This window comes from Hemitrygon akajei, chromosome 15 (genome assembly GCF_048418815.1).
Source record: "Hemitrygon akajei chromosome 15, sHemAka1.3, whole genome shotgun sequence".
Taxonomy (NCBI): Eukaryota; Metazoa; Chordata; class Chondrichthyes; order Myliobatiformes; family Dasyatidae; genus Hemitrygon; species Hemitrygon akajei.
The window spans coordinates 26,709,764-26,818,533 of record NC_133138.1 but is presented as its reverse complement, the minus strand read 5'-3'; the positions used below and the strand labels follow the sequence as shown (position 1 = coordinate 26,818,533).

Sequence of the window (108,770 nt, the reverse complement as noted above, 5' to 3'; positions counted from 1 at the left end):
CAGATTCTATTTCTAGACTTTGAAATTCTTTCCTTACTTAAATTCTAAATTTTTGTCTTAAGTTTTCTTCTATAATTAATTGCGAGTAGGCAAGGGATTGTTCAGGTTTTTGCTTCTTTAGTTTTTTTTAGTTTTACTTTTACATGACATATTACATGGTAAATGGTAGGGCATTGAAGAATGCAGTAGAACAGAGTGATCTAGGAATAATGGTGCATAGTTCCCTGAAGGTGGAATCTCATGTGGATAGGGTGGTGAAGAAAGCTTTTGGTATGCTGGCCTTTATAAATCAGAGCATTGAATATAGGAGTTGGGATGTAATATTAAAATTGCACAAGGCACTGCTGAGGCCAAATTTGGAGTATTATGTACAGTTCTGGTCACCAAATTATAGGAAAGATGTCAACAAAACAGAGTACAGAGGAGATTTACTAGAATGTTACCTGGGTTTCAGCACCTAAGTTACAGAGGAAGGTTGAACAAGTTAGGTCTTTATTCTTTGGAGTGTAGAAGGTTGAGGGGGAACTTGATAGAGGTATTTGAAATTATGAGGGGGATAGATAGAGTTGACATGGATAGGCTTTTTCCATTGAGAGTAGGGGAGATTCAAACAAGAGGACATGAGTTGAGAGTTAAGGGGCAAAAGTTTAGGGGTAACACGAGGGGAAACTTCTTTACTCAGAGAGTGGTAGCTGTGTGGAATGAGCTGTGTAGAAGTAGTAGAAGCAGGTTCGATTTTGTCATTTAAAAAAAATTGGATAGGTATATGGACAGGAAAGGAATGAAGGGTTATGGGCTGAGTGTAGGTAGGTGGGACTAGGGGAGAGTAAGTGTTCGGCACGGACTAGAAGGGCCGAGATGGCCTGTTTCTGTGCTGTAATTGTTATATGGTTATTACTGGGTTATGGTCACTATTACAGTCTGCACCTGCATATGTTTTGCATTGAGTCACTGAGTTTCTAAATCTTTGGTTTACAGTAATAAAGTCAATTTGATTTCTGGTGTTATCACAGGGACTTTTCCAGGTCCACAAGCATCTTGGATGGTTTTTAAAGTAGTTATTCATAATGACCTGATTATTCATCTTGCACCACTCTACCCATTTCTCGCTTCTTCCATTTCTTTCCCCTAGTACAAATTTTCCTATGGTATTTCCATTAGCGCCTTGTCCTACTTTAGCATTTAGATCTCCCATGACAATAACAATATTTTGAGATTTGCACCCATTCTTTGCTTGTTCAATCTCTTCATAGAATTTATCTATATCGTCATTTGTTCCTTCTGTTGTTGGTGCATATACCTGTATGTTTGCTAAATCAAATGTTTGTCCTCTGAATCTAACAAGGAGCACTCTTTCTGATATTGCCCAATGACCTAAAACACTTTTTGCCGTGTTTTCATCCATAAGAATCCCTACTCCATTAGTATGGGATGTTCCACAAGAATAAATGAGTGTTTTATTTCTGTTCTGACATGTTCCAGCACCTGTCCAACAAACCTCGCTAATTCCCATTATGTTAATCTTTAGTCTTTCCATTTCATTTATCACATTGTCCAATCTTCCTGCTTGATATAGGGTTCTTACATTCCAAGTGGCAATAATTTTCTTTAGTGTTACTTGAATTTTATGAGCAGTAGCTTGATGACGGTCAGGGAAACCCCTCCTGCCCAGAATCAACCCTACTGAGCGAAGCATCTTCAGAATTGTCTTGAAGATCCTCTTGACGCTGTTATTGTGGGATACATTTTGTGAGTTAGATCATGGTTTTCTTAGCAAATAGATTCTAGGAAATCTAGTACCTAGCAACTGCGGTTTGCTATTGCCTTCCGTTGGACGAACTGAAGAAATGGCCATTGCTCTTCCCAAATGTTCATCCGCCTGTACTATAGCCGTTGTCATTTGAGGTCCGAGCTCATCCACCTTCTCCGTCATAAGTTCAGTTACTGAACCTGCCGGATCTGCCGTTGGCCTTTGCTCGTATCCTGAGCAGGAACGCTTGCAGGTGCTACCGTTTCTGGTCAGAGCAACCCTGGGAGCAATGGGTGACTAAGGGGTAACTCCACTTTCCCCAAAGCTCTGGAAGTCCCCAATCAGAGCCTCATCAGCGGTTGCAGTTTAGAGTCATACCCAGGACATCCTCATACGTTAACCCTTTCATTGTTAGTGATTGCAACTCTGAGCTATTGGCCTTGTTAAAGATTTCTGATAAGGTACTGGGACCTAAATCCTGATTCTTGATGTTTATGTGAAACAGTTGCAGTCAGCACCAAACAGAATGTTCTAGAATGTTGAGTGTTGCTTGGATTTCCAACATCTGCAGATTTTCTCATGAGAGTTCCAGTATGTTCAATTTGAATATTATATCAAAATAAGATCTTCAGATTTTGTTTAAAATGACCAGTTTTAAACAAATAACATTCAATATAGCGGGAAAAACGGCACATGCAGAACGACTACAAAACTGAAGGGTTTTTTATATATGTTTGGATGTAAGGAATATTTTGCTGCCGTGTTATTAATTTATATTATTTTATAATATTTTCAAAACAAACCAGCAATCTTTCAACGCACACATAATGCCGGTGGAACACAGCAGGCCAGGCAGCATCTATAAGGAGAAGCACTGTCCACGTTTTGATGCTGCCAGGCCTGCTGTGTTCCACCAGCATTTGTGTGTTGTTGTTTGAATTTCCAGCATCTGCAGATTTCCTCGTGCTTGCTCAGCAATCTTTCAGTTTTAATCTTTTTATTTTAATATCCATAAATTCCTTTGTAGTCACCTGCAGGAATTCAAGTTGCCTGCTACATTGCCGACCTTGCAGTTGACTGCACTACAAAGAGTACAAGACAAATAAAGTAAACGTTTGCGCTTTGCAGCCAGCGAAAGAAATGCCGATCTAAACTGGAGCGAATTTGACACCAGCTCGTGGTTTCGGCAACTCCCGCAGCAGAAACCCACGATGCCATGGAATTTGCCTCTCCCCAAGTGAAATCAAGGCGTCAACTATTAATGAAGAGTCTCGGCCCGAAATATCGGCTGTTCCTCCAGCATTTTTGTGTGGGTCAGTGCAAAGAGTGCAGGTTTAAAAACACCTTGCACGTGGGGGATCCCTTTCAGAAATATTTGCTACGTTTCTGGTTTTAAAGATAGGATTCGTCGGGCTCGACGGTGAACTATAAGAGGTCAAGTTTATTATTGACCTCTGTGGCTACAAGGGAAAATAAATATGCGTATTATAAGGTGGACTCATGATGGGGTTTCGACGTGTTAAATTAGATTTCGGAAGGGTAAGGTAGCGGCGGGAAGGGAAGTATGGCAGGAATGTGGATATTTATTGAGAGCTGAATTCTGTTGAATAGATTCTATTGAGTTTGTCTTTTCGACTGGCGGCTTCATCAGGTTCAGGTTTGTGAGGGCACTTTGTTGGACGAGAAATAGTTGACTCCTTGATTCCGCTCGGGGAGAGGCAAGTTCCCTGGACGGCGGGTCTCTGCTGCGAGAGAGCCCGAAACAACGAAGTTGGTGTCAAATTCGCTCCACTTTGAGACGGCATTTCTTTCGCTGGCTGCAAAGCGCAAAAGCTTCCTCGTTTATTTTTAAACAAAGTTTCCACAATGAGGCTGGGGTTAGTTTTCCTGCTGGTTTGTCTGAGCGTTTTTTTGCTGGAATTCGGTGAGTAAAATTGTAAGGGATATAATGGAGAAACGTGAATTACGTTTGAGCTCCATAACTACCCGAAGGTATTTTAAAATCACACGCTGGTAACCAAAAGATTAAATAATTAAGAGGTTAAAATCATATTCTATTTAAACGGGACAATAAATACTGTACGCAGTGCTGTGGGAAATTTGCAGCTCTGAGAGGGAAACGGCCGCTGTTTATTGCAGCTTGTGGGTTGATTGAATCTCTGACCGGCCGACGGCAGAAAGAGGCCAATCGGCCACTCGAGTCAGTAACATCACCTTCAAAGAAAGAAGCCGGAGGTCCACGAATCAGTCCTCATGAGGGGAACGGAGGTGGAGAGAGAAAGTAACTTTAAATTCCCTGGCGTTAACATATCAGGGGATTTGTCCTGGATCGACACGTTAGAATACTCGCAAAGAAGACACAACAGCGCCTCTACTTTCTGAAACGTTTGCCCACTTTCGGCCTGTCACACAGAGGAGAGTATTTTAACTGGGTGCATCATGGACTGGCGTGGAGGCACCACTGCCCAGGACGGGGAAAAAAAAACTACAGAAAGTGATGAATATAGCCCAGTCCGTCAGAGACAAAGCCCTCCCCAACAATTAAGTTCATTCACAAGGAGCACTGGCACAGGAAAGCAGTGTTCGTTATCAAAGGCCCAGGGCACGCCCATCTCACTCCAATCGCCGAGCACTGAAAGCAAAGATGTTCCTCTGCGAGACAGTAAAACATTAAGCACGTGGTCCTGAACTTCTCAGTCGCGACAACAACATGCAACACTTCCTGTTAACTCCTCAACATCGCTAAACCTAAGGGTGTAGATAGCTCATACAGTACTGCGCAAAAGCCTTCGGTATATATAAGGTGCTTAACAATTTCGCACGGTAATGTGTTTGTTAGCATGGAGAGGAGAACGGGTTTGTAAATCTGGCGGGAGCAAAGGATGTTGGAAATGGTGAAGGCGGAGCGTCGCGGGAGGGGTGTGGGACAGGTGGCAGAGAAGAAGTGCCAGGAGCGGGGGTTGGCAGGGGTGCAGACACACCTAGCCCTAAGACACCAGGGAAGATAATTTGATTCCAAGCAATTGGTTTATTTATCATTACAGAATGTCTCTGGTGCTTCTCCCTCCCTTCCCCTTTCCCTAACCTGACTACCCTCTCCCTACCACCTTCCCACTCAGTCCACAATAGAGACCCATATCAGAATCAGTTTTATCATCACTCACACATGTGATGAAGCTTGTTTTATTTTGCAGCAGCAGTACAGTGCAATTCATAAAATTACCACAGCACTGTGCAAAAATCTTAGGCACCCTAGTATATAAATTTGCCTGAGAGTTTGACACGGTACTGTATAATTGTGAAGGTCCACATCTAGTTCTGCTGAATGTTGCAAGATCATTGGGAAGCTAATGTATTTTATTACCTTCTGCAAGATTGACCATGTTAACCTACTGTATGTTTTCTGGTCTCGCCCAATTTATGGGATAGGGAGGTTCTCAGTGGAAGGCTAATCAGTACAAGCTGTGCAAGGAATGCTGTTCCCAAACAGCATTACAGTACATTGGGTTGGATCTCTTCAATGTAGGAGGGTTTCAGGCATCTAGAGGAAGCCGCAAAAGATCTTTGGCATGGAAGACATTTGAGCGTAAGGAAGACTGGAGAACTAGATAGATAGATACTTTATTGATCCCAAAGGAAATTACAGTGTCACAGTAGCATTACAAGTGCACAGATGTACAAATATCAGAAGAGAAGCAAGAAAGAATAAAAAGTAAGTTACCTCAAACAGTGTAACAGGAGGGTGTCATCACTTCCCCAGCTATAGATCGACTCTTTACAGAGCCTAACGGCCAAGGGTAAGAAAGACCTCATATAGTGCTGTTTGGAACAGTGCAGTTGAACAGTCTGTTACTAAAAGTGCTCCTTTGTTCAGCCAAAGTGGCATGCAGACGGTGAGAAACATTGTCCAGAATTGCCAGGATTTTCCATAGGGTCCTTTTTTCAACCACAGCCTCCAGCGTGTCCAGTTTGACCCCTATAACAGAGCCAGTCTTTCTAGTCAGTTTATTGAGCCTGTTGGCATCACCTGTGTTGATGCCATTGCCCCAGCACACCACCACATAGAAGATTAGGCTGGCGACAACAAACTGGTAGAAAATGTGAAGGAGGGGCCTGCATACTCCAAAGGACCTCGGTCTCATCAGGAAGTCGAAGTGACTCTGGCCCTTCTTGTACTCAACACCTGTGTTAGTGCTCCACTCAAGTCAGTCATCCAGGTGCTTCCCTAGGTACTTGTAGGTTCTTACCACATCTACGTCCTCACCATCAGTAGAAACAGATAGCAGTGCAGGCTTAGTCTTCCTAAAGTCCATCACCATCTCCTTTGTCTTGCTGATGTTGATTGCAGATGATTCAGCTTGCACCATTTGACAGAGTCCTCCACCAGGGCCCTGTATTCATCCTCCTGTCCTTACTTTATACAACCAACTATTGCTGAGTCATCAGAGAATTTCTGCAGATGACATGGAATTACCGTGCTCATCAATGTGGTTTATTGAAATCTGCTCGATCATCTAGGAGTTCGAGGGAAAACTTCAAGCATGGCTTGCCAAATCACGTTAAGAGTTCTTCTTGTTTTATTATTTGGATGGGTTGGCAGGAAATGCTATTTTCACCGTGTCAGGATGGAAATGATTTGCTGGACCAATTTTTTTTCTGTTCTTGTTCTACTGTATGTTTGACCAATTTATTTGTGAGTAGACAGTGAATGGCAGCAGTTAGTGGATGTTACATGTGTATCTCAGTCTGTGAATAGATGAGACATCCTAATGATGTTAATTAATATTAATTACAGTTCTGTTTGTGGGAGGGAAGTGTTATATTGATCTTGGAGTAGGTTAAAGGGCCGGCAGAGTATTATGTGCCAGAGGGCCTGTGCTGTCTGTTCTGTTCTATATTTGAAAACAAATTATTTGTGCTACATTGAGAAATGCAACCTGTGTATAACAAGCAAAATATAATTTGTATTGTAATTGATAAACTTTGTGCTTCTCTGAGAGACTAATTTTAGGGTGCTTTGAATATGTTGATTACATACATCATTCAGTTTGTATTATATTTATGTGACTGTTAAAATACATCAGGGAAATGTCTGCTTCATGCTCATCACTTAGAATAGATAAAAAGCCTTACGAATTTGAACAGTCATGATTATATTCATGGTGGGGGAAAACAAAATCTAGGTGGAAAGGACATGTGAGCAAGAGGAACATATAAAAAGTAGTTGTTCAGATAGTTGGTTAGGAAATGATTAAAGTTATATGGACTTAATACATTTAGGACTAGCGTAGATAAGCATCACGGTTGACATGGACGAAGTTGGCCATAAGGCCACAGAACTGCGTCAGATCGATTGTGAGAATGTGGCAAATGCACGTGGCTGTTTGACAGCGCGGTGAATCCATTAAGCCTCCTACACGCGGGCTTTCAAGTGCGCATGTATTTTGTTTAGGCAGGCCCGGTTCACAGCTTCACTGTAAATTACCCAGTGTGTGGTGTTACTACATAAATCTTTAAAAAATCATTTAATCACACCATTTCACTGTCAATAGACAATAGGTGCAGAAGTAGACCATTCGGCCCTTCGAGCCTGCACCGCCATTTTGAGATCATGGCTGATCATCTACTATCAATACCCGGTTCCTGCCTTGTCCCCATATCCCTTGATTCCCCTATCCATAAGATACCTATCTAGCTCCTTCTTGAAAGCATCCAGAGAATTGGCCTCCACTGCCTTCCGAGGCAGTGCATTCCAGACACCCACAACTCTCCAGGAGAAGAAGTTTTTCCTTAACTCTGTCCTAAATGACCTACCCCTTATTCTTAAACCATGCCCTCTGGTACTGGACTCTCCCAGCATCTGGAACATATTTCCTGCCTCTATCTTGTCCAATCCCTTAATAATCTTATATGTTTCAATCAGATCCCCTCTCAATCTCCTTAATTCCAGCGTGTATGAGCCCAGTCTCTCTAACCTCTCTGCATAAGACAGTCCAGACATCCCAGGAATTAACCTTATGAATCTACACTGCACTTCCTCTACAGCCAGGATGTCCTTCCTTAACCCTGGAGACCAAAACTGTACACAATTCTCCAGGTGTGGTCTCACCAGGGCTCTGTACAAATGCAAGAGGATTTCCTTGCTCTTGTACTCAATTCCCTTTGTAATAAAGGCCAACATTCCATTAGCCTTCTTCACTGCCTGCTGCACTTGCTCATTCACCTTCAGTGACTGATGAACAAGGACTCCTAGATCTCTTTGTATTTCTCCCTTACCTAACTCTACACCGTTCAGATAATAATCTGCCTTCCTGTTCTTACTCCCAAAGTGGATAACCTCACACTTATTCACATTAAACGTCATCTGCCAAGTATCTGCCCACTCACCCAGCCTATCCAAGTCACCCTGAATTCTCCTAACATCCTCATCACATGTCACACTGCCACCCAGCTTAGTATCGTCAGCAAACTTGCTGATGTTATTCTCAATGCCTTCATCTAAATCGATGACGTAAATTGTAAACAGCTGTGGTCCCAATACCGAGCCCTGTGGCACCCCACTAGTCACCACCTGCCATTCCGAGAAACACCCATTCACCGCTACCCTTTGCTTTCTATCTGCCAACCAGTTTTCTATCCATGTCAATGCCTTCCCCCGATGCCCTGAGCTTTGATTTTACCCACCAATCTCCTATGTGGGACCTATGTCGTTCTTGTTCCGTGCAATATGTAACAGGCACATTTTCATCATTAAAGGTAGACCGATCGAAGAGCAGTTGTTAAAGAAACAAGAACAAAATGAACCCATGGAATTAATATTACTATTTTAAGAGTGTTTGGGGAAACGTGGTATTCACCAAGTGGATTGGTTTGGCCAATAGCTATTTCTATGGTGTTATTTTCACATTGAGTGGGTTGATTGCAGAATAAAAGTGACAGTCAAGAATTAAAGACATTTTCACTCCTAAGTTCAATAAAAACTCACGATTATAAAGCAAAATAAATTGGTTCATATTTAAGTATTGCTGGGTGTAATGAAGTTGTTTCTTTTAGTGGAATGCCAGGATGTAACAGCTGCCAAAAGTAAAAAGCGAAATGCTGACAAGAAAGGTAGACCGACCAACAAAAAGCACAAGAGCAAGCCGAAAGTGAAGAAGGTAACGGTTAAGAAACCTGCACGGTTTGGCATCATGACCCAGCTACTGGAGAGAGGCAGGTTTCAGAAACCATTCGATTCTTTGGTAATTCCTGCAGGAGGGACTCTCGCGCTACGCTGCAGGGGCGACCGCATCAGCTGGACCTATCCCAGTTATCTAGACGAGGAAAACGACGGCAGATTCAGGTATTTATCCATTTGCTGTAATGTTTTTCGTCCTTGTGTATTTGTGCACACATAATCATCAGTGAGTGGGGGTCTTTTGTTAAACATTAACTGGACTCACCAGTTGCACACAATCACACCTGAAAATGCCCTTTCGTTATTTAGCTACCCACAGTATTTCCCAAAGTGAAATCAAGAGACAACAACTAATCACACAGTCCATCACAGGAAATGTCCACCTCACCATAGTGCACATCTACGTGGAGTGCTGCCGCAGGAAGCAGCATCCATCATCATCGACTCCCGTTCAGGAACATTTATTACCTTATCAGGCTTCTAAATGAGCGTGGACAACGCACTCACCTCAGCACTGAACTGATTCTTCCAACAATGGATTCACGTTAAAGACTACTACTCATGCTCGCGGTACTTATTTTTTTATTTAGTGACTTATTATTTGTTGTTTTTTTGTATTTCAAGTTTGTCTTCTTATGCACATTGGTTGTTTGGCTATCTTTGTGTGTATTTTTTCATTGATTTTATTGTATTTCTTTGTTCTACAGTTATTGTCTCCATGAAAATGAATCACAGGGTTGTATATGTTGACATATGTGTACTTTGATAACAAATTTATTTAAAACTTTGAACACCACAGCACCTTTACAACACAGGTAAAAAGGAAACGGAACACAATAAATTTAGTATAAGTTCCTCAATCCACTACACTGGACAGAAATACAATTTACTCTAGCCTTTAATTTCATCATAATCTACTGCAATATATTTTAAATCTGTAACAGATGCACAAACCAGTTAAAAGTCTAATACAGAGTAAATGGATGTTGTTTATTGAAATTTCTTCCACATTATAGCTTCCTCAGTTGAGGACATGTGTCATTATTTAGGTACCGTTAGAGAGGATAATTTCAATTTTGAGTAAAATTTTACAATATTTTGACAAGTGTTTTTTCTCTTCAGTCTACTTTGCATGTTTTATTGAACTTAATCAATTTGTAAAATAAAACAGTGCACTCTAAGGAAGGCATTTCCTGAAATTAAAAAGGCTGGCTCTTTAAATGCCAAACACACTAATTTTAACAGTAATTTGATCTCCAATGTTTTGGGCCAAGTTGATAATACCAACTTTAGATGAATTGCACTGGGACAAAAATCGAAACCTTGGGATTCTGGTCCTGTTCCACATTACAGTTTGGGTCACACCTCATGCACAATCAGTGCACTGTAGCATAGCAGTTAGCGGAAATCTCTTACCGTGTCAGTGACACGAGTTCAATTCCGTCACTGTCTGCAAGGGGTTTATGTTCCCCCCATGATTATATGTTCTTCCAGGTGCTCTAGTTTCCTTCCACATTCCAAAGACCAATTAACCTTCTAATCTTTGGAGAGCCTGTTGCCCTGCTCTATCTCTTAAAAAAAAACAAAAATTTAAAAATATAACAGAAAATGAGAACATTACATTTATAAGATACATTTCTGAATCAGGAAATTCTAGAGCATTCCTCTGCCCTTCAGAACAATGCTTTTACATTTGTTAATCACATCCATCAGAAGGGATCTCAATTTAATATTTCATCTGAAATACGAATTAATGTTTATCAATCTTTACGATGCCTACACTCTATATTCTAAAGCAACAGATAAGTGGAATAGCAGCTGACAGAGCTGATTAAAAACAATTTGATACAATCATGATTCAGTTTAAAATGAATGCAGTTATGAATAAATTTTCTAATCAGAAATAATATGTTATTGTTCTGAAGTACCAATTTCCATAGAAACATTTGGAAGATTTATCCTTCTTTTTCTTGTTTATTGTAGCTTTTTTGAAGCTGAATTAGTTTCCCTTTGAGGCTGATATGTGTTAGACGACAGCCAACTTTAATTTTGCTGAGTACTCTTCTGAGCTTCCCTGGACTTAATTCAAGGAAGATGGTATTAATTCCTGGGGCAATGGTATCTCAGCTAATCGGAGTGAGTGACCCTTGACAATCCTTTGATTATCCGAGATGAAACAGCTGAACCTGATGCTGTCCTTACATTGGATCAGAAGGAATCAGTAGCTCCCTTCCCTGACCCAAAGGATTGAAGTGAGTTGTATTTCGCAGCTAGATAAGTTAGTAAGAGATGTCTGCACATCCAGTCTCTTACTTTTGTAGACACAATAGTTGTGCATAGGAAATGCAGCAATCAATTTAGTGCACAACCAAGTCTGCAAGCATGACAGGACATGATAGTCTGTATTTATGGGATAAATATTGGTCAGAACTCTCCTGATCTTCTCTAAGATTTTGCTGCGGGGGCTTTTTCAAAAGTTTAAAGTTCAAAGTACAGACTGTGCGAAAGACTTAGGCAAATAAATAAATAAATAAATAAATAAATAAATAAATGTGTGTGTGTGTATATATAAATATAAATATAAATAAATATATATATATATAGCTAGGATACCTAAGACCTTTGCACAGTACTGTATTTGTCAACGTGGAGCGGAGTGTGAGTTTGTAAATCTGGCAGGAGCAAAGAATGTTGGGAATGGCAAGGATGGAGTGCCGTGGGAGGGATGTGGGACTGTTAGTAGAGAAGGCATGCCAGAGGCCGGGGCCTGAGACACCAGACAAACTCATTTGGTGACAACAATTGGTTTGTTTGATCATTACAGAATGTCTCTCTGGTGCTTCCCACTCCCTCTCCTCTCCGTTCCCCTTTTTCCATCCATGATTCCCTTCTCCCTGCCCCATTCTCACTCTCAGTCTACAATAAAGACCCATATCAGTATCACTCACTTATGTCATGTATTTCCTTTCGTGACAGCAATACATAAAATGACTGCAGTACTATGCAAAAGTCTAGACATCTGAGCTATGTATACTGTATATATGTGCCTAAGACTTTTGCACAGTATTGTACATTTATTATCAAATTATTTGTGTCCTTGATACTCGTTTTCTTACAGCCAGAAAACAAAGAAACACAATAGAATCCATGAAAAAAACTCACCCAACAAAGTCCATCAAACACCCAATGTGACGAATTGTGCAAACACTAAAAAAGTAAACAAATAAGACATTGGACGTGAACCTCAGGGTCCCGAAAGTGAGTCCACAGCCACGGAGCCATTTCAGGGCTGCAGCTGATTGATGTAGTGAGCTGAACACCGGTTTGTCTTTGATCTTTTTAATCTGGTTTGGTGCTTAAATTGGCTAAACTTCGCATTGTTTTTGGCTCTTGGGCCCAGGTTTTGCTGCTTCAGTCAGGCACCAAGTCTGCTCCAGCGATGGCCGATGTAACCGTACCTGCATTCTTGAAAATCCAGTTCGCGAAATCCATCAAAATACCACAGAAACACCGGGTCATCCAGCCAGTTCAGAAGCACAAAAGCCAAAGGGAAATTATGGACTGAGGATTGAAGCCATTGTATTCCAGAAAAAGTATATTTAATAGAATAGTTTTGCTCGCTACCCGCAGAATGGTGCAGTGTCTCACCAGTGTCACTAGAGATGGCAGTCAGAAGCCTCAGTTTAATATCTTATCAAAAAAACAGCAAAAAGGAGAGATTAAAATGGGCATCTTGTGTGTCTCTGTATGGTCCAATCAATTTGACTTTAGAGTTAGAGTAATACAGCACAGAAACAGGCCCTTTGGCCCTACTTGCCCATGCTGTCCACAGCATCCTCCCTGCTAGTCCCAGTTGCCTACATTCAACCTGTAACCCTCCAAACCATTCCCCTCCATTTATCTAATCAAATGCCTCTTTAATGTTGCCATTGTGCCTGCCTCAACCACTTCCTCTGGCAGCTCATTCCAGCTACTCATTCCAGCTACTCACTATTCTGTGTTAAGTATTTCCCACTCGAGTCTCTTTTAAATCTCTCCCCTCTCATCTAGTATCCGTGCCCTCTAGTTTTGAACTTCATAACCCTCCAAACCCTTCCTTTCTACCTACTTAGCTAAGTGCTTCTTAAAATGTCAGAATGTTACATTTTGGTCCAGATTCGTTATAAATCAGCGAGTTGTCTCCCCTCTCGCTGTGAAATGGGGACACCTTTTTCTCCCTGTATTAGGGAGAGAGAGAGAGAGAGAGAGCCTGTGGTATGTCGAATCATCGGGTGAACGAGTGGTCTTCGGGGTACTGCAAGTCTGTGTCTTCATTGATGCTTTGCTGCATGCTCGAGTGCTCGGGGGAGAGTGCAGATGCCTTTTTTTTGCTGGTGGGGGAGGGGTCACTGCTCTGCTGCTGCTTGTGGATGGGAGGGGGCAGCTGGGGGAGGCTTTGAGGTTCTAACCTTTAACTGTCATTCATTCTGTTTTTCATGGATGTTTGCAAAGAAAAAGAATTTCAGGATGAATATTCTTTTGAACCTATTGAGATTCTAAATTTGACTGCTTATTTAATTAACCTTGGAAAGAGGTTATATAAACTTCCATATATAAAATATATAAAACATAACATCATAAGAATAGGAGCAATCGAGTCTGTTCCGCTACTTCATCATGGCTGATTTATTATCCCTCTCAAGCCCATTCTCCTGTCTTCTCCCCATAATATTTCTTACTCTGACTGATCAACAACCTATCAACCTCCACCTTAAATAACTTGGCCTTCACATCTGTCTGTGGCAATGAATTCCACAGATTCCCACTCTCTGGCTAAAGAAATTCCTCTTCATCTCTGTACTAAATGGGCATTCCTCTTTTCTGAGGCTGTGCCCTCTGGTCCTAGGCTCCCCCTCGATATACAGTCTAATATATATCATTTATGGGTGCAAAGCAAAAGTTTGCAAATAAAATTTCACAATATCTGCAAATAAAAGGAAGGTTTGAACAAATTTATGAATGGAACAATGCTTGCTTTTTGAATTTTAAGTGTTGGTTTTTACATTGCAGCATCAGTCATCAGGAAAGATTTAGCCAACTGACAGTAGTGAACAGCACAGGAGCCGATACGGGTGAATACAGCTGCTGGGCGTTGGACTGTGACTCTGAGACCTGCAGAAAGGATGACTCCAAAACGGGCAGCACCTACGTCTTCTTCTCTGGTGGGGACCACATTTAGATGTGACCCTTAAAGCAGACACAAAAATAGAGCTCAGTGGGTTAGGCAGCATATATGGAGGGCAATAAACAGTTGATGTTTTGGGCCGAGACCCTTCATCAGGACTGGAAAGGAAGGCGTAGGGGTGAGGAAGGAGTACAAGCTGGCAGGTGATGGATGAGACTGGGTAAGGAGGTAGGTGGAAGGGACAGGGAGATTGAAGTAAGACAATAGGCACTGCCTGACCTGTGAGTTCCTCCAACTTTTGTGTGTGTGTATTGCTCAAGATTTCCAGCATCTGCAGAATCTCTTGTGTTACCGAAATAGATGGAATCACTGGAAAGTGATTTTAAAGATTCATATAGCAGAAAGGTTTAAACTTAACTGAAATTAATTGCAGGCTGGCAAATAAACATAATTACATGTTCTAACTGCAGAACATGCTGCGATCTATGCAACACACACAAAATGCTGGTGGGCCTGCTGCGTTCCACCAGCATTTTGTGTGTGTTGCTTGAATTTCCAGCATCTGCAGATTTCATCGTGTTTGGATTTATGCAATCTGTTTCTTGATAAATGCATGGAGACCTCTTAATTGTCAGATTTCCATTCTGATCTCAAAGTAATAATCCTAAAATGCTTATTTTATTCCTCCTTTATACAAGATACCTCAAGTCTTGTTTGATTTTGTGAAAACTGTCATATACTGGAAGTGCTTTGTAGCCATACAAGTACCGGTGTTCTCATCTTAAAGTGCTGTGTTAATTTTTTAACCTGATAATTCCCTGATGTCATCACCATTTGGATGCCAGATGTTAATGTTCAGCAAATTTAGTTGACACCACCTATTTAAAAAAGAACTGATAACACCAAATTCAGCATCTGATATTTAGAAATTCAGATAGTGTGGTATTTGTCTCATCGATTTTAATTTCCTGTTCCCTTTAAATTCACTGGGATCCTGTTCTTTTCTTCCATTGAACTCATTAGGGCTCTATATCTACATTCCCTTTAAACTCATGAGGGCCATGTTTCTGCACTGTTCAACTTCACCATGCTCCCATTGAACTCAACAGGGATACGTTTTCTAATAAATCAAAATAAACCTCATTCAAAATAAAATAATGTTTACAAGAATAAACTGTCCAATACCCTTCATTCTTATATTTACAGTTATTGCATTATGTAATGTTTTCTTGCATTCCTTAAACCCAATAGAACAATTAATTGCCACTCATCCGGCCCCCTGGGGGACTAGAATAGCCGAGGAGCTTCCTCACTGAGCCCAGCCCTTCTTTGTACAGTAGTTATCAGTCTTTCGCCACTGAGCCCTGAGATGGCTGCACCAAACTTAAATGTGTCCCTCAGCACGTCCTCCTGCAGCCTGGAATGTGCCAGTTAGCAGCATTCCACCATGTCTATGTACTGTTGATGTGCTGGCAGGCCAAAGAGCATCTTTCACCAAGTTGATGATCTGCTAGCAACACTTGTGTCCATGCTTCCTTTAAACTCACCGAGGCTTTGTCTGCTGTGCTGCCTTCAGTCTCTCCCGGGACCTGTTCCGTACACTCCCTTTAAACTTACACTCTCTTACACACTCTTTAAACTTACTAGGTCTCTGTTCCCGCAGTCCACATTAAATTCACTGGGGCCCTGTTTCCTGCACTCCATGGGATTGGAGAAATTGTACTGTTGTGGAACATCTAAAAAGGAAATAAAATTAAAATGCATTGCTATATTGTGTGAGCGCCCTTAACTCCTGTTGGAGTCATCGGAGCGCCATCATGAGAAGCTTTCTGCACCGATCTTTTTGGTGATTGCTCATCGTAGGTGATTGGTGATTGCTCATCTTAGGCATCTGAAACCTGGCGGAGCCCATCCCTCTCCAGGTTTGTTTTTACGAATTTGAGTTGCTAGCTCGACACTCAACCCAGGCACTGATGAAAGCGTGCAAGGAGCCGGCCGGATTCGAACTCGGGACCCCTTGCCCCAAAGTCCACTGCTGATGCCACTATGCCACCAGCCGGCAAATTGCTATATTAAGAGAAGAATATTATTTTAATAATAAATTTACTTAGATCTTTGAAATAGCCAATAGTCTGGAACCATCAAAGTCCCATGGATTATCAGAGGTTTACTATAGTAAAAACTATAAAAACTGGTGGTAGTACCTACGCTCTGTTCCCCAGTACAAGTTATATCTACTGCTGTTCTCCTCAAAGATTGCCAGTTACATAACTAACTTGAGAATTGTGCAGATATGATGAGCTGGCTTTGGCTCAACCTAATTAAGCCGTACATTTGCCCCTCACAGGATGCCCACAGTCACGTGTAGCTGCCAGTGTGCCATGTCTGTACCACGAGTCTGAGAAGATGAGTGGTAACTAGGCAGTGATGTTGGAAACAGTTCTTGTCCACAAACCAAAATGTCAGAGATTCTGCAGATGCTGGAAATCTTGATTCCATTCTGGATTTTGTTCTGGTTTCTGACCCCTTCCTTTCCAAACCTGATGGAAGGTCTCTGCCTGAAATGTCGACTGTTTTCTTTCCCTCCATAGATGCTACCTGACTTGCTAAGCTGCTCCACCATTCTGTGTGGCTTACTTTCACTGAGTGTTTTCGTGGCTTGCAAATCCTTCCTCTTTTTGAGATACCTCAGCAAGATCCAAGCTGGAATTGGATAAAATGAAATAAAAGCAGCACATTTTCCTTTAGCAAATCAATTCGACTGCCTGAATTGGAACCAAATCCCCAAACAGGTCTAAACACTGTGAACCTGCATGGCGTGCAATGACTCAGATTGCAAATGTTTCATTTTGCAGATCCGCGTGAGCTGTTTGTTCCGGCGAATGATTACTACGAAGCTATTCAGCTTCGCACTGACAGGCCCACACGGTTACCGTGCCAAGTGACAAACCCTCTTGCCAAAGTGTCTCTACACCGAGAGTTCCCCCCGGAGGTGATTCCAGTGGATGGGAGATTAATCACGTTTGATGTCAAGAAAGGTTTTATTATCCATAAGGCTCTCCCATTGTTTGGTGGCACACTGTACTGTGTGGCAAGTTATCAGGGGCTAATGCAAAGTTCGACAAAGTACCTGCTCATATTTATCAATTGTAAGTATCCTATAAAGTGACAAGTAGTATAGCATAGCACCAGGCTTTTCCACTCACCAGGTCTATGCAGACTATCGTGCCTCGCTATACCAATTCCACTGCCTGAATTAATTCCATATGCCACATGTACATCTCTAGAGTCATGAAGTCATACAGCACAGAAACAGAAGAATGTGATAAGTACAGACAAGACTTGGTGGTCCCCCCCAAAAAATGGAGTCATATAGCACAGAACAGGCCCTTTGGCCCAACTGGTCCATGCCAGCCAAGATTGCCATCTAAGCCAGTCCCATTTGCCAAATAAGATCTATACTCATCTCATTTACCAACACTTAGTCTATAGTTTACAATGCTTTGGTGATCCAAGTGTTTTCCCAGATGCTTATATTTTTGAATATATTGTTAAACATAAAATCAATTATTGAATGTCCCTTTGCAAAATAAACTATATATATATAAATAATTTTACAATTATATTAATAATTGGGCACTCTCCAAATATTCCCAATTCCAGTCTTTTGTAACAGCTAATATAAAAATAGTGACTTCAGTATAATTTCAGGTCACTGCAAGTGGGTACTGGAGTTTTTGGCAGGTAGTTATGGTATCACCAGATAGTATCTGCTGCTGTTGGCTTTGGTGATCATTGATCATTGTCTTCACAGCTTGATCAAACACAGAACCCTGGCAGCTGAGCTTGAAACCAAGATGCTTTAACCAATGCTGGCCAACTTTTCTGCTACCTGGAGAAAATAACCGTTCTGTACCATTCAATACAATGATAGCCACAAGACCCATAGATGTCACCTGAACACCCCAAGGCTTTTGAAGGGGAAAATTGACGAAAGCAAAGAGCAACAAACTCTGGGAGGTAAAGAGAAACACAAAGGGGAGGGGAGGAGGAGGAAGAGAGAGAGAGACAGACAGACAGACAGAGAGAGACAGAGAGATTGAGAGATAGAGAAAAAAAGAAAAATAAACGGACAGAACTGAAGCTTCTGTTTTCTCCTACCATTACATCAGTAAAATAAGAGCATCACCATTATTTTGCAGACATCTTTCTCCTTAAACAAAGAATATTCAAAGTACGTTTATTGTAATAGATTGTATAAATTATACAACCTTGAGATATGTCTGCTTACAGGCAGGCACAAAGCAGGAACCCGAAAGAACTCAAAAAATAGGTCAATAGACAGGTCTTTCTAAGGTTTGGAGACACAAGAGATTGCAGAGGTTGCAGTGTGTACGAATAAACACTGAATGAACTCAGCAGGTCAAACAGCGTCTGTGGGGATGGGGGAAGACACATTGATAATGTTTTGGGGCAGAACCCTGCTGAAACATCAACAATTGCTCCTTCCCTCCCCACTTCCCCGAAGATGCTGTTCAACTTGATGAATTCCTCTGACAATATTTTGTTACTTTTAAAAGTTTAGATGGTGCCAGGGTGAGTTGAATCCAACAGTTCTATTTGTATATTCATAGTAGTGAAAAAGCACAAAATGTGACAGAACAGCTATGAATACATAATTAAACAGCTAATAAATTATTTCCACCTGAATACTGAGTGCAAAAAATTATACTCCAAAAAAATACAAGAACGATTTGCTTTCACATAGTAAACTGTCCTAAGTATTTTACAGAGTACTATCAAAGTAAATTTGACTTTGCCACGTAGCAGTTGTTGGAGGAGACGACTAAAACCTCAAAGAGAAGAGTTTTGAGGAGAGTTAATTCAATGAATTGGGCTTTGAGGAGAATTAATCAAAAGAGATGGGCTGTGAGGAGACTTAATTCAAAGAGCATGGCTTGGAGGAGAGTTCCATGACAATGACATTCAACTGAGAATTCCAGAGCAGTTGACACATAACTGCCATTAATGAAGCAGTTAAAGTTGGTGTTAGAATTAACTGTATGTGTGGTGGAGGAGGTATTGGCTAGGGTGCACAAATCATTTCACCTCACTGTAAATCTTGGGTCTCCTGAGCTGGAACACGTACTCTCCCCAGAGGCTGAAACATTTTGGAAAGTAGTCTCTAGATCCACTAACAAATGCATTCTTAATACTCAGTCTAGTTAACAAGGCTCTTAGCAGGGGACAAACCCTGTGAATGATTTTTAAAATTTATTACTTTCATTGATTTCACTATTTTTAAGATTTTTAAATGCTTTTAGATATGATAGGGGTGTTCAAGAGGCTTTTAGATAGCCACATGATATTGGTCATGTGCAGGCAGTAGAGGTTTAGTTTAATTTGGCCGTCATTCCCAATACAGACATTATTTGTGGAAGGGCCTGTTTTTGTGCTGTACTGCTCTGCGCTTTGTGTTCTGTTCTATGTTCAATTGCAAAGTTTTACCTAGTGATTATGAAATGTTATTTAAATTATAGAGAAAAAAACAGAAGATAATTCTGATATAGGAACTGTAGACTATCTTTGAGGGCAAGCAACATATTTATTTTCTCAGATCCGTCTGCACCTCCATCAGCTACAATCAAAGCCTCGTCTAGGTCTGTACTTGCAGGGGCCAACTTCAACTTAACATGTACAGTTGTTGGAGAAACTAACATAGAGGTGGACTTCACTTGGGAATTCCCTGGCCAGCAGGTAAGTTTCAGTCCTCCAAGGACTTTCAAAGTTTGACTAGGAATTTTCTTGCTGTCTTGAGTTGCGCATAATGTTCAGCCTTGGACCTCATCAGAAAAGGATATCTCATGATATCACTGCCTCGCTGACATTGATCAGCAGATCAAAAAAGGGAAGGCTATGTAATGGGTGTTCACCAAGAAATCTGCACCAACTTAGAAAGAACACCTGAAGCTTCAAAAGCAGTGAGGAAGCTGTGTGAGAAGCAGGGTGATAGTGGGTGTTATAGAATTACATTGCTATCTGACCCACCACTGACTAATGGGAACACATCCATAGGGTGAAGTAGTGTAGAGATTGAGGCACTGGGAATGGGAATCAGAAAAAAAGATTAAGATGGGAATTGCATCTACTCCTAGGTAGATGAAGGTCAAACAATCTGAACAATGATGCCATATTGTGAAAGTATCTAGAGCTCACGGTTCGGACAAGCATTATGCTTTTTAGAAACATAGAAAACGTACAGAACAATACAGGTATTTCAGCCCACAAAGCTGTACCAAACATGTCCTTACCTGAGAAATTACCTAGGGTTGCCCAGAGCCCTCCATTTTTCTGAGCTCCATATACCTGTCCAGGAGTCTCTTAAAATACCCTATTGTATCCACCTCCACCACCGCCGCCAACAGCCCATTCCATGTACTCACCACTCTCTGAGTAAAAAATCTTACCCCTGATATCTCCTCTGTACGTACTTCCAAGCACCTTAAAACTGTGCCCTGTCATGCTAGCCATTTCCACCCTGGGAAAAAGCCTCTGACTATCCACATGATCAATACCTCTCATCATCTTATACACCTCTATCAGGACACCTCTCATCCTCCGTCGCTCCAAGGAGAAAAGGCCGAGTTCACTCGATCTATTCTCATAAGGCATGCTCCAGTCCAGGGCCTCACACCTACACAAGACTTCAGGACGTATAACTGGTTACTGGGAAAGCCACTTTTAAATCCAGCATAAATGGGATTTGTTAAAGTGTTCACTGCTTACTGCATTCAGAGAGAAATCTGTAAAAATCCTTATTAAATGTGAAACTGGAAGGTACATTGAACATACAGCACAGGAGCAGGGCCCTCAGTTCACCAAGTCTGTGCCAACCATGATGCCAATCTAAGCTATTCCTATTTGCCTGCACATAGTCCACACCCTCTATTCTTTGCCTGTTCATGTGTATGTCTAAATGTCTATTGTATCTGCTTTTACCACAGCCCTTAGCAGCGTGTTTTAGGCACCTGCAACCTTCCATGTAAATTAAACTTCCTTTGCTAATGCCTTAACACAGTGTCTACTTATTTGATGAAAACTCAGTGAATTGGTTTGGAACAGTTCTTTTATGGTAAAGTAAAACTATTGTTTTCTTGTCTGTTGTCAGTCAATAATAAGCAATGTATGCTGCTGAAAATCACTGAAAATAGTTGATTTCCAAGGTCTGAAAGACAGCGTATGGCTAATCTGAAGAAAATTTGAAATTGTGTTTCTGAACAACGTTGAAATTTGCTTGCTCAAGTATTTTCTGATTGGAACCACAGGCTGAAAATTTTTTTGTTCTTATTGATGCTATTTGGTGTACTAAAATGTATGTTCCCATCATTGTTATAAACTTTAAAGTCCTGCTGCTTCCACAAGCTGAGTGTGCAAAGAAATTCAAGCCTTATAACCCTTATTACAAGGTAGCAGACTTATTTTCTTGATATTTATATCTAGAGTGGAACAGTAACAAAATGTGAATTTGCCTAACTCTTAAGTTACTCTGTTGTTGAAAATGGAATTGATGTTTTAAAATTCTGTCTGCCATTTCATTTTATCCCTTTCTACTGTAATCAGCTGGGGAGACCAACCTATACTGTGGAGAGCCAGCACCCAGTATTCCCTGGTGGAAAGATAGCCCGGTCATCCCAAAGCATACTCCTGGTGGATGAGGCCCGCCCTGTCGACGATGGGCTCTACACTTGTACAGCTCAGAATCTGCAGGGGTCGACTACAGTCTCCACTCAGGTCAAGGTACTTCCACAGAGAGGCCCAGGTCAAGCCTGAGCAGAGGAACAGGAATACGACTTCCCCTCAGATAAAGCAGATAACTACTTTGCAAAATGTTGAACCGACTGCTATCGTCCTTAAACCTGTGCCGTGTATTTAGATGAGCATTTGTTATTTCTGTCTTAGAAAAGAAGCTGTAATTTTTTGTTTAAGGTTTCCTTTATACATGGATTCCGGTTAATTGGGACACATCAGACTAGAACATTTTGGCCCAATTAAGCAGCTGCTCCAATTAGCTGGCACTTCATGGAAATAGTTTAAAGGGTATAAAAAAGACAAATTACCCTTTAACTGAGTAACAAAGTATGTATTTAAATGAAAAACAAAACAAATTAGAACACTACAAATACAGTACTATAAAACTGTGTATTAGTTCCTTAAAACTATTGATGAAAAACTATTGATGCAGGAATTCATCCAGCGTTCATTACTATGTTCTTTTGATTGACTGTAAATGAACAAAATCTGCACAGACATCTCATGCAGGTAATGGACTTTTGTCATGCAACGTTTTCAACAATTACATAATCAGTTTTATTGTAATATTCAAGATTATTGTAGATACCTTCAAATTATTTGTAGTTCCTAACTTGTTGAAGTAGTAGAATCATTTCATTTTCACTCTTGGCCGTTTCTGGCGTTTGCAAGCTTGAATGCCTGAAACCGCAGTGAGTATAACAGTTTTGAATTGTCATACCGCTTATTTTTCACCAACTATCAGTGACAATAATTACTGATTTTTGAATACAAAAACATGCAACTGGTGTTATTTAAAAACTGTTTGCCCTAAGACATGCCCTAGGGATGTCTACACAAAATACTCTGCAGATGCTGGGGTGAAAGCAACACGAACTGCACGCTGGAGGAACTCAGCAGGTCAGGCAGCATCCGTGGAAACGAACAGTCAACATTTTGGTCCTGACGAAGGGTCTCGGCCCGAAACGTTGACTGTTTGTTTCCACGGATGCTGCCCGACATGCTGAGTTCCTCCACCATGCTGTGCGTGTTCCCTAGGGATGTCTAAAGGCCAGGCAAGTGCATGTGACTGATGCAGCAACAATCTCCTACCCAGTTAAGCAGCATAGTGTCCCAAATAAACAAAGGGAATCTGGGCTATTTTAATTAGTTTTTGTTCTTTAAGGGTTGTCCCAACTAAGCAGCTGCCCTGTTTAACTAATGGCCCAATTAACCAGAACCACGGTATTTTATGATGTTGGAGCACAAAGCTGACATCTGTTGTTATACATTGGTCTATGCAATTGTCTTAAAAGGTAGACCATGCTTCATCCCGTGTGGAGATGAATACCTGCTTGTCACTTGTGCCTGCAATTACAATTCTCAATGAAAATTGACAATAAAGCCTGAGTGGTGACTAATATGACAGTGGCAGCAAGCAGTTTTTGTGGCTAGTATTCTAATTCCATCTAGGCACAGGTTCTGCTAATAAATATCCTAATTCATGCTTGTTTATGTCATTCATCAATACACAAGTGTAATGGAGAACAAAATGATTGCTACTCCAGAAGTGCGATCACTTGGGTTGAGCATAATTCCTAAGAGGTTGTCTATTGAAGACCCGAAAGCGTCTTCAGCTGGCTGCAGAGGTCGATCTGCAATCCAGATATTCTGAGTGGGTTCTACACCTCAGAATTCTGCCCCCTTTGCCACTGGCTGATTGCCACAGGAATTAATGAGGGATGTTAGGTGGACCGGAGCAGCCTTCCTCCGCCTTCACTGCTGTTGTGATCTGTCAGCAACTTCCACAAGCTCCACTATTGAGATCTTGCTTGGATTGATCTTGGTCTGGAACCTCCCCCTTGACCTTCTGCCACGGGTGACCCTACCAGGAGCTAAGGGCCACATGGCTAAACTCCGGATGACATCACTCTCGGGATCACAGAAACTCACAAGCCTCTGCCACAAGGTGACGAACTTCAGATCTTCTGGAAGTGTTAAGTATGCGTGCATGCTCAAAGCTGTGCTCTTGTAGTTCACACAAGAATTGGAGGCAGCGTTACTATGCTTGATTCTGATGATGAATCCCCAATTCCTTCGTCTGAGCACGGAATAAAATGGGCAACTGCAGAGGGGAGCGATGCACTGCAGAGGGTGCTCTATCAGTTGAGAATGTTATTGTGCAGACTGAGCTGAATACTAGCTCAGGTAGAACAGCAGAGGGAGATGTTGAGCCCCTAAAGAGATCGGACAGAGCGGATTGGAGACACCGGAGACTGTAGGTGTTGCAGTCAGGGGCAAATAACAAATTGCAAGAGTAACTCAGTGGATCAGGCAGCAACTGTGGGAGCAAAGGGTCAGATTTAGGGATGAGACCCTGCACAAGGGCGGAGGGCATTGCTAAATTCGAAAATATGTTAAATGCAATTTGTTGCATTACACAGGCGGAGTCTTGAGAGATTGGGGTGTATTTTCATCATTGACCTGAAATACTGTTTCCTCTCCGTAGATGCTGCCTGACCTGCTGAATATTTCCAGCATCTGCAGTTTTTGCATCTTCAATCAGAAAGGCTTGGGGTGTATTCAATATTCTAATAAAACAGAGGAGAATAGGAGTTGGATTCAGCATCTCCTTTCAAGATCTCACACAAATGATCTCTGCCCCATATTAACCAATTTCCCTCCCATTTCTCGTCCATGACTCAAGACCTTATTGATCCCTGAACTTGTCAATTGCCAGAGACCTGGACTGCTGTCTTCTGCTGACCAGCCTTCAGTCTGGCAACTACTGGACAGGCAATACAATAAAACTGGGCAGGAATCACAATAAAAGCTCTTTGAAAGTACTGTCCCAAAGGCTTCTGCTTTTCCTGGGATTTCCAGGTCTTTCAGTTGCTGACCGGGATCTCACCTCCTTTGTCCTTTTACTATCTGGGCCACAGTGTTTGAGAAATTATCTTGGAGAAGGCTTAAGATTGTGTATGAGCAATGTTGACCTGAAATATTGAACAGTGGGACTGAAAGCCTGGGAGAACTCTTTGATCTTCCTCTCACGAAATCTTTAGTATCAACCCGTACACGGGAAATCGGTTTAATAACTTGCCTGATGAATGGCATAGATAGCAATCAAATTCAGTCTGAATCTTTCACTCAAATGTCAGTTCAAGCCACAAGATGTGGGGCTTTGTGAGTAATGGTTTTTTTTTAATAGACTGTAATTGCAGTTCATGAATCATTATAACATCAAAAGTATGAAAAAAGTCCACAATTAGAATCCACAATAAGTGACAAACCATGAGCTCTTGAAACCTGATTTATCATTCCATCAGGCCACAGTTGTTCCCTATTTGACTCGCTATCTTAAGCAAACAGGAAATATCAGAAGTGAAAAGCCAAAGGTCTATTCCATTTCCTTTCTGCTGCCCTGGAAGTTACATATTGCAACGGTGATGGAAATGTTGACTAATCATGAGAATCATGCTCCTTGTCACTTATTGTAGAATATAACTAAAAGGTTTTTGGTTTAATAAACTGGATCTATGAAGCTTTTGTTTGTTGTCCTATTGTTAATAAAGTGAAGCATGTTAGATTGCCCCGACTCAAGTGACTTCTTCCAATGATGTGCTTCTTTTATAATTCCTGACCTTAAAAACTTGTGAATATCATCCCTGATTTACAGGGATTGAAAAAAGATACTATTATTTAAAAATACATAAATGTACATGCTATTAACAAAAAATCAGATGAATTAATATTATCAAGGACCATATGAGGACAATCCTGGGAAATATTAATTCATAACAGGAGTAATGGTTGATCCTTCAAGTCTTTCCTGCCTTTTGGTCAGTCATAGCTGATCTGATTTTTGGTCTCTTACTGTACTTTTCTGTCTGATCCTCAAGCTTCTGACTCCTCTCCCTTCGACCAACTTATTGTAGGCTTGTCAAGTGGTGGGGAGCTTTTACATTATACAATGCCAAATCTAATTATACTTTACATTTTGCAATGCTTTTCTACATTCTACAATACAATCACTATTCTACCATGTCTATTGACCTCCATCAGTATCAGCATCTTGGAACTTTTATAACTAATAGGTGTGAATGACATTGCCTAAAATTAGAGACACTGAGGTTAAAATAACAGTCAACCCCAGGAACACAAACTATATACAATCAAACCAAGTGCTGTGAACCATAAACTTTATCTTTGAATTTTGTTTTGGTATTCATTTATTTTAAATATGCATCAGTGACAACAAAAATTGAACACAATATCCTCCCATCCACAAGGCAAATAAAGTGCTATTATTTCAGATATATCTGCACTATATTCCATTTACTGATACACTTCTTCACTTTTCTGATTGTCTCTTTTTTTAAACCTTACTGAATGGTGCAGTGGATTCTGGAGTTACAAGATAAATATTAACATCCTGTTTGAATATTGTGTTTGGTAATGGCAAAACCAGTTTCACAGGTGTGAGTTTATTATTCGTAAACTCCTTTACAAATTAAAGGAGCCAGTTAAAATTTACACTTCATAGTTTGCATAGAAATCACAGACAGCATAAAAAACTGAAGATGCTTTCTGTGTATCACAGGTAAACTGCAAGAATATTTATAACCACCATCGATATTACAAGCCATCTTCCCAAAGATAATAAAACTTCTTACAAATCCAACCAATAGTCCAAATCGTGCTGGATTTTAATACGCACACAGCAATCTATAGTGGCTGTGGTCCCAAAAAAAAAGCTTAAGTTAAAGACCCAAAACATTCTGCATGAGGGAATGAAACCTACAAATATCTTATGAAATTGAGCTAAACAGAAGTATTTATTCTAACTATAATTATGATAAAGAGTGTTTTATGGAGCCTAACTGTAATTGCATAGAACTCTGTGGAAACTCCATCTGGAAAAGCACGTATAAAATCTAGTCTCCCTACCCAAGGAGTAAGACGTAAGCAAGAAAAGTTTATCAGATTGATTCCTGCAATGTAGGGACTATCTACTGAGGAACGATCAGGCAGACTGGATCTCTGTTCTCCAGAGTTTAGCAAGACAAGAGATTGAAACAAGTATTTTTTTTATATGACAAGAGTAAATGCAGGATTAATGGAGACAAGCATCATCTGTGATGGGGAAATAGATAGTTAATGTGGACTGAAAGAGTGAAGGGGAGATAAGCAGCATAAAGAGTGTGAGGGGGAGGAGTGGAGCAAGAGCTGGCAAGTGCTAGGCGGATGGAGGAGGGAAGAGCAGCAATAGTGACAGAGGCTTGGAGGTGATAGGTGGAAGGTGTGGGTAGCAAATTCTGGCGAGAACAATGGTGTCCTGCTTCGGGGAGAGGTAAAGAGTGTAGGGTGTCTTTCAAATTCTCTACTAAATCCACCTTCTCTACCACTAACAAGGGCAGTGTGCACATGTGAAATATATTACTGTTCTTACACCATCACTACAGCTCTGCCAACATATCAGAAGATCTAGGACAGAAACAGGTGGGTAACAGATACTGAGCTTGGAGTGAATCATGGATCCTGAACATTGAATAAGTAAATAAATAAACCTCAGGCTTTACTACTGAGGTAAAGAATCATCTATGATCATACTGAATGACAGACGAGCAGCAGGGTTTGATTCCCTTACAGCTATATCCATTTCTCATATTCTTATAAATAATGATTGTGATACATCAAGATTTGGCCTATTATTTAAATTGTGTTTTCCTTACAAATAAAGTCTAGTGATTAAACATTAATTTGTATCCCAGTTTTCACTGTGTAATATTCAAGAATTTCACTTATGGATATAATTTTCTCCACAGCAGATGAATATGCAATTTCCATCCACCATTTTGACTGCTTTGAAGGTCCTTATTGAATAAAGCTGCATGAATTATAAAACAAATGTCATGATCTATACACTTGCTGTTGATCGCAAAGACAAACTGTTCTGAACAACAAACTAAAATAAACCCAGGTTGGTTTTGTGTGACCACTTGCATCAAGGAAGACAAATCTCACTAAGTAGCACAAACTGTTGCCATTTTGACAAAACCAACACCTTTTCCAGGTATCTGAAACTGTGTGAAAATATAACAGCAACCGGGTTTTAATAAGTCATTCCAGTGGCAAGATCTGCAGCATTTTCTTTTGACAAGGAAGTGTGGATCATATTAGATAAAGTTCATCTGTTCCTTCTTCCAAATCTGTTCTTCACCTGAGGAATGGCAATGCATTAGTAATGTATCCTTTAAAGATACAGTGCAACATTTCTCCTAAAATTCATCTATGGCTTATAATTAGCTCAGCTCCTGAATCCACTGACACAACCGGAGACCAAGCTTGCTGAGGTAGATACTTCCAGCTTCTTTCAGACAATATAAAAAGGTTTCTTTTTAGTTCTGTGTTAAAGTTCCTGCTTGTCCACTGATCACTGTCACCTTAATGATGTTTCTTTGGACTCTGAGTGAAGCTGTCCCCATGAAATCTCCCCAGGACGTGAGCCATCTCCACTTTGCAGTTTCCAGACCAATTCTTCCTTCTCATGAAAAAGTCTCTCCTTCATCATAGCTTCTTTCTCCAAAGCCTGCTGCAGGGCCTCATGTTCCATGGATAATTTCCTAAAGTATAATATGTACAATAAGGCATCTGTTAATTAATTATGTATTCTTTGCTATTCTTTTATCACACTACTTATTGTAACTTGTAGTCATTGTCTTTGGCTGCCACAAAACAATAAATTTAATGACACGTCAGTGATAATAAACCTGATTCAGACAATTATTATGAAGTTAATTGCACCTTTTTTTAAAAAAAAAATCACTGACTCACACGTGCAACAGCATGGAATACCCTGTTTATGGTTCCTTTGGATTTCCCACTTCTTCTCTGGAGGAAGCCCCAATGGTGTCATTAGCTGTTGGTTGCCTCAACCATAACATGTGTTATTAAATTCAAAACAATTCACCTTTCTACTGCAAGCTGCTCCTAAATTCCTCATTGAATTTATTCACAACCTTAGCTTTATGGCTTCCAGTTTTACATTCCCTGCAATGGAAACAATTCATCGCCATCTGCTCTCTCGATTTCTCCTCAACTTTTTACTTACCTCTTGAATTAGCTGCGACTTCTGCCTCTTAATAAAGGAAGAACTCCCAAGATCTTCAGCAATTTTAGATTCTTGTCTCATTTCAGTTCAAATATCATTCTAAATTTTTTTATCTTTGCAAACTCCTAACAATTTATCATTCAATAGATTTCTTGCTTTCTACAGGACCTAAAAACATAACCTTTGCTATTGCAAAGTTACCAGTGCCTTAGAAAGGACTAAATAAGGTGGATGTGGAGAGGATGTTTCCTATGATGGGGGTATCCAGAACTAGAGGGCACAGCCTCAAAACTGAGGGGTGACCTTTTAGAACAGAGGTAAGGAGGAATTTTTTAGTCAGAGAGTAATGAATCTGTGGAATGCTCTGCAACAGACCACGGTGGAGGCCAAGTCAAGAGATATACTTAAGGCAGAAGCTGATAGTTTTCTGATTGGTTAGGGCATCCAAGAATATGGTGAGAAGTCAGGTGTATGGGGTTGAGTGGGATCCGGGATCAGCCATGATGGAATGGTGGAGCAGACTCGATGGGCTGAACGGCCTAATTCTGCTCCAATGTCTTATGGTCTTAAATGCTTCATTATGTTCCACCCTGCTCCTGTACCATTTGAATACTGATATGCCAAGTCCAACAGATACATTATCTAACAATGAGCAGTCCTAGTACCTTGCAAGGGCCTGTTGGTTTTTCAGGCGAACTTTCAAGTCTTCATTTTCTTGCTGAAGTGTTTTAACTTTCTCCTCAAGTAAAATGTTCCCTTCAACCTAATAGGATAATCAAGGGAAAGAAAGATAAATCTTTGTTTTAGTAATAAAAACAAAACACAGCAAAATCAAGGAGACAGTGCTTGTGATTGTAATTTGATCAGTATTGACAGATGAATGTACCAGATTCTTCATTTGTAACACTTGCTTGTCCAGCTGATGAATCTTCTCATTCTTCATCTCCACCACAAAGTGTAAGCTCTCCAGTTCCTGAACCCAGAATAATGTTGGTGGTCGCAAATTCTGAAATTTAAAGCACAAAGTGTGAGCTGATCATTTACCCGTTCTTAATCTATTCAGAAAAATTTTGTGAAACAGATTTGTTTATTGCTTGCGCGCATCTTTGGAAAAGCACAAAAATCCTTAACTACTCAGCATCGGATTCAGGTTTAATATTGTTGCATTTGCTAATATTCTAACCTCTATTCCTCACTCTGACCTTTTACTTATTCTCACCTGCCTATTACTTTCGCCTGGGTCCCTCCTCCTTCCCTTTCTCCTATGGTCAACTGTCCTCTTCTATCAGATTCTATCTTCTCTAGCCCTTGACCTTTCCCACTTGCCTGGCTCCACCTATCACCTTCCAACTGGCCTCTTTCTCCTCTTCCCAACATTTTGATTCTGGCATCTTCCCTGTTCCTTCTCAGTCCTGTAGAAGGGTCTTGGCCCGAAAAGTTGACTGTTTATTCATTTCCATCAATGCTGCTTGAACTGCTGAGATTCTCTAGTATTTTGTATGTGTTAGTCTGGATTTCCAGAATCTGTAGAATCTCTTGTGATATGGCATTCTGTATGCATTTTTGGCAGCTTGCTTGTCTGTCTAATGTAAGAAAAATCCAGGCAGTCCAGTCACAGAATGGAGACACAAGAGACTGCAGACAATGGAATCTGAAGCAAAAAAAAACACACATTGCTGAAGAAACTTGAGTGGTCGAGCAGCATCCATGGAGGTAAAGGAATGGTTGATATTTCAGGTTGAGATCCTGCAGTCCAAGAGTTATTATTTTGCTGTTGGAGGCAACGGCACACCTCTGCTTCTTTGCAAAGGGAATTCCATGGATGCCAGTGAATTTACTGGCAATGATAATGATAGGAATACAGGAAATGCTGGGAAAAATTTACAGAGAGATGGTTCAAATTCATGTTCTACTATTTTGGTAGTCACAGGATTCAATAATAATGTTGGAGGTTCATTGCAATGAATCCCCCTCAATTAGATGATGGAAATAGTACAGCACAGTATAGGCCCTTCAGCCCATGAGTCTACGCTGCCACATGACTGCCTGATTAGATATTGCATTAATGAGCAGGTGTACCTAATAAAATGGCTACTAAATATATCATCTTGTACACCTCTGCCAAGTCAACCCTCATCCTCCTTTGTTCTAAAAAGAAATAATCAGGAAATCCTTATTCTACCAGAGCCTGCCACGTTTATGATATCATATTCATATTCTCTATCAAAAATCAAACATTAGTTGGATTGATACTAACTCAAACCATGAAGTTGCTTGGATAATCTGTTCCGTAAGCTCACTGGAATATTAGTTTTGAACCTATTCCCCCTCGAAGTGCTGGGTGTTTTGCCCAATTGTCCACTTCCGTATTTGTGCAGAAGTTAAATCAGCCCGTCACTTATTCCTTGAGTACTCCAAACAAAATCACAATGTTTCCGTAGACTTTCTTGTTCCAAGCGAGTACATATCAATATTGCATTCTCAGTTTGTAGGAAGAGCAATTCCAAAAAAAAAAATCACTGTAAAGAAAGCGAGTGCATCATGCTGGTAATATGCAGCCACGTATTTGTACACGATTGGAGCATTATAGTTATATACAGACTGGGCTTGTTCTCTCTGGAATGGAGGAGGTTGATAAAGGTTTATAAAATGAGGGGGTGAGGAAAGGTATTCAGTAAAAATATTTATCCCATGGAGTGGTGATGGGGGGGAGGAGTGGGCATAGGTTTAAGTTGAGAGGGAGGAGATTTGGAAAGGAGCTGGGGAGGTGGGTTGGGATGGTGGAACCTTTCCAGGAAGGGGTGGTTGAAGAGTGGAATGCACTACCTGAAGATGTGATGGATGCTGACACCCTCAAAAGACATTTCAGAAGCATCTAGACAAGTACTTAAATAACCAAGGCATAGAAGGCTACAGAGCTAATGAGGGTACATGGGATATGTGTACATAGGTGTAATGGCTAGCATAGAGAGGATGGGCTGAAGGGTCAGTTTCTGTGCTATACAACTCTCTTGACTCCAAAATGTGCAGATGAGAGATGTGACACCAAAACGTAACACTGGTTTTAGTTAGAACTACAGACTGAAGCATTAATAAATCCACATACCCTATCATCTCTGTTGAGACCTCTTCTTGATATCGCATCCTCAATTTTCTTTGTCTTCATTTGAAACGAGTTGACCTGGGTTGTAAGCTCCTCTATCCTTTCCTTATTAGAATAGCAATAGCAAATTAGGTTGGCATAACCAGAAGTAAATTCAGATTCCTATGTATTTATTTAACACATATCCATCGAAATACACAGTGAGTACATCGATTGCGCTAACAACCAGCACAACCCACGGAAGCATTGGGAACCGCCTGCCAGAGTCGCCACATATTTCGGCGCACACACACACACACACGCCTTCTGCCTACACTGGACCCGTGGACACTGGGCCTCTGACTTCCGCGGTAGACTCACAGACTGAGGACTTCAGCCGTTGGTCATCTACTTCCACATGTGCCGACTTCAGCCCAGCCCAGCACCAACTCTAATCTGATTCTGACACCCCAGTCCTCACACTTATGCACGAGAAACTCATCCAGAGGAGTGGCGAATGACATAGCCCAGGAAAGAAGCCAATTACACGGGAGATTCTGCAGGAAATCCAGAATATACACAAAAAATGCTGGAGGAACTTAGGAGGTCAGGCAGTATCTACGGAAATTAATAAGTAGTTGGCATTTCTGGATAAGGCCTATTAACAGGCAGCCCGTTTTCTGATCTTATCTGACCACTGCCAGATCTTACGATTGCTCTGAACGCACTTTTGTATTGAATTGAGGGAGTTAATATAATTCAAAATTTCTACTCTTAATTACTACCCATGATTCCTCTGGATGAGTGCACCTGCCTGCTTTCAGGACACAATCTGTCCTTCGATTCCTCTGTGAACACCTGGTCTTTCCATGCTCACTGCCCGAGTTGACACAGGAATAACAGGAGCCATGATAAAGAGCCTGCGCTCCTGGAGGATAATCCACCAAGAAACCAGCTTCTCCAGGAGAAGGTGGCAAGACACAGCCAGGGTTGACAGGGGTGGATAAGGCAGATGAAACACGAGCTTACCTTAAGGCATTTGTTGGTTTTCTCAAAGGATTCAGTCAATGACTCTTTCTCCTGTTTGTGCTGTTTTACAAGCTCTGGAACAAGAAAATACAGACTGCTCAGATTGGAGCTAAAACTTACACATAATTGATTCATTCTATAACATATATTTTAAATATCAATAAAATTGGAATAGTTTTATTAATTTTATTTATTTATTGAGATACATGCAGAATAAGCCCTTCTGGCCTATCAAGCCACGCTGCCTTGCAATCCCCCAGTTTAAAATCCTCGCCTAATCCCAGGACAATTTACAATGACCAATTAGCCTACCAACTGGTCCATCTTTGAACTGTGGGAGGAAACCCGAGCACCCAGAGGAAACCCACACGGTCAAGGGGAGAAGGTACAGGCAGTAGCGGGAATTGAACCTAGGTCACCTGTACTGTAAAGCGTTGTGCTAACCACTATACTGCCATGTCACGTGCACCAAGGTACAGTGAAAAGCATTATCTTGCATACTGTTCAAAGAGATCAATTCATTTCAAATTGCATCGTGACCATACAAGGTCAAATAAGAACAGAATGTAGAATAAAGTACAACAGCTACAGAGAAAGTGCAGGTGGACAATAGGGTGCAAGATCATAACGAGATAGACCACGAATCAAGACTCCACCTTATTATTACTAGGGAATCATTCAGTAGGGCGGTAGAAGCTGTACTTGAGCCAGGTTGGACATACTTTCAAGCTTTTGCATCTTATGACTGATGGGACGTGGGACAAGAGAGAATGTCTGGAGAGGGTGAGGTCTCTGATTTAGTAAACCAGGTTTTTAGTTTGATTTCAGCCATGCAAAGAAGATGCCAACTTTTTTATCAAGCCCCATTTGACAGAAAGTTAAACCCATGTCCCCAACCTGGCAACCCAGTACCATCTGTCTTCCAGTAAGATGGAGATGAAAAACTTCATTTCTTTTAAGAGCAGTAAGTTCAGAACAACTGTATTCAGCCTAGACACTATTACAGGGTACTGACGTTAGGTGTTCCATATGAATAAATTAATTAGTAGTCTCAAGAGGTAACAGAGTATATGTTTTGGGAATTTGCAGAAAATAAATTACAATAAAAGTTCACTGGACTTTAGGGCAACTTTTTCCTGGCTGTTTTATCTCATTTACAATGTGGAAACATTGGTTATTGAAGCAGAATTACAGAAACGGCACGGCAGTGCTGCGGTTTACACATCACTTTGCAGCGCCAGCTGCAAGTTCAAGGTTCAATTCCAGCCACTGTCTGTGAGGAGTTTGCACGTTCTCCCCATAATCACATGGGATCCCCTTGGCTGCTCCTGTTTCCAAAGATGTACGGTTAGGGTTAATGAGCTGTGGGCATGCTATGTTGGTGCCAGAGTGTGGCAAAACTTGTGGGCTGCCCAGCATGATCCTTGTTGAGTTGATTTGATGCGACACAAGTGATATAGTTCACTGTGTGCTTTGATGGACGTGCAAATGAAGCTGATCATTTATCATTATCAAGATGCAACAGGATCCATGCTATCTGTGCCGATTTCTTAAAGAATTAGTTCCAGCTGCAGTTCTTTGCCGCTTACAGACTTGCAAATTTTTCCTTTTCAAGTACAAATACAACTCCCCTTAAATGACAGCAACATCAAACGTTGGAGCTGGGAAAGGATATTCTGCACACTCACTGTCATTCAGGAACGTTATGGTGATACTCATCCATGATACTTTCCTTAGGGTCGAAAATGTATTAATCTCAGTCTTGAATATGCCGTATTTAATAATTAAGTGCCTATATCCCTGCACGTGTAATAGAGGTTGAATCCAAAATCTCCTGAACCAATTTACTGTAACACGCACAGAGCCAAAATCCTCAAGGAACTCAGCAGGTCGGGCAGCATCCAACAGGAGGAATAAATAGTTTCTGTTTCAAGCCGAGACCCTTCATCAAGACTGGAAAGGGATGGAGAACGAAGCCAGAAATGGGGGGGGGGGGGGGGGTGCTCAGAGAAGGATTACAAGATTGAAGGTGTTTGGTGAAGTCAGGTGGGTGGGGGAGGGGGGATGAAGTGAGAAGCTGGGAGGTGATAGGTGGAAAAGATAAAGAGCTGAAGAACGGTTCTGAAAGGAGAGTGGACCATGGGAGAAAGGACAGGAGGGGAATCACAGGGTGATGATGAGCAGGTGAAGGGAAGAAAAGGGGTAAGAGAAGATCCAGACTGGAGAATGGATAAAGAGTGAAGGGGGAAGGGGGAGAAATTACCGGAAGTTAGAGAAATCAATGTCATTCGGTCAGAATGGAGGCTACCCAAACAGAATATCAGGTGCTGCTCCTCCAACCTGAGAGTGGCCTCATCGTGGTAGAAGAGGCAGCCATGGACTGACATGTTGGCTTACTGATCCAAGGGAACTTCCTGGAATAATCTCACTAGAGACGAGAACAAATTGCTGAACTAGGGCTGTAGTGTTGCATCCCCTCAGTGACAAACATATTTGATATTATTGAGCCTCACCTCTGGGAGCAAAGTCTCTCAAAATCAGCCCTAGTAAGGGCTTAGTTGTTTGGTAATAGAATAAAAATAGAAAGTAATACAGTGCAACTCAGTATGTGTGCTGTTACTAACCTTCCATCTTTATGTTCAGTTGTAAAAGCTCTTTTATTATCCAAATATCCATTGGCTCTATGCCCGTTCTTGTTTTGGCATATCTATTTCAAGTGCTCGTGTCCATTTTCAACTTGTGTTTAAAGGGTCTCTGACTCCTTGCATTCCAAAGTCTAATTTAGCTGCATTGTGTGAGTGATGGAGTGCTTGAGGATTACAGTGTCCCCAGTTGTTCTGTTTTGTACAATTTGTCTGCAATTCCCTCTTAACTTCCAGCACTGTAAGTGCGAGGGTGCCTAACACTGTGGTAATTTTATCAATTGCACTGTACTAGTGTCACAAAAGAAAAAACACATTTCATGACATGTGTGAGTGATGATAAACCTGATTCTGAGACGGGTCTCCGTTGAGGACTGAGAGTCGGAAGGGGGCAGGGAGAGGGGAATCATGGTTGGGGAAAGGGGAAAGGAGAGGGGAGGGAGCAGGGAAGCACCAAAGAGACATTCTGTAATGATCAATAACCAATTGTTTGGAATCAAATGGCCTTGCCTGGTGTCTCAGGGCTGGGTGTGTTTGCACCAGTGCAACCACCACCCCCCAACCCTGCCTCTGGCACTCCTCCTCTGCCATCTGTCCCACACTCCTCCCGTGGCACTCCACCCTCGCTGAGTACTGAGAGGAAAATTGGTTCAGCCATGATGAAATGGCAGAGCAGACTCAATGGGTCAAATGGTCTAACTCTGCTCCCATATCTTATGGTCTTATATTGCAGTATCGGCTTGCGTCAGATTATCAGCTATTTTACTTCTCTTTGTTTCTCTTAATTCTGTAATCAGAACCTTTTGTCATGGAGGCAATTTTTGCATTTGCAGTTTGGGCATTAAATCAGTCATTACAGAAGTCAGTGGTCACAGGCCAATTATCTGCATTGTAAAGTGCTAGTGTCATTGAAACACACTACTATAAATGGTTCAAGTCCCAAAACAACTGTTCATTTCCCTCCGTAGATGATGCTTGACCTGCTGAGTTCTGTCCTTTCCCCCTCATTACTTTCTGCCTTGTTGACTTTTTTTCCCCTGATTACTTTCACCCTACTGGGATTTAAAGACTTTCTTTCCCCCCCCCCCCCCCCCCCCCCCCCCGCCTCCCAGCTAAGTGCGTGGATGCCAGGCATATGATTTGAGAAGGCAGAGAGTGAAAGTCGCTTATCACAGTGCCTGCAAGTTTTCTGTGCACGGATATTCATGACTGGGAGATGTGGTGGCCTGAATTACTGTTGCTAACACTCCTCCTAGGTCTGAAACCTGCATTGCATTTCCTGCTGAATGTTGGTGGGATATCAATCCATTATGGGTTCCGGATTATTACCTTTAATAGTTGCTTTTATAGAATTTCCTCTGGGTCTTAGTTTCGATTCTTTAATTTGGGTGTTACGAAACTCATTTGCAAAAGCTAATCTCCAAGTATAGGAGAGCCCGAGAGACCAGAAATGTACCAGGTTTACTCCCTGGTCTGCACTAGATTAGCTGTTGCACACAGAGTAAGACATGTAACTGGGTGGAGTTAAGATGGTGACATGTGGCTTCCCCTTCAAGCTCATCTGTGGAAACAGTTAAATTCCTCTTTTTAATGTCTCTTTTTTCTCCCCTTTTCAAGGTGGTTGGGGTTCTATCGAGGCCCTGATCTGCAAATGGCTCTCAAACTGCATTTCTTTTTATGACAGATGAGTTCCCATTTCTGGAGCTTGCCGACTGACGGTTTTCCGACATTCTCCAGGAGCGGCACGGAAGACGGTGCCTCCGGGGTGCAGCCCTGTGGACGAACAACTCCAGGCCAGTGTTGCCAACTGAAGCACTGCGGGAGATGGAACATCAGGATTTCACTGTGGCAGATGCATGGACAGAGTTCTCTGTATTCGAGTGGTTGCACTCTCTCTCTCGAAGGCGGAGACAGTTTACTGCCGGTTCTCGACTTGGAAAATCTTGGAATAAAAAGTGACGCAACAGACTGTAACATCGTAACAGCGACTGTCAGTCTCCTCTTCTGCTGTGAAAATGGCTGATATCTCTCTCTCTCCCTTATTTGCTGTTGCTTGCTGGTGGTGGGCGCTGACACTTTTTGCTGAAACGGGCAGGGGTGGGAAGGGGGGAGGTTAATAGAATACAGAACATAAATGTTTGCTGCTGTCTCTGTGGGGTGGGGGAAGAGGAAGTTCTGGGGTTTAACGTTTCTCTGTCATTCATTCGGTGTTCTGTTTTTCATGGACGTCTGTGAAGAGCAACCTTTCAGGTTGTATACTGTATACATTCTCTGATAATAAACAGAACCATTTGAATGTTAAAATATGCAACGGAAGAGCTAACAGGGTTTGTTGTCAATCTTTGACATTTTCGGATCCCTGCATGTGTGTGCAAAGAGTTTAGTCTCATTCACAACCCGGGACTGCTCTGTTACTATATTGATTCACACTGTGTGAAGGATGATAAAGGCAATGTTCTAGAGTATCTGAGCTCACATGTCTGGGCCCCTGTAAATTTGGGAGAATTTGTTCGTTCTGTGCCATATCATATGACATGGGTGATCATGGTCTTTCCAGGATCCTAATTGTTCTTGGCAAATTCTTCTGGGCAGTGTCTTTACAAGACAGGTGACCTCAGCCATTATCAATACTCTTCAGAGATTGTCTGCCCAGCAACGGCAGTCACATAACCAGGACTTGTGATATGTACCAGCCACTCATAAAACACAGCACCACCTGCTCCCATTGCTTCACTTGACCCTAATGGGGGGTGGGTGGGTAGGGAAGACTAAGCAGGTGCTACATCTTGCCCAAGAGTGACCTGCAGGCTAGCAGAGGGAAGGAGCACCTCACACCTCCTTTGGTAGAGACATGCCTCCATCCCCCCACCCAGTGGAAGGTTTATAATTTTTGAAAAAGTAAAATTGTGTTGCACAAATTGTTGGCCTGATGGCAGATGTTCTGAGCCTGGTTTACTGTATGATGGAAACATACATACTGTTTGTCCCTTTTCGTAAGCTGTGGTTAGAACTTGCCGAAGAATGGCTTTTATCATTTGTGCATTTGATCTGCTACCACAGCACTGAAGGCAATTAGCAGCTTTGGAGTAATTAAAACCGAATGCCAAATCTCTTGTACCACTCATGTTGCAAGTTTTAATCTCTGACTGTTCAGGCTGAAAACAAAAAGCATACACTGTATTATTCTTGATTTGCAATTGCCAGAACTTCTGTTTACCCGCTCCCTTGAGGCTTTTAATTTAGGTTACTGTTATGAAACTCATTTGCAAAAACTAATCTCTGGGTGGGGTAGAGTCCGAGAGACCAGAAATACCTCAGGATATTCCCTGCTCTGCACTGAATTAGCTGTCAACAGGCTTCATAATTCATAATCAACTAAATTTTGGAGCTGAGTGTAAGGAGATATTGAGGCAGATATCCAAAAGCCTGGTTAGAGGCTTTCGATTTCTAGAGCCTCTTTAAGAATGTGAGAGAAGAAAAGGGATTTATGAAGGTCATTTCAGAGTGAAGGACATTGTCACTTGAAAGCAATAGTAGACATTGGTCAAGAACTTACATCTGCAGATTATCAAGAGGCCAGTATTAAAAGTCTGGGATAGAAAACAAGGATAAAGGGCCAGTATGGTAGCAATTGGCATAACACTCTACAGCACCAGCAACAGGGGTTCAATTCCCCTCGCAGTCTGAAGGACCTTTGTGACTCTGTGGGTTTCCAATAGTGCGAGAGTGTAGGACCAGAGGGCACAGCCTCAGGATTGAGGGACATCCCTTTACAATAGAGATGAGGAGGAATTTCTTTACACAAAGGGTGTACATCTATGGAATTTATTGCCACAAACGATGGCGAAGGCCAAGTCATTGGGTATATTTAAACAGGGATTGTGTCATGGTTTATAACGGCATCATAGGTTACGGGAAGGAGGTAGGATTGAGAGGATTAATAGTTTACTCATGATGGAATGGCAGAGCAGACTTGATGGGCCAAATGGACTAATTCTGCTATCTGTCTTATGGTTGCACTTGTTCAGAGACAATACAAGGAACTGAACTTTCAACCTGTCATCAAAGTACACAACCGGAGTATCACAGTGAAACGACCACATTTCCATTGACTTCAATGTTGATTGAGAAGTTTCTAGAACTGGTGAGCAGGACCTCCCTATGTTAGTAATCGCATGTTTGTACAGAAAGGAAAATGGGGAAAGTGAAGGGAAACAAGGCTGGGGCAGCACAGTTCTGGTTGCTCACGTCTTTAAGCAGGGATTCCCAACCTGGGGTCCACGGACTGCTCCGTTAATGGTAGGGATCCACGGCTTAAAAAAAGGTTGGGAACCCGTCTTAAACCCCTGTCTTTTGAGTTGAGAGTTAAGGGGCAAAAGTTTAGGGGTAACACGAGGGGGAACTTCTTTACTCAGAGAGTGGTAGCTGTGTGGAACGAGCTTCCAGTAGAAGTGGTAGAGGCAGGTTCGATTTTGTCATTTAAAAAAAAAAAAAATTGGATAGTTATATGGACAGGAAAGGAATGGAGGGTTATGGGCTGAGTGCAGGCCAGTGGGACTAGGTGAGAGTAAGCATTTGGCACGGACTAGAAGGGCTGAGATGACCTGTTTCCGTGCTGTAATTGTTATATGGTTAAAGAGACACAACCTTAAAATACAGTTACCACCTTTTAGAAACAATGGGATGGGTATGAAATAAACATTAAAATGGGATGACTCCATTTAACAGATTCATTAGAAATACTATTAACATATTCTGAGCCAAATATTACATTTGCTGACCCTCAGATTGGCTTTAGCACACCCACAGTCCAGAGGAAAACAACAAGGGTTTTTGGATGCTGTGCTGAAGATGAATTTGAACAGAAAAATGTATTTATATTGAAGGAAGGCCTAAAGGGAAGTTCAGTGCCAGTGGAATCATCAAGGAAGTTGACAATGTTGGCAGATAGATTCTGTCAAAACATCCTTAGGAACAAGCAAAGAGTTTAAGTATACAAGGCTTTGGACAGGATGGGGACTGACCTTTACCTCAGCTGAGCAAGGTTACAAAGCAAACCTGTCTCAGAGGAACTGGATTGAAAGAGGGTCAGTTCAGGGCAGGCTGTAAAAGGACAACAATGTTGGCAAGGATTTGGAAAAAAAAAACTGAAGCTCTATGCCAATGTAATTCTGATCAGGAAACTTCTTTGAAAAACTGTACAGGCGTGGGTTGTTAGTGAACGGAACATTAACAGATGTATATTACTATGGAAACTGTTGCTAAAACAGCTTTTAGTAACCAGGAATATATGAATAGGTGTTTGTCTTTCACAGCTTTTCTTTTTCAGTTTATTCCATGCGGAAGAAGTCTTTCCTATTGATTTTATTAAACGGACATTAAGCATTCATCTGAATCTTTGCTTAAATTATCTGCAAAATGTAAATAAATACTTTTATGGATTGCACGTCTTTTTTAAAGATGGATAAGAGGTAAAGACACACGCGCTCAGGATAAGTTTTATTCAAACAGAACCAAAAGCACATTACCTGCTAATGCAATTTCACATTCTTCCCTGAGAGACTCTATGTACTTGCTGTGGCTAGCTTTCAGTTCCACTATTCTGGAGTCCAACAACTCTCCTTCTTTCTAACAATAAAAACAAATCATTACTCATAAACTTTTGAATAAGTATTTCCCCATTGCCAAAATATAAATCCAGTATCTACATTATCTAAGTATCTAGGTACTAGATAGAGATCTGAATCTGAAAATGCGAGACAAGGATGTGTTATTGTACTGATTGAGAAACTATTTAAATCCCAGTAGTTCCTCAGACAATATTCAAAGGTCCCAAGGTTCATTTTATTATCAAACTATACAACTCTGAAATTCTTCAATTCTCCAGCTTGCTGTGAGATCAAGAAAAAAAACCATCACAATCATCAACCCTCAAAATAACAACTCCCTGCAAAAAAAAACAAACAAAAACAGGACAGGCACATCGACCCCCAAATCCCTCCACCCACACAAAAAAACTAACAAAATGAATCAGACATATCAACTCCCCCAAATCTCCCGTCCCCACACAAAAAAAACGAGAAGATCAGGTAAATAAACACAGAATATAAAAACTAAAAGACTGAGTCTATAGTCCAAAATCCAAATTGCAGAATAAACCTGGAAAATACTCTCCGGCTCGGATGAAGCAGCAGGGTTTCTCCTCTCTGGTACAAAGCAAACGATCAAAAGACAGTCAGCCAGCCCTCACCCTCTGCTCTGTCTTCGATGCTTCAATTTCCCTCATCGCTTTAATTGCGGAACAATGGCAGCTTTAATCAGTGAAATGAAGCCAAACATCAGCTTGCACCCTGTCCTGCAGCCTGCCCGTTATGAGGTTCGCGCACACTGCCTCTTGGAATTCTCTCAGAGACTGCAGAGCGCTGGAACACCCAAACGATCTCCAAACTTCCACACTGGCCTTGATGTTTCAATTGCCCTCGTCGCTTTAATCGGTGAACAATGGAAGCTTTAATAGCCGAAATAGGGTCAAATATGGGCTCGCTCACCGAGGTTTGTTCACACTGCTGCTGCATCCCAGAATCCTCCGAGACTGCAGAGCGTTGAAACACCCAAACGATCTCCAAACAGCAAAACCTGGGCTCTAAAAGTTCCAGAATCACATTCAAGATGAGAAACAAAAGTAAAAGACATAAAAGAAGGGGAAAAAAATGGTTTCACGATCTATTTAGAAAATGTCGATGAAAGGAGCATTGTATGTAGGCGCCATCTTGACCAGAAGTTTTCTTTGTCTTTCTCTTGCACTAATGTCATTATGTTCATTTCACCATGTAAGTTACGTATAACTTATGTTCCTCATCCTTTTTTTGTGCCTGCGACCTCGACTTCCTTATCTTAGCCCACTGCTCAATTCTCTCTAATGACTGTGTGGCTAAGCACCATCTATAAATTCAGAGACAACATCACTGTAAAATAGAGATGAAGAGGTGCACAAGAATGAGATAAATTGGCCTGCTGAGTGGTGTCACAACAATAACTTTGCTCCCAATGTCAGCAAAATCAAAAAATTAATTGTGTACTTTCAGTAGAGGAAGTTAGGAGAATGCAGATCAGTCCTTATTGGGGAGGGGCCGGGGGGGGGGGTGCGATAGTGAGTTGAGCAGCTTCAAGTTCCTGATTAGACCATAAGATATAGGAGCAGAATTCGGCCATTCGGCCCATCGAGTCTGCTCTGCCACTTCATCATGACGATCCAATTTTCCTCTCAGCCACAATCTCATGCCTCCCCCCATATCCTTTCATGCCCTGACCAATCAAGAATCTTTCAACCTCTACCCTAAATATACATAAAGACTTGACCTCCACAGCTGCCTGTAGTGAAGAATTCCACAGATTCACCACCCTCTGGCTAAAGACATTCCTCCTCATCTCCATTCTAAAAGGACACACCTCTATTCTGAGAGTGTGTCTCCTGGTCTTAGACTCTTCCCACATAAGAAACATCCTCTCCACAACCACTCTATCAAGACTAGTCTTCTGGCACCATTCTGGAATCTAGTGATTCCTGAAAGGTCACTACTAATGCATTCATAATCTCTTTAGCCACCTCTTTCAGAACCATGGGGTGTTCATCATCTGGCCCAGGTGACTTCTCCATCTTTAGACCTTTCAATTTCCCAAGAACCTTCTCCCTACTGATGTTAACTTCACACACTTCATGACCCCTGACACCTGGAACTTCCGCTGTACTGCCAGTGCCTTCCACAGCAAAGATTTGAGCAAAATGCTTACTCAGTTTGTCTGCCATTTCCTTGTCCCCTATTACCACCTCTCCAGTATAATTTTCCAGCAGTCCGATACCCACTCTCGCCTCTCTTTTACTCTTCATGTATCTGAAGAAACTTTTGGTATTCTCTTTAATATTATTGGCTAGCTTACTTTCATATTCCATCTTTACCTTCTTAATGACTTCTTAAGTTGCTTTCAGTTTGTGCTTGAAAGCTTCCCAATCCTCTAACTTCCCACTAGTGTTTCCTATTTAAGTTATTTTTGTCTTAGCACTGTACTGCTACTGTAAAACTATAAAGTTCACACCAAGTATGACAGTGGTAACAAACCTGATTCTCAGTCTCTTAATACAAGTTCAAGTTTGTCATGTTTGTAATGTGTTGTGCTATTGCTGATAAAACTAAAGCTAACTTCCATTGCATTTATACTCTGTGTATGTCTATGACAATAAAACTTGACTAGTTAAATACTTGAACAAAACCGTGTACCTTTATATTAAAAATTCACATGATGAGTTGAATTATTCCATAGTGTAGATGTAATAAAGAATTTATTTTCAAAATATGCAGTGGAACAGTTTCCAGAGTTTGTTCCTTACTTCTTAGGGATAATGTATCAGGAAAACTGAATAATTAACCTCAGAGTCATCTGTACATTGATGGGACACTAATACACAGCATTGTGTGACTTTCATGCTGTTTGGCTCCTCAGCTGCATTTCAGCTTGTAAACATTCACCCTGTCAATATCTTTCAATTCCTTACTTCTGTAGTCCACACCACTTTGACTGACCTTCTTTGCTCCTTCCTTAGCTACCTGACATAGTCGATGCAACTCCAGAATTGCCGTTTGCCAGTGGCTCCTTTGAGATCGACAGGTGGTATCAATCTCACGGGTTAGCTCACTTCTGACCTCCCGTCTCTGTGCACCGCATTGTACAAGTCAGGAATGAACTGGAGATCAGACGCTGGCACACTTGACCTTGGAACATCACCACTGGCCTCATTATTTAGTCCAGAGTCTGCAAAGAAATGCATTGCACTGAAGGGCCAGATGCAGTTCACACTCTGTGGATCACTAATGGCTGGTCTGTAAGGCACAAATCCTTTCATTTAACTGAAAACTTACATGCAGGTATGGCAAAACACTGCTTATTCAGCATGTCCTGATGGTGCTGGACTCGTAGGTTTTCAAGACCCCTGCATGCTTTTCCAATTAATACTCCAGCACATTTCAAATTTAGTTTTGAAAAGAATTTACACAATTGTACAATATGTTTCCTGGCAAACCTAGTAAGTTTCATGAGAATTGAGGCCTCCGGTGCATTAAAGAGAATGTGTGAAGCAGCATCTTAGGACTCAGATACCAAACCATCAGATAGCAGTTTAAATTATCACTGTTTTATTCTTTTATCTATTTTGCTTTATTTTTAAGTATATGTCTATTAACTTTTGTTTCTTGACATGCTTATTTTTTCATTATTTAACTCAATTGGAGTAGTTTTTATAATAGTCAACAGCAATTTTAAAAACTATTGAGTGCCTTAGGTAGCAGCGAGCTGTCAAAAGACCATCAGGGCAGCCTGGGGCAGGGCGTCAGGATGCCAGGATCCACCCTCTGAGGCCTGGCAGCTGCACACAGACTCCTTAGAATCACGGGAGAGCTGGAGAATCGAGGCTTTGAGATTGTTTAGAACTGCACAAAACAGCTGTGGGGAAAGCATGTGAGGGAAACCGGCGGGAGTCTAGATTTAACTACAGTCCGGCCGATGGCTTTGCTCTACTAAGCCTGCACACATTCATGCGGGAATTCCTCACTTTGTTGATAAGTATTCACCTCTCAGTCAGATTAGCTGGTCATCATCACATTGCCCTCTGTGATTAGCAACAAACCTATCACGCCAAAAAACACCATCCCTGCCTTTACAACGGCAGATTGCCTATCAAATATTCAATCGCCCAGAATTTCTCTCATAGAGACATTTGGTAAAAGTGAGTACAGAAGTCACAACGCTCAGTTTGCATAGCACCCAAATTTCTGCCTGCTGTCAGACAAATCAGCTTTACTCAACACACACAAACGCTGGAAACCCTCGGCAGGTCACCCAGCAGCTATGGAACAATGAAGGGTCTCAGTCCAAAACATTCGACTGTTTATTTCCCTCCACAGCTGCCTGCCTGAACTGTTGAGCTCCTCCAGCATTTTGTGTGTCCTGCTCAATGATTCCAATACTATCCGAATTAAATGTTAGCCCTTGGGGACTGAGCAGAGAATACACCCTTTTCTGCCTCCACTTTCCATTTGCACACCAGTCACAAATTACTGTAAAAGGAAATGATTTGCCAGCGTTCATCTTGCTTTCAAGGTTCATACCTTTTGCTGTTCCTTTTTCAGTTTCTCGATGGCCTCTGCGTGAAGGTATTGAAGCTGTTGCTTCTCGGTGTTGTGCGTTGACCCCAGGTCTTCCCTGAGTTGTGCAAGTTCCTTCTCGTGCTCCTCTCTGATCCTTTCCACTTCCTTCTCGTGTAGTTCCACAGCAACAGTCTCTGCCCCCTGCAGCGGACTGCAAGCAGCTCCAGGCAAAGCTGAAAAAAGAGAGAAGAAATACAATTATTTAGTACTGGAAAGCGTAAAGGCTAGATATTCTAAAATCACAGCCTGTAGGCAGAACAACATGGTTAGTGCGACTCTATTACAGGTCGGGGTATCGGAGTTCAGAGTTCAGTCCCGGTGCCGTCTGTAAGGAGTCTCTGTACGTCCTCCCTGTGGAATGCATGGGTTTTCCCTGGGTGCTCTACTTTTCTCCCAAAGTCCAAGAGCATACCAGGTAGGTTAATTGGTCATTATAAATTGTCCCATGATTAGGTTAGCATTAAATCAGGGTTGTTGGGTGCTGCTGGGGCAGAGTGACTCGGACAGCAGGAGGGCCTATTCCGCGCTGTATCTCTACATAAATAAGTAAATGAAACACACAAAATACTGCAGGAAATCAGCAGGCTAGGTAGCATCTATGGAGAGGAATAAGCAGTCAATGTTTCCGGCCGAGACCCTTCATCAGGACTGGAACGGAAAGGGGAAAGAGGCCAGAATAGGGAGGTGGGGGGGAGGGGATGGGGTACAAGATGACAGGTGATAAGTGAAACCAGGTGAAGGGGTAAGTAGGTGGGTGGGTGAGGGAGGATGAAGTAAGAAGCTGGGAGGTGATAGGTAGAAGACATGAAGTGCTGAAGAACAAGGAATCTAATAGGAGAGAAGAGTGAACCATGGGAGAAAGGGAAGGAGGAGGGGAACCAGCGGCAGATGATTGGCAGGAGAAGGGAAGGGAAAGGATAAATAGGGAGCCAGAATGGGGAATTGATAAAGAGAGGGGTGAGGGGCCAGAAGTTAGAGAAATTAATGTTCAGTTGAGGTTGCAGGCTAGCCAGATGGAATATGAGGTGTTGCTGCTCCAACCTGAGTGTGGTCTATGTTAGTTTTATGGTCATGAAATCGTTGCAGTAGATAAGGTCATGGGCCAACACGTCATTATTTAATTGATATTAATTTTCAATTCCCATTATGTCAAAGAAACCTTTTGACAAACTTGTCTTCGTAGATCAAATTCTGAGTATAGGATTTGGAATGTTCTGTTGAAGCTCATAAGACATTGGTAAGGCCTAATTTGGAGTATTGTATGTCGTTTTGGTCACCTACCTACAAGAAAGATGTAAATAAGATTGAAAGAGTAAAGAGAAAGTTTACGAGGAGACTGGAGAACCTGAGTTATAAGGGAAGATTAAACAGGTTAGAACTTTGTTCGCTAGAATGTGGAAGACTGAGAGGAGATTTGATAGAGGTATACACATAATGAGAGGTACGGATAGGGTGAATGCAAGCAGGCTTTTTCCACCGAGGTTGGGTGGGAGTACAACTACAGGTGATAGGCTAAGGGTGAAAGGTGACATGTTTAAGGGGAACCCGAGGGGAAACTTCTTCACTCCGAGGATCATGAGAGTTTGGAATGAGCTGCCGGTGCAAGTGGTGGATGCAATTTCAACATTTAAGAGAAATTTGGATAAGTACATAGATAGCAGGAATATGGAGGGCTATGGTCCGGGTGCAGGTCGATGAAACTAGGCAGATTAAATGGTTCAGCATGGACTAGGTGGGCCAAAGAGCCTGATTCTGTTCTGTGGTTTTCTAGGACTCTAAATATGCACAGCAGTTTGCTGGTGCTTAGCCAAAGCTCTTGTTAAAAATCATCCAGCCGCTGTGGTAACTAAGCAGCGAATCGCAGGGCACGTTATAAACGTTTCAGTGATAAAGACAAAGGTTACAGTCATGCTCCCATATACCAGGGATCAGTTCTCAGATGTGGATTCTAACACTTGTCATCCATTAAAGATTAGATGTCACACACAAACCACTAACACTGAAATTACAATAGGTGCTTTGCCAGCAAAGATCCACACTTTGGCTGTGCTAAACCTCCAGATGTCAGATGTTGTTTCTCTTAAGCCAGAAAGTTGAGAGTCCATATCCCTCTGGAGACTTGAACTTGAAAATCCAGGCTGACATTCTAGAATTAACACAGTAGTGGACTGTTGCAGGTTGTGTGTTACAATGAAACATTAAACCAACACTGCACCCCTTTTATACCCCCTGCTCTTTGCTCTTTCAGATAGATCAGCCCGTTTACAACACGAACAGAAGAGATTTTGCAGACGCTGGAAAAATTCAGAGCAACAGACACACACAAAACGCTGGTGGAATTTAGCAGGTCAGACAACAACTATGGAGAGGAATTAAGGGTCAAAGTTCAAAGTACATACAAGTCGCCATATACAACTCTGAGATTCATTTACTTGTGGGCGCACTCAATAAATCCAATCACTATAAAAGAATCAATGAAAGACTGAACCAATAGGGTCAACAACCAGTGTGCAATAGACAACAAACTGTACAAATACAAAAAGAAAGAAAAAATAATAATAATTAAGTATTGAGATGAAGAGTCATTGAAAATGAGTCCATCGGTTGTGGGAACAGTTCAGTGATGAGGCAAGTTGAGTGACATTATCCCCTCTGGTTTGAAAGCCTGATTGCTGAGGGGTAATAACTGTTCCTGAACCTGGTCGTGTGAGTCCTGAGGCTCCTGTACCTTCTTCCTGATGGCGGCAACAAAAAGAGAGCATGATCTGGGTGGTGGGGGTCCCCTGACAATGGATGCCGCTTTTCTGCGACAATGCTTCGTGTAGACGTGCTCAACGGTGCGGAGGGCTTTGTCCATGATGGGTTGGGCTGTATCCACTAATTTTTTGTAGGAATTTCCATTCAAGGGCATTGGTGTTTCCATATACACCAGCTAGTTAGTATACTCTCCACCACACATCTATAGAAGTTTCTCATGGTTTTACTCTACTGTGCCTATAATCTTGTTTATTATTTATTATAATGCCTGCACTATTTTGTGCACTTTATGCAGTCCTGGGTAGGTCTGTAGTCTAGTGTAGTTTTTTCTGTGTTGTTTTTACGTGGTTCAGTGTAGTTTTTGTATTGTTTCATGTAGCACCATGGTCCTGAAAAACGTTGTCTCGTTTTTACTGTGTACTATACCAGCAGTTATGGTCAAAATGATAACAAAAAGTGACTTGACTAGATGTCATGCTGAATCATCGCAAACTTCTAAGGAAATAGAGGCACTTTCATAACATCAGGCCAAGATCAATCATTAGGACTGGAAAGGAACGAGGAGGAAGCCAGAATAAGAAGGTGGAGGAGGGGAAGGAATATAAGCTGAAAGGTGGTAGGAGAAGTCGGGGGGGGGGGAAGGTAGGTGGGTGGGGAAGAGGTGATGGAGTGAGAAGCTGGGAGGTGACAGGTGGAAGAGGTAATGCGCTGAAGAAAGGATTTGATAGGAAAGGGGAGTAGACTGGGCACCAGAGGGAGTTGATAGGCAAGTGAGGAGAAGGAGTAGGGGTAAGAGGGGAGCTGGAATTGGGACTTATAAGCATTTCCAGCTTGTGATCTTCTTTCAGCCACGTCTCAGTGATACCCACAACATCATACCACCCAATCTGACGGTACTACAAGAGCATTTACCTTATCTTCTAAACGTTGTGCAATCAAATATAACACCTTCCGTCCTGTATCATCACCCTGTTCGATTTTGCCCCCATGTTACACTTCAGCTCCTCTCGCTGACTGCAATTTTGCCCTATCGTCTGCCGGTCCTTCCCCAGTCTCATTGTGCATCGATTTCTAAACCAACTGCCCCACCCTCTGCCGCTATCACACCAGCTTCCACCCTCTTCCAAATTAGTTTAAACCTTCCCCACAGCTCTAGCAAACCTGCCCACAAGGGCTTTGATCCCTCTTGGGTTCAGGTGTATTATGTCCTTTTTGTACAGGTCATACCTTCCCCAGAAGAGATCCAGAAATCTGAAACCCTGCACCTTTTACCACTGCCTCAGCCACTCATTCATCTGTACTATCATCCTTTCCTGCACTAACTAGCACATGATACCGGGACTAATCCTGAAATTACTATATGGGAGGTCCTGTTCTTCAGCCTCTTCCATAACTCCCTATAATCACTGCACAGGATCTATTACTCTTTCCACCCATCTCATTGGTGCCAATGTGCACCATGACCTCTGGCTGTTCTCACCCCCTACTGAGAATATTCTGAAGCTGCTCTGAGACATCCTGACCCTAGCACCTGGAAGGCAACACATCATCCTAGCAACTCTTCCGCAACCACAGAATCTCCTAACTGTCCCCCAAATTATGGAGTCTCCCGTCTTTATCGGTCAACCTGACTTTACCCTTCCCTGCTGATCCCACTGGTTTGGTGGCTGCTGCTGTACCCTGATAGGCCATCACCCCAGCAGCATCCAAAGGGTTATACTTGTTGCTGAGGAGAATGAGCCCAGGGAAACCCTGCACTGACTGCGTACTCCCATTACTTCTTCTGTCTGCTATCTGAAGCCTGCACTGTGGGTGTGACCACCTCAGCAAAAGTCTCATCCATCAGGTTTTCATTCTCCAAGATGGTCCAGCTCTAGTTCTTTGACCTTGTGAGTCAGGAGCTGCAGTTGGTTGCACTTCCCGCAGACATAGTCGTCAGGGAAACCGTGAGGTATCTGCAGTCCCACATCTCTCAGGAGGAGCATTCCACTGTCTGAACTACCATCCTGCCATCTTGTTAAACACCCTTCTTCTCAAGCTTAAGTTCTAGCCTGTACCTGTTCTTGCCCAAGCCTGTTGAGCCAAAGCCTGGCCATCTTAGTTGATTTTAACTCCTGAATCAATGCCACTAACTCTGAGCTGGTACTATGATTGCCGTGGGAGCTTGCCTTGCACAATTCAAACCCCGAATTTCTTGCATAACAAATGTAACCCATCTTCATACTTCAGATGCTGAAAAACACCTAGAAAAGTCCTCAAGGTCTCAGAATCAGTGGAAAAAAAAAGTCAGAGGATTATAATATGCAGGATTTAATATTTCCTTGCAGATATAGTGCAGTAACCGTCCCTTCCGGCACAACAAGGCCAACGCTGAACAAATACATCCATGTGACCAATTAACCTACTAATCTCATGTCATTGGAATGTGGGAGGAAACTGGAGCTCCCAGAGGAAGCCCACAGGGTCAGGGGCTGAATGTATAAACTCCTTACAGTCGTTGGTGGAATTAAACTGAAGTTGCTGGCACTGTAATAGTGTTCCAATAACTGCTACATGGTAAGAGATGATGGAATTGACTAAATTTTTCTGCCAGGAGACTGTCCCCAGCTCAAGGGGCTGATTGGCCTCACTTTATGTTGTGAAATTTCTACAACTCAGCATCCATAAGACCATAGGACATTTAGCCTCTTGTGTTTGCTCCTCTGTTCTATCATGGATGAATCACTATCACCCTCAACCCCATTCTCCTGTCTTTTCCCCATAACCTTTGACACCTTTACCAATCAAGAATCTAGCAACTGCTGCTTTAAATATACCCAATGACTTGGCCTGCAAATGAATTCCACAGAATCATCACTCTCTAGCTAAAAAACTCCCCATTTCTGTTCTAAGGCAATGTCCTTGTATTCTGAGGCTGTGCTCTCTGGTCCTCGACTCCACCACTATAGGAAACATCCTCTCCAAATCCACTCTATCTAGGGCTTTTAATATTCGACAGATATCAATGAAATCCCCCCCGCCCCGCCCCCCCCACCCCCCCCCCCCCCCATCCAGCCAGAGGACAAATTAGTTCCCTTTCCTGCTGATCCTCGCTGCACATCTCACAAACCTCACTATCAGAGTCCGGAGACCTGCACCATGTGTTTGGGTTAGTGAAGTAACAGGAGAAAACAGAGTCTGCAGTCGTCGTGATAATGAGAGTCTGAGACGTAAACACGTGCCAGCTGCACGTAACCTCTGTACACATTTTCAACCTTCTGCCACAGTCTTAATTTCACTTCTTGTTAAAAACTAAGCACCTAATGTAAACAGAAACTGTGATGTAGAATCCAGTAATTATTTGGTGCAAAACAGAGTTACTGGCGATTTCAGAATCTTCACCTCCCAAGATCAAGAGAGGACTGTGGGGATGAAAAGGACAAGAGGAGAAACAAAGGGAAGATATTGGAGAAACAGAAAGGAACTTTATACTGGCTTGCTGCGCGGACAAACTGTGAAGTGAAAGCTACTTGAAACAACAGTGAAATAGGGACTCATTGCCCTTCTGTGCAAAGAGAACACATTGGGTGTTCGTCCATCTTTATTTTGTGTGTAGTTTTTCATCGACTCTACTGTTTTATTCTGTACCTTCTGTGAATGCCCGCAAGAGGATGAATCTTAGGATAGTGTTTGGTGGCATATGTGTGCTTTGATAATATTAAGTTTACTTCTGCTTGGAAAATGGTCAAATACAGAAAAGCAAAGGGTATCAGCTGTCACGTGAATTCATTGAAGCATCACTGTCCTGAAACAGACTGTTAAATTTAATTTAGTGATCTTTACAGATTGCCTTCCACCACCCCAGCCATATCGCCGTGTATTTTACTGGCGTTGGACGGTGCGGCAACACCCGTGGGCTGCCTCCCCCCCCCCCCCCCCCCGGTGTACTGGTTGTTAACGCAGACACAGTTTACTGCGCAGCATAGAGTGATGAACAGAGAACAACACAACACAGGAACAGGCCATTCAGCCCACAATGTTGTGCTGAACCGATTATATTAGTAATCAAATGGCCAGCTAAACTCATCTCTTCTGCCTACACAAAGTCCATACCCTTCCATTTTCCCCATATTCATGTACCTATTTAAACATCTCTTAAAAATCCCTAATGTATCTGCCTTTACCAACAACCCAGGCAGGGTATTCCAGGCATCCGCCACACTCTGTGTGAAAAACTTACTTCTCACATCTCCTTTGAAATTATCCCCTCTTACCTTAAGTGCCCTCTGCTATCTCTCTCTATACGTGTGAGGGACCTGAAGCAGATCTGATACTTCCATTCCATTTTAGAATTGCAATTTAATTAAACTTAAAAACTTCTCATGCATTTAAAATGAATATAAATCTATTTTGAAAATAAATTTTTGCTTGAGAAAACAAGATCAGTAGTCACGCCTTGGGTTAACATTAAAACATGGTATCGTGAAAGAACAATCAATCTTAATTGGACTTGTCCAGATTGAGACAAGTCAAATTAAAAAGGACACTAGAAATACTTACCTAAGGAGACTGATACTTAAAGGAATGGTTCCATATTCAAAAGGACAGTCTGTAGTTTTCAGTATTCCCTTTGATGACTATGTTTGAGACAATTCCATAAATAATACATTTCGTAAACGCAAGATTCTGCAGGTACTGGAAATCCAGCAAAACACACACAAAATGCTGGACCAACTCAGCAAGTCAAGCAGCAACTTTGGAGAGGAATGATGACTCAGCACCGATGGAAAGTTTATTTCCACAGGTACTGCCTGACATACAGAGTTCCTCCAGCATGTTGTGAATTATATTTTTTTCCTGTTGTTAATTGTACTGTCTGATTATTCTCATTGTCTGAAATCCAGAAAAATCAAAATTCACTGAAAATAAAGAGCATAACAGTAAGTAGAATCAGCTTCAATTTACTGTTAGTCATTTATACAGAATGATAGTGCAATGTACACAAGAATTTTAATGAAAGTGACCAGCAATGCATTCGAGTTTCACTGTCACAAATTAATTTCTCTGCCAGCTGACACAGAGGCCTGTACCAAAAGGCCATTAGAGACACTACCAGCTTCCAAGATGACATAGGAAATTTGATCATTAGCACTGTACAGTATTTAAGAGAATAGAGAGAGATGTGAGACTTTCTGTAAAGATCTAATGCTCTACAACGATAGTGCAAAATTAACAATTAAATTTGCTGTATCATTGAAAGGAATAGCAAAGAGAAAGTTCTTCTGGTCATCCTCTGCAATAACATTAGTAGTATGTTTATGATTTGGTTAGCAATTGTGAGCTGATTAATTCTTCTTTTAAATGTTAAACCCTACACAAGCTATTCTGGTCAAATGCTGAAACATTGATTGTGAACTAACTTTGCCACCTTTCACACTACATAAAACGCAGTGACCACATTATTAAATACCTTCTCTACCTAATAAAGTCGTTACTGAGTGTACGTTTGTGGTCTTCTGCAGCTGTAGCCCATCTACTTCAAGGTTTGAAGTGTTGTGAGTTCGGAAATGCTCTTCCGCACACAACTGTTGTAACTCGTGGTTAACTGAGTTACTGTCACCTTCCTGTTATGTTGAGCCAGTCTGGCTGTTCTCATCTGATCTTTCTCATGAACAAAGCATTTTCACCCACAGAACTGCTGCTGACTGGTGTTTTTTCTGGTTTTATTTGTACCATTCTCTGTAACCTCTAGAGACTGTTGTGTGGGGAACAGGAGATAGGTAGTTATAGACAATAGGTGCAGAAGTAGACCATTCGGCCCTTCGAGCCTGCACCGCCATTCTGAGATCATGGCTGATCATCTACTATCAATACCCAGTTCCTGCCTTGTCCCCATATCCCTTGATTCCCCTATCCATAAGATACCTATCTAGCTCCTTCTTGAAAGCATCCAGAGAATTGGCCTCCACTGCCTTCTGAGGCAGTGCATTCCACACCCCCACAACTCTCTGGGAGAAGAAGTTTTTCCTTAACTCTGTCCTAAACGACCTACCCCTTATTCTCAAACCATGCCCTCTGGTACTGGACTCTCCCAGCATCTGGAACATATTTCCTGCCTCTATCTTGTCCAATCCCTTAATAATCTTATATGTTTCAATCAGATCCCCTCTCAATCTCCTTAATTCCAGCGTGTACAAGCCCAGTCTCTCTAACCTCTCTGCGTAAGACAGTCCAGACATCCCAGGAATTAACCTTGTGAATCTACGCTGCACTTCCTCTACAGCCAGGATGTCCTTCCTTAACCCTGGAGACCAAAACTGTACACAATACTCCAGGTGTGGTCTCACCAGGGCTCTGTACAAATGCAAAAGGATTTCCTTGCTCTTGTACTCAATTCCCTTTGTAATAAAGACCAACATTCCATTAGCCTTCTTCACTGCCTGCTGCACTTGCTCATTCACCTTCAGTGACTGATGAACAAGGACTCCTAGATCTCTTTGTATTTCTCCCTTACCTAACTCTACACCATTCAGATAATAATCTGCCTTCCTGTTCTTACTCCCAAAGTGGATAACCTCACACTTATTCAGATTAAACGTCATCTGCCAAGTATCTGCCCACTCACCCAGCCTATCCAAGTCACCCTGAATTCTCCTAACATCCTCATCACATGTCACACTGCCACCCAGCTTAGTATCGTCAGCAAACTTGCTGATGTTATTCTCAATGCCTTCATCTAAATCGTTGATGTAAATCGTAAACAGCTGTGGTCCCAATACCGAGCCCTGTGGCACCCCACTAGTCACTACCTGCCATTCCGAGAAACACCCATTCACCGTTACCCTTTGCTTTCTATCTGCCAACCAGTTTTCTATCCATGTCAATATCTTCCCCCCAATGCCATGAGCTCTGATTTTACCCACCAATCTCCTATGTGGGACCTTATCAAATGCCTTCTGAAAATCGAGGTACACTGGATCTCCCTTGTCTAACTTCCTGGTTATATCCTCGAAAAACTCCAATAGATTAGTCAAGCATGATTTGCCCTTGGTAAATCCATGCTGGCTCGGCCCAATCCTATCACTGCTATCTAGATATGCCACTATTTCATCTTTAATAATGGACTCTAGCATCTTCCCCACTACTGATGTTAGGCTGACAGGACGATAGTTCTCTGTTTTCTCCCTCCCTCCTTTCTTAAAAAGTGGGATAACATTAGCCATTCTCCAATCCTCAGGAACTGATCCTGAATCTAAGGAACATTGGAAAATGATTACCAATGCATCCGCAATTTCCAGAGCCACCTCCTTTAGTACCCTAGGATGCAGACCATCTGGACCTGGGGATTTGTCAGCCTTCAGTCCCATCAGTCTACTCATCACCATTTCCTTCCGAATGTCAATCTGTTTCATTTCCTCTGTTACCCTATGTCCTTGGCCCATCCATACATCTGGGAGATTACTTGTGTCTTCCCTAGTAAAGACAGATCTAAAGTACTTATTAAATTCTTCTGCCATTTCTCTGTTTCCCATAGCAATATCACCCAATTCATTCTTCAAGGGCCCAACATTGTTCTTAACTATCTTCTTTCTCTTCACATATCTAAAAAAGCTTTTGCTATCCTCCTTTATATTCCTGGCTAGCTTGCGTTCGTACCTCATTTTTTCTCCCCGTATTGCCTTTTTAGTTAAGTTCTGTTGTTCCTTAAAAATTTCCCAATCATCTGTCCTCCCACTCACCTTAGCTCTGTCATGTGTGCTTGGAGAGTGCTGCCAGAGCAGGCAGGAGTGCTACGAGGAGGCACTGAAGAGCCTCTTAGAGAGGCACATCAATGTGCAGAGTGGAGGGATATGAATATTGTGCAGGCAGAAGGGATCAGTTTAGTCATTTAATCACTAGTTTAATTAGTTCAGTGCAACACAGTGAGCCAAGAGGCCTGTTCCTGCGTGTACTGTTCTATATTAACATTCATTCACTCGCCTATCAGCTGAATACGAGTTTCAGCCTTCCTAGCATGGTCCTTCAGTGCACTGTGAAGACAATTTGAGACTTGGTCCATGATAGCTTAACTTTGTTTTATTACAAATTTAGCAGGTGGGGTGCGTCACCCACTATCTTATGATAATTCACCATTCATGAGATGTCTTTTCACCATGAATCGCTGGCTAATTTTCACATTGATAATGTCACATATCAATCTGAACACTTCTAGCTTCTCCTCTGTATTACACCCTACAGTGAAACAAATAAAAATGGCAGAGTACTTTCGAAAGGATTGATGGCTATTGTCTCTGTTCCTTCATTAATGTAAAACCCCATTCTGCCTTGTGCATGATACTGTGCTATAATATTACAGGTAACCAACTCCTGTGGGGAGGGGAGGTGATTCAGGAACAGTCCCTTTCCCTCTGCCATCTGCTATCTAAATGGACATTGAACCCATGAACACTACCTCACTTTTTTCTGTTTTTTGCACTACTTATTTTAACTATTTAATATACATATTTACTGAAATTCAGTTTATTTTCTTTATTTATCATGTACTGATTGTAGTTTACTGCCGCTGACAAAGTTAACAAGTTCACGACCTATGCCGGTGATATATAATATGGCTCTGATTCTGAAAGGAAGGTCATGCCATTGTGCAGGAAAGAAAGTAACACGACAAACAGTATCATCATTGCAGAACAGAAGGCTGCCACTTGGGTCTTGTTCAACTGCATTTTCAGCCCCATTAAAAGTTGGCACAGACTGATTTCTTTAACAAGTCATGTAACTCAAAAATGGAATGCGCATAACTAGTTTATTCACAGCAGATAAAAGCTTCCATTTCATAACATCAGCGTATTTGAATAATAACAGATTTGTTTAATAAATGTTAAGAGTGTTCACTTATGGAGAAGCAGTTCCACATAACTTCAATAAACACAAAATATATCATATAAATAGTTCCCCCAAGATAACTTGTTCAGGTTTTGGTGTAGATAGAATATTGTCCGTCCAATTGGAAACAGAGTTGTTGTAAAGGGTACACATCTGACTGGCAAGGTGTAATGAGGGGATTACAACACAATGGTGGCTTTTCAATGTTTTATACTTTACATGATGAAAGCACTGAAGCAATGGTTACTAAACTTTTTGCTGGCACAATGATAGGTGACAAATAAGACTGAGCTGACCGCAATGAGGCTACAAAGAAATACAATTAGGTTATGTAAGTGGACAAAGATCTGACAAATGGAATATGCTGCAGTGCTTGTAATTTTCCACCTTTGGCAGGAAAAGATAAAGCTGAGTCTTATTTACTGTAAATGGTGAGAGATTGCAGAGTTCTGCAATGCAAGAGGGATCTGGGTAACTTGATACATAATATGCCAGTGGATAGCAACTGGGAAAGCTTGGAATGGCATTCATTGTCATAGGAATTGAACGCAAAAATGGGGAGGATAGAGAATTGACAAGATCACATTTGGAGTACACAAGGCACACACAAAAATTCTTGTTGGCATACGGCATGCAGTGCCGCCCCTCAATTCTTTAAACTCCACCCATAATAAAAAAGATACACGAGTATCTTTGCAGCCAAATGAAGCAGCAAATTACTTGTTTAGAACCTGAGAGCTGCGAGATGTTTTCCCAGGAAACGTCACACACCAGCATGGCACCAGGTTGCAAGACGACGTGACATTGCAGGATACGTATTGAAATCCTCACAGGCCTGGTGTACCCATCAGTATTTGGATAGTGAAGGATTATAATAACAATACTAGTTAGAAATTATTTTACTTTTCAATTGTCTTTTAAGATTAACATTAATCATTTGAACAGGTTTTCTAAAATGCTTTAGTCTAAGTTATACTTCTATTAATAGTAATGCAATGAAAACATGTACAAAGTGTAAATAAAGACATCTTTTTTCCTTATAAATGTTCATAGTTATTGTTACTAATTAATTAATCAACAAGAATCTCTGTTCAGATTTACCATGGAACGCAAGAGAATTTTTTTTTTAAAAACAAGATTATTGCTAATTTGGGAACAAAATCTCAAGAAGGGTTGTGATCCCTTTAAAAGTATAGGGCTTCTTATTTAAATAGGAATATTAATGCATTGGCAGCAGTTTGGAGAAATTTGACTGGACCAGTGCCCAAAATGGGGGAGTTATCACATGATTAAAGGTTGGACAAGTTAGATGAGTTCTGATAAGTGAGAGGTTGTTTGGATGAGTGCTGGAATTATTCCTGCTGTCTTAACAATATTTATGGAGTTAAGTAACACAGCAGTTATGGTCCTTAACTACAATCCAGCAACCTGAATTAATAATCTGAAGAAATTAGTGCATAACATGTCATGATTAACTGAACATATAAATTAACTGAAATAAATCTGGAATTAAAACTAACCTAGAACCAAGAACAGCACTTGAGAAACAATCCTTATGTAGCAAGAATTTTAATTCACTAATGTCCTTAAAACCATAAGCTATAGGAGCAGAATCAGGCCATTTGGCCCATCCAGTGTGCCTACCATTTCATCATGGCTGATCCAATTTTCCTCTCAACCCCACTCTCCTTCTCCCCATATCCCTTCATGCCCTGACCAATCAAGAATCTATCAACCTCTGCCTTAAACACACATAAAGCCGAGACCTCCATGGCTGCCTATGGCATGGAATTCCAGAGATTCCCACTCTCTGGCTAAAGAAATTCCTCCTCATCTCCATTTTAAAAGGACACCCCTCTATTCTGAGGCTGTGTCCTCTGGTTTTCTCTTCCACCAGAGAAAACATCCTCTCCACATCCACTCTATCGAGGCCTTTCACCATTTGATAGATTTCAATGAGGACACCCCTCATTCTTCTGAATTCTATTAAATGCAGGCGCTGAGCCATCAAACACCCTTTATATGACAAGCCATTCAATCCTGGGATCATGTTCATGAACCTTCTCTGAGTCCCTCTGCAGCTCCAGCATGTCCTTTGTAAGATAAGGGGCCCAAAACCGCTCACAATACTCCAAATCTCAACATTACATCCTTGCTTTTATACTCTAGTCCTCTTGAAATGAAAGCTAACATCACATTTGCCTTCCCCACAGCAGACTCAACCTGCAAATTAACCTGTATGGAATCCTGCACAAGGGCTCCCAAGTCCCTTTGCACCTCAGCTTTTGTACTTAGAGGTGTCCAGCTGCGTTAGACCCTGGCCTCCCTCAAAGTCTATGGTTCAATATAGGAGCAGTGATGTGGGAGTAGTGTGTACTGCGTTGGAGCACATTTGGTTAACACTGCTTATATCATTATCTCCCCGTAATACCAGCTGAGAAGGCAGAGACATTTTGGGAAAACAATTGTAACTGCAGCTGGCCCTAAATTCTTAAAAAAATAGCTTCAAAATGTTTAAGTTTCCACTCCCTCCCTAGAGGCAATTGACCGGGAAGCCCATGGTGATGTCTCTCAGCTCTCTTCTGTGCATATGAAACCCCACTGCAAAAAGGGATGGAACCAAGAGAAGCTTCCATATCAAGGGCTGTTCACACAGCCTTCTTTATATACCAATCAAAGAGACAATGTGTAGGGTAGGCCCATCAAACTTTGTCTGGGATTTGTCAATGTTTGAGAAACAATCCAAATGCAGCAGGGATTGCTAATATCCTTAAAGGGACGCAATGTATAGGAAGTCATGGGTGGACATCCAACTGGATGATCTGGTTCAGTGTTTCTGTTTTGTTAGTCAAAGTCAAAGTACATTTATCAAAGTACTGTGCAGACCTGTCACCATATACTGCCTTGTAATTCATTTTCTTGTAGAAATTTAAAGGAAAATAAAGACATACAATGGAATTTATGAAAGCCTATACATAAACAAAGAATGACAATCAATCAATGGGCAAAAGACAAATTGTGCAAATTTTTAAAAATAAATAAATGCTCCCAACAGCACGAGTTGTACAGTCATTGAAAGTGAGTCTGTAGGTTGTGGAATCAGTTTAGGGTTGAGCTGAGTGAAGTTATCCATGTTGGTTCAAGAGTATGATGACTGTAGGGTATTAACTGTTCCTAAACCTGGTTGTTTGTTATTGACAGGATACTAATATAATGTAGCAGCTTCCAAGGGACAAATCTAATTCTGTAACAAAGACCAACAGCACTGGAGGTGACATACTGAGTCGTATAGCTAATGGGCAGTTAAATCCAGACCAACCTGCATCATTGGGCTATGTTTTACAGAAAACATCATAATCTTATCATTGAATCAATTTGACTCCAAATCACAAGATGGACAGTCATCATTTCACCGGTTAAGTTAATCTTAAATCTGCTTCAATTTTCCTGGCAGATATACAACTTGCAAAGTTAAAGAAGGATGATGTTTAATGATCATATCAAGGCATTTCAGGCCTTCTAACCCAGCCCTCCATACTACAACACCAGAACAATTAATCGCCACCAGTTTCTTACCACCATCACCACGGAGTACTGTTAATTCTTGAGAAACTTCTTTGTGTTGTTTTGATTGGGCTTCTTTCTGTTCAAATCAAAAATAAACAATATTACTCATCCTGCATACATTGCAACTTCTAAATAAAATACTGAAATAATAATTTGTTCAGAGTTATTTGCACATGATGGAAGAGTCAGCAATAGGCAATGCTAAGAAGAATTAGAAACAGGAGCAAAATTCAAAACACTGATGTGCAAAGGGACTCAAGAGACCTCTTGCAGGATTCCCTAAAGGTTAATTTGCAGGTTGAGTCTGTGGTGAGGAAGGCAAGTGCAACGTTAGCATTCATTTTGAGAGAACTAGAATATAAAAGCAAGAATGTAACGTTGAGGCTTTATAAGGCACTAGTGAGGCCTCACTTGGAGTACTGTGAGCAGTTCTGAGCCCCTTATTTAAGAAAGGATGTGCTGACATTGGAAAGGGCTCAGAGGAGGTTCAGGAGAATAACTCTGGGAATGAAAGGCTTATCGTATGAGGAGCGATTGAAGGCTCTGGGCCTTTACTCACTGGAATTTATAAGAATGGAAGGGGATCTCATTGAAACCTATCAAGTGATGGAAGGCCTGGATAGAGTGGATGTGGAGATGATGTTTCCTATGGAGGGGGAGTTTAGGACCAGCAGGCACAATCTCAGAATAAAGGGACGTCCATTTAGAATGAAAATGAGGAGGAATTTCTTTAGCCAGGGAGTGGTGGATCAGTGGAATTTGTTGCCACAATTGGCTGTGGAGGCCTGGTCATTTGGGTGTATTTAAGGCAGTGGTTGATAGGTTCCTGCTTAGTCAGGGCACCAAAGATTATGGGGAAAAGGCAGGAGAATAGGGTTGAGAAGAAAATGGATCAGCCAAGATGAAATGGAGCAGATGCATTGGGACAAATTGCCTGATTCTGCTCCCAAGTCTCATGGTCTTATCTGTTCCTTCGAGCCTGCTCCATTTAAAAAAAAAACATCAATGCTAACCTACCTTGCCTCCTGCAATATTACAAGATTCCTTTAAATCTCAGGCATTTATAAATTTTTATTGTGAATCAGTTCAATCAATGAAACTTCGCAGCCCTCTGAATTAGAGAGTTCTAACTATTTACCAATATTTAAGTAAGGAAATGTCTGTATATTTCTGGCCTAAATGGCCTCCTCTTAGCAAAACACACAAAATGTTGGAGTAACTCAGAAGGTCAGGCAACAGTTATGAAGGGTCTTGGCATGTCAAATGTTTATTCCCCTTCATAGACCTGTGGAGTTTCTCCACCATTTTGCATGTATGTTGCTCTGGATTTCCAGCATTTGCAGAATCTCTTGTGTTTATGGCCTCTTGCTGATTCTGAGACCATGTGATTCAAGGTTTGTCAGCTAGTGGAGAACACCATCGCTACATTAACACTGTTGCATACTTAAGGCAATTCCATTTTATCCTCATTACAACTACAACCTTCATTGACCTTGCCCTGTCATTCATATCACCATTCGCTGAGAACAGACATCACCCGCCTGCCTACGTGGGTAGAGTCAGCGCACATTGACCAAATGTCACTTCATGGAAGGTCCGACCCTCCACATTTACCGTCTTGCTACCCGAAAGATGATGAAGTGTGACAATCAATAAAACACATCAACCATCTCAAAATACCTCCTAACAACACATTAAGACCACATGATGAATCTCAATATTGTCATTTCCAAAGGCTGAGCCAAATGAATGCTTCAAATTCCTTGAACTCCTTGACACGTTGCCAGTGACCAGGCTCCCTATGTTCTCCGTCCAAGCCAAACAGGCTAACCATCAAAGCCACAGAAGTCAGATTAAAGCCCTTCAGACACGGACCCTGTGAAAAATCAAAACAAAGGAGGAACATTACAGTCCTCCCCAGTAATCATCCACAAGTCCAGTCACTCAGTAGAATATACTATGCTGTGCACATATACATGGTTGGAGTGCCTATAACTTGTATTCACAGGCATGTTGGACTGAGAGCTCTAAACAATGCATGCAATGTACTTAGTTTTCATCCTTACTGGTCCAGAATTCAGGAATGGGTCAGTTTTAGATTAAGGATACCTGCCAATTTGGAATTGTACCATTTCCCACTTGTCTTGTATTTACCAGCATATGGAGGAGGTATGAGTCCCAAGCCTAAATATATTTATCTTTGGGCTTTATGCCATCAAAAAAAATCCCCCAAAACATCTTCATTAAGAAGCAACTGGCCTACTCCCATCAGCAAGCACCCGGACCAGAGTCTTCCACACCCCTACTGTCCATGTATCTATCAAACTTCACTTAAATGTGAAAATCTAATCAGCCAATCATGCAGCAGCAACTTAATGCAGAGAAGCATGCAGACAGGGTCAAGAGGTTCATGTTGTTATTCAGGCCAGACACCAGAATAGGGGAAGAAAAGTGATTTTGACCATGGAATGACTATTGGTGCCTGACGGAGTAATTTGAGTATCTCAGAAATTTCTGATCTCCTGAGTTTCCACAACAGTCTCTAGAGTTAACAGAGAATGGTGCACAAACAAAGAAACATCCAGTGAGTGCCAGTTCTGTGGGCAAAGATGCCTTGTTAGTGACAGAGGTCAGACAGAATGGCCAGACTGGTCCAAGCTGACAGGAAGTCAACAGTAACTCATATAATCATGTGTTACAACAGTGGTGTGCAGAAGAGCATCTCTGAACATACATGTCAAAACTTACAGTGGATGGGCTACAGCAGCAGAAGACCACACCGGGTCCAGTCCTGACCCTGATAAAATGACTGTCCACTGTGTGTATGCCCTTTCCCCACACATTTTAACCTTTTGCGCTCCTAGTACTGAAAGATAAGCGATAACCACAGCAAATCAGAAATTCCAGAAAGGATAGATTTACACTAAGTGTGCATCTCTATCTCAGTGTGTATAATTGGAAAAGACTGGCATTGATTTGTTAGAGACAAAGTTCATCTGACCAAATTGATAAGAGTTTTGAAATGAAGTAACAGTGAGGGCTGACAAGAGAAATGTGGTTAATGGCATACATGGACTTCCAATGTGTTTGATAGCATGATACATGATAGGTTTGTCGTGAATAAGTCCAAATATGGACTTGAGGCAAAACTTGGAGGAGGGATCAACTAGGAGGAGAGTGACAGACTTTACGGAGATATATGGGCACCGTGGTAGTGTAGTGGTTAACACGATACTATTACAGCTCAGGGTGCCCGAGTTTGGAATTAAATTCCAGCGCCATCTTTAAGGAGTGTCTGTACGTCCTCCCCGTGGAACGCATGCGTTTTCCCCAGGTGCTCCAGTTTCCTCCAACAGTCCAAAGACGTACCAGAGAGGTTAACTGGTCATTGTAAATTGCTCTGTAAAGGTTCATTCGGGTTGTCTAAGTTACTGGGGCGTCACAGCCTGAAGGGCTGGGAGGGCCTACTCCACACAATCAGTAAAATAAAATTAAAAAATTAAGCAGCTTGATGGAATGGGTGGTGAGGACCAGATGAAATTTCAGGCTGAGAATTGCTAAATGTTGGCAGAATGGAAACGGGCATTGAAGCTGGAAAACACAATTCTAAAGTGGTGCGAGAAAGGAACGATCCAGTGGTGTATAAGCATAACTCCTTCAGAGTGGCAGGGCAGGCAACTGGAGCACGAATCATAAAGAGAGATATTGAGCACCCAAACAGGAAATCCTGAAAATCCTTTATAAAACAATGACATGTTACAACTGGAATAATCCTTCCGCTTCAGGGTCCACACTTTCCAAAGGCTTCGGGAAGGGTGCAGGCGATCTACCAAAGTGATTCCAAAAAGGAATAAATTTACTTGTATGGACAGGCAAGAGGAGGTGATTTTCTCCTTGGACGAGAGGAGACCTGATAAAAAGCCCTTATAATCATGAAAGGTACTCGCAAGAATAGATAAAGGGAAAATGTTTCCAATCACAGACAGAAAAACACAGAGGACATTGCACACAAGAGATTCAGCAGATGCTGGAACTCTTCAGCAAAATGCTGGAGAGGCTCAGCAGGTCAGGCAGCACCTCTGGAGGGAAATAAGTGGTCCATTATTTCGGGCGGAGACCTGTCACGCGGACTTATCTGATGAATGGTCACAGTCGACAGCTCACTTCCCTCGATAGAAGCTGCCCGACACACTGAATTCCTCTAGCAGTTTGTGAGCATTACACAGGACCTAGAATAGAGATGACTGGCAAAAGATCCAGAAGTGAAAGAAGAAAAATATTTTATGCAACAAATGTAATCGCTAATTTGCTTAATATTATCACATATACTGAGATTCACCATGGTGGGGTGGAGATACGTCTCTACCAAAGAAGTTGTAGGCTGATCCTTCCCTCCGCCAGCCTGCAGTTTACCCTTGGGTGAGGTGTAGCAATGACTTAGCCCCACCAATCAGGGTCACGTGAAGCACTGGAGCAGATCTTATGAGCAGCTGGTGCACATCACAAGTCCTGGTTATGCAGCCACTAACACCAGACAGACAATCTTTAAAGAGTATTGGTAATGACTTCTACAGAAAAAATTTGCCAAGAACAATAACGGTCAGAAACCATTGATCACCCATGTCATTCGACGCAGTACATAATGACGATGATATTGAGATACAGTGAAAAGCTTTTGTTTGCTAACATCTAGACAGATCATTCCATACACAGGAGTACACAGAGGTAGTGTAAATGAAAAAATGTGGAACAGTGTGACAGCTACAGAGAACGTCCAGTGCAGGTTGACACATAGTGCAAGAACTATGACGGGGTAGATTGAGAGACCAACTTTAACACACAAGAGGTTGGTTCCAGAGTCTTATAGGGCAACTCTGTAGCATCATGGTTACCGCAATGGTAGCTGTAAGATCGGGGTTCAGTTCCCACCACGTTCTCCTCCTGACCATGTGGTTTCCTCCAGGTGTGGGTCAAATGGTTCGGCTTAGTAAGTGGTGGTTGCCAGAAGCATGGCAGCACAGGCAACTGCTCAGCTCAATCCTCGCTGATTTGCTTTCAAGCCATCGGCACATTTCACTGCGTGTTTTGATGTTAATATGACAAATAAAGTTAACCTTTAACAATCTTTATAACAGTGGAAAAGAAGCCATCTTTGAGCCCCATGGTACCTGATCTCAAGCTTTTGACAATGCACAAAACATCTTGCAGAGACTGGGGGAACCGCTTTGCCGAGCATCAACGCTCCGTCCACCAGAACAAGTGGGATCTCCCGGTGGCTACCCACTTTAATTCCACTTCCCATTCCAATACGTTCATCCACGGCCTCCTCCACTGTCGGGATAAGGCCACACTTGGGTTGGAGGAACAACACCTTACATTCCGTTTAGGTAGCCTTCAACCTGATCGCATGAACATTGATTTCTCAAACTTCCAGAAATGTCTCCACACCCCCCGCCCCCACCTTCATCATTTTCCATCCCCTTGTCCCTCTCTTGTTATCTCCTTGCCCGCTCATCACGCCCCCCCCCCCGGTGCTCCTCCCCCTTCCCCTTTCTTCCGTGGCCTTCTGTCTCTTTCATGAATCAACTACCTAGCTCTTTGCTTCTTTCCTCCCCCTCAAAGTTTCACCTATTGCCTGGCATCTCTCTCTCTACCTTCCCCCCTACTTTTCAAATCTACTCCTCAGCTTTTTTTTCTCCAGTCCTGCCAAAGGGTTCCGGCCCAAAATGACAACGGTATTTTTTTTCCCCCATAGATGGTGGTGAGTATGTGGAATGGGCTGCTGGCGATGGTGGTGGAGGCGGATACATTAGGGTCTTTTAAGAGACTCTTGGATAGGTACATGAAGCTTAGAAAGATAGAGGGCTATGGGTAACCCGAGGTAATTTACAAGGTAAAGATGTGTTCGACACAGCATCATTGGCCGAAGGGCCTGTACTGTGCTGGAGGTTTTCTATGTCTCTATGCTGCCTGGCCTGTTGAATTCCTCCAGCATTACGCATGTGCTGCTCAGATTTCCAGCATCTGCAGATTTTCTCGTTTGCAGAGCTTTGTATCTTTAGGTTTTGGAATATATTGTCAGGAGCTGGTAGTGGAGACAAAATCAATGAAGTGTCCAGAGCAAAAGCATGTGTAGAGCAGTGGGGAGAGAGCAGTGGAATTGGACTAGCTGGATCGATCTTACATCGAGATGCTAAGGACTCAGCTGTCCTGGTGACTTATTTGTGCGCTGTAATTCAGATATTAATGGAGACTCGTTGTCATGGACTATGACATGGCACTAACTTCTGACATCTATGTTTCATTGTCATCAGCAACCCCTGCTTGTCCTAACTTTGTGAACTGTTACCCAAGTTCAAAGTAAATATATATTAACATATACAATCCTGAGATTCATTTTCTTGCAGGCATACTCAATAAATCCATAATAGAATAATAACCATAATAGAATCAATGAAACACCACACCAACTTGGGGTTCAAACATTGTGCAAATACAAAAAGAATTAAATAATAATAATAAATAAGCAATAAGGAAAAGAACATAAGGGTCCCTGAAAGTGGACCCATTGGTTGCAGGAACATTTCAATGATGGGCAAATGAAGTTGAGTGAAGTTATCGCATTTGGTTCAAGAGCCTGGATGGTTGAGGCGCAATATCTTCCTGAATCTGGTGGTGTGAGTCCTGTGGCTCCTGTATCTTCTTTCCAATGACAGCTGTGATAAGAAAGCATTTCCTGGGCGGTGTGGGTTCCTGTTGGTGGATGTTGCTTTCCTGTGACAACGCTTCGTATAGATGCGCTGAATGGTGGGGCAGGCTTTACCCGTGATGAACTGGGCCATACCCACTACTTTTTGTAGGATTTTTCTGTTCAAACGCACTGGTGTTTCCGTTTACCAAACACAACAATAGGGAAGGAGCAAATGAGATGACATAAAATGATATAGAAAAAAAGAGACTTGACAGAGACAAGACTATATAATGATTTTAGAAACATTAACCTTATTTGTCACATGTACATTGGAACATACAGTGAAGTACATCATATGCATCAAATCAAATCAGCGAGGATTGTGCTGGGTAGCCGCACAAGTGTCGTCACGCTTCTGACCCCAACACAGCATGCCCACAACTCAGTAACCTTAACCGCATGTCTCTGGGATCTGGGTGGAAACCTACAATCTCCTTATAGGCAGTGGTGGGAATTGAAACTCAATCGGTGATCGGTGGTGCTGTAATAGCTTTATGCTAACCACTATGTATGCCACAGTGCTGTGACCAATTTGATCAATAACATGGATGGATTATAAATATATTCACTGTTAACTTCCATTAGCGGCATCAAAATCTTTGGAATCAACTCTGCATGCTTTAAATAAAACAAGCTTGCGTGAGTGTGAGTGTCTGAGTGTGTTACTTTGAAATGATTGTTATTGGGCTATCAAAAAGACTAAAGGCCAATGGACTTAAATCAAAGATGGATAGAGACACTGGCATTAATTGTTCTGTGTGTATAAGTTCTTATTTTCATGGTTCTTCTACATTTACAGATGATTTGTGGGCCTAATAAATGCTAGGCACACAGCAGGTGGAAGGATGTGCAAGCTTAAAAGATTGTACATCGATAAGGTGCTAGGTGTTTACTTACAAAGAAAAGTACTGTGTATGATAGCATGGCTTGCACGCACCTCGGTTTAGCAGCAAGCATCAAAAGAACTCTGCTTCTGAAGTTCGTGAAGTCTGCAGCTAACAAAGGGGAAGGAGAGCGAGGTTCAGGCAGAGAGGAACTTTATAATCTTCGATTTGCTTTCTTACATTGACCAAATATTCAGTCCTCTTTAGCAAAGTTGCTGCCATTCCCAAAATAGTTCAGTTCTTCAGTAAAGCAAACCTGAAACACTGCTTTAACATGAAAAAAGGACCTCTAAAGACTGCTGGATTAAGCATCACGAGTTAACTCTGTGGCACACCTTATTTCACCATGCACAGGTGGCCCCAAGCTTTCCGTAGTACCTTGCTTGAACTCACTTTCTGACCAAATACAATCTTTTGGACTCAAAATGGAGGACTACAATTTCAGGTAATCAGAGATTCCAAATTTTGCATGTCACTTTTCTATTATTTGTACCTTTATTCTTCCAGTAAATTGAAATCTTGTTTGACCTCTCCTACTCATATCACCTCCAAATTAATACTGTACAAGCAGCCTTTGAGTCTGTGTGGGCTTTCAGAGTAATCCCCCTCTTCATTCCAAATTGTCTCATTCTTTCAGACACGTCCCTACACTGACCTTTTGTTATTCATTAATCCTTTACCTCCTTTTCTCAATCATCACATCTGTACTCTAACACCCAATTACAACCATATAACCATTACAGCACGGAAACAGGCCATCTTGGCCCTTCTAGTCCGTGTCGGACGCTTACACCCACCTAGTCCCACCGACCTGCACTCAGCCCATAACCTTCCATTCCTTTCCTGTCCATATACCTATCCAATTTTTTTTAAATGACAAAATCGAACCTGCCTCTACCACTTCTACTGGAAGCTCGTTCCACACAGCTACCACTCTCTGAGTAAAGTTGTTCCCCCTCGTGTTACCTCTAAACTTCTGCTCCTTAATTTTCATGTCCTCTTGTTTGAATCTCCCCTACTCTCAATAGAAAAAGCCTATCCACGTCAACTCTATCTATCCCCCTCATAATTTTAAATATCTCTATCAAGTCCCCCCTCAACCTTCTACGCTCCAAAGAATAAAGACCTAACTTTTTTAACTTTTCTCTGTAACTTAGGTGCTGAAACCCAGGTAACATTCTAGTAAATCTCCCCTGTACTCTTTCTAATTTGTTGACATCTTTCCTATAATTTGGTGACCAGAACTGTACATAATACTTCAGATTTGGCCTCACCAATGCCTTGTACAATTTTAACATTACATCCCAACTCTTATACTTAATGCTCTGATTTATAAAGGTCAGCATAACAAAAGCTTTCTTTACCACCCTATCCACATGAGATTCCACCTTCAGGGAACTATGCATCATTATTCCTAGGTCACCCTGTTCTACTGCATTCTTCAATGCCCTACTATTTACCATGTATGTCCTATTTGGATTATTCCTACCAAAATGTAGCACCTCACACTTATCAGCATTAAACTCCATCTGCCATCTTTCAGCCCACTCTTCTAACTGGCCTAAATCTCTCAGCAAGCTTTGAAAACCTACATCATTATCCACAATGCCACCTATCTTAGTATCATCTGCATACTTACTAATCCAATTTACCACCCCATCACGCAAGATCATTAATGCATATGACAAACAACATTGGACCCAGTACAGATCCCTGAGGCACACCACTAGTCACTGACCTCCAAACCTGACAAACAGTTATCCACAACTACTCTCTAGCATCTCCCATCCAGCCACTGTTGAATCCATTTTACTACTTCAATATTAATACCTAACGATTGAACCGTCCTAACTAACCTTCCACGTGGAACCTTGTCAAAGGCCTTACTGAAGTCCATATAGACAACATCCACTGCTTTACCCTTGTCAACTTTCCTAGTAACCTCTTCAAAATAATTCAATAAGATTTGTCAATCATGACCTTCCACGCACAAATCCATGTTGACTGCTCCTAATCAGACCCTGTCGATCTAGATAATTATATATACCATCTCCAAGAATACTTCCCATTAACTTACCCACCACTGACGTCAAACTGACAGGCCTATAATTGTTAGGTTTACTCTTAGAACCCTTTTTAAACAATGGAACAACATGAGCAATACGCCAATCCTCCGACACCATCCCCGTCACTAATGACATTTGAAATATTTCTGTCAGAGACCCTGCTATTTCTACACTAACTTCCCTCAAGGTCTTAGGGAATAGCCTGTCAGGACCCGGAGACGTATCCATTTTTATATTCTTTAAAAGCTCTAGTACTTCCTCTTCTTTAATCATCATAGTTTCCATAACTACCCTACTTGTTTCCCTTACCTTACACAATTCAATATCCTTCTCCTTAGTGAATACTGAAGAAAAGAAATTGTTCAAAATCTCCCCCATCTCTTTTGGCTCCATACATAGCTATCCACTCTGATTCTCTAAGGGACCAATTTTATCCCTCACTATTCTTTTGCTATTAATATAACTGTAGAAACCCTTTGGATTTATTTTCACCTTACTTGCCAAAGCAACCTCATATCTTCTTTCTGTTTTTCTAATTTCTTTCTTAAGATCCTTTTTATTGCAAATGTTCCCCAGTATTTTCTTCCCCAACCCCCTTTCCATCTCGAAATTTGCTTTAACTTCCCCACTTCTAAAGAAAGATCAACCTGTATTTTTGTACTGCTTCTCTCTGTAGATGCTGCCTGATCACCACTTATCAGCAATTTATCACAATTACCAGCATTTGCTTTGCTTTCGCGCTTCTCCAGCAACTCTGAGATTTGAAATGTTGTTTCTTCCCTGCAGTGAGTCCAACAGACACGCTGAATGTTTTCAGTAACTTCTGTTAACATTTTTTTTTTCAGTCTGGCTCCACTTTTTGCCCACAGTCAGCATCTACCTGATCAAACAAATACCCAGGTTGTCTACAGTGCACCAGGACCGAGCTCCACCCAAGCCAGACGGGTAAATTTTCAAAACATTTATGGCCCAATGAACTCTTGCACAACTACATGCATTGACTCTTGACAAAATGCCCAATGGTGATCGCACATCCCTTGTAAAGACTTATTTCAACAAATATAACTGAATTATACACATTTCACCTGAAATCAAAACGTTTCAAGACTGAAGATTGTTTAGTATAAGAACATAACAAATAGGAGCAGGCATAGGCCATCTGGCCCATCGAGCCTGCTCCGCCATTCAATAAGATCATGGCTGATCTGGCCATGGACTCATCTCCATCTACCTACCTTTTCCCTGTAACCCTTAATTCCCCTACTATGCAAAAATCTATCCAACCTTGTCTTAAATATATTTACTGAGGTAGCTTCCACTGCTTCATTGGGCAGACAATTCCAGAATCACCACTCTGGGAAAAGCAGCTCTTCCTCATCTCCATCCCAAATCTACTCCCCCAAATCTTGAGGCGATGTCCCCTAGTTCTAGTGTCACCTACCAGTGGAAACAACTTTCCTGCCTCCATCTTATCTCTCCCTTTCATAATTTTTGTACATTTCTATAAGATTTCTTCTCATTCTTCTGAATTCCAGCGAGCACAGTCCCAGACGACTCAATCTCTCCTCATAGTCTAACTCCCATCATCTCTGGAATCAACCTGGCAAACCTCCTCTGCACCGCTTCCAAAGCCAGTATATCCTTCCGCAAGTAAGGGGACCAGAACTGCATGCAGTAGTCCAGGTGCGGCCTCACCAGTACCCAGTACAGTTGCAGCATAACCTCCCTGCTCTTAAGTTCAATCCCTCTAGTAACGAAGGCCAACATTCCATTTGCCTTCTTGATAGCCTGCTGCACCTGCAAACCAATCTTTTGTGATTCATGCATAAAATCTATCATTCTTTAGTACTCAAGTGTAAATGAAAATACTGAAAACAAAAAAAAACAATAAATATAAATACATAGCTTATTTATGTACATAGACTGATAGTATGTTCATAAACTGTGACTAGGTACAGGAAAGTCTGTAAGGGTGACTCTGACAGGAAATGGTGGGGTTAGTCAGTGGGTGGAGGTGTTGATCAACCTGATGGCCTGGGGAAAATAACTGCTTTCGAGTCTGATGGTGCAGACATTGTTTCTGTGTAGCCTCCTCCCTGAAGGGAATGGGGCAAATAGTCGATGAGCAGGGTAGGCAAGATCCTTCATGATATTGCTGGCCTTTTTCCAGCACAATTCTCTATACACAGTTGGCTGGTTGCGTCCACACCAGACTCCAGGGCAAGTGGTCCTGGGCTGGAAACCAGCGTGCTCCTTGCACCCTTTCACCCGTGCTGGGTTGGTCATCGAGCTCGCAACTCAGCCTTATAAAACAGCAAAATGCTAAAGAAATGGCAAGTTTGCCACTCGATGCACCAGTGAGGCACGGGTGCATTTTTATTACATTATCATTTCCCCATAGATGTCCTTGGTGGTGGGTGAGCTGGTGCTGGGATGCCTTGGGCAGTTTATACTACCTGTTGTAGAGCCCTCCTTTCTGCTGCTGTTCAGTTTCTGTACAACACAGGTTAGGATGTTTCACTTGGCCCCTCACAAAACTGTTCCCACAACCTATGGACTCCCTTTCAAGGACTCTTCATCTCATGTTCTCAATATTTATTGTTTACTTATTTATTTTTTCTTTTTGTATTTGCACAGTTTGTTGTCTTTTACACACTGGCTGTATGCTCAGTCGGTGCAGTCTTTCACTGATCTTAGATTTACTGAGTATGCCCATAAGAAAATGAATCTCAGGGTTGTGTATGGTGACATATAGTGTGTATGCTTTGAAAATAAATTTACTTTGAACTGTGCATTGGAAGAAGCATGTGAGTATTAATGTGCATAATCCAGCTCTCTTCAGCCTCCTCAGAAAGTAGAGGTGTTGGTAAGCTTTCTTAAATGTAGAGGATGCTTTCTGGGACCATGGGAGGTTGTGTGAGATGTGCACTCCCAGGAGTTTGAAACTGCTCACAGTTTCCACTTCTGTGCCATCGATGTAAAGGGTGGGGGAAGGGTGAGAATGGTGCAAGCTTTCCTGAACTATCTCCTTGGTCTTATTGACATTGAGGAAGAGGCTATTTGCCAGGCACCAGGCCTCGAGCTCGGGTGGTTGCCTCATTGTTGTTGGTGACGAGTCCCATCAATGTTGTGTCATCAGTGAACTTTACAATGTGTTTTTACACTTGCCTAGTTATTACTTCCAATTGTTGCCTCCTGCCCATGAGTAAGTGATAAAACTCAAATCTCTTTATGGAGAAAGAATTCAAGTCACCCCTTAAGTTCTACATTAACTTAATGCCTCTAGAACTGGAGGCTAGATAGGCTATGATTTCACCCCCCCCCCCCCACCGAGTGAAGTTGTGGGGGGAACTGATAAGTTTTTATAAAATCATGAGCAACATAGATAAGGTGGATGACCAGTCTTTGCCCCAGAGTATGAGGGCTCTAGACTAGAAGGCATCTGTTGAAAAGTGATAAGGTAAAGATATAAAGCAGAACCAAGGGACAACTATGTCACACTATTCATAGAGGGTGTGGGTGACTGGAAAAGATTGCCAGAGGAAGCTGTAGAGGCATGTACAATTACAACATTTAAAAGACATTTGGACAGGTAGATAGATAGGAAAGGTTTAGTGGGATATGGGCCAAACGCAGGCAAATGGGAGCAGCTCAGTTAAGCAGCTTGGGCCTAAGGGGTGTGTTTCCATGCCGTGTAGCAGGTTTCAGTGTGAGCTGCTCCATGACTATGACTCTAGTGATCTCATACCTCTCTTGACTACTTGTAGCCAAGCAATTATAGATTGTATAACTTTTTGAGGCCTCCGATTCCGTTAGTTTACTCATGGTGTTAAGGTGAAAATTATGAGCAGAAGAACAGTAATCAGCATTCATGGCCTAGACTCTAGGGGTTCCCCAACTTTTTTATGCCACCTACCCTACCGTGAACTGAGGGCCCCCAGGTTGGGAACCCCCTGGCCTAGAGGTTTCATAGTACTACCCTCTGATAGATACCATGCATTCAGTGTATTCAGTTCCAAATATACGAAACTAGGGGGGTCTAAGGTACAGAACACTTCAGTTTATTCCTGAGATAGGTGTTTGTAGAGTGCAGGATGAAACTCCAGAGGGATACCAAAAGCAGGTGTACTAAGCTGAGGAGATTTCAGTGCTACAAGGATCATAAAGTGAGCTCAGGCCTCAGGCTTTGGGAGTGAAGTCAAATTCATGCATTTATCAGGGTCATTTATCGTATCCGGTGCTCCCAGTGAGGGCTCCTTTATACTGGTGAGACCCGAAGCAGATCGGGGAACCACTTTGTCAAGCACCTTTGCTCTGTCTGCCACAAAAAGCAGGATCTGCAGGTAGCCACCCATTTCAATGTGACTTCCCATTCCCATTCTGATATGTCTGCCCATGGCTCCCTCCACTGCTATGATGAAGCCAAACTCAAGTTGGAGAGGCCACTTGATATTCCATCTGTGAAGCTTCCAACCCAATGGCATTAACATTGATTTCTCTAACTTCTGGTAATTACTTATCATCAGTCCTTCTGTCTTTTTCCATTCCTCTTTCTTGTTACCCTCTCACCCCCCTCTGGTACCCCTCTTCTTTCTCTTCCATGGTCACTGTCCTCTCCTAGTACATTCCTTCTTCTACAGCCTTTTCCACCTATCCCCTCCCAGCTTTTTACTTCATCCCCCTCCTTCACCTACCCATCTTTCTCCTTCACCTGGTTTCACCTACCACTTGCCAGCCTCTCCCCCTGCCCCATCATTCTCTTCCACAGATGTTGCCGAACTTGTGGAGTTCCTTCAGCATTTTGTGGGTGTTGCTTTGGGAGTGAGCGCCTGTCTCCCACCAAATGGGCCCCAAGTGAGCAATGGTACTACCTTAACCAAGACTCTCACTTATGAATTCCAACATGGAAGGTCATCATCATCATCTTTCCTTTCCAGTTCCACGTAAATGAAGCAAGGAAGTGTAACCTGGCAACCCATAATTTTCCATTCACCAAACTTTTAAAAAACAGATTCAAGGATAGCAACAAGGGTCATTACTGAGGAAGTGTTGAATGACCTAGATATTTACATGTAGAAGGGGAGGGGTCCAGTGGCACCAATCTCATGCTTCTTTCAGGACCCCAAAAAGTACCACATTACCCCTGGACTCAGATATCCCCACACTAGAGTCTCCTAGATCCGAGATCTCCAATAGAAGGATGAGAGGGGATCTGATTGAAACATATAAGATTATTAAGGGATTGGACATGCTAGAGGCAGGAAACATGTTCACGATGTTGGGGGAGTCCAGAACCAGAGGCCATAGTTTAAGAATAAGGGGTAGGCCATTTAGAATGGAGTTGAGGAAAATCTTTTTCACCCAGAGAGTTGTGGATCTATGGAATGCTCTGCCTCAGAAGGAAGTGGAGGCCAACTCTCTGGATGCTTTCAAGAAAGAGTTAGATAGAGCTCCTAAAGGTAGCGGAGTCAAGGGATATGGGGAGAAGGCAGGAACGGGGTACTGATTGTGGATGATCAGCCATGATCACAGTGAGTGGCAGTTCTGGCTCGAAGGGCCGAATAGCCTACTCCTGCACCTATTGTCTATTGTCTCAGCTGTGGGTCTACATCCTTGCTTACTGTTGCCTGGGAAAACTTTGAAGCTTTACCGAGTGACAGCGGAAGAGTGGGATCTGCTGAATTACTCTTGCATGGAAATGTCAAGAAGTTATCAAAGGACTCAAGAGACTAAATTGGCTCCTTCCATGCTGTAACCATCTTTTTGATCTGCAATCCTGAATGATAACCAAAATCAAGTCAGAACCCTCTTCCCATTTATGACTTAATTCTCCACAGAGCTACAAAAATTGACAGTTTCCTCCAATGATCCATTGCTGTGAATGCCTTGACACAATTCCAATGCAGCAACTGAACAGCAAAGCAGAAATGTGCTTTAACATGATAAGAACTCAATAGAGGCAATAGAAAAATCATTGCCTGGAAACCAAAAGAAATATTTACACTTGCGGTTTAATGAAGTGTGGTATTGCTTCATATGCACTGTTAGCACAGCTCCAGTTTAAAACATTTATGACAAATTATTCACTCTGCTTTCCAATCGCCACTCTATTAGCTGTAAACACAATGTGAAGCCTGCAGTAACATTTATGGAAACTAGTTTTACAACCAACACCTCATCAAAGTGGATTGTGTCTCATCTAACCTGGAACAAGAGAGTCAGGTGTAAACGTGTGATAGTAGAATCTAGTCAGATGTGGGGAGAATATGCAGAAGACCAAACCTTAGACACAGAAGGCAGTGCAGCTGTCAGAAACTTAAAGCAATATACACAGTGTGCTAGAGGAGCTCAGCAGGTCAGGCAGTATCTATGGATAGGAATAAACAGTCGACGTTTTGGGCCAAGACCCTTCATTAAGTCTGGAAAAGAAGTCAGAATAAGAAGGATTGGGAAGGGAGAAAGAAGTACAAGGTGCTGATGATAGGTGAAATTGGGAGGGGGATGGGTGAAGTGAAAAGCAGGTAAGTTGATTGGTGAAAGAGATAAAGGGCTGGAGAAGGGGGAATCTCATAGAAGAGGACAAGAGACTATGGAAGAAAAAGGGAGAGGAGTACTAGAGTGAGGTGATGGATGGGTTAAGCAGAGAAGGTATGAGAGGGAAACAAGAATGGGGAATGATGAAGGAGAGGGGAGGCAATTACCGAAAGCTCGAGAAATTGATGTTCATGCCATCAGGTTGGAGGCTACCCAGAAGGTATATAAGGTGGTGCTCCTCCAATCTGAGTGTGGCTTCATTACGACCAAATCTTATTTCAGCTTGCAACTCCAATTTATAGTAAATTTTGATTCAGGGTTATTGTTTATTTCAATGAGTAAGCAAGTCAGGCAATCTCTCAAGGCCCTTCCTGTTTTAGAACTTTTTAAAAAACTAATTGCACAAATTTTACGAAAGAGCAGCACGGTAGCATATCGATTAGCGTGATGCTGCTGCTGCACCAGTGATCCAGGTTCAGTTCCTCCGCTGCCTGTAAGGAGTTCTACATTCTCCCTGTGACCTCGTGGCTTTCCTCCGGGTGCTCGGGTTTCCTCCCACGTCCCAAAGACGTAGGGGTTAACAGGTTAATTGGTCGCATGGGTGTAACTGGGCATCACAAGCTCTTCAGCCAGGAAGGGCCTGTTTCTGAACTGTATCTCTAAATAAAATAAATAAAGGCTGTATTCTTCAGCTGTAATCCACTGACAGATGGACTTTGTTTGACAGACTGGACAGACCACTCCTGCTTTGTAACTGACCAAAACTCTACTGTTTTGGAAAACATTACCTGGCAAAATTAATTACTTTTAACAATTCGTTCATTCTTTATGCACCATATCACATTATGTGGCGATCGAGGTCTTTCCGGGACCACGATTCTGCTTGACAAATTTTGGTAAGGGCACATTTCTTAATTGTGATATCATTCTGGAGGACCGTTGTCTCATTTTTTAAACTGCATTGCGTTTGTGATTTCTAAATGACAATAAACTGAATCTGAAAATAAAGTTACAAAATTAGCTGTGGGAAATCCATCCATACACTATTTATTTGAGTAACAAGGAATGATCCTGACTGCAAAGAGGTTACAAATCATTGGGTGCATTTGGTAGCTTCATGCATGTAATGTGACTGCTCTTGGATGGGTCATGTGGTTGTTCAGGGCTGCATGCCAACAGAATAAATTCTCAGTATTCTACGGAAAGGCTGGGCTCTGAGCTCAACTTCAAAATATCCTTGATTTAAAATTGGATTCTGAGTTTTTCCACAATTTATCTGGCACAGTTCGCCCCTGTTCAACAGAGTTTGAAACACATTCACGGAGGTGAACAGCATAGATGTAATTAAAGAGAATCTAGATCAGTGCATGAGGAATTGAATGATATGTTATTATGGTGAGATAAATTAAATAAAGTGAAAGGATGTACATGTGGAATATTAATGGTTAGTAATTGGGTTTTATTTTCCATGTTGCAACATTCCCAATTCACTGCAAACAGGCCATTTATCTTGTACATCCAAGTATTAATAGAGGCACAATTGTGACTTTAATGTCAGTGAGAGCAATGTGATCAGGGGTATTAATAAAAACCATTTACAATTCAAACAGAGGCAGGGTCTCATTGAAATGTATCGAATACTGAAAGGTCTAGCTCAAGTGGATGTGGAGAAGGTGTTACCTATACTGGGGGGAACTAGGACCAGAGGGACAAGCATCAGAATACAAGTACATTTCCTTAGAATAGAGATGAAGGGGATGTTCTTTAGCCAGAGGGTGAATTCATTGCCACAGATGGCTGTGGAGGCCAAGTCATTGGGTATATTTAAAGCGGAGATTAATAGGTTCTTGTGTAGTAAGTGTGTCAAAGTTTAAATGGAGAAAGCTGAAGAATGGGGTTGAGAGGGATAATAAATCAGCCAAGATGGAATGTCAGAGCCGACTTGATGGGCAGATTGGCCTAATTCTGCTCCTATGTCATACGATCTAAAAAGAGTACACTTTATTTTGATTTATTAATTATGGAAAAAGTCACAAAATTAAGGTTTGGTCCTGAGCTGCAGACGTATTGGGGCAGGCAATGAAAGGGTTATACTCTTCCAAAGGGGTTGAAACACTTCAGCCATTAAATCCTAATGCTTCCCGAGACACTTTTCTCTTTAAAGAGAGAAGCTTGACAATCTGTTGTGCAATATGATGTGGCTGTTACGATTGAACAACTGCTAGTGTGCACAAATCATGGGCTGTGGTTACGTACTTTAAACTAAGTGCTAAGATTGAGGGAGTCAGGGCAGACATAATTATTCGGTATTCATAAATTTGACGCCATTGAAAAACTCAGCTGTTCTTGGTCCAACCCACATGAAACTTTCACTAATCGTCTCCATTGCCCTGCTTAGACAAGAGCCTGACTCTCCTTTCAGATGTCATCCATTTCACTGAAATGTCATACGCTTCAAAATATTTTACTGTATGCTTGCAGGACATGTGACAAAACTGATCTTTCTTTCTTCTTTATCCAGTGCACATCATTCTCTATGGCCAGCTATTGTTTAATCTATGAAATAAATATCATCACCACCTTGCAGAACCACGTCTCCTTCACGAACAAAAAGGTTTGGCAGAGGATGGACTTCTTGTGACAAAAGGTAAAATTCCATCTTTCTCAAAACCTAGCGGTGCAATTCTACCCCGGCCTCCTCACATCAGCCCTTACTGTCTGATTTGGTGCAGCATCCTCTCACAATATACGAAAGCTACAGCAAACTGTCAGGACAGTAGAAAAGGTCGCTGGCTGCAATCTACCATCACTGCAGGACTTGTATGTGTGCAGGACAAAGAAGCAGGCAGTAAAAATTACTGTGCATGCGACTCATCCAGCAAACTGACTACAAGCACCATAAGCACCAAAACTTCACTCCTTCTTAAAAGTTCGCTCCTCTAGACCTTTAATCTGCCAGGTCCCCCTCCCATCTCTATCTATTAACTCAGTCATTACACTGACCTGTAAACACTTGAAATCACTTTTTAATAGTCCTGTTTTACATTTAAATACATGTTTGTATTTATGCACATTTTATTCCACATCTGTACTTCTATTTTTATACATTTCTTTATTCTGTTTAATTGTTAGAAACATAGAAAACCTACAGCACAATACAGGCCCTTCAGCCCACAATGCTGTGCCAAACATGTCCTTGCCTTAGAACTGCCTAGGCTTACCATAGCCCTCTATTTTTCTATCCCATCCAGGAGTCTCTTAAAAGACCCTATTGTATCCGCCTCCACCACCGCTGCCGGTAGCCCATTCCATGCATTCACCAGTCTCTGTGTAAAAAACTTTTCCCTGACATCTCCTCTGTACCTACTTCCAAGCACCTTAAAAATATGCCCTCTCGTGCTAGCCATTTTAGCTCTTGGAAAAAGCCTCTGACTATCCACACAATCAATGCCTCTCATTATCTTGTACACCTCTATCAGGTCACCTCTCATCCTCCATTGCTCCAAGGAAAAAAGGCCAAACCTATTCTCATAAGGCATGCTCCCCAATCCAGGCAACATCCTTGTAAATCTCCTCTTCACCTTTTCTATGGTTTCCACATCCTTCCTGTAGTGAGGCAACCAGAACTGAGCACAGTACTCCAATTGGGGTCTGACCAGAGTCCTATATAGCTGCAACATTACCTCTTGGCTCTTAAACTCAATCCCACGATTGATGAAGGCCAATGCACCATATGCCTTCTTAACCAGAGTCAACCTGTGTAGCAGCTTTGAGTGTCCTATGGACTCAGATTCCAAAATCCCTCTGATCCTCCACATTGCCAAGAGTCTTACCATTAATGCTATGTTAAGTCCTGTTTTTTTTCCTTGTTGCATGTAGCACCACACACCACAGCAATTTCCTAATACATGTAAACGGTGATAGTGAATAAAACTGATCCTTGAAAAGTACATTCAAAATGAACTCTGCTCAATTGAGCATTGGGCATATAGGCTAGCTTAGTGTAGAGCTGGCTTCTCACAATATTGGGCCAAAGCAGTCAGTCAGTTACATAGAGAGCATCAAGTCCATGAGTTTTACAGTCATCTGGTCTCAGGTTGTACAACAATGGCCCATTGCCATTTTCGCTCCCCACATTCCTACCTCAGGTTCTCTCACTCACCTACACACCACAGTAAGGGTTCCCAACCTCTTCTATGCCATGGACCAATAGGGGTCTGTAGACCCCAGGTTGGGAGCCCCTGCACTAGAATCAATGTACAATGGACAGCTAACCTGCATGTTCATGGGATAGAGCACAGAAATCTACAGCACATTACAGGCCCTTCAGCCCACAATGTGGTGCTGACCATGTAACCTACTCTGGAAACTGCCTAGAATTTCACTACCGCATGGCCCTCTATTTTTCTAAGCTCCATGTACCTATCTAAGAGCCTCTTAAAAGACCCTAATGTATCTGCCACTGTCACTGGCAGTGCATTCCACACACCCACAACTCTGTGTGAAAAACCTACCCCTGACATCCCCTCAGTACTCATTTCCAAGCACCTTAAAACTATGCCCCCTCGTGTTAGCCATTTCAGTCCTGGGAAAACACCTCTGACTATCCACACGATCAATGCCTCTCATAATCTTATGCAGCTCTATCAGGTCACCTGTCATCCTCCGTCTCCCCAGGGAGAAAAGGCCGAGTTCACTCAACCTATTCTCATAAGGCATGCTCCCCAATCCAGGCAACATCCTTGTGAATCTCCTCTGCACTCTCTCCATAGTATCTACATCCTTCCCGTAGTGAGGTGACCAGAACTTAACAAGTGGGTATGGGAGGAAATCAGAGTATCTGGGGCAGCCTATGAAGTCAGAGCGTGAAAGTGCAAACTCGGTATAGACAGTACCAGAAGTCAGAATTGAAACCAGGTCACCAGGAAGCATGAAGCATGGCTCTGGTAGCAGCACCACTGAGTCAAGTTAATGGAAGCTGTGGGGTGTGAATGTTTACAGGAGTACACTGGAGTAACAGTGTACTCCTGTAACTGCATCAGTAGCATTGACTTACTGGAGCTCTGTCAAACATACACTGGTACGACGGTACACAGGAAGATGGAGCGAATAACTTGAGCTTGGACAGCTTGAAGGAAGAAGGAGAAGTTGACTTAAGGAGAGAATGGGGCTGGGTGAAAGCACATTCCATAACAGAGAAGGGAAGGAACTTGGAAAATAACAGGAGCACCAATTTGCAACAGGAATAAAGAGCGGAATGTGATCACAGAAAAATATAAGGTGGGGGGGGGGGGAATCAGAAAACAAGGGCAAGCATTTTAAGACCGCATTGCTTAACTGGCAAGCAACATAAATCAGCACAGGGGTGACGGATGCAAGTTCGGACGCAGGCTCACATAAAGCTCCAAGCCAGTCTGCAACATTTTTGCCCAGTCGGCTCATTGTTTCATCAGAAAATAAGCTGAGTTAGTGGGGAGTTTGGACCCAGTGATAGAGGTAGAAGTAGCAGGTCTTACAAGTACCTGGTCAGGAGTCAAACGTAATCGCCAGATCTGTGAGCTATCATTACGGCATTAATTGAGTAAATCAATAAGGCATTTGCCTGGAAGCAGAATGGAGTTGCTGGTTACGAAATGGAAATTCAGAGCTCAAAGACAGTGGTTTCCATTTTCTAAATATTTAAGTTCAAGTTTATTGTCATTCACCATACACATGTATACACAGCTAAACGAAACGTCGTTCCTCTGGGGCCAAGGTGCAAAATACTATATACAGTCACACCCAGCATGTATAGCTACGATCCAGCACTTACAGTTACAAAATTATATCAGCACAAGCCTCTGAGTGGCGTGGCCTGAAGATTGATGGGTTAAGATAAATATTAAGTACCTCACTGGTCTACATTTGCCCTCTCTGCATCATCTCCCTGCCCTGCTCAATTTTCCCAACATTTTCTGTTTGCGTTTGAACAATTTTCTAATTTACTGTGGACCTTAATGAGCCATGGAAAAAGCCACCAGCTGGTTAAGGAGGGAGGGCCAGCTGTAAGTGATTTTAGGGCCTGGAGAGAGTAAAAGTAGAATTTTTTTTTTTAAAAAAACGTCATCATGACATAATTTTACTAATTATTTCAGAATTGTTTGCCTGTAAAGGCAAAGATAAATTTTCATATATTATCATCTGTTTAGGCTTAATCTTTGAATTAAATTTGGGTTCCATACTTGGGTGATGTCAAATGCACAGTTACTGCTTCCATTTCCAGCCAGTTCCCGCGGTTACCTATAGCAACCTTCATTCCTGATTGCTTCCTATTTCGTTCTAACTCTGCATCCAATCAAACTCTATTTTTCATGTTTCCTTCTTTAACCCCTCTGAGAAAAAGGGAGGGACTTGCATGTCATCTGAAACTTAGTGAGAGGAAGCTCCTCCTGCTTCACCCACCAGTAACTAATAAGGCTCCAGCCTTTGATTTTTCTAGGACCTACATGGGAGAGGTTTTCAATGACAGTCCAACACTGTAACAGGAACTACATTTCAGAAGCTATATCAAGTGTTAGCTGCTTTAGCAAAGCAAGTCTTTTTTTTTTGCAGCAAACAAAATGCTGAACTTTCTGGTTAAGGCAACATCAATGGAGGGAAATGCAGAATCAATGTTTTGGGTCAAAAGGTCAACTGTCCACTTCCCCTACTCAGATGCTGACTGGCTTGCTGAAGTCCTAGCACTGTATTTGTTGCTCCAGATTCCAGTATCTGCGATCTCCTGCATCTCCCATCTTTTCTTTCATCCCGTTTGAGCCGCGTTTGTTCCATTCTGCCCCTCTCTTCATCCACACTCAATGAACTTGCTTTGCCGGCTGTACTCTTAAAGCAGGCTAGCAAACAGGAAATCTTAGCAACCAAAGTTTCACTCAAGAAAGAATCCTTCCAATTGTCAGCAACTATTTCCGATGGGGAAAAAGTACTCTTTAATTGCTTATAAACTAATCTGCGGGTGAATTAAAACTATTTATTTTACAATCTGTGATACACCTTCCTACTTCCTTACGTCTAGAAAATCTACATGAAATTTTGCAGCTGTACACTATTGTGTATGGCTCCCAAAAGTAGTTCGGGTGGGTCTGCACATTTACTCAGACAGATAACAGCTAGATAGATGTGAGCAGTTAAAACTTCTCAGAAGTTTCCCACTCAGTGGCCACTGAATTCTGCGAACCGCCAACACAACTGCTCGGCTTGTTTTCCTCGGCTGAGGAACAGTTCCCGGAGTAAAGGAACTTAGGGCTTACCTTCTTTCTCGATTTACAACAGCACAACTTGCTGTGGCCGCTGCCCATTCTCCACACTGGCTGACAGAGATCTGCCTGTGAAAAGTCTGCTGACTGTAACGCTGCAGGCGAAACATTAAACCTTCAGCACTTAATCACCCAATTGGTTTGAACTGAACCCGGGTCTGCAGCGTGCACTTGTGGTGAATGGTTAGGGGTTACCGTATTCCCCGTAAAATACACGCCTTCGAAAACTACCAACGGTTCCTGTCCGACAGCTGACTTGCAGATTTCCGCCAATTAAAAGGAACAAAAATCAAATGCTACTTTTAATAGTTTTGCAAGCAAGTTTTTCTCCATACATGTAAAATGTGAATTTTTATTTTGAATTTTCATGTTGAGTGCAAGAAGCGATTGAGAGTTATTTCCGATTTTTTAAAAAAGTTTGCCCGAAGTGTAAGAGCAACACACTCAAAATGCTGGAGGTACTCAGCAGGTCAGGCTGCATCCATGGATAGGAATGAACAGCCGACGTTTCGGACCGAGTCCCTCCATCAGATCTTGAACGGAAACGGGAGGAAGCCAGAAGAAGATGGGAGCGGGGAAGGAGTACAAGTTGGAGGGGGGTAGATGAGACCATGTGAGGGAGAAGGTCGACTGTACTCTTTTCCATAGGTGCTGCCTGGCCAGCTGGCGTTGCTTGGATTTCCAGCGTCTGCAGATTTTCTCTTGTTTGAGAAGGTGGGGGAGAGTGGGTTGAAGTGAGAAACTGAGAGGTGATAGGAGGAAAAGGAAAATTGCTGGAGAAAAAGGAATCTTCTGTGAATGTCCTCAAGAAAATGAATATCAGTGTGGTATATGGTGACGTATGTACTTGGATGATAAATTAACTCTGCACTTTGATAGGAGAGGAGAGTGGACCACGGGAGAACGGGAGGGAGGAGGGGCACCAGAGGAACTGATGGGCAGGTGAGGAGAAGAAAGGGATAACAGGGGAACCAGATGGGAATGGAAAAGGAGAGAAGGGAGAAGGAGGAAAACTGCTGGAAGTTGGAGTGTAGAGCAGTGTCAGGTTTGGTGCTGTGGTCACTGTTCAAAGGATGAGCAAGGACAATGGGAATTTCTAGGTTTAAAAGATTTGCAGAGAGATGAAACGTTTACTTGATTCTGGGAAAACACTTAAGCAAAGAAGGATCATGCATAAAGGCTGGAGTCTAAGAGAGTCGACATTTCTGTTCAAAACCTTTTGTCAGCATTCCAGATGAAGGGTCTCAGCCTGAAACACCGAGTATTTATTTCTGTAGATGCTGCCTGACCTGCTGAGTTCCTCCAACATTTTGTTTGTTACTCTGGATTTCCACCATCTGCAGAATCTCTTATGTTTATGGAGACCAAAGAAGTTATGGTATGATTTAGCAAAGGATCCTCATGGTGATGGATGGTTGCTGACTAGTAATGGACAAATTTGGAATTAGACTTCAGAGTGAAAGATCAAAAGTGCGCAGAACAACACACACAAAATGCTGGAGGAACTCAGCAGGCCAGGCAGCATCTATGGAAAATTGTACAGTGGATGTTTCGGGCTGAGACACTTCAGCAGGACTGGGGAAAAAGGATGAGGAGTAGAGTTAAAAGGTGGGGGGGAGGGGAGAGAAAAACACAAGGTGATAGGTGAAACCAGGAGGGTGAGGGTTGAAGTAAGGAGCTTGGAAGTTAAGAGATACAGGGTTGGAGAAGTGGAGACTGATAGGAGAGGACAGAAAGCCATGGAAGAATGAAAAGTGGGGAGGAGCGCCAGAGGGAGATGATAGGTGGGCAAGGAGATAAGGTGAGAGAGGGAAAAGGGGATGGGAAATGGTGAAGGGGAGGGGGCATTACTGGAAGTTTGAGAAATCGATGTTCATGCCATCAGGTTTGAGGCTACCCAGACAGAATATCAGCTGTTGTTCCTCCAACCTGAGTGTGGCCTCACCATGACGGTAGAGGAGGCCCTGGATAGGCGTGTCGGAATGGGAAGTGAAATTAAAATAGATGACCACTGGGAGATCCTGCTTTTTCTGCCACAAAAACATTCCCCCCCCCCACTTTCACCTATCACCTTGTGTTTCTCTCTCCCCTCCTCCCACCTTTTAACTGTACTCTTCTTTTTTTTTTCTCCAGCCCTGCTGAATGGTCTCAGCCTGAAACGTCGAGTGTACTCTTTTCCACAGATGCTGCCTGGCCTGCTGAGTTCCTCCAGCATTTCGTGTGTGTTGCTTGGATTTCCAGCATCTGCCGATTTTCTCTTGTTTGGGAAAGGTGTGCAGAGGACTGGAAGGAATGGTGGAGATGATGAGGGGAGAGAAGAAGCTCAGAAAGCCGTGACCACAAATACCAAGGAGAGCGAGAGAGATGCGAGAGGCTGCAGGTGAAGGGGAACCAGTGTGGCAAGCGCATCAGGAAATGAAAGCTGAAGGGGCAAAAAAGGCATTTCCTGTTGTACAGGCTAGATGTAAGCATTGTAAAATGGAGATTAAATTTAATTAAATGAAGTTGAAATAACTTAAACTGCTATATCTTGGAAAGAAACAGTTTAGTTAGTAATAGTATCATACATAATGCGGGGGAACATCAGCAAGTCAGGCAGTTTCTATGTAGGAACATAAATGTGTATTTAATATTTCAATAATATTTGTATATATATTGTTTGATTAAGCATTCTTGTTTGTGTAAATACAAACTTTCATTATGGGTTATATGTATAAATACATGTATTGCATACATCATCATGCTATCACGTGACATGTGTGCATCTCACTTAAAGTAAACATGAAGTTAGACCTGCATTCTTGGACGCCTTTGTCTTCCTTTGAATTAGTTTAATATTTTGAAGTTACAAATCCTAACACCAAATAGTCGACATTTCAGGCTGAGACCCTCCATCAGGACAGTCAGTAATAGGATACACATAAAAGTTTGCAGATGCTGTAAATCCAAAGCAGCACACACAAAATGCTGGAGGAACTTTTTTTTGCTACTTGGTGACTCACATACGCGATATTTTTTCAGATAACTTTGCTGGGAAGCTCACTCTGATTAGTTATAGGAAAGGGATCCAAGCATCACATTAAATTTGCTTTGTGGCAATTCTTACAAGAAAGAACCTGAATACATCTGCTTTACATTCAATTACTTCCCTATTACATATTCCCCTTGTACCAATATTGGAAGGGCCAATACTGAGTTGATCATTATCTAGATCCGCTGCTTCTTCTGCTCAACATCAGGCAATCAAACCAAGTATTATGATGGTATTGGGTTTGCTGTCAATGAAATTTTGAACTCAAATGAAGATCTTAAACCCTATCGGATATAGATAGCTGTGGGTACCCTTACTGCTTTATCCAATATAGATAGCTACAGGTACCCTTGCTAAAGGGAGGTTATACTGTAGACACCCACCCTTCAAAAGTTAGACCTCTTCCCTGTTCATCCTCCACTGTGTTTAGCTGTCAACGGCCACTACTTGAAAGGTGTGCCTTCCTCCCTACCAAGGAGGAGAAAGTTCCAACTAACGAAGCAGTTTAAAAACAATTCATTTATTTTTAGTGATACATGTTTAAATTTAGATAAAAATCTTAAAACACATTTAAAATTCACTGAGGTTTTCTATCTTACAAAGGATTGCTCAATTACGAATTATTTCTAAAACACAGAAGATTTCCAAAGCACAACTGCAATTCCTACGGTATAAGCTAAAAGGACATAACAACAAGTTGCAGATAAACAAGTCATCTGCCAGAGAAATAGACAGCAGAGGAATGGTCTCTAATCACCTTGTTTTTCCATCATTCTTCTTGTCATTCCTTGGCCATTCCTAACAAACCAGACTGCTCTCTTAAATTATACTGTTTTTTTGCTACTTGGTGACTTCTTCACACTTGTGATATTTTTTTTCAGATACCTTAACTGGGAAGTTCACTCTAATGGTCTAAAAGCGCCTGGGGTCAGAGATCCCAGACACCCAAAATTAATGTTGTGAGGGCTGAAAGGAGAAATATTCAAGTGAAATCGGAGGAGGGAATTTTTTTCACTTAGTGGAAAATGGTCACTTCCTGAGTCTCAAAGGTGACTAGATATTTGCCTTCTCAAGTATGGATGTTCTTCAACTGCGGCAGGCACTTGAGATATTCCACCAATGAAGAACTTGAAAATAGGACAGATTCTTTGTAGTTATGCACAAATGAAACAACTCATCTCACTGCTTTCCTCTCCGTTAGCACATAGAACATAGAATAGTACAGCACATTACAGGCCCTTCGGCCCACAATGTTGTGCCGACCCTCAAACCCTGCCTCCCACATAACCCTCCAGCTTAAATTCCTCCATATACCTGTTTAGTAGTCTCTTAAACTTCACTAGTGTATCTGGCTCCATCACTGACTCAGGCAGTGCATTCCACACACCAAACACTCTCTGAGTGAAAAACCTTTCTCTAATATCCCCCTTGAACTTCCCTCCCCTTGCCGTAAAGCCATGTCCTCTTGTACTGAGCAGTGGTGCCCTGGAGAAGAGGCACTGACTGTCCACTCTGACTATTCCTCTTAATATCTTGTACACCTCTATCATGTCTCAGTGCCAGAGGCCCTGCCACTGTGGCTCACACCTGGTCGGTTGCCCTCGCCAACAGCATCCAGGACGGTAAACTTATTATTCAGGGGAATGGCTACAGTGGTGCTCTGCACTACCTGTCTACTCTCCTCGCTTTCCCCCCCTCTGACTGTCACCCAACGACCTGCTTCCAGCAGCCTAGGTGTGACTGCCTCCCTGTAGCTCTCATCTATGACTTATATCCCTTATCCCTTATACCTGCAACAGATTTTTACTAAGGAAAGCTTCTGAGGGCACTGAACATTTTATGTGTATTTAATGTGCAGGCTATGGAAGAGTTCACTTTCAGAGTAACAAGGAAAACTTTCTAAAGAATTAGGAAATGTCTTTAGGGATATTTAAAATCCCTGGCGATAGGCACATGGATGATACAAAAACAGAGGTCTCTGTAGGAGGGAAGAGTCAGATTGACCTCAGAGTAGGTTGAAAGGTTGGTAAAATATTGTAGGTTGGAGTGCCCACTGTACTCTGCTGTTACATTTTATGTTCCCTGTTCTATTAAGATAAGTTAAGATAAAACTTTATTTATCCTGAAGAAAATTATTGTTGCAAGGTTGCTCAGTCAGAAATATACACTTTAAAATACAAAATGTAAGCATTGAGATACAAAAAAGAATACAAAATAATTCTACCAATTGTCCAGTGTGCTTTATTATTCCTGTGTTTTGCTGCTGTTTCAGATGGTCTTATAGTGCACTAAGAGTTAAAAAAGAATTTTTTTGATCTTTTTCTTCAAAAGGTCCTTCATAAAACTAATTATTTATAAATCAGATAATGGCAAAATTGCAAGCACAGTCTGAAGTTCATATTTAATTTATTTTACTTGCATATTGAAACTTGTAATTTTGCAAAAAAAGAGATTTGTGCTTATCCAAAACTGCATTTAATAAAAATTTGAAATAAGAAACATAGAAACATAGAAAATAGGTGCAGGAGTAGGCCATTTGGCCCCTCAAGCCTGCACCACCATTCAGTATGATCATGGCTGATCATCCAACTCAGAACCCTGTACCTGCTTTCTCTCCATACCCCCTGATCCCTTTAGCCACAAGGGCCATATCTAACTTCCTCTTAAATATAGCTAATGAACTGGCCTCAACTGTTTCCTGTGGCAGAGAATTCCACAGATTCACCACTCTCTGTGTGAAGAAGTTTTTCCTCATCTCCGTCCTAAAAGGCTTCCCCTTTATCCTTAAACTGTGACCGCTCGTTCTGGACTCCCCCAACATCAGAAACAATCTTCCTGCGTCTAGCCTGTCCAATCCCTTTAGAATTTTATACGTTTCAATAAGATCCCCCCTCAATCTTCTAAATTCCAGCGAGTATAAGCCCAGTCGATCCAGTCTTTCTTCATATGAAAGTCCTGCCATCCCAGGAATCAATCTGGTGAATCTTCTTTGTACTCCCTCTATGGCAAGAATGTCTTTCCTCAGATTAGGGGGACCAAAACTGCACACAATACTCCAGGTGTGGTCTCACCAAGGCCTTGTACAACTGTAGTAGAACCTCCCTGCTCCTGTACTCAAATCTTCTTGCTATGAATGCCAACATACCATTTGCCTTTTTCACCACCTGCTGTACCTGCATGCCCACCTTCAATGACTGGTGTACAATGACACCCAGGCCTCGTTGCACCTCCCCTTTTCCTAATCGGCTACCATTCAGATAATAATCTGTTTTCCTGTTCTTGCCACCAAAGTGGATAACCTCACATATATCCACATTAAATCGCATCTTCCATGAATTTGCCCATTCACCTAACCTATCCAAGTCACCCTGCATCCTCTTAGCATCCTCCTCACAGCTAACACTGCCGCCCAGCTTCGTGTCATCCACAAACTTGGAGATGCTGCATGCAATTCCCTTGTCTAGATCATTAATATATATTGTAAACAACTGGGGTCCCAGCGCTGAGCCTTACGGTACCCCACTAGTCACTGCCTGCCATTCTGAAAGGGTCCCGTTTACTCCCAAAAGCAGAATGTTCTGGAAACTCAGCAGGTTCTGTGGAAGGAGAAAAAGACTTAGTGCTTCAGATTGAAGACCCATTGTCAGAAGTGAGAAAGGCACAAAACAAGTTAGTTTTAAGTTGCAGTAATGATGGTGGAAGCAATGAAGGGTGTGGGAATAAGCTGTTGATGAAGTTATCAAGTTGATAGGTGTATAGGGCTGTTATATAGAAAGAATATGAATAAGAGAATGTAAAAAGTAGGAAATAAGGACAATTAGTGAATGAAATAACACAAAGTAAAATGTAAAATCTGGTGGTATGCAGGACTCTATGAAATGCTAAGCAGGTGAGCTCATGCTAATGGAAAAAGAGAGGAACAGAGCCAATATGACCTTGGCCAGAATTAGCAACTTCAGATTCAAACAGAGAAAGTGAGTTACAAGAAGCTGTAGAATTTGATATCAAATCCAGGAGGCTGCAATTTTCCCAGACAGAAAGCTAGATGTCCCTCAAGATTTACATTGGTCCTCACTGTAATAGTGCAGAAGGTCACAAAGAGATGCAAAAGTAGAAAAAGGGACTGTGGGCTGTGCTTCACAAAGTAGTCAACCAATTTGTATTTGGTTCCTCCAAGGTAGCACATCATGAACACTAAATGCAGAAAGATTGATTGAGATAAGTGGAAATGAATCATTGCCTGACCTGCAAAGACTGCTTGGCTGCCTGGATGGTGTGAAGGGAGTAGTTTAAAGGACAGGTGTTACATCAATCTTCCATTGTATGGGAAGGCACCTAAGGAGTCGTTGTTGGAAACAAAACCTAACGAACTGTGGAGGGAACAGTCCCTTTTGAAGAAGAGGGAAAAGAAGATGTGTCTGGAAGTGAAATCTTGCTGAAGGTGGTTGAACAATGATTGTTTTGCCCATTCTTTAAATTAACTTTTGACTTCATTCCAGAGGTAACTTGAAAGCATTTTAAAAAATTTTCTAAGGCAGTGGTTCCCAACCTGGAGTCCAGGGACCCCTCGGTTAATGGTAGGTGTCCATGACATATAAAAGCTTGGGAATCCCTGCTCTAAGTCAAACCAAGGAACTTTTTAAAACCTGATGAGGTATCATTAATAATTTATAAACATTTGTAGGGTCCCATGCACTTCAATTAAACAGCCAGTGTTTCCTCTGAACATAACTTGCTGCAGCACAGCAGTGAGAATACTGGATTAACATTCAGAATTCTGCAAGTTGATTTAATTCCAGAGGATAATAAAATTAAGTAATTTTAAAAAAATATGGATTTAAAGCCTGTCTAAGTTCTGGAAGGGTCTTGATAAAGGGTCTCAGTCCAAAATGTTGACTGTACTCTTTTCCATAGATTCTGCCTGGACTGCTGAGTTCCTCCAGCGTTTTGTGTGTGTGTTGCTTGGATTTCCAGCATCTGCAGATTTTCTCTTGTATGGGGTTTGTGGTGCTGGGGTTAAATTTCAGCTTTTGTTTTTCATAACAAAAGATGGAACAGGCACGAGGGGCCGAACGGCCTTTTCCAAAGATGTACCGGTTAATAGGTTAATTGGTCATTGTAAATTATCCCATGATTAGACTAGGATTAAGTAGAGGGATTACTGGGCGGTGCAGCTTGAAGGGTGGGAAAAACCTATTGTATGGCTCATGTTAATAAATAAATAAAATAAATTTTAAAATTCCAAGAAACGCACTAGAATCATTGAAAGACTATACCCAATAAGACAGACAAACAACAAATGTGCAAACGAAAACAAATTGAGATAAATAAGTTAATGATCTTTATTTGCTTCAACACAATAAAATTGCAATGTCTTAGCATTAAGATACAAATATATGTCTGTAATAAAACTTTGATGTGCTGTGCTGAATGACTCTTTGTGTCACTCAGTTATCCCCCCCCCTAAATGTAAATCATGTGACAGGCTCAGTAAAATGGGAAACTGAAAAACACTGGGTGACGGCCTGGTCCTTAGCCTCTCTTTGATATCCAAGATGACATAATGGAGAATCCAAATTGTCTTGTATCGAATTGCTTCCTGCAGGAATAGATCAGAAACAAACGCAATTTACAGACTTGAATAACTTGAACAAAACAGTGAACTTAGCCAAAGAGCTTTTGATGTAATTTGATTCAGATTCCAGATGGTTGGGTTTTATTCTCCATATTCCACCCAGAAACCAGTTACTTTAGTTAACTAATGCTACTTAAGCTTTCTAATGCCTTAGCCTAACTTAACATAGTATAGGAAGACAAAATTTGCCAATATTTTACCAACTGATTCAGGATTGGGTTCTATGTACATCACAGCCTATGAAACACCAGCTGATTAGTGTGAATGACAACTTTATGTACAGACACTCATGTGCCTAGTGTCACTTTATAGACATAAATTGACCTATGTATATGCTATCTTATGTACTTATCGTGATTTTTTGTTATTATGTTGTTTATCTTCTTGTGCATTTTTTTTGTGCGGCATCAAATTTGTTTTCCTTTACACTGTCCTGAAGATGACATTAAACAATCTTGAATCTTATTTTCTAAGTTGGATCTGTCTGTACAGAGTAGGGAGCAGAGCAATTGTTTCCTATTTTCTATCCTTGTGCGTTAAGCTTGTTGGAATCTGTAGCTGGCAAGGAAGGACGCTGGCTTGCTGGCTAACTCTGACAGAAGCATGCAACAATGGAATTTGTACCCTCTTAGACATCTGTGAGAGTGCTTGCAATTAAGCACCATTTTATAATCGCACATTGTGCATTAGTTAGATATGATCTGCTTTAGGCTGGAATCTCTGCATGGTGGTGAACTGCAAACAGAGAGGCATGGTAGCACAGCCGTTTGCGCAATGCTTTACAGAACCAATCCCAGGAGCTGCGGATTTCTCCCACATTCCAAAGATGTACATGTTCGGGTTAGGGTTAGTGAGTTGTGGGCATGTTATCCTGGCGTCGGATGTGTGGTGACTCTTGCAGCCTGCCACCGGCAGAATCCTCGGTCTGTGTTGGTGGTTGGTGCAGAAGGTGCATTTCACGGCATGCTTCGATGTACAAATGACAAATAAAGCTAATCTTTTGAAGATTTCTGTACACACTTCTGTTCCCCTCATAATGTGCTGCAACACTTGTTCGGGAGAGTGAGACAACATGCTTGTTGAGTGACCTCTGCTCCCCGCCTATCTTCATGGATTCAACACCTTTGGTGAATGGGAAGTGCCTAGGATGTTAGCTGTGCGGGAGCACATTTCACTGCACTGATCCCATCGTCCAGCATATGTGAGTTTGCAATTCATGTCAGCTTTCGCCTATCATCTTCCTACTTCACCCCCTTTTTTCCTCCACCCTTTCTTTGCTCCCCCTTTCTGTCAAGTCCCGATGAAAGGTCTTGGCCTGAAACATCGACTGTTCATTTCTGCCTGACCTGCTGAGCTCCTCCTGCATTTTGTGCACTTTCCTCTGGATTTTCAGCATCTGCAGAAACCCTTGCGTGCATTTTACAGTGTGGTGCAGTGTCAGGAAGAGGGGAGAACGTTATCATGGAAAGAGTGATAGTACTTGACGCCCTGCGCCCTGGAGAAGACTTCCCAGGCGCAGATCCATGGTCTCGCAAGACTAACGGATGCCATACATACATACTTGACGCCACGGTGCTTCGAAGACTTTCAGAGAAAATGGCACGACCATTAATTTGGGATATTTACATTAAAGCCATTCTTTCGTAAACAAACCGTTCTGGAAATGGGAACTGAAACGTTAACTCTGTTTTTCTCTCTCTTGGTACTGACATCATCTGGTGAGTATTTCTAGCATTTCCTCTATTTATGATGTAAACCGTTAAATGCTTCCAATATCACCCACATCTTTCAGTTCTGAAAACAATTAGGTGTAAATGCCTTGGAGGCCGGGATTGTCAGAGCACATTGGGTTATGAATGTGAGATTCGAAGACCAGTACTGCAGGGTGATTTGCATTATAACCTACCAGATACTGAAAGGCCTAGATAGAATGGATGTAGAGAGGATGTTTCTTTTATTTATTTAGTGATAGTTTATTTACAGATCTATTTAGAGATACATTACAATACATACAGTGATTTTTTTTAGAGATAAAACACAGTAACAGGCCCATTGGGCCCAACAAGCCTGTGTCTCCCAATTATACCCATGTGACCAATTAACATACTAACCCAGACATTTTCAATTGTGGGAGGAAACTAGAGCACCTGGAGGAAACCCATGTTGTCATGGGGAGAATGTACAAACTCCTTACCCCTGGGGTGGGAATCGAACCCAGGTTGCTGGGGCTGTAAAGTATTATGCTAACTACTATACAACCATGTCACCCATTAGCAATAGAGTAAACAATTTGAGGGTACAACCTTAGAACAAAGGTTCTAAACTTTAAAACTGAGATGAGGGTGAATTTCTTTAGCCAGAAAGTGGTGAATGTGTGGAATCTGTTGCTATAGAGAGTTGTGGGGGCCAAGTCATTGGGTGTATTTAACACAAAGAATGATAGCTTCATGATTGGTAAGCAAGTTAAGGGTTACGTGTGACAATGGGGTTAAAAAAAATCAGCCGTAATGGTGGAGAAGACATAATGGACCAAATGGCTTAATTTGTGCTCCTGAGTTCTATGGTCTAACTCCCGGAGAAGGGGTTTCTTGGGCCTGTGGTTGGCAGATCAGTCATCTAAGAAGGCAGAATCTGAATTATCTGGTGGGAGAAGGGAAATGCAAAGTGTCATGAGATTGTAAGGGGTCAACACATAATAAATCAGCCATGATCTATTGGCAGAGGAGACTAGATGGGCCAAATGGCCTAATTCTGCTCCTATGTTGTATGGTCTTAACAGCATTATTCTGGAGTTGCCTGGGTAGAAAGAAGTCTGGGGATTTACATTACCTTAGAGGTAACTCTAGTTGAGTCCTCACTGTGAACCCATGATTGTTCCAGAAGTGGCTACAATGGTCTCTTACCAAACAATTATGAACCAATTTCCTGACTAACAACTCCATAGGGAAAGATAGCTATGTAATAAACCATACTATACAATCAACTTTCCAGGCCTAACTCTATCCTTTGACAAAAATATTAAGAAGATGGTGTCAGAAAGTGGTGGTTCTTAGTGTGCAGCTCTGAAGGGAATCATCAAACATTTTCATTAGTGATGACTGCAGCTGAAATCCACAGTCACAGCCATGAGTATTTCATTAAGATATATATTTCTTATTGTAATTTATAGATTTTTATGCATTGCACTGTACTGCTGCCACCAGAAACAAATTTCACAACGTGCGTCAGTGATATTGACATTTTGCAATTGCTGATAAAGGCTCTTGGCCTGAGGCATTGACTGTTTATTCACTCCTATCAATGCTGCCTGATCTGCTCCAGGATTTTGTGTGTGTTACTCTGAATTCCCAGCATCTGCAGGATCTCTTGTGTGCCAGTGATATCAAACCTGATTCTGTTTCTGATTCTCTCCCGCTTGGCTCAATATTAAACCTTGCATGAATAACCCAAAGAAAGTGACAGCAGAGCAATTTGACGCATTTCTCAATGGAATCCAATCCTTATTTGTCTACATTCCATAGATAAACTGTCAGGTAAACAACATGAAGGAAAATTGGTTCATTTAAAAGCCCAGGAGACAATGAGTAGGTGAGAAGAGAATAAACTTGGCAAGCAAAGGTGTCGGTAGACAGAGTTCAGAGTAGCTGACTGAATAATTCCCGGTGATGCTATGAACAATCTGTTGTTACATTTGAGATCAGTTATGTCAACACTAATCAAAGATTAAAATTTCAGCTTTCTCAATGCATGTAGTTCAATGCCAAGTTCTCCATTTACTCAACAAACAATTGTGGAATAATTTATTTTGATGGATTGGATAAGCTCTAAATATCAGGATGTTTGCCTTCCTTGTATCATGTTCATTCAGAGGAGTAAAATCAGAATCAGAATCAGGTTTAATATCACTGGCATTGTCACTATATCACAAAGTTTGTTAATGTATGCAACCGCAGTACAATGCAATGCATGATAGCAGAATACAAAATAAATAAGTAAATCAATTATAGTAAATATATATATATATACACACAGAATCTCCATACCTTCCGCCCAGGCTTGTGATGATCATCATTATTACCCATTGTCCTTTGAGATGACAGATGCCAACCACCACCATATATGTATATTAAACAGTTAAATTAAAAATAGTGGGAAAATTGAAAGAATACAAAAACAAAAATCATGAGCTGGTTTATGTAACTCTTTCCAAGTGAATCAAATTCCTCCACCCCGAGGAATGCCCCTTTTCTCTTTTCACAGTATAAAACACCCTGCACGCAGGACGTTGTACTCCACCTCTTTGCTTGTGTCAATGATTTAAAAAACTCCAAAGAGTGAAAATATTAAATAAGAACAAAACAACTATCCCAAAAATGTAAAATAGGTCAGTTGACGTCTTTAAGAAGTTAGAACAAACCTTGTGATGCTGAGCAGGTAATCCATTCCATAGAAGATAGAACTGTGCAGCAGAAGAAAAGTTCCTGCAGCTCACTATGTCAGTTTTCTACTGTACTGTACTGTACCAGTGGTTTTCCACAGGGACCTGTGCTCTCAGTGACCTGGATGAGGAAGTGGAAAGGTGGGTTAATAAGTTTGCACCTAACACAAAGGTTGATGGTGTCATGGACAGTGTAGAAGGTTGTTGTGGGTTAGAAAGGAACATTGACAGAATGCAGAGCTGGGCTGAGAAGTGGCAGATGGATTTCAATCTGGAGAAGTGTGAAGTGATTCATTTTGGAAGGTCAAAAGCCAGGTTAATGGCAGGATTCTTAACAGCATGGAGGAACAAAGGGATCTTGGGGTCCACAAATTTAGATCTCTCAAAGTCACTGTGCTAGTTGATAGGATGATTGAGAAGATGTATGGCATATTGAGGGGCTAGAGACAGAAACATTAGGGACATTTAAGAGACACTTAGATAGGTACTAGATGAAAGAATAATGGTGGGAGGGAAGGGTTAATTGACCTTGCAGTAGGTTGAAATGTTGGCACAACTTCATGGGCCGAAGACCTTGGACTGTGCTCTGCTGTTCTATGTTCTATGATTGGTGTCGGGACCGCTTCTTTTTATACTGTATATCAGTGATTTAGATGACGGAATAGATGGCTTTGTTGCCAAGTTTGCAAATCATATGAAGATTGGTGGAGGGGCAGGTAGTGTTGAGAAAACAGGCAGGCTGCAGAAGCACTCAGAAGATTAAGAGAATGGGCAAGAAAGTGGCAAATGAAATACAATATTGGAAAATGCATTGTCATGTGCTTTGGTGGTAGAAATAAGTGTGCAGACTATTTTCTAAATGGGGAGAAAATCCAAAAATCTGAGATGCGAAGGGACTTGGGGGTCCTTGTGCAGAACACCCTAAAAGTTGAGTTGGTGGTGAGGAAGGCAAATGCAATGTTAACATTTGTTTCAAGCGGTCTTGAATACAAGAGCAGGGATGTGATGCTGAGGCTTTATAACATACTGGTGAGGCTTCACCTTGAGTATTGTGAACAGCTTTGGGCTCCTCATCTAAGAAAACATCTGTTGGTATTGGAGAAGGTTCAGAGGTGGTTCACAAGGATGATTCCAGGAATGAAATCATTCCTGGAATGATGAGAGGTAATGTTGCAGCTATATAGGACCCTGGTCAGATCCCACTTGGAATACTGTGCTCAGTTCTGTTCGCCTCATTACCGGAAGGATGTGGAAGCCATAGAAAGGGTGCAGAGGAGATTTACAAGGATGTTGCCTGGATTGGGGAGCATGCCTTATGAGAATAGGTTGAGTGAACTCGGCCTTTTCTCCTTGGAGTGACGGAGGATGAAAGGTGACCTGATAGAGGTGTATAAGATGATGAGAGGCATTGATCGTGTGGATAGTGAGAGGCTTTTTCCCAGAACTGAAATGGTTGCCACAAGAGGACACAGGTTTGAGGTGCTGGGGAGTAGGTACAGTGAAGATGTCAGGGGTAAGTTTTTTACACAGAGAGTGGTGAGTGCGTGGAATGGGCTGCCGGTGGCAGTGGTGGAGGCGGATACGGTAGGGTCTTTTAAGGGCTTTTAGATAGGTACATGGAGCTTAGCAAAATACAGGACTATAGGTAAGCCTAGTAATTTCTAAGGTAGGGACATGTTCAACACGACTTTGTGGGCTGAAGGGCCTGTATTGTGTTGTAGGTTTTTCTATGTTTTTTCTATGTAAGGGTTATCATATGAAGAATGTTTGACACCTCTGTGTCTGTACTTGTTGGAATTCAGAATGATGAGGGGGGGATCTCATTGAAACCTTTCAAGTGTTGGAATACATAGACAGAGTAGATATGGAAAGTATATTTCCCATGGTGTGGGAGTCTGGGACATGAGGGCACAGCCTCAGGTTAGAGAGGCGTCCATTTAAAACAAAGATGTGGGGAAATTTCTTTAGCCAGGGGGTGGTGAATTTGTGGAATTTGTTACCACAGGCAGCTGTGGAGGCCAGGTCATTGGATGTATTTAAGACAGAGATTGATAGGTTCTTGATTGGACACGGCAAAAAAAAAATTACGGGGAGAATGCTGGGGCCAAATAGCCTAACTCTGTTCCTATGTCTTATAGTCTTATGGTCTTACAATGATGCTAATTTGAACCACACATCTGCCTGTACGTGATCTATATCCCTCCATTTCCAGCCTGTTTGTGTGTCTGTCCAAATTACTCTAAAATGTTGCTGTCATATTTGCTTCTACCATTTCCCCTGACAGAACGTTCTAGGCTCCAATCAAGCTCTGTGTAAAATCTCCCTTAAACATTCACCCTCTCAATAATGGGAAATGGCAGAAGAGCTCAAAATTGTGGGGAGAGCAATTAAACTGAAATCTCTTTTGAGATCATTTGAAACCAAAGAATGGAAGATTGCAAGGGGTCACGAAAAGTCAACAAAGGTTGGGATAGGTTGTAGAATCTGTTCCTGTGACACTGGTTGAGGAGCAATTATTGGCAAGACCTCTATGAAGTAATCTGCTGCTCTGTTTCAAAGTACTGCCATGAGCATTTTTACATGCTCTTAAGAGTATTTAGTCAATGATAAAAATTACACTTCCATTAGAAGACTATTGATCTTAATGTTGTAATGTGTTCTGGATTCTTCTGTGTTCTAAATTGAGATTTATGTAAATTCAGTAAGGCTGAGAGCATTAGGTAAACACAAACTTAATCAGTGGCAGTTGATCTTCAACTGAATAACAAGTATTATACAAATAATGTAGTAAAATCTAGACACGTGACAGCCTATTACTCATGAGGAGTCCACTGACGTTAAAGTTCAAAATAAATTAATTATCCAAGTACGTTTGACAGAAATATTTCAAATGTCATTAGAAATGGGGATGGTGCCGGAGGATTGGTGTATTGCTCATGTGGTTCCATTATTTAAAAAAGGTTCTAAGAATAAATCTAGCAATTATTGGCCTGTAAGTTTGACATCAGTGGTGGGTAACTTAATGGAAAGTATTCTTAGAGATGGTATATATAATTATCTGGATAGACAGGGTCCGATTAGGAACAGTCAACATGGATTTGTGCGTGGAAGGTCATGTTTGACAAATCTTATTGAATTTTTTGAAAAGGTTACTAGGAAAGTGGATGAGGGTAAAGCTGTGGATTTTGTCTATATGGACTTCAGTAAGGCCTTTGACAAGGTTCCACAAGGAAGGTTAGTTAGGAAGGTTCAATCATTAGGTATTAATATTGAATTAGTAAAATGGATTCAACAGTGGCTGGATGGGAGATGCCCGAGAGTAGTGGTGGATAACTGTTTGTCAGGTTGGAGGCCGATTAGTGGTGTGCCTCAGGGATCTGTACTGGGTCCAATGTTGTTTGTCATATACATTAATGATCTGGATGATGGGGTGGTAAATTGGATTAGTAAGTATGCAGATGATACTAAGATAGGTGGCGTTGTGGATAATGAAGTAGGTTTTCAAAGCTTGCAGAGAGATTTAGGCCAGTTAGAAGAGTGGGCTGAAAAATGGCAGATGGAGTTTAATGCTGATAAACATTTTGGTAGGACTAATCAAAATAGGACATACATGGTAAATGGTAGGGCACTGAGGAATGCAGTAGAACAGAGTGATCTAGGAATAATGATGTATAGTTCCCTGAAGGTGGAATCTCATGCTGGCCTTTATAAATCAGAGCATTGAGTATAGGAACAACAACACACACAAAATGCTGGTAGAACACAGCAGGCTAGGCAGCATCTATAGGGAGAAGCGCTGTCGACGTTTCGGGCTGAGACCCTTCGTCAGAACTAACCGAAAGGAAAGATAGTAAGAGATTTGAAAGTAGTGGGGGGAGGGGGAAATGCAAAATGATAGGAGAAGACCGGAGGAGGTGGGATGAAGCTAAGAGCTGGAAATGTGATTGGCGAAAGTGATACAGAGCTGGAGAAGGGAAAAGATCATGGGATGGGAGGCCTCAGGAGAAAGAAAGGGGGTGGGGAGCACCAGAGGGAGATGGAGAACAGGCAAACAACTAAATATGTCAGGGATGGTGTAAGAAGGGGAGGAGGGGCATTAACGGAAGTTAGAGAAGTCAATGTTCATGCCATCAGGTTGGAGGCTACCCAGCCGGTATATAAGGTGTTGTTCCTCCAACCTGAGTTTGGATTCATTTTGACAATAGAGGAAGCCATAGATAGACATATCAGAATGGGAATGGGATGTGGAATTAAAATGTGTGGCCACTGGGAGATCCTGCTTTTTCTGGCGGACCGAGCGAAGGTGTTCCGCAAAATGGTCTCCCAGTCTGCGTCGGGTCTCACCAATATATAAAAGGCCACACCAGGAGCACCGGACGCAGTATACCACACCAGCCGACTCACAGGTGAAGTATCGCCTCACCTGGAAGGACTGTCTGGGGCCCTGAATGGTGGTGAGGGAGGAAGTGTAAGGGCAGGTGTAGCACTTGTTCCGTTTACAAGGATAAGTGCCAGGAGGGAACTCGGTGGGAAGGGATGGGGGAGATGAGTGGACAAGGGAGTCGTGTAGGGAGCGATCCCTGCGAAAAGCAGAAGGGGGGGGGGAGGGAAAAATGTGTTTGGTAGTGGGATCCCGTTGGAGGTGGCGGAAGTTACGGAGAATTACATGTTGGACCTGGAGGCTGGTGGGGTGGTAGGTAAGGACAAGGGGAACCCTATCCTGAGTGAGGTGGCGGGCGGATGGGGTGAGGGCAGATGTGCGGGAAATGGGAGAGATGTGTTTGAGAGCAGAGTTGATGGTGGACGAAGGGAAGCCCCTTTGTTTAAAAAAGGAAGACATCTCCTTCATCCTGGAAAGAAAAGCCTCATCCTGAGAGCAGATGTGGCGGAGACGGAGGAATTGTGAGAAGGAGATAGCCTTTTTGCAAGAGACAGGGTGGGAAGAGGAATAGTCCAGGTAGCTGTGAGAGTCTGTAGGCTTATAGTAGATATCAGTAGATAGGCCATCTCCAGAGATGGAGACAGAAAGATCAAGAAAGGGGAGGGAGGTGTTGGAAATGGACCAGGTAAATTTGAGGGCAGGGTGAAAGTTGGAGGCAAAGTTAATGAAGTCGACAAGCTCAGCATGCGTGCAGGAGGCAGCGCCAATGCAGTCATCAATGTAGCGAAGGAAAAGAGGGGGATGGATACCGCTATAGCCTTGGAACATGGACTGTTCCACAAAGCCAACAAAAAGGCAGGCATAACTGGGACCCATATGGGTGCCCATGGCTACACCCTTGGTTTGGAGGAAGTGGGAGGAGCCAAAGGAGAAATTATTGAGAGTAGATAGATAGATAGATAGATAGATAGATAGATAGATAGATAGATACTTTATTCATCCCCATGGGGAAATTCAACTTTTTTTCCAATGTCCCATACACTTGTTGTAGCAAAACTAATTACATACAATACTTAACTCAGTAAAAAATATGATATGCATCTAAATCACTATCTCAAAAAGCATTAATAATAGCTTTTAAAAAGTTCTTAAGTCCTGGCGGTAGAATTGTAAAGCCTAATGGCATTGGGGAGTATTGACCTCTTCATCCTGTCTGAGGAGCATTGCATCGATAGTAACCTGTCGCTGAAACTGCTTCTCTGTCTCTGGATGGTGCTATGTAGAGGATGTTCAGAGTTATCCATAATTGACCGTAGCCTACTCAGCGCCCTTCGCTCAGCTACCGATGTTAAACTCTCCAGTACTTTGCCCACGACAGAGCCCGCCTTCCTTACCAGCTTATTAAGATGTGAGGCGTCCCTCTTCTTAATGCTTCCTCCCCAACACGCCACCACAAAGAAGAAGGCGCTCTCCACAACTGACCTATAGAACATCTTCAGCATCTCACTACAGACATTGAATGACGCCAACCTTCTAAGGAAGTACAGTCGACTCTGTGCCTTCCTGCACAAGGCATCTGTGTTGGCAGTCCAGTCTAGCTTCTCATCTAACTGTACTCCCAGATACTTGTAGGTCTTAACCTGCTCCACACATTCTCCATTAATGATCACTGGCTCCATATGAGGCCTAGATCTCCTAAAGTCCACCACCATCTCCTTGGTCTTGGTGATATTGTAAGAACTAATTCCGCTAGACGGAGGAGAGTGGTGGTAGAGGGGATTTGGTTAGGTCTGGAATCCAAAAAAAACCGAAGAGCTTTGAGACCATCTCGGTGGGGGATGGACGTCCATGGTGAAAATAAGACGGATGGGGCCAGGGAACTTAAAATCATTGAAAAAATTCAAAGAATGAGAAGTGTCATGAACATAGGTGGGAAGAGATTGAACAAGGGGGGATAAGACAGTGTCAAGGTATGCAGAAATGAGTGAGTTCAGTGGGGCAGGAGCAAGCTGAGACAATAGGTCTACCTGGACAGGCAGGTTTGTGGATCTTGGGTAGGAGGTAGAAACGGGAAGTGCGGGGTGTAGGAACTATGAGGTTTGTGGCAGTGGATAGGAGATCCCCAGAGCTAATAAGGTTGGTGATGGCCTGGTACTCTTTAGTGGGATCATGATCAAGGGGTAAATAAGAGGAGGTATCAGAGAGTTGTCGCTGTGCCTCGGCCAGGTAGAGGTCAGTACGCTGGACAACAACAGCTCCCCCCTTATCAGCAGGTTTTATAGTGAGGTTGGGATTGGTGCGGAGGGATCGGAGAGCAGAGCGTTCGGAAGGAGTGAGGTTGGAATTGGAACAGGGTGTGGTGAAGTCAAGACGGTTGATGTCCCATCTGCAATTAGCAATAAAGAGATCCAGAGCAGGTAGAAGACCAGAGCGGGGTGTCCATGAAGAGGAGGAGGGTTGAAGATGGGAGAAGGGGTCATCGGTGGGTGTAGGAGAGTATAGGAGTTGGGATATAATGTTAAAATTGTACAAGGCATTGGTGAGGCCAAATTTGGGGTATTGTGTACAGTTCTGGTCACCGAATTATAGGAAAGATGTCTATAAAATAGAGAGAGTACAGAGGAGATTTACTAGAATGTTACCTGGGTTTCAGCACCTAAGTTACAGAGAAAGGTTGAACAAGTTAGGTCTTTATTCTTTGGAGCGTAGAGGGTTGAGGGGGACTTGATAGAGATATTTAAAATTATGAGGGGGATAGATAGCATTGATGTGGATAGGCTTTTTCCATTGAGAGTAGGGGAGATTCAAACAAGAGGACATGAGTTGAGAGTTAAAGGGCTAAAGTTTAGGGGTAACATGAGGGAGAACTTCTTTACTCAGAGAGTGGTAGCTGTGTGGAATGAGCTTCCAGTAGAAGGGGTAGAGGCAGGTTCGATTTTGTCATTAAAAAAAAAAATTGGATTGGTATATGGACAGGAAAGGAATGGAAGGTTATGGGCTGAGTGCAGGTTGGTGGGACTAGGTGAGAGTAAGCGTTCGGCATGGACTAGAAGGGCCGAGATGGCCTGTGTCCGTGCTGTAATTGTTATATGGTTATATGTTACTATGTTCCCCTTCACCTGGTTTCACCTATTACCTGCCAGTTTGGACTCCTTCCCCTCTCCCTACCTCCTTATTCTGGCCTCTTTCTTCCTCCCTTCAAGCTCAAAGTAAATTTATTATCCAAGTACATATACGTAACTATGTTCCCCCTGGCCTATTTTCACCTATCACCTACTAGCTTGGATTTCTTCCCCTCCCTCTACCCTCTTATTCTGACTTCCTTCTCTTTCCTTTCCAGTTCTGAGGATGGATCTCAGCTTGAAACGTTGACTGTTTATTCTTCTCCACAGATGCTGCCTGACCCGCTGAGTTCCTGCAGCATTTTGTGAGCATTGCTCTGGATTTTCAGCATCTGTGGAATCTCTTGTACCATAAACTACTTGCAGGTATTTTACGGAGGGTGAGGCCCTGTCGGTCAGGGTTGACCATGAGTGTTGCATCCTGGCTTTCTAGGTACTCAAGCCTGATCAGTACAATATGGAGAGCAAGCTGTCACCCATGTGGCAGTCTCCTCCTCTCCATGCATCTGATGAACCCAAAGGAACGGCAGAGACTGATACAGTTTGGCACCAACAGCATTGTAGGATTTAACAGTCAGCTTTGAGCTTAACATAGGACTGCCTTAGGAACTCCAGCTCCAGATTTTTCCCTCGGGGTTTACTTCCAAAGCCTTCCCCATGAGTGGGTATAGCCACAAGGCAGCGGAGATTTGAGAACAGAATTTTCTTTCTCCTAGGTGAGCTGCCAATCATGGCTGATGAGCTCCATCTGCCCAAAGTGATTGGTTTTAAGGCACCAGTAACCCACCTTTGCCCCTTCTTCTGTCAGTAGAAACAGTTCCACCGGGCTTAGTAGCTTAGCCAGGTGTGATGGACAGGAGCTGGACTTGGTTGTTAGAAGCTATTTGAGGTGCACACCATTGGGAGCACTTAATAGGCAGTGGGAGCTTGTCTTCATTACCAACCCCAGCTATAAAAACCTTAAGGATCCTTTTACAGTAAACATAAAGAAATACAATAGAATTTATGAAAACTATACATAAACTGACTGGGAAAGAACAATATGCAAAGTAAGATAAACTGCATATCAAAATAAAACCAAGAACATGAGTTGTAGGTGGTTGAACGTGAGTTTGTAGAATCAGTTCAGTGTTGTATTGAGAAGTTATCCACGTTGGTTCAGGAGCCTGATGGTTATAGAGTAATACAGTTCCTGAACTTGATGGCATGGGCAGAAGGCTTCTCCATTTCTACAAACCCACTGACTCCCATAAATATCTTGACTATACCTCTTCCCACCCTGCCCAATGCAAAAATGCCATTCCCTATTCCCAGTTCCTCCATCTCCGCCGCATTTGCTCCCAGGATGAGGCTTTCCATTCCAGGATTTCTCAAATGTCCTCTTTCTTTCAGGATTGTGGTTTCCCTTCTGGCATCATCAAAGATGCCCTCACCCGCATCTCCTCCACCTCCCGCACTTCAGCCCTTAACCCATCCTCCCGTCACCACAACAGGGACAGGGTTCCCCTTGTCCTCACCTACCAACCCACCAGCCTCTGGATCCAACACGTTACCCTCCTCAACTTCCACCACCTTCAACAGGACCCCACCACCCAGCACATCTTTCCCTCCCTACCCCTCTCAGCTTTTCGCAGGGATCGTTCCCTCCACAACTACCTGGTTCACACGTCCCTCCCCATTCCTGATGAAGGGTCTCGGCCCGAAACGTTGGCCACTCTTTTCTCACAGATGCTGCCTGACATGCTGAGTTCTTCCAGCGTCGTATACGTATTCTTCTCCATCTCTTGCCTGATGGTAGTAGTGAGAGAAGGGCATTGGCTGGATGGTGAGGTCTTTGATGATGGATGTGGCTTTCTTGTCGCAGTGCTTCACGTGAATATACTCAATGGTTCGGAGAGCTTTGCCTGTGACGGACAGGGCTGTTGCCAACACTTTCTGTAGTCTCAAGTGGCCCTGCAGATGCTGGAAACCTAGAGCAATGCCCACAATGTGCTGGAGGAGCTCAGCAGGTCAGGCAGAATCTATGGATAGGAATAAACAGTCAAAGTTTCAGGCTGGAGTATTATGGAGATTATGGGAGTTAGCAATGCATCCATCTTGATAACAGAACTGGCACATTCTGAACTATGGTTTGTCTTGGTTAGCGGGTCTGAAGACAACTGATGGCTTATGCTACAAAGGTTACATTTTTGAAATCATGAATTGTTCAATGTAACATTGTGGGCTAGCAAAACAGAGAAACTCTGCTGCTCAAAACAGCTTTATTCAAACTTTATGCTTGCAGCATAATAACAAAGAGAATTACTACTAACAACTTCTCTGTGCTGTTAGGCTGATTAACGCTTTCAGTTTGTAGTCTGCCCCACCACCACAACATACACATCACCTACCATCACTTTATACACATATATTCAATCTATGTATATAACAGTTACCTGTACATCATGTTTTATAGGACTGTATTAATATTTACTGTATACAGTATTTATTTTTGTTGTTTTATTGTGATCTTTATGCTTTGCATGTTTTATTTATGCCGCTTTGCATCTGGAGTAACAATCACTTTTTTCTCTTTTACACTTGGGTACTGAAGAGTAACAAGACATAATCTTGAATCTTGAAGCTTGAAGAGCCTTGTTTAAGAGAAATATAACTAGCTCAGTTGATTTCTCGCAAGTGTTAAGTCACATGCAGCAGACGATTCCACACTTGGTCAGTGATTCAGTTAATCTGCATTGTGAATTCACAAGGACACAGCAGAGTGTTCACCCGATAATCTATGCTGTGGAAGTCGCTGTTAATAATTTGGATCAAGTATCTGGCTCCAAGTTCTTCCTTTATCATTTCCATTACGTTTCCTGTTATTTCTAAAGGAGACCCACGGTTGTTTTGTTTTTTTAAGTTGAAGCCTGTAATTGTCCACAGTTGTTCCAGTAATGCTACAGTAATATGGAGTTAAGCACAACTGCAGGGTGACACTCAGCATGATGAATGAGTGGCAACATTCACTTAAATGTGGCAAGTGACTTCTGAGAGAAAACCAAGGAAAATTTGACATGGTGTGTAACACACAGCCATTCCCGTACTGCAGACCATAGAACTGATGGCAAATTGTTCACTGGCTCTCCCCCAGCCAGTCTGCTGATAATTGATTACAGCTCAGTGTTCAACACCATCATCCCCTCGATACTAATCAATAAGCTACAAAACCTGGACCTCTGTACCTTCCTCTACCATTGGATCCTTGACTTCCACATTGGGAGACCACAATCAGCACAGATGCACCTCGATGATGTATACTTAACCCGCTGCTCTACTCTGTACACCTATTAGTGTGTGGCACAATCACCATCTATAAATGTATCTATGGCATAACTACGGTCTGCAGAATCTCAGATCGTAACCAGGAAGCGTACAGAAGTGTGATAGATTGGCTGGTTGGGAGGTGTTGCAACCAAACATCAGTAAGACCAAGGAACTGACCGTGGATCTCAAGAAGAGGAAG

The 108,770-nt window shown here is 42.1% G+C and overlaps 2 protein-coding genes and 1 long non-coding RNA gene across 6 annotated transcripts in view; 1 reads left to right on the top strand and 2 right to left on the bottom strand.

The window, feature by feature from the left end:
• The first annotated feature begins 3,224 nt into the window (after positions 1–3,224).
• LOC140739224 (platelet-derived growth factor receptor-like protein) lies at positions 3,225–38,025 on the top strand. 3 transcript variants are annotated; one of them, XM_073067321.1, is made up of 6 exons: positions 3,266–3,674; positions 8,804–9,092; positions 13,977–14,128; positions 16,947–17,240; positions 19,709–19,848; positions 37,431–37,858. In XM_073067321.1, the coding sequence occupies exons 1-6, from the start codon at positions 3,617–3,619 to the stop codon at positions 37,767–37,769; spliced, it is 1,272 nt and encodes a 423-aa protein (XP_072923422.1). In that variant the 5' UTR covers positions 3,266–3,616; the 3' UTR covers positions 37,770–37,858. The 3 variants fall into 3 exon arrangements, with proteins under 3 accessions (XP_072923424.1, XP_072923422.1, XP_072923423.1); XM_073067322.1 differs by lacking the exon at positions 37,431–37,858 and adding an exon at positions 21,712–23,300 and having other exon boundaries at positions 3,391–3,674; XM_073067323.1 differs by lacking the exon at positions 16,947–17,240 and having other exon boundaries at positions 3,225–3,674; positions 37,431–38,025.
• On the bottom strand, positions 26,094–84,839 carry ccdc69 (coiled-coil domain containing 69). Its single transcript, XM_073067324.1, has 9 exons — positions 84,653–84,839; positions 61,141–61,207; positions 45,907–46,118; positions 41,275–41,374; positions 33,105–33,178; positions 32,100–32,201; positions 29,880–29,999; positions 29,659–29,756; positions 26,094–28,505 (listed from the first exon to the last, which is right to left on the bottom strand). The coding sequence occupies exons 1-9, from the start codon at positions 84,698–84,700 to the stop codon at positions 28,322–28,324; spliced, it is 1,005 nt and encodes a 334-aa protein (XP_072923425.1). The 5' UTR covers positions 84,701–84,839; the 3' UTR covers positions 26,094–28,321.
• An 8,254-nt stretch (positions 84,840–93,093) lies between these two features.
• Positions 93,094–108,770, bottom strand: part of LOC140739569 (uncharacterized) — a 25,681-nt gene continuing 10,004 nt past the window's right edge. For both annotated transcript variants that reach the window (XR_012101673.1, XR_012101672.1), the window contains exons 3-4: positions 97,742–97,883; positions 93,094–93,288 (exon numbers count right to left, since the gene is read on the bottom strand). This is a non-coding gene — a long non-coding RNA (uncharacterized lncRNA). The remainder of the gene's footprint in view (positions 93,289–97,741; positions 97,884–108,770) is intronic.

Coding starts and splice junctions, on each gene's coding strand:
- LOC140739224 (XM_073067321.1), top strand. CDS start 3,617: ATGAGGCTGGGGTTAGTTTTCCTGCTGGTTTGTCTGAGCGTTTTTTTG. Junction 9,093..13,976: donor GAAAACGACGGCAGATTCAG/GTATTTATCCAT, acceptor TTTACATTGCAG/CATCAGTCATCAGGAAAGAT. Junction 17,241..19,708: donor CCTGCTCATATTTATCAATT/GTAAGTATCCTA, acceptor TTATTTTCTCAG/ATCCGTCTGCACCTCCATCA.
- ccdc69 (XM_073067324.1), bottom strand. CDS start 84,700: ATGGGCAGCGGCCACAGCAAGTTGTGCTGTTGTAAATCGAGAAAGAAG. Junction 61,208..84,652: donor GTTGTAAATCGAGAAAGAAG/GTAAGCCCTAAG, acceptor TGATTTGAACAG/AAAGAAGCCCAATCAAAACA. Junction 33,179..41,274: donor ATGTGAAATTGCATTAGCAG/GTAATGTGCTTT, acceptor TTCTTGTTCCAG/AGCTTGTAAAACAGCACAAA.